The sequence below is a fragment of the Seriola lalandi genome, unplaced genomic scaffold, assembly GCF_002814215.2.
Source record: "Seriola lalandi dorsalis isolate HSWRI2012SDOR001 ecotype SW California unplaced genomic scaffold, Sedor1 jcf7180002054840, whole genome shotgun sequence".
NCBI classification, from domain to species: Eukaryota; Metazoa; Chordata; class Actinopteri; order Carangiformes; family Carangidae; genus Seriola; species Seriola lalandi.
The window spans coordinates 1-115,310 of NW_019525393.1; the positions used below are offsets into that span (position 1 = coordinate 1).

The following is a 115,310-nucleotide window of genomic DNA, read 5'->3' on the forward strand; positions in this document are numbered from 1 at the left end:
AATGTCATTAAAACCGTCATAGTATAGTGAGGCATAAAAATGTCGTAGTATAGTAAGGCACAAAAATGTCATAGTATAATAAGGCAAAATAATTTCATAGTATAGTAAGGCATAAAAATGTCATAAAAACGTCAAAGTATAGTAAGGCATACAAATGTCATAAAATGTCATAGTATAGTACGGCATAAAAATCTCATAGTATAGTACGGCATAAAAATGTCATAGTATTGTAAGGCACAAAAATTTCATAAGAAATGTCACAGTATAGTAAGGCATATAAATGTCATAAAAATGTCACAGTATAATAAGGCATAAAAATGTCATAAAAACGTCATAGTATAGTAAGGCATAAAATGTCATAAAAATGTCATAGTATAGTAAGGCATAAAATGTCATAAAAATGTTATAGTATAGTAAGGCATAAAAATGTCATAAAAATGTCATAGTATAGTAAGGCACAAAAATTTCATTAAAATGTCATAGTATATTAAGGCATAAAATGTCATAAAAACGTCATAGTATAGTGAGGCATAAAAATGTCATAAAAATGTCATAGTATAGTAAGGCACAAAAATGTCATAAAAATGTCATAGTATAGTAAGGCACAAAAACGTCATAATAACGTCATAGTATAATAAGGCATAAAATGTCATGGTATAGTAAGGCATAAATAGGTCATAAAAACATCATAGTATAGTAAGGCATAAAAATGTAATAAATATTTCATTGTATAGTAAGGCATAAAAATGTCATAAAACCGTCATAATATAGTAAGGCACAAAAATTTCATAAAAACATCATAGTATAGTAAGGCATAAAAAGTCATAAAAACGTCATAGTATAGTAAGGCATAAAAACATCATAGTATAGTAAGGCATCATAAAAAGTCATTGTATAGTAAGGCATAAAAAGTCATAAAAACGTCATTGTATAGTAAGCCATAAAAACATCATAGTATAGTAAGGCATAAAAAGTCATAAAAACGTCATAGTATAGTTAGGCATAAAAATATCACAAAAACGTCATAGTATAGTAAGGCATAAAAATGTCATAGTATAGTAAGGCATAAAAATGTCATAAAAACGTCATAATATAGTAAGGCATAAAAACATCATAGTATAGTAAGGCATAAAAATATCATAAAAACGTCATAGTATAGTTAGGCATAAAAAGTCATTGTATAGTAAGGCATAAAAAGTCATAAAAACGTCATTGTATAGTAAGCCATAAAAACGTCATAGTACAGTGAGGAACAAAAATGTCATAAAAATGTCATAAAAACGTCATTGTATAATAAGGCATAAAAATTTCATGAAAACGTCATAGTATAGTAAGGCATAAAAATGTCACAAAGATGTCATAGTATAATAAGGCATAAAAATTTCATAGTATATTACAGCACAAAAATGTCATAGTATAGTAAGGCATAAAAATTTCATAAAAAATTCATAGTATAGTAAGGCATAAAACTCATAAAAACGTCATAGTATATTACGGCATAAAAATGTCATAGTATAGCAAGGCATAAAAATGTCATAAAAACGTCATTGTATAGCAAGGCACAAAAATGTCATAGTATAATAAGGCATAAAAATGTCATAGTATAGTAAGGAATAAAAATGTCATTAAAACCGTCATAGTATAGTAAGGCACAAAAATGTGAAAAAAATGTCATAGTATAGTAAGGTATAATAATGTTATAGTATAGTAAGGCATAAAAATGTGATAAAAATGTCATAGTATAATAAGGCATGAATATGTCATAGCATAGTAAGGCATAAAAATGTCATAAAAAATTCATAGCATAGTAGGGCATAAAAATGTCATAAAAACGTCATAGTATAGTAAGGCACAAAAATGTCATAAAAATGTCATAGTATAGTAAGGCACAAAAACGTCATAATAACGTCATAGTATAATAAGGCATAAAATGTCATGGTATAGTAAGGCATAAATATGTCATAAAAACATCATAGTATAGTAAGGCATAAAAATGGCATAAATAGGCATAAAAATGTAATATATATTTCATTGTATTGTAAAAGTCATAAAATGTCATAGTATAATAAGGCATCGTCATATTATAATTAGGCATAAAAACATCACAGTTCAGTATAGAAAGTTACTGAGTGATAAATATGTCAATTGTCAATTTTGGTTCAGACTGGTGGAACGTTATTTTCAAAACTCTCTTTGTGTAAAATTGAAATCCACAACTGTAGAATTCAGATCCACAAATGCTTTTTTGCATCACAAATAGAACATTGATTCACAAATGTATTTTTGAAAGTTGTAAATGTTAGGAAGATATTCACAAACACTTTTCATTTATTTGGAAATTAATTGAATGCATTCACAGATAATTGATTTATTTGTGGAATTTGTTTGTGTATTTGCAAATCTGTTTTATATTTGCAAGATATTTATGTGAATTTGCAATATTATTTTTTGTATTTGTGGAAGGTGTTTTATATTCACAGATTACACATTTATGCATGGATTGTTAATCTGTTCACACAAATAATGTTGAAACAAATCTACCTCTATATAAAATGCTCTGTGGAGCTGAGGGGACTGCAAAGTCAGGTGATAACTAACTGTGGATTTGTCACTAAGAGTAACTCCTTATACAATCACTTGTTCCATTGTTAATATAGAATATTGGTTACTACAGCTTTAATTTTGCTTTGTAAGTGTTTAATTGATGGAATTGGAAACTGAAACACATTCAGAAATACTTGATCAGTAAACTAATGGCAGAGAAAATGTTTTCAGTCATTTGTTAATTGAGTCTACAGCTGTGATGCAGTCTAAATGACTTGATTAATGGACCAATTACACAATAAATGAATACAGTAAAAGCTGTCATATGAGTTATTGCACAGGAAATGCAGCCAGTAGAAATGCATGTTTAACTCTACTGTGCAGCGCTCCCTGTCACATGACAGGGCAGTTTAAACCAGTTTTGGTCTGGATGAGAAAGTCGTTTTTATTTCATCTGGAATTTCTCAACTCAGCATGAGCCATATAAAATAAATTCATTAAATACTGATAAATAAAAATAATAGTTTTTCAATTGTCAAACAAATGTAAACCTTATTGTTACCACATAAGACAGAATGTTTAATGTTGTCTGCATCACAAAGTGCTGAGAGTCAGCTTGAGCTGAAATACAAGCCTCTGCTTGGCTGGTTCTAGCTTGGGAATTGCAGCAACCACAAGAAATATTTTGGCTTTTTCATTCAATATAGATGGAAAATATGCTCAGCTAGCACATGAATACTTCTTCAGACAGATTGGATTACTTTTCCTCCCCACAGAATGTCCTGCAATACCTCAAAATGTCTCCAGTGGCCTCTGACATGAACATTTTCAGGTTGAAGGAACAAATAAGACCAGAGTGACATAATAAATCCAGAGTGGTTTATTGGTTTTATCAACCGGCAGGTTTACCAAAGCACCATAAGAGACAGACTGAGCAACAACCCGCCTTTATACATTTCATCGGCAGCAAGATGCATTCAGGAGCAGTGGTATTTAAGCATGAGTAAACAATCCAAACAAAACATAACATTTTCATGAAAGGGTGTAAACACATTTTTAAACAAAAGCACAACTTAGACAGTTTTTGTACTTTGCATGCTATGAGCTACGCTTCTTACAGCTGGCTGTAATTCGCAGGGAACTGAGCCACACCGACAGACACACAGAGAGGGGGGAAGGGCAGCAGGACACACTGCAGCCATAAACGCGGATTAGAGACGAACACGCAGATACTCATTCACTTTCATCTGAAATGCCAGCCAGCCAGTAATGTCCTGCTGCCGCTGCTGCTGCTGCTGAGAGCACGTGCATCTCTGGGTGAGTGTGTAATCATATAGTGGGGTGGGTATGTTGGGGGAAAAAAATAAAAAATCAGCTTTGAGTAGTTGATCTGGAACAAAGTGGCTCAGGAAGCGAGCAGAGCTGTGATTTTATTCCCTAATGTTCGTGAACAACATTTATAATCAGGGTTTAGGGAGCACAGGTTAGGAGGGACAGGCCAGATTTACAGGGACTCTCACAGCGAACACCAACCAGGACACAGAGACAGACAGTAAAGAGAGACCGAGACAGTAAAGTATAGCTCAGTGCAAGCAAATTTAGAAAAGCCAAAAAAATTTAAAAAAAAGACCTGAAATAATTTCAACAAGAGAGCCGCAAGCTGGATAACAACAAATTTTACTTTCCTCCTCCTTTCCACGAACATGTATCTAACCTTAAATCACACAATGTGGCCACACTCACACGACCAAACTTTTCTTAAGTGTTACTTTCAGCAGGAAGAAGAGGATAGATTTCACTCATTTTAAGTGCGCAAACACAGTAAATCTGTCCAACAGATTTCTGCGGGCTAGCAGCAGGGGCTATAGTCATAATAGGTCTTGGCAGCAAAAATGTGTGGCCTTAACCACATGATCGCTATGATGACGACTATAGTGAGACTTCACTAAACTATCTGGTCATATGACTGCTGTGCTTAGAAAATTTTCACCTCAGGGTGAAAGTATCCTAAACAGTGTGAAACACAACAGTTTTCCTGTCACTCCAACAAACAGGGATTTCTTTTTCACAGTACTGTTTTTGTATCTCAGTCACTTGACAAGAGCAGAGGAACCATTAGTTTGCACAAAAAGAAAGAACAGAACACTCAAAAGTACAGCAAAGAAATGACTTTTCAGCTGGAACAAAATCAAGTGAAAGAAGAACACAGAGGGGCTTTGGTCCCAGTCCCATTTTTTGTCCAAGTGCTTCAAAAGAGCAGAGGAGACTGCTGCAGAATGTTAAACACAGGTGCTTTGTCAAAGACAAACATGGCGCTACAGCACAGTCTTACTTACATTAAGAAAAATAAAACAGCTAAACTCCATAGAGTATTTACATATTTTAGTCAGTGCATAATGGACATCTCTTCCATTTCTTTTTGTCAAATCTATACAAGTCTGTATAGAAACCTCACCACAGCGTGATGCCTCTCAGGCGAGGAATGCTTGTGTTTAGAATTGGTACTCAATTGGTCTTGGCATCAGAAAATCCCCAGCCAGCGCCTCCTTATTAAGTAACAGACAGAGACATTGTTTAAATGCAGTCTGGCGCTGGACTGCAGGCAGAGGAAGGTCCCCGCTCATATCAAGTTTCTGGAGGCTCCCATCATCATTCATGTGACTGGCTGTCAGTGGCAGTGCTACAGGCTTAATCATGCACATACATTTAGACATTGTTGGTTTTTGTATTAAAGAAAAACATGCAGTTTCATGAAGGAACAACCGGAACAGTAACAATTTATGAAAACAGAATGCTCTTTGTTTTGTATGAAACTAGTACCATTATCTGACAGGCTGAGTAGCATTTGGTAGCAACTGTTAACAATGAATAATCAAATCTGAGAGGGACTCAAAACACACCTGCAGTACCTTCTTCTCTTTTGATCATGTCACAAAAATCTTGCCTCTGTATTTTGACCCTTTTCCAGTTAAGAACAGAAAGATAAGATGGGATCATTAAAAAAAAAAAAGGAGGGTTACACTAACATGGAGACAGGTTTCAAAACATTTTAGGCCTTTTCCCACTTGAGGAGTGGAGAGCTGTGGCTTCAGTGGTGCCTCCAAACATCTAGGATTTACTTACTGGTGTGTGAAGCAGCAATCACTAAAATATACAGTTTTTCAGAGATGGCTATAAAAATACAAGAGAATACAAAACAGACTCTTTTGGCATTGATTGTTAAACAGGTAGGTCAGAACACAGACAATCAACTTAACAAGGTGACAAAGTCCTTTTTCACTTCATTTGGTCTTGAAGTTGTTTCTTGGCCATTTCATTGCACATCGTCTCTTTGTGCCTCTTCGTGATTTCAGACAGACAGCGACAGTGGATGCCTATTTTCGAGCACGTTCCCTCGCCAGGCGCCTCATGAAGCAACAGGTCACCGCTGCGATGATGACAATGCCAACGAACAAGGCAGAGGAGACTCCGACAACCAAAGGGATGAGGAGGAGGTCAGCAGCTGGGGGAATAAGAGGAAATAAAGACATGAGAACTAGTGTTAATTACTGAAAATTAGTTTCCTTTAAATGAGGAAAATACGACAGGATGAGTGGAAATTTTAATTCAATAGATATACACAACCCTGTTCTCATTAGAATCTAATTTCAGGTGAGTAAATGTCAAAAAATTTTGCCCTTGGGTAAATTGATTAGTTTGGTTGAAATTAATACAGACAGCGCGCACACACACGCACGCACGCACGCACGCACGCACGCACGCACGCACACACACACACACACACACACACACACACACACACACGACCGAGTTAATGGACTGTGCTGCTTGATAAACTAAAAGCACAGTTTGCCCCAGTGGTTCAGTTATCTAGAACAGTCCATTTAGCCTCTATCTGGGATCCAGAGCTGTGGCCTCTATGTTGAGCAGAAAAAAGATCAACAACTAACCTTTGACATACATTTTATATACATTAAACATTATGAATATTTAGACTGCAGTGGGATGGGACTAATTTTCATAAAAATAAAAATGCACCCAAGCCACTATTTTTCCTTTCAAATGCTGATTTTTTTTCAACTCAACTTTTTCTGATAGTTGGATTAATCCTTTCAGTCATTTTTCAAAGTCAAGTCAAAGTGACTCCGGAGAGGAACTAGTGAAATGAAGTGCATATCTAAATATTTGAAATGTAAATCTAGAGGAACCATGATCTGCAGTCTGATAGGGAAGAGGAAGAATCGATCTAATTAAAATGTCATGGTCAAGAGCAAATGCTGGGAATAATCAAGTAACATTTACTGACCAAAGGTCACCAGTCTGACCCCCTGCTTGATCTGCCAGCCCGAAACCCAAACAGACAACGAATGCTTTAGTAAACAAGGTCTGTTTGTGGTTGCTCACATTTATACACATAAAAGATCATTTAAAATAAAACAAAAAAAGGAGTAGTAGGAGACACTTACCTCTGGCGTACAGGTAGACGGTCACTGCATTCGACTCTGTTTTGACCCCCGTGTTGTACCAGCCTCCATGCGGGTCCTGACCCCACGCCTCGGCGTGACACGCATACATGCCCTGATCATCCATAGTGGCCGTGTGGACTCTCAGTCTGTAGCTGACAGCTGACAGGCGGTCGATGCTAATCTCGCTACTGTTGATGTAGGTATTTGCAACACCGTTGTACATGAGAGCAGCTATGAGGGTGGGTTTTTCTACAACAGGGGGATCTGGTGGAGCGACTTCGGATGCTGGACTCTCTCCCTTCTTGCTAACCAGTTCAGGGATCGGCCAACGCAGCCAGTGCACCTGAGCCTGGGCGGGACCTGTCGTCGTCACGGTCGCGTTGCAGATGAGGGTGATGGTGCTGCCTCTTTTTAACAGGGGTCCTCGAGGGAGCTGAGCCACAGCTGAAACCAGCACATCTGAGAAAGGAAGTGGTTCATATAGGATCATGTATGCATACATGTGTCAGTTTAAGAACAAAACGGAAACGTGTGAGTTTTTATCTGTGGTAAAAACAGATGTTTTTTTTTTCTTACATTTTTAACAATCATCTTAATAAGGTGATCTGACATAAGTTGCACTAACATGCATTTCTGAGGAATTTGAACAGAATCAAACCACAGATTCACATTTTGGCAGTCTACCCTCGAGCCAGAGAATCATTGGAATACAACAGTAACTTATCATTTCTTCCTTTTCAGTAAACCCATTGTTCATAAAATATAAAGTAAAATGAATCAAGATTTTGGGGGCAGCTATGAATGTTTTACATATTTTTTTACAAATTTATAAGAAGCTAGGAGACCGATCTGTTTCTGAGGTCCTGTTGCAGACTTGAAACCAGAACATCGCCGCCAAATGGCCCACAGCCCAGACCCCTGGGCCACCAAGACACTCAGTGAATCCAAATTGTTAAATCCTTTCTCAGACCAAAACAATACAACAGTGCCTGAACAGAAAATGCAATTAGCAGTGGAAAGAAATCCAACAGAGAAACTACAGTTTCACATTTTTTCAAATACAAATACTCATGATTACCCTTCTGTTTACCCTACATGTACAGTCACTGATAGAAATGAAGCCCGTGTGTCACTGAGAACACGACCTGATGCCTCTCACCTTTGGTCTTCAGGTTGACGGTGACTCCCTCGGACCTCTGGGTGAGTGTCGCAGGCGTAGACGGGCCAGGGTTTGTCCTTCCAGCGTACACACTCACCACACACCGATACACCCCTGTGTCGCCGGGCCGGGCCGAGAACAGCTTCAGAGAGTACCTCCCCCCCGCCACTTTCTCCATAGAGCCGCCGCTAGCTCTGCTGAGGTCGTCTCCCCAGCTCACAACACCATCCGTGCTCATCCGGGCCACCTCCACCTTAACATAAAAGAAAATAAAAGAGTAATAAATAAATAAATAAAAGTGTGTCAGTAGTGTAAATTGAGGTTTGATTTATTTTAAGCCATTTACTAGAAGCTTCTTTTTGGCAGCCAACTCTCAAACGTCATGTGTCAAAACGTTGCCTGCAGCACTTGACTGCACCACACATGAAAACATTTCAAACTTATCTGTCATTTCTGATGAAATTATTTATCAGTTAGAGAAAAAGGGGTAAAATGATTTATAGGAATAGAAATCTTCACAATTGATCCACTACAGAGCAAGAACGGTATATGTAACGGTTTCCACTGACAGGTTCAGATTGTGTCTTACAACATTCTGAGTAGGATTCCTACAGAGACCGACCTTTTTGCTTCAGAATAAGAGCCTTTTTGTTTAACCAGAAACTGCCATTATATTATTCTGTTCAAAACGATTCCAGTCATTTTACCTCACAGAACACGGGAGTTGCTCGTCTACCACTGCTTACTTTATTTTTACGTTATTGTGACTTTCAGTGGTGGAAGTAATATTCCGATCCTTTGCTTAAGTAAAAGTACCGCAGAATGGATTACCTATCTGTGCATGCAATTAACAATCACATTCCCTGTCAAATTACTATCTGTTATTTCTCAATAAATACGTTTAATGTCCCTGCAAGCTGATTCTCAGATTTCACTGATAAAAAATGATAGAAAAGGAACCGAAAATGAAAAACTAACATGCTTTGCTAATTCTAATGCAGCATGATATTACACTTTTGATGTAAAATGTTTCATTAGTTTCTTCATTTGTGGGTATTTGTTTATACAAGAATTAATGATGATGGTGAAAGAAAAATGTACGGTATGTCTACTTCAGGTGCAAACATCAGTATCCTCCTCAGTAACAGTGTGCAGATATGCAAACAAATACACACAATAAACACCTCTACACTGTCCTGCTTTGTGCAGTCTCTTAAGATTCACAGTACCTCAACTCCCCCAGAGCCGACTTCATCGCTGCTTACAGATCCCCTCTTCATCCACTGAACCAGCAGGCCCGAGTTCACTTCAGACGGCAGCCCCAGCACCTCACAGGTCAGGATGAGAGGGGAACCCACCTGCAGGGTCACCTCCCCTCTGGGTGAAGACGTTACACTCAGAGACTCCGCTGGAGAGAGGAAGAGATAGAGATAGAGAGAGAGAGAGAGAGAGAGAGAGAGAGACGGAGCTTAATAAAAGTTAAAGTACCAGAAATCCTCCTTGGTGAAGAGCCTCAAACCAGCACTTAGACTGTGACGGGACAAATCTTTACAGGATGTGGTTTACAGCACTGTGAGTATCGTTTCTGTGGCCAGGATAAAATGGGATTACCACCTCATCCCGGCAAAAATGCCTTTAACATCTCACAATGGTTATCATAGTATGTGACAAGAGCCAACACAATGGCTATAATATTCATATTTTCTGTATATACTGTATTGGATTTTCCTTAATATGGAATAAAAGAGGAAATTCCTGTGTTGTATTCAGATATATAAATTAAGCATAACAGTAGAAGAACATAGGACAAATAACAATGTGAAACTTTTTCAAATGAATTGAAAATGTTATTAATACCCTGGTATAATTAGAAGATATCAACACTGATCCATTGTGTGTGCAAAGCCTCATTTAACAACAAAAAATTCAGTTCTGCTCAATAATAGACACATTATGTATCTAAACAAAAGCAGAAACGTCAGACCATTGCATTAGTCAGACAACAGAAAATACAGAACTAAGTAGTGTTTGTCAGCGGGTGTCTGTAAGAAACAATGCATGCATTGATGAGCTCTAATCCTTCAACTTCAGCTTCCATCTAATTGCTGAAGAGAAAAAACTGACCTAAATAACTTTTAACTTCACTTACTTACTTGGTAATAAGATATTTTTGTACCTTTCATCTGCAATTATATAAAAAAAAAAAACATGAAAAAGCATTTGTTCTAAAACTTATGTTAAATCAAAAGTATGAAAACATCACGTACAAAGATGAGGCTGGGAAAGTAAAACATTAACAGCACTTCCTATGAGCGAACATATCAAGAATGTAGCGTATGTATGTACGGAGGTAACTTCCCTTTCCAGTGGGTGTTTGAGGAAAGACACTACAGTGCTGGTCTGAAAGTAATGGACACGTCTGTCTAAGGAAGACAGTCATCCTCTTTGAGGCCAAGGTGGGAGGAAAGATTACTTAATCCTTTGGATCTATACAAGCGCTTTAAAATTTAAACTGAGCCACGGCAACAGACAGCTATCCAGCTGCCCGGCCAGCCAGATATCGACCTATCAAATCCAGCTAGATAATCAACGAGAGAGCTGAGCATTTAGCTTGTCAGTCATGTAGCGGGGCAGCACACAGAGCTGCAATTACCCAACTGACAGAAAACTAACTGGGCCCCAGTTTAAGTAATTTTTCAAGCAAAATATTTCATAGTTCCAGATTCTCAAACGGGAAAATTTGCTGCTTTTCTGTTTTTTTCCCCCTAGTGTTTATGTTTATGAATAAAAGATGAATCGATTAATGAAGAAAATAACTGGCAGATTAACCGATATTGGAAATAATATTCAGCTGCATCTCTAACAGTAAGATGTCCATCCAGCCCTCCATGCAGCTAATCAGAAAACCCCAGCACTTTCTATATCCAGGCAGCCAACAAACAAGGCAACAAGTTAAATACTAATGTGTGTCCATTTATTTAATCAGCTGCCTATCCATTCAGTCAGTAAACTGCTAAGTCAGCCTGCCAGCAAAGCTAGACATTCAGATAAGCTCTAAGGAATACAAACACCCAGGGCTTGAGTCTGAAAACTGGAAGAAGTCCAACATACTCAACAGCGCTACAACTCCAGGCTGACTGACGCCACTTCTTTGGCTTCAAAAGAGAAAGAATCAAGCGCCATGAACTGACAAGTACAAACCGAACTTGAGATATTTTAGTTTTATTGTCTCCGATTTACTCTGTAACCGGAGCAGCCAACGTTATGATATGATCCTCTCTCCCTACTGTGGTTTACTGTGTCACAAATTGCCTGCAGTAAGATTTTATCGCAACAATGATCACAGCACAGAATAATCAGCTGTTGTTGAATGTGCTTGTGACAGTTTGACCTTGAAACTTGCTACATGTTACCATAGTTTTGGCAAATGCCAACAGAAACACTGGCACAATTTCTACGTCACACTGACCGAGTTGCTGAACAGTCAAGTTGCCAATATCCAGTGTCCTCTGTGCGATCTTCTGCCACGATCGATCAGGGTCCAGAATCCACTGCGAGGCCTCACAGAAGTACGAGCCGGTGTCATCTGGCTGCACCGCCTTCATCTTCATCACGTACACGCCCTGCCCGGCCTCCCCGTTCCTCTTCTCCAGCGTGATCTCTCCGTCGTCGTAGCGCTTCTGGTACGAACGTCCGGGGACGACCCCCAGCATCTTGTCGATGGAGATAATCTCTCGAACGGTGCTGACCTCCTCCCCAGCTCCGATCCCCGAACCGTCTCTGCCACCGCGCTTCCCAAACGTGATGGACAGATGGGTGAGCTGCTCCGACTGGATGCTGCCTGAGCAGGTCAGTGTTAATTCTGCTCCCTCTGGCACCGGCTGACCAGTGAGTGAGCGGGAGAAGCTGATCTGGAGTGTGTCAGGGATCACTGCGGTTGCAAAAAGAAGACACAGACAGACAATTATATTACATCAAGCTGCTGCAGGAGCCAGATGGGAGGAAAAAGAGGGGCCAAATTTGATTTCTATTGCCAGTGTGCTGTTTAGACATTTCTATGTTTAGAACACTGAATCATGAAATAAGGTTGCTGAGAGTGACTCCAAACCTTTTACCTCCCTTTGCTTCAGGCACTGAAGAGAGGGGGATTAACTCAGCTGCAAAACTAAGATTTGGCATCCCAATATCAAACTAGTAGTACACAGACAGTATGATGAATAGAAACACATTTGGTAACCATACGGACAGTGTAAGATTGCCTGAATGTTTTTGGACGGCCGGAGCGAATGGATCTTAGAGTAAGTGTAACAAGTTTGTAGAGAGAAGGAGAAACAGAAAGGAAAAAGCAGAGTACAAATACCAGATGGTCGCTATAAATAATAGCTTAGAGTGAGGAATGTTGTCATGTACCAAGTTAAACACACATTTAACGTTGTCATCCATCTGGCTGATATAGCGCAAAGTTGCTGATAAAATCTTCTCATAGGTAACCCCCCCCCCCATGACAGAACTTGAACACACCACAACTTAACTTTGATGATGTAATCTAGTTGCAACAAGGGCTGGGTATCATTTGAAATTTTGTGATAGTAGTTGGTGACAAAATACAAGGGATTTGTTGCTTAAACCTGAAGTATTTTTTTTGACACGTTTAAGAAACATTTTTTATAACACCGATGAAGCCACTGATCTCAAATATTAGGTATCTAAACACAAACAGCCGTGATAAAACATTGCTAATTTTGCTAACCAGATATTCATTGCCACCTTTGGATACTTGACATGATTTGATACTCAGTGCTACAAACACGTTTCAATCTGTACCAAAAAAGAATGAAGGTTCGAAACTCAAGCATAGGTGCTAAAAAAAAAACCCCAAACAAAACAAGAACAGGAAGAAGCTTTTTAAAACCATGCTTTAAATGGAGGTCAGCTGATCGTCTGGATAGTCTGTGATATTATCTATTTTTTATATTTTTAGCATATCCTATGAAAAAGACCAAAAACAGCAATGCGCTGATCTTAGTATGACAGGTATGAGTTTCCACTGCTGCCTATAAACTAAAATCCATGAGCCACACTGTTGCACTGGACGACACTTCATTCCTCCTCTGTACAAATCATGTGCACTGAACCAGTGGGCTTGAGGCTGAGAGCCACACATGGGTTTAAGTATTGTCATATGGACCAATACAAGTTCTATATATATATATATATATATCTTACCTTTGACAGTCACTGTGCCGCTGTAGTTCCCCTGGAAGGTGCTGTCCGTGCTGGGTGTGTAGCACTCGTATTTTCCCTGGTCTTCAGCCCGGAGTCTCTGGATCATCAGGCGGACCACGTCCCCAGAGTCCCTCTCTACCCTCACCTCCCCGCTCCTCACCCGGGGCTGGAACGGAGCGTATGGGAAACCCTGGTCCCTGGTGGACACCACTCCCATCTGCCTCCCACCGGAATTATCCCTGTACAAGAACCACTCAAACTCCTGAGTGCGTGGGCCTTCGTATCCTGATACAGTACAGGGCAGGGAGAGGGGGAACCCTGCCACACGGTAGAGGGGTCCAGTGGGAAGGGTTACGTCGCGACACACAGCATACTGGAGCACTGTGACAGGAAAATAAGGAGAGACAGTAAGACGATGAAAGACGTTACAAGCAGGAAAGATTGTAGATGGTAACATTTTCAAGTTTGTGTGGGTCACAGTCTCCCCTCGCAGCATGTTTGGTGCATGGACTAACTGATCAATATCCTGAGCTGATGACTGGCTAACAGGGAATCAATACAGCAAATAGCTGTGGAGAAAAACACTAGTGCTGGAGCTGGGCCAGTTTCCTCTGAACACAACGCCATGTTTAATAAATGAAATACAATCATCTCAGTGGACTTGTTCGCTCGTTCTCTAATTATTTTTGTTGGGGCTGGGACTTAAAGGAACAGTCCACTGAAAAACAGAACAAAACCAGTTTGTAGTCTCACAAATTGCTACAGTCACAGTAATATTTGCTAATATTGGCTGCATTTCTTGCCTGAAACTGCTGATTATTTTCTCAAATAATTGTTTGGACTATAAATTGTCATAAAAAATACGTTTTTAAAAATTCCATTATTATTTCCTAAAGCCTAAAGTGACATGTTCATACACTTATAATATCCAGTTCCCCCAACAGTCTATAACTGAAGCATTTACAGTTTAAGAGCTTTTTTTTTCTTCTAATGATCAACCAATCGATTAATCAACTAATTGTACATACATATACATCTGAACAACTCAACAGTAGCATCTCTTTCTCAAATGCAGCGAAAGAGATATTACTAACTGACAAACTTCACACTTCAGTCAGGTTTGTGGATAACTGTGCACAGCTGTGTTATTATATCACAATAACAGAAAACAAAAGGTCATTGAGTGGATTATATTGGAATGAGCTGAACCTGATATCTTCTAACTGCAAATCACAGTGAAACTGAGTGAAAAGATTTCACTCAAGCCAAAGTGGAAAAATAAAATGTATTTTATCCCTGTCACTTCACAGTTTAATGGAGGTCTGGGAACATGGCAGAGTTTCAGTTTGCTGGTTATGGGCAAAGATATTTGGTGTGAGTGCCTCAGGGCTGAGGGCAGCCAGGGTCAGTCAAAGGTAAATAACCACATTTAAATGGGTAACATTTTACACATTGTGAAGTGAATAATTTCCTCTTTTCAAAGTAGTAAGTCTAATCTGAGATGACATAAACTCTATAGAAACAAACAGAGCTAAAGAAATATCATCCTTTTATACCCAAATTAGTTTCACTTCTTCACAGCACAAACAATGTCATATGTTTATTTGAAGCCTGATGATGAGGTTCTTGAATTGTTTGGATAAGCAACAAGATGAGAAAAGTAGTCTGCAATTGTGAATGCAACGTTTACTTATTGATTATGAACCATATGTTGTTGTTGTTTTATTATCATAAAAGAAAGATAATGGGAATGAAAGGAGTAAACATTTTAACAAGTGTCCGACGCAAAAAAAAAAATTGTAATCTAACTTTAAGAGTGACCCGACTCAAAAACACAATGCAAATTCACTGGAACTTAATCAAATCAAACAAATTCCACCAAGTGAGAAGTAAGACAGCCAATCTCTAAAATAAACTTATTACACCTCGTCATGTTTAAAACTATATTTTCACAATGACAAACTGGAAGAAAAGATTTTGTTAAAGAATAGTACAAATCTTTAATCTTGGTTGAATACTAAGTGATTTTAATCTGCATGGAAGTGTGGAGGAATGACCTCATCAACCTCACCATCTCCAAATGCAAATGAGATGTGAGTATCCAGACGTAACAGTCAATAAACACACCTGCAAACTGACACTGCACCAACTACCACACCCATTAACGTCACCCAAAACTGGTAAATACCTGAACAACTAGAAATACTAGAATGGGGTGTTCTGGCACTCCTTGGCGATGTGTGTGTGTGTGTGTGTCTGTGTCTGTGTGTCTGTGTCTGTGTGTGAGCGTGTGTGCGTCTGTGTCTGTGTGTGTGTGAGCGTGTCAGACCTAAAAACAACTGGAGCTTTCCCACAGGCCGAGTAACGGCCCGATAGCAACACACCCATAATGACATGGGAGACTAGTGGGAGGCTTAAGCGGATCAAGTCCTAATTAACGTTGGGCTCGGACTGATAGGGCTGGGGGACACCACAGCTTGTCACAATGCTCAATACTGTCTGGATTATATACTGTGCAACAAAAGGGGAGGGGGGGACCCACAAAGAGATACATGGTGGTGGGCCATTATACAATTCTGTCCCAAGGAAGCCTGTCTGCTTGGTTATTAGATGTGATTTATATAATTGTTAATGCTGTGAGGGAATTGAATACTGTGTCATTCAAGTTTATACATTCTCTCTCTGTCCAAACTGTTAAGTCAAACTATACTTCTGAAATATAAGTCGAGGAATGTGAAGCCAAGTCAGCATTAGAAAAATATTAGAGTACAGTTTTATATATCAGCTTTACTGTCTTTTAACTGGGTTTTGTGTCCTGTATTTGCTGTAAAAGAAATACTTATTTTAAACTTAAGAGCACCTTGGGTTGGTTTGGTTATTTTACAATCACGCCCCACCTTTTCAGCAGGTACAGTACTATTTCCTTTTTTCTTACCGCTGTCACTCAATTTCAATATTCAGGATTCAAAACTTCATTTCTATTTCATCTGTAGTTGATAGGACTTTTGCTATGATGGTTTCACATGAAACAAATGAAGACACAGTATGACCACACTGAGGAAATAAAAGAAGTGGTAAAAACATAAAAATGACCAGAGTCCATAGTTGAATAAAATGTAATAGCTGAAAAAATTTGTAATTACCATTACAATGTGCTGTTGTTTAAACTTTGGGGACTTCCTGCTTGACACACCAGGAACTGGCTTTATTGGCAAAGCAAACACCGGTTTCTTTGGCCCAACTGGCTCAGCATCCATCAAGCTGTATGTAAGTGATTTTGGTTTGGTAGTGAACCAGTGATCAGTCACTCCTGCACTTGGGTTGTGGGTATGATAAACTGACATACAGACCACAGGGATGTGACAGATGCTGATAACTGCCCCACGGATGAGCACAGTGCTGCACACTGGCTAAAAGATGGCAGACCAGATCATCAGAAATAATAAAGATGCATGCTGCAAATGAATAGTCTGACTGGCAGGCATGAAGAAACAATCAGGCAAATGCATGTTCATGTAACAGATGGTGCGGCGGTTTTTTTGCCCCCCTGTAGTCATTGTGTTGTACCAGCGAACAGGTACAACACAGACGCGGCTGTAACTCACCGCAGTGTAGAAATACGAACAGTGCCGTTTTAATCGAAGCCATCATGGTCCTCATCTTCGCCCCCAATGTCCAGATGGATTATTATGTCGAGTCAGATTTGTCTCTCCGTGTTCCTCTGCTCGTTTATCGACGATCATAGTTCATCCCGCCGTGGAGAGGGGCTGCCTTCAAAGGAAACGACAGATATGATCGGATTATTTGTGAGGAGAAAAAAACAAAAACAAAAACAAAAACACCTAAATGATCATGTGTAGCGATGTAGCCGTGCTTACACAGAGAGGAGAGTTAGCGCCGTCAGCTAACTGCAAAGCGACTGAATATTAGTGCGAGAAAATGTAAATGCACAAAGCTGCATATTTAATCACCTTTGTTTCATGCGCCGTCGCATCTCAGTCAACACATCGACTGGTTCATAATATCCCGGTTTGGTTTTAGATTATACCGCCTCGACAGACATGCCGTCCAAGCCCAGTCATGGAGTGGCTGGCATCACAGGGGGCTGGGGTGTGTATGTGTGAATGTGTATGTGTGTGTGTGTGTGTGTGTGTGTGAGGAGGAGGAGGAGGAGGAGGAGGGGGAGTGGTTGGTAACAAAAAGGGGAGGAGCATGCATGCAAAACAGTCTCTGGGGAAAAGAAGTGGAGCCGGTGCCATTGGTCAAGGAAGGAACGACAGTAGTTTGAACCAATGACAATAGAGTGTTGAAAAGATCGTCGAACCGCGAGGGGGCGGCAAAGTAAAACACATGCAGTCCGCCCTGTTGAAAAGACCCTGTCAGGAGGGTTAATGATTTCAAACACAACGACCTAAAAGTACCCCATTAAGTAATCACATATGTAAGAGGCTTACAAATGACACCTCACAAAATACCCTGAACACAAAGCAAAAAATGGGAACTGGTACTAAATATTAAAATAGAGGATAATATATGGGAAGATCTGTCTGCTAATTTTCATAAAGGAATAAATAGCCAATTATGGAAAGAATTTGACTGGAAATCAATAATCAGGTATTTGATCACACCTCTTAGCATTTCTTCACATGTGAAAGAACCTGTTGTGGAATTATGTTGGAAAAAATGTGGACAAATAGGGGATCACACACATATGTTTTGGGAGTGAGTACCCAATAATTCTGGAAAAGTGTGAAAAAAGAATTTGACAGCATTTTAGAGGTGGATGTCCCCCTGTATCCATGATTATTTTTGTTAGGCACTGAACCTAAAATAATGTATGACGTAGATCAGAGATATAATGCGGTCACATAGGGTCATAAGATGATTAATGGGAGAAGAAAGAAGAAAATCAAGTTCTTTTACACAGACTGTTTTCTTTTCATGGGTTGTTTTTATTAGATTCCATTGGGTTTTTTTTTGTTAATCTCTGCCCTTTTCTTTATATTGAATAACAGTTACAGAAATTAAACCATCTGAGAAGTTTGGATTGTGACAGAAATCTGACATGTGATCAACATCTTTTTTGTGAGCAGTCAGAAGGGAAAAAGGTTTGAGAACCACAACTAATAACTGCTGCTGCCAGATAAATGGAGCAAAAAAATGTCAATAAAAATGTAAAATGTGGAGTAAAGTATGAAGTGGCTTAAAAGGGCAATAAGTCAGTAAGTGAGTGAAGTAAGTGAGTAAATAAATTGGCTACTTTCTACCACTGGTGTTTTTTTCTTCTTCATAAGGGTCTCCAATTAAGTGGCAATTTATAAGTCACGAGAAGAAGAGACCACTTTGTTTTTTTAGATCATGTGAGTGAAACTAAAGAAGCCTACAGCATTGACCCAGTTTTAAAAAATGTAAATGTTCAATAGCTATTTTACTTTTTATTATACTTTCTACTACTACAACAGACCTAACTGTTGCACATCTTCTTGAGGTATGAAGTATTTAATAATATATATGGAAATTCAGATCTGTCAAAAACCAGGAGATACTAGTAACATAGAAAACAATAAAGTTGCTGCAAAAAAGGACAGATGCATTTGTTGCACTTTCAGCTAAAGAATCAGCTGGCACACTGTATTCTGACACCTCTACCTGCTCCTGATGATGAAAATCCAACGTGAAACTGGAGCAATGCCTCTGTCCTTTTCAGGTCTGCAAATGAAATGAGAATTTAATCAATATCCATTTGTCATTTTCCTACACCTGATGAGTGATTAAGTTATAACAAAGTTTAATTTTCATATTTAAAAATGCATCATTGCTGCCAAAATTGAAATCTGTCAACATGCCAATCAGAAGACACCTTTCTACTTTGTGGATTTATGATTAAAGTTTCCATATACCATACCATCTACCTAGTCTACAGGAGTCAGGGCTTGTAGTGAGTCCCATGTAGTCTTCTTTTTTTCTGTGGGCTAGTTTGTTTTGGGCTTAATCATGGCTGACGCACAGAAAAATCACAGATGAAATATAAACTGTCAGTCAGCCCCTTTTACTGGATTCTTTGGTGTCATTTCTGATACATTTTATTTCTGTCCTGAGCTGGTTTGGAAATTATCTCTGCATCTCGTTTACAGCTGAGCAGTTCACTATGTACCCTACAATACAGATCATACACCATGTTGTACTTCTGATTATCATAACCCCTGTCCTTATCTATACCTATACTGTGGACATGTGTTAAATCCATGTGACACCAGTATAGGGCGTTATTACTAGAATGCACATGGGAAATACATTTTCAATGCCAATCACAGCACTGAGTTAGAAACCATTTTATTCAGCCACAAGATGGCAACATTCAATTACCAGACTGAGAGCTCCAAGCATTTATATCATGTTCACGGACTATGTGGGTACCACAAAGAAAACTTCAAAATAATGAAAATAAAAATAAAAATTTTACCACTATATTAATGTTAATTAATAAATTTGTTTTCCGTCTCTGTTACTACCAGGCAAATAACTGTGAAAATTATGTGTAGTCTACAGTCACAACCATTTGTATACTGATATCCACTATTTTTATTTCCTAAAACCTGAATCTTCCATATGTGAGGTTTTTGCAAGAACAATTTTCATGAACTGACAGTGATGTAAAACAGCGATAAAACCCAGCTAACATTTCTGTGGCCTGCAAAAGCAGCACTACTTCATTCCCGCCTTCTCTGCCTTTTTTTGTATTTCCCTCAAAGGAAGAGCAATAAATGAGTCTAATCAGTTATTTATAGATTTTTCCACGCTTGAAGTGGAGTCAGGGGAATATTAAAGCATAGTGTAGAAAAATGGAGCAACATTACAACTGAAGAGGGCAGGATATGGTCCCATATGTGGTTATGAGTATAATGTATGTGGGGCATTCATTAGTGGACAGAGCTACTCAGATGCCTCACTCTCTGAGGAGGATTTATGCCATCAGAGCACACCTCATTAGTGGTGCCAGTGGTCCTCCAGCCAATCTAGTTTCCTTTCCTTCCCTTTCCTTTCTTTTTTCCTCTCCTCTCCTCTCCTCCTAACTCCTCTCTCCTCGTTTTAGGCTACATGGAAACATGGATGACTTCACAGTGTGGCCTGACATCGAGAGAGGGGAAGTCATTTGGGTATTCTGGGTTAACAAGGCGGCAAGCAGGATATGCAGACTTCAGCAGGAGCCTACATCAGCGCTGAGGGATGGCACTCATGCAGAGTAAACTTCCTCAGTCGCAGCCTATGGGTTCCAATGCATTGCAGTTTTTAACCGAGTTGGACAGTTAGAGCATGATGTAGTCTGAGCCTCATCCAGGGAAATAAACCTCTAAAAGCTGAATTGATCTGCCACACTGTTTGCTGTGCATATGTCTGTGTATTACTTATGGCAGACAATCTGAAATCCCAAACTCTTTGCTATTAAAGTTTGTATTCTCTAATTGTTTAAATTCAGATTTAAGGACTTCTAGTGCTTATCAAATCCCATGTACCAGTTTTGTTTCCAGACAGTGGCAGAAAGTGACTCCATACTCAAGTAGGCTACACTGATTAAATACATTTTTGAGGTTTTACTTTCCATTTTATGCTACTTTATACTTCTACTCCAGAGGCTTAGGCTATGTTGTACTTTCACTCCATGACATTTATATGACAGCTATAGTTAGTTATTACTATTAGCTACTATAATTATATTATTATATTGTAATTACTACATTATACAGCACTTACAGCATTATATAGTCATTTAATCCATTGTTAATATGTACATTATGAATGGAGTAGCTCTTCTATTTTCTTCTTTTTTACAGTTCTATTTAAAGGAGCTATTTGTAAGTTTTACTATTGCTAAACAGCCAGAGTTGGCATTAACAGCTGTTCCTTGCCAAGTGCTTCAGTCATAAGTTTAAGACAAGAGGTTATAATACACCCTCTGAGCAGTACTACTTCTTCAGGGCAGACTGTATGCTACAGTGACTCAGTTTCGGAAAGTGACGAGACTAGCTAGGTAGAGTAGGTTAGCTGGTTAGCATGCTAATGTAGTAAAGTACAAGAAAAAAATGTTAGATTAGGAAAGACGCAAAACAAGAGTAAACATTTGCGTTGCTTCCCACTTCTGGAGACAGCTCTTGGTGAGTAAAGGAATGAAGTTTGATGCTGAACTAATTTTTCTTCTAGACTGGCTGTTAATGCTAATGTTGGCTATATGTAGCAATAGCAAAACGTACAAATAGCTCATTAAAGGGTGCGTTCTGAATTTTTTTTTTTTTTTGCCACTTGGGGGCAGCAGAGCCAGGTGAAAATAAAACATCAGACAAGTTTTCACCTAATAAAATTTCTACAGCAAATATTTTAGGAAACACTTCACATCTACACACCCAGCAGCATTTGTCTGGAGATGTCTTTTTGCCTACCCAACATTCGCTCTGTTTTCAGCCGAGCAGGTCGTGTACAGTCAGTTTGTCAGAGCATTTTTTTGCTGCTGTTTGAAACGAGGTTGATGAGAGCAGGCTTGGAGCCTTGGAACCAAAACAATGCGCTAAACCATTAAAAGAGTTGAGGAAACCTGCATAGTCGGGTGATAAATCTCTGTGGGTTAATCACTGTGTGTGATACTTTTCACATTATACACAGTAATATGATCCACTGTTCATGTAAAAGATATAGATATGGTAGCTTTATTACATCCTCTTTCCAGTTTCCGTATTCCTTCTTCTTACCTTCTTCTTTGTGCACTCACTCCCACTCTGTCTCTTTTAAGGCCACTATAGACTAAACTGTGACCTACTGGAGACTGTCTCTAATTACTTTCTACTACAGTCACTACAGCCAGGCAAACACCCCTGTCATCGCACGGACCTCACCATGACTGTCAAAGAGGTGCTTTCACTGTGTGTGGCATTGGTTCATACTGTAGCTACATACGTAGATTGGCACCTTTTGTTCATTCATTTTGTTCATCCTGCTCTGAAAGTATTTTCACTGGCACAGACAAAGTTTCTCCACATCTCAATCCTTTCACCATTTCTCATGTCAACCTTGGTCTTATTACTTCCTCTCACACATAGATACACTACACAGAAACACATCATGGTACTGAGTATACATCATCCTTCCACAAGTCAAGCACATGTATACATGTACTATATATGGGCTCCATTTGTTCTCCATTCCTGTCAGCAGTTTTTTTTTTCTTTTCACAATGCTGTCTCAGTCTCACCGCTACAGGGGACACACACTCAGCCAGCAGTGGTGGTGGAAGGACCACTGCTAGACATAACAAAGAGAGGGAGAAGGGACATATACACGTACAGCTAATTTACTGCTGACAGGATATTAATAACTTTCTCTCAGAGGGCCTTTGGTTTTGTAGGTTTCCTTTCTTCATTACAGAATGCAATAACAATGTTTAGCTAAGCATTTGACCGCATCGTTTGGACTTCTTTTGGTCACTGTCTTGGACTGGAAATGTGTGAGGTTGATCAGTCAGTTTTTCTTGGAACAGATGACTTTTTTTGTTTTTCAAATGTCGCTTAAAAGAGACATTTAAAAAAAGCACTGACATATATATAACATTAGGAAAAACCAGATGTCATATTGTCGCTTAATATAATTCTTTGTACAAATCAGCTAAACATATTTACATTTATTCCTCAAACAAAAAGTGGTGTCTGTTTACCAGACAGGGTGTTTTTCTGTTTGGAGTGTATTTTGCGGATGGTACCATATCCATTATCCCAAAAAATAGAGGACCTTGCCGGCCCCTGGCAGCCATGTAGTATAAAATGTTAGAAGTGGTCTCCCATGGTGTACTTGGCATGGACTGGGGGATAGTTTTAGCTGGCTGCCACGCCACAGTCAGGCCGGCAGATAGACAAATAGAAAGTCTAATGGGCAATTTGGTGGACGTGGAGGGAGAAAGACACACAGAAAAGAGAGGAGAGGAGAGGAGAGGAAAGGAGAGGAGAGGCGGGAGGGCAAGAGGAGGCCAAAAGAGGAGAGGGAAGGTCTGCAAGGGGGAATTGGAAACATATGCAGTGGTCTGACTGCTGTCTTCCCCCCTCCGCCTCATCCAGACAACCACACACTGCAAAGACGGGAGATGGGCCAGCAATGGTGTGAGGCAGAGTGCGAAGGTGATGATACATGGGCAGTGACTGTCAGTATTTTATGGAAGAAAGATGGCAACTTGCAAACGCTAAATAAATGCAGATGCTATAAGTAATACATATAAAAAATAAGCAGTGTTTTTTGCAAAACCAAATAAGTCTTGAATGGAGCAAGGGAGTTGTTAGTTAAAAAAAAACAAAAAAACATGGAGTATGAGGTTGTGTATGTGACTACACCTCTAAAAAGGTGCATGTTGATTTATGAAAAATATTCTTTCAAACATACACAGATTCTCTTCTCCTTTTTAGAAAGCAGATATGACAACTGATGAGACTGCATTCTTCAGCTGTAGCTAATTAATTTGATGAGTTAGCCAAATTAAAAAAAAATGAGGCTCTTGGCCGTTGTTCAAATGCACTCTGCATGCTGACGTCTGAACCACATCTGCGTGATCTGCCAAAGACGGTTCCCCTAAAGAAAGACTCAACAGACTGGACTGTTTGTATTTGTTGCCGAAAAACCAAACCGTGAGAATGACACATCACATTTTTATTTGGTTAGATCACAACTCATCATTCCAGGCATAGTTATAGTAACCAGGCCTGCCTCCGTGGCAACTAGTTAGGTAGTGGTCAAACGCTACTGACAGAGAACAAGAGGACGATGAACAATGCCTGGGATCTTCATGTTAAACTTTTAGCATTGTAAAATCAATATTTACGGCTGTTAATGGTTAAAAGTACACAGCTGTCAACAATATAATTTAGTGGTTTTCACATGTGAACATTATGATCATTTTTCTTTCCCATTTCATATATAAAATACCCTTAATAATATTAGATTTAGAATATAAATAGGCTAAAGTTTATTTCAATTCTGTACCCCATTTGAGATTTTCCACATTTTCATTTTTTTGACAAAACTATTACTGATACATTTTTATATATTCATTATTTTTTTTTATTTTTTGTTAACTGTTTTTTTAAGGATGTGTTCTGTTGCACTTTTAAGATTATGTTTGCAAGCCTTGTTTCAGTGTAGGCTATTTAATCACACATCAGATCTCAAAAGCAGGTTGCAGCCTCAGGGTTTGAGGATTATTTACGCTTGAGTTATAACACAGGACGCAAGACACATGATAATTTACTGAGCTCTTTACTAGAAAGGCTCCAGTTTTAACCAAATGCATTAACGTAATAGAAAGAAGTAGTTGGACGTTATTATTGAAGTCAAAATCTGTAACTCAAGCACAAGCACATAGTAGTCCATGCTCACATGTGGACTGAAAACAACTTACTTCATTCTCTTATTTCTTTTATAATATAAGAAAAAACTTTTAAGAAACAAGTTGACATATATTATTAACCACAACAGCCCCAGATTATTCCCAACTCCCCTAATCTCCCCTGTCACTCACACTCTTTTGTATTTGTGAAGTACAAGATCTGGTTTATAAAACAAGAGAATGTTTTATTCTGAGAGAATTTGCCTTGGTAATTTCACTTTATGTTTGTATGTATTTTATACTGCATTTTCTAGCTGTATTTTTAAGCACTACAGTACAGTTTTCTCTATCTTTTGAACACATTATAGTACAGCTTCCAAGATTGGGTGAAATGCACACACAAATAATAGCTTCTTGACATGTTAGATAGATAGATACATACTTTATTTATTTAATATGTTATTACAGTGAGTGAAAAATCATGAATGTAGAAAAACTGTAGAAAATGTTTAAGAGCTACATGTTATTGACAATTTCATGCAGTGGCTCATCACAGCAATTGATGAGCTTGCTGGCCTGACCTGCATTAATCTACTAAAATATAATCATTTGCATCACAAAGTCTTTTCTCTGGCAGCAGTTTGCAAAGATAAAATCACCTACAACAAATGTGAGACTCATTTGCAATGCTAAACAGATAAAATTCTTGCTTCTTTCAAGTAAAACTACTTTCGCTAATTAAAATGATTTTATCATCTAAGAATCATATATGCCCCATCCTTTTATCATTTATCTGTTTTTATTCACGCATTTATTTCCCTCACTTCTCCAGCAGCTACAATTTAAATCATATTTAACAAGATGGTTTATACCATCTTTTCACTGGTTTCCTGTAAAGTTAAGAAATCATTTCTGGATATTAATGACCAAAAAGTAACCATCTGGAACAGAATCAAAAGTGGTTCCTTTGTACCACCGACTTTGTGAATTCATGTAAATTATTGTGGCATTTTTCTTGCTTCACAACAGTAAAACAGAAGCGAGGGCGGAAATGATAAATTATTCATGTATTCTTGAGCAAAATTATGCCAATGTGTGTGTTAGTTTACAAGCACATGTGCATAAATTCAGCAGCTTGCAAGTCGCCCACCTGCGTATACGGCTGTTGCTTATGCATGTGTGCACAGTTTGTGCACTTGCACAAAGTGTGGCCGGAGTGTGCCTGAGTGCGTGCAGTGATTAAAGTCGGGGTCTTCAGCAAGAGAGTGAGAGAGTGTATGTATCATCAGTGCGGTGATGGTGGTGGTGGTTAGAGGAGGAGGAGGTGGAGGAGGAGGGGGTCGGACACAGAGAGACAGACGCCAGCCTTGGTTTGGAGCTGAGCCTGAGGAGGGACTGTGGCTGACAGAGAGCGGAGGGACTGGGGAACGAGGGAGAAGAGGATGAGGAGAGAATTTGGGGATTGAAAAGCTGAAATATAGATGAATTATGGAGGACAGGAGGAAGCTGTGTTGGCAATGAATGAGCTGAAAGAGCGGAAAGAGGCAGCAGCAAAAAGGAGAGAGATGTGTTACATTAGAATACTTAAGTGTGGAGAGGCTGGGGGAAGGAGGAAGGAAGGAGGAGGAGGAGGAGGAAGGGGGGAGAGGGGGCTCATTAACCAGTGCGAGATTGGAGCCTCAGTGGCTTGCTCGCATTCAACCACACTCGGCCTTTGATGAGGGCTGGATCCTCAAGCTCAATCAGTCCCACATGAGTCCAACTGAGAGGGAGAGGGAGACAGAGAGGCCAGAAAGACGGAGAGGGGGAGACAGAGGGGGTGGTAGGGATGGAGAGAGGGAGCTGAGGGAGGGATGGAAGACAGGAAAAGAGACAGGAAATGGTAGATGTATAGAACAGGAGGAGTGAAGGAGGAGTGACAGCCCAGGGGAAAGAAAAGAGCAATAAAGGAGGCTAACGTCAGGATACGACTAAATGGTCCGCTCACAAAAAAAAGCCACAGAGAACTGGCTTTGGGGACTATTCCTTTTGAAAAACAAACTACTGTCCGGACTGAAATTGTTTTCTTAATACAAAAATATTTGAGTGGACGCATGAGTCACTATGAGGGAGGATTCTTAAAAAGAAAACACACAGGGATGTTTGTGACTGTGCATATATTTGCATCAACCAGAACAGCTTTACTGTGGACTGGATGTTTGCACATCTCTGTGTTTTCCTGTGTGTTAGATATTATTTGCTTGCGTGTGAGTCTGTGTTCAGCTCAACAACATGTTTAACTCTTTAATTTGATTGAATCTGTGTATAGAAAAACTTTTCTTCAGTCTGGTCTCTGCATATGTCCCATGTTGTGTTTAATGTCTTAGCATGCGTGTATTGATACTCACAGATACATGTGTGTGAGTGGTGGCTGAGACAGCTGTTGTTTGCTGTATTAGGCAATTACAAAACAAAAAAATCCCAACTCAAGGTCGTTAACCTTTTCCTCATAAGTGGGTGGAGTTTCCAGTTGTCCCAGAGATAGTCAATTGACATGAGGTCAGCTGTTATGATTTCATTCATAGCACTTTTAGGACTTCTTGTCCATGTTGATTTAAAAGTTAAGTTAAAGGTACTATTTGTAAGTTTTCTCTGCCGCCGAACAGGGTTTCTTGCCAGTAGCAAACGCTGAGAAGCGCTACTTCTTCAGGGCAGATTGGAGGCTACAGTGAGTTGCTGTTGTGAAGTGACGGGGCTAGCTGGTTAGCTGGTTAGCTGGTTAGCGAGCTAACTTCAGTAGAAGAAAAGATGTGATAGAGACAAGCGTTAACATTGGTGTTGCTTTCAACCTCTAGAGAAACTTCTTGGCTCGTAAAAGGATGAAGTTTGGTGCTGACCTCGCAACATTTCCTTTAGACTGGTAAGTAAACAGCTGTTAATGCTAACAATGGCTATGTAGCAACAGCCAAACTTACAAATAGCTCCTTTAATTCTTGACCTTGAAAAATGTAGTTTGACAAAACAATGTAAAGGTCCACATTCTAGGTTTTCTCCATCAAATTAAAGAAATTAATCTCCGTGATTAACTGAGCAAACTCCATCCACTGATGAAGACAATGTGATATGAGCTGAAACTCTGAAATAAAGATGGTAAGTGGACCATGAGTTGGCTCTGTTTTGTGAAAAACCTGCCTTGCAGTGTTTTTGTATTTACTTCACGTCCTCTACTCTGTGGTGTGTTTCTTTCTCTCACAAATCTGGTGATAAATTGCTGAAAGTTTTTGTCACTTTGCTTGTGTTTAATTTATTTGCAAGACTTTTTTTGTCTATTTTCTTAGGTGTATTTTTTAAGCTACAGTGCATTGAGCTTTCTTGGGCCACTGTATACATGTGGGTGTAGGCTACCTGATGTATTTCAGAGAGAGATGTGCGTGTGTGTGTGGTTGTGGTCACATGCGCATATATGAGTGTGCGCCTGATCACGTGCTTGCCGTGTGGCATGGCATGACTGCTGTGGATGAATGTGGCAGTATTTAGTGGTTCTCCTGAAGCTCAGGTCTCTCTCTCTTTTCCTTTCTCCTTTGCTCTCTCTCTCTCTCAACACCACATCAGCACCAGAGGTCCACAGGATCATTACCCTATTACTCAGTCTCTGCCAGAGGCAGGATTAAACTTACTGCCCCATCTGCCTCCTTCCTCCTCCTTTCTTATATACAGACTTCTGTAGGAACCAATTAATCGCAGCAGCCATGAGGGTCGCAATTAGTAAGTGTTTAACTAAATCAAAACATGTCTCTCTCACTGCTCCACTGTTAGCTCACTGTGCTGCCAGTGGACGCAAACATTGACTTACCTAATGAAAGGCTATTAAGATGGCTGAATGAGCTTGTCTCTTGGAGAAGGACTGTGATATGAGCAATAATAAACCAACAAGGAACAAGCTCATCCCAAGTGATAAAAAGATAAGTGAAAGTAAAAAAACCTGTTGTATGTGATGTCCTGTGTCTGTTCAGGCAGGCAGGAGAGTAGCAGCAGAGCTGTAACTGCATCTATAGTCTAAAACTGGATGATGTTATCTGGATGATAACCTAAAGGCTGGATGTAACTCTATACTCTCCAGTTGAATCCCCTCTACCACTTGGCAGACGTATAGAACTGAGGTTGCTTTATTGGTTTCCCTAATTGGTGCCAGTTTCCATTTTCATTTCCAAAAATTACAGTGGCGTAGTAGCGTTCTGTTCTTTCTGCCCACATCCATACTGTGTCTTCATGTGTGTGTGTTTGTGTGTGTGCACGCTTATTAGAGCAAAAGACACTGAGAGAAAGAAAGAAAGAAAGAGAGAAGGACGAGAGGGTGAAAAAGAAAAACGGAGATAGAGGGAGCTGAGAGACACTCTGCTGTGCTGCATGTGTAAACGTATGCAGTAACTCTGTGATGACTGTTTGCGCTTTGTTCTGTTTATGTGTGTATAATGAGTCATCAGTGATTGGCCAAGTTGATGTGGTCAGCGATGGAGGCAGAGGGAACACTTTACAGTAAGTGCATCGATGGAAAAGAACCTCTCTGGGAGGGAAGAGGAGGGGAGAAAGGGGAGGGGAGGGGGTCTGGGCAGAGCAGAGGAGCACACCATTCCTCCAACTGTAGGAGTAAATTACACAAAAATACACAAAACTCACCACAGTTGAGCACAAAAGCCACCGTGACGGAGGAGCAGAAAAAAAAAAGAATACTTTAGATTTGGATAAACACACGTGCAGGGGCTGCAGGAAAAGTAAACAAGGCAAAGAAATTTTTGGCTGGGACGAATGCATCACTGGAGACGGTGAAGTCGAGACGGAGGAAGGTAAAACTGCATTAAACTGTGTGATATAAAATGTAATGTGTTACAGGCAGGCTGGAAAGTGTATCAGAATCCCAATGTGATTTGGTTTAGTGGAACATGCTCACTATTCAAACATTAGTTCATCACATGATTAAGTACAGAAGAGCGTAGCCCCTGAAAGACAATTGTAAATCAGATGCCTTCAGGTTTCTCTCTCTCTCTCTCTCTCACACACACACACACACACACTCACGCACACACACACACACACACTGGGAGGGGCTGAATAAGGGAGGATACACCACTGCCCCACTACTACACCCACTACGACCCATTATTCAGCAGCTCTTCCCCGTAAATGTGATAATTATATCCTTGCCCAGTTGCAGAACAGCACAAATATACAAACCAAGCTGCTTCTGTTTATTCTCCCTGTAATTCCTCCTTTATTTCTTCCAACACTTACTTAATCCATTATAAACCAACATTGTTTCACCATTAAGCAGTTTGTGCACTATTATGTATATCAAGAATAGGGGGCTATTAGGTAGTGTGAATTTAAACAAAAAAAATACTAGTTTGGATACATGTGTGTGTATCTGGGCTTCCATGCTTATCTATATATGTGTGTGTGTTAAGCACGCTCGTTTGAGTGTGTGGGTGCATGGTGCGTGCATCCATGTGTCTCTTAATGTGTGTGTGTGTGTGTGTGTGTGTGTGAGTGTGTGTGTGTGTGTGTGTGTTTGTGCATGTGTGCTGGCAGGCCAAAGCGCCATTGTGCAGCAGCAACCACAGAGCACCCCCCCCTCCAACCCCCCCAACTCCGCCACAACAAAGAGCAATTAAACACCGCTGCCTTGCCAGCTGAGGAGCCAACCGCCAGCCACACTTCCACAAACAGGCAGATCTGTTTAAAACCAAAGGGGAGAAGCAATAAAAGCCAACCTACCAAGAGCACCCCCCTTCAATCCCCTTCCGCTGATTCAAACCAGAAGGTGACTGGCTGGCTTCACCCTATCACTCACTATCACCATTCAGGCCGCATTACCATCAGATGTGTATGCAAAATTTAACCCGTGCAATGATGTTTTACACATGGTTAGTGCACATCAGCTGTATGCCCATGGTTAAAAATCGATGTTATGAGAAATGCAGCAACTCTCACAAAAACGTGTTGAAGCATTGTGAGGCGATCATGCTCACACTGCATGAAAAAGCCTCATTCAACACTGTAGTGATCCCTGTATTACAGGGCTTTAAGATGTGAAAAATGAGCTCAGATGCATAGTGTTCTTCAGGGTTTGTTGCTGTATGTTTCCTTCAATGACAGGCTACTCCTCCACAGGATGCGTACATGGAATTGCACTGTGTTTGTTTGACCTGCCAAAGATCCTTTTAAGGATTAAAGCCTTTTCTTCACCACATTAAAACAGTGGAAATGGTAGCACATAGCATACCAGCTCATTTCATTCTCTCATTTTTTGGCGTCAGTCTTTGCCAGGCACCTACTACTGACTGTGCACACTGTCTGTGTTTTGTACTGTGCCCTGTTTGTTTTTACTTCAAATGTCACAGCGATTCTCTGGTATTGTAAAAAGTAATACTCTATTACAAGTAAAGTCCTGCATGAAAAATACCGTACACAGACGTACATAAGTATTGTTGGCTAAATATACTCAAGGTATCAAAAAATAAAAGGTACTCAGGATGGTGCAGAACGGCTCCTATCAGTGTTATCATTATATATATTGGAATATTACTATTGCTGAATGAATGTGTAAGCAGCTTTTTACCATTGGCTGTATGAGCCACTTTATATATGGTTGGCTGGTTTCACCTATTGTAATGTATTATATTTCATAAATCTATCAAATGTTTTGTATGAAAAATCTTCAAAGTATCTGGTAACTATAGTTGCCAAAATGTAGTGTAGTTGAACTATAAGGTAAAAGTACAACTACCTTAAAATTACACTTACTGTGCGACACATGTACCACAAATGACTAAAAGTACTTACTTAGATTCCACCACTGCAATGTTGCAAATGTAGTTGTGATCACAGCTTATAATTTGAAAAAAGTTGGTTAGTTTTATAATTCTGTGTACATTTTTTCCTTCATTTTTTAATTTTGAAAGAGGAACATCATTATTTCATTACTAACATGGAGATAAACGGATCAATGAATACATGAAAACAAATACACAATAAAAACAACACTGTTGAAATGAAAAACATGTTTGAAAAGCCTGCCATTTGAAATCCATGGCTTTGATGGACAATACTGTCTCTCTTTTCGCAGACAATGTGTCCCGTCTTATTTCTCTGTGACCCCAGCAGAGGGCAGGAGTGCAGGAACCTGCCGTGAAGCAGCTGTGGATCCTGTCCTGGCCCTGGCCTAGTCCAGCCCACCCTAGCCCGGCTCGGCCTGGGTTCAGCGTGGGCCGCATCGCGGTGTCTCTGGTCAGGCAGCCTGGAGCCCTTGGGCGCTGGCAAGGGGTGCGGGCGTCCGGGAGGGGCCCCCTCAAAAGCCATCTACGAGGGGCCACACCCACACGGCCATTACGGTGGAGGCTGTTCTGGGCTTCTCCCGAGGCCGCCCGCCTGCCATTTTTAGAGCAGCAACAGAGTAGACCACATGCTGTGGCTTCAGGCAAGTGGGGGGAAGGAAGGTTTCTTCTTTATTTTCAGTCAACGTGCCATTGGGCTTTGGGAGAATTTCTACATTTGCACTCCAGTTGACTCAGTCAGTGAGGAGAAATTGTTTATCTCTTAGATGAAACTGAAAAAAAAAAAACCATCTTGCTTCCTGATCTAAGTTTTTGACCCAACTTTTGTTCAGCAACAGGGAACCTTTCATTCAAGACAAATGAAATTCCACATCCCAGTACCTTTAATGCGTCTGTTTTACTTGTGTGGTTTGGGGTTTCTCCCAATCATAAAAGAATAGATGAAAGTATTAAACTTAGTTCCAAGATCTTGGTGAAATATGTGAAGTTTGGTTGATTCAGTCCTGCGCAGTCTCAGTGTTTTTCAGGAGTGTGTGTGGGTGAAGCGTTGGGTGGTCTAAAGGAGAGAAGACGTGAGCTTCCTCTTGCACACATATGGTGTGGCTTGGCCTTTTTGTTTTGATTTTAGGGGTTTTAGGTTATAAGTAATAAAGTCCCCTTTAGGTACGACCTGCTTATTTTACCTACCTATAATGTCATTCTATTTCTGTATTGTATGCCCTACCCAGACCTCTCACCATTTCTGTCGGTACTTACAGCCTTTTTCCAGCTGCAGCCTGCTGCACATTCAAAATCTGAACTTTTTGCATCTTGTCAAACACCAGTTTTGACAGTTTTAAACCCTGCTTTAATCCACAACTCCTGTCTTTCTAACTTTGCTTTTGCTCGTCTTGATCCTCCTCTCTCTTCGTGATCAGTATCACCAGGAAGTCCCCACATCAGTCTCCTCTCCAAAAGAGGAAACACCAGTCAAGAACACTTCACTTCTGTTCCACACAATCACTCAATACACAGGGACATCTGATACTCTTGGTCACCCGTCTAGAACATAGAGGCGAACGCACTCTTTTGACCCACTTGAAGATAATATCCCCCTCCTGCAGTGCAATATGTCTTTCATAAATAAACGATAGTTCCCGTCCTCCAAACCACATCGTTATGGCACTAAGACATCAAATGTAAAGCTTTGAACGATCCTCTGTTAAAAGTAAAAGAGCTAAGAGAGATGGAGGCTTTGTCTTGTGAGTGGTGGACCACAGAGCTGAAGTGGATCTCATGAGGGACTGAAAAATGCTATACAGAAACGATCCCTGTCATAGTTATACTACAGGCCCTCACAATGAGCAATGTGTTTGTATTTTATGAGATTCATTAAGTAAAACCTGTTTTAAAAAAAAATTTATATTATTATTTTATATAAGGTGTGAGGACTGCTGCGTAACTGTAGTAAAAAAAAAAAAGAAAAAGAAAAACGAGGTGGAAGGCTTATATAACAGAAAACACTCTACGAAACTCAGGTGGATTTAGCTCCTAAAATACAGAGAGCAGGAGGGGAGTTCATTAAATCAAGGAGAACGGAAGTTATTTTCAGGGTGAGGGGACCAGAGAAGACTGCTGGTGGCACACACACACACGACACATGGAAGAGATCACACGACGCATGGAGTTGGATTTGCCGTACGAAATAAAGTAACCCAAAAAAGAAAACCTCAATTTACTCCCTTTAAAAACCCTCCCCTCTTTTTGGCAGGGCTCCGCCAAGGAGTAATGAGCTCCCACCCAAACCTCAGCACCAGCTGCTGTCAGGGTCTGGGGGCACTGACTAAACATGTATAAACCAGCAGGGTGGGGAGAGGGGAGGGTGGTGGTCTGCCTTGTGGGGTACATTGCAGCTCAGTACCTTCTGACATGACAGTGTTCAAAGAAATCGATAAGAGTTAACAGACGAGAGGAAAAAAGCAGATAACTGATCAGTGGGATGGCAGCAAGGAAACACAAAACTGATAACTCAGATTCCTTTAAAGGCATCCAAAGACGAACACACACATACACACACTTTTTTTTTTAGCACAATAAGACAGAACTGCTTTCAAGGTGTACAGAGCAGGTCTCAAGTCAAGTCATTAGGCCTGAAACTGACAAGTTTGTATGAAATGTCGTCTAAAGGCAACAGTGTTTAGAGCGAGCGGCAACCTCAGCCGCTAAAAAAATGAAGCCAACAATCAAGTGTAAAAAACTGTAGTTCCTTAAATGGCCACTTGAAGCAAGCTCCAAAAGTAAATCAATCCCCATAGACTCCAATGTTAAAAGCAGAACATAACATGTTTACAGCCTGATACAAAAAAAATAATGTTTTGGTCTCTATGGTTCCTGATAGCTTAAAGAAAAAAAATAGGTCAGTGTATGCTTTGGTCTCTATGGTTCTCCAAGATGTGTAGCAGTCCGCTCTGAGCTTAACAAGGTTATGTCCGTCTTTATATACAATCTATGGTTTATAGCCGAGTTTGAGAGAGAACTGTGTGCATTTTTCTAACCTCTGCACATCTGGCAAATCGCTGCATGTAGTTCACATGTTGAACTGTCAGTTTTAGAAAGTTATGACAATTGGCCTTCAGTCCTACATGAAAAAATGCAGCCCTCTCGTTCATTCGAGGAGTCATCCCAGATGTGTAGCAAAATTCCCCCGGCAAAACAACACAGGGGTTGTATGGCAAAAAAGTTGAATCAGGCTCAACTTCGGACATGACGCAAAATGACATGATCCTGAAAGGTGCTGCGTTGGCCGCTCAGATACATGCCTGCTCACATTTGCAGTGTCAATCTTGTAACATGAGCCAAGTATTTCTAGTGTTTACCTTGCAATCATCATGACAAAAGATAAAATAACTGCCCCCGATAATTTTCCAGAGTTGTAAAATCCTGTATAAAAGGATTATAAACTGCTGAGCAGGAATTTGAGAAGCCTTCAGATTCACAGATCTGTTCCTCCAACTGAAACTTCCTGGATTGAATTTAATGGCTCACCAGTGCCTGAAGTAGCATGCCCCCCACCAATCAGCCCCCTGCACTGTTTTAACCCAGGGCTGTTTTCGGTCAAAACCTCCACCCAGACACTGTTTGATGATCTGAAACTCTCATTTGAAGAATACTGAGACCTTTAAGACCTTCAAGGGAAGTCCACATCAAGTCACAATCTTTCAGATCTCAACACTGACCATAATTATAACAAAAAGCTTTGCTAATAATGACTTTAACTGAAACTGAGACCAATGATACAGAGGTCAAATAATGAAGTTTTGTAGCTGGGATTTTTCTGGAATTTTATCAAGTCCAATCAAGCTAAGTCGGAAGTCAAGAGCAAGTAGAGCCTGAAGTTGTTCAAGTGTCAGGTATACAGCACTGCCACAAGATTATATATTCTTCAACCAAGATACTGTCATCAACAAACATTATATTTTTTAAATACAAATTTCAAGATCAAATCAGTTTAATAAAAAGCCTATAGTTCATAGTTCATCCATAAATGCTTTTTATAAGTTGCAGAAGAGATTGCTTTAGATATTAATCACCCACATATTCAACCCTGCCACACTGCATGTATGTTGCCTCAACCTGCCAGTGTCCAGTCCAAAAGCAGAGTGCTCCTCCAAGTCCCTCTCATTTCACAAAGTATGTATAAAGAGATATTGAAACAGACTGTCATTGCTGTCATTGCGCCATCCTGAGCAATTGCATGCATGACGCCCGTTGGGGTCATTAGGTGGCCACAGGTCTCCTCGACAGACAGGGAGATTACAGGCCAGATGTCGGCTTGTATACAGCAAGAAGGCGGTGGACTGGGATTTGTTTGGGAGTAGACGGACTTCTGTGTTTCTGGAGCTGATACTTGCATGTAATACTCTGTATGACAAACAGCATATTCAGCATGTTACACAACATTTGCAATTCCAGAGTGGGATAATAACTCTGTCATTCTTCGAAAAGTAAAAATTTTTCATAGAGGAAAACAATTAATGTCTCCCCAGTGCCATGTGGGATTATTTCTGACATGTGTGGTCACTGAGACATCACAGCGAGACGGGAACAAACTAGACTTTGCTGGGGGTGGGGACGTCAGACTAAAATTATGTTGCTCTTCTGGAAACAAGATTCGAAGTCATAACAGGCGGGAAACTTTCTTTGCTTCATTTCTATTTGCATTAGCTCAAAAGTTCATGTGCAAAAAAAAAAAAAAAATCTTATAGGGAAAGGATTACTTTCTCCTCATTGCTTGCTATATGTGATCACCACCATGTCTGGTGACTGAACATGTTCTGTCCACTGGTTGAAATGCAGCCTGTTGGTGGTTGAATTACTCAAAACCACCAACATGCCCCAAAGTAGAGACAGACCACTCGAGCCGGGCAGGTCATTTTATTAAAAGCATGTTGTTGCTTTTCATGTCTGACATCAGGCTAACATCTGATGCCATAATCAGCAGCATCAGCAGCACTACAAATGGACATGATATTCACTGGTACGTTGTATAACCCACCACCCTGTCCGTCTCTCTCTCTCTCTCCCAGTCTCTCTGTCTATACGTCTCCCTCTTTCTCTCTTCTCCCCCACTTCTCTCGCTCTCTCATTTTCCGTTGACAAGCTCTCTGAATCTTTGACCACACAGCCTGGAAAAATAGCACGGAGTCATGCTGCAAGGCAAGTCTATCCCTGACCCTGATTCCCTCTCACCACATTTCCATCAGCAGCGAAGTAAAACACATCTAATCATTTCAATTTTCCCCCTCCGTCGCAGTATTATTAACATTGTTAATTTTCTGAGGGTTGCAGCCCAGAGGGGAATGTCAAGGGAAATGCATTATGGCGAGATATTCCATTGATCCACCATTATACACACTTACTTGGTTGCTGTAATGGCCTAATGATACCAAGAGGCCAATTTAAAACAAATGTAGAAAACAGAAGGCTATTCACCCCCAAAAGAAAGATGCATTAAAAAGCATGTGATGTCAATGTATAGACGGAGCCTCACAGCAAAAGAATCCCAATGCTTTGTTTCATGCTTGTTTGTACTGCTGCTGTGCTTTTGTGTTACCACCAAGATGAATTATCTGGCAAGACTTTCACTACTATTTCAAGAAAGATGCCTGCTGGATGAACTTGCTAGTACTTAAGTGTACACAATGAAGCTGCAGGCATACAGTACTCCCAGTACTCTGCTGAGATTTTAATTTTCTTCATAGGTAAAAAAAAAGAAAGAAAAAAAAGGAGAAGTGCAGCATATAAGTTGTAGTTTTATTTTATTTTACTATGCCTACTGAGATACTTATGACCTCCGTTAAGGATGTTACTGTATGTTTTCACCCATGTGTGTTTATTTGTCAGCAGGATTATGCAAAAAGTAGCAATTTGTACTGAAGTTGGTTGAGGGATATTGCATGCGCCATTTCTCTGAAGTCTGGTGTACGCTGTTTACCATTGGCATTGGTGAAGGGCTGACTCTAGTTGGAAATGAAGACATCATGAGTTTGAAAGATTGACGACAGTGTTCAAAGTAGTAGTAGTAGAAGTAGTTATAGATCTGAAACTGCAAAATCAGAAACAAAGTCATGTGAGATTACATTAATTTACTCTATTGAATGTGAGCTGCACAAAGTTTCCGAGTTTCTCACCTAACATGATTGTCCTTTGCAAAGGATGCGATTTCAACTGCTTTTACACCTCTTCACTAAAACCTTCAATAAAATAGTCCAGTATAATATAGTGCATCAATAATACAAGTATGTTTCTTAGTATAAAGATTATTAACAGGTCTTTCTATAAAACCTTTTTTTCTTAATTTAACAAAATAAACCAAACTTCCACATGAATTAGTGTTTAATGCTCGCGTAATATAAAACATGACCTTTGCTGAAGTAAAATATTGTCTAAAATTCCGATTATATTTTGAATCTGCCAAAGCATTTTTATCTATATGGTGCAGGTGAACTGTAATCTGAAAATATCTGATTAAAAAATAAGAAACATGACTGAAATTTTGACAAAACATGCAACGCCAGCTTTCTGTTTTTAACGGTTTTCAATACTTGCTATGGAAACACTGTGGTACTCCTTGAGTGTGTGATTCAATATGGGATTAGTTTCTTTTGACTTTTCATGCTTCATCATCTCTGCCCTCTGATTCCTACACTTCAAACACTTGAGCCATGTTGGCACACACGACAGTAAAGCTTGTTGTGCCATTTTAACTCTCAGCACCTTCCTCCTCGGCTGTCCAGTTCTACTAGTGACAACAACACAATGTGAACCATGTGGCATCACGGAGTAGACTCTATCTCTGCTAAGAAGACTTGGTTGTAAGCAAACAAACTGCGCACTCACTGCCATCACTTCAATCAACTCGTCACTGGGAGCGGTTTCATTTTCTATGGAGCAGAGCAACCAGAGGATGTTTCGCCAAAGTGAAACGGCTCGACTACAACGTTTGCACGGAAAAGTTGACCACTGGTGAGCATAATGGAGACAGTCTATGTTGGAGACAGTATTATTGCTTCCTGTTTCTTTCACCAAAGCGAAATATTTTCAGAAAAAAAAAAAAAGGAGAAAAATTTTGCCAGCAACAATCAAAATGCACTAGGCTCTGGAATACATTCCAATTTCTTTTATAAAAAATACAGGAATGAACATTTGTGAATACACAGAGTTAGAACTGTGTCTGTTCTTGATGGTTGTGAAATATTGTGACAGGTTAGTTCATGGTATATCTGGTAATTAGTATATAGACTGCAAGTACAAAAAGGACTACAACAAAGTCAGTGAGAGTAATGGAGTCAATTAAATGTAATCACCTTGAATATGCACACCTACAGTACACTATATGCCTGTATACAATTTTGGCAATAAAGAACTTTTGCTTTGCGTATACCAAAAGCTGAAACAGTCACGCTTTTTAATCCAGACTTTTTGATGAAGTAATGTCAGGTAAGTGTAAAACACGTTCAAACAGTATTGAAGATGTCGTACGAAAAAAGAAGAGGCTCCTCAGAAACAAAAAGGATTTAAATTATTACGTCTTAAAAATGTGACAAAAATGTGACCATTTCAATCATAGGACAGAGTTGTGTTGACAAGGGTCCAATGACATATTTTTTCAAATATATTGTCACAATTGGACATGTTTTTGTTTTTGTTTTTTTTTCAAGGCATTTTCCCCTATGATAAGGAAAATCTGAGTAAAACAAGTTAAGTTCAGTCTTATCCATTTAGGCCTCTCATTAACTATCACACACTAACACACTATATCAAGTCAAAACCAAACGACTGCCACATCTGGTTAATTGCCAGTGCTGACAACCTTCGGAAAGCTCAGGTCTTTACCCAGAATTCTCGGAGTGCGGCTGCCTGCACAGTGAGAAAAACATACAACAATCTTATATGAGTCATATGTGTGTCATCAGTTGCCTTGTTGAAGCATTATCATCATAGAAATTACCATGAAGTTGAAACAAATACATATATATTTTTTGTTAATGTAGCAATCACGAACTTGGGGTAAGGCGCTAGCAACGCTACAGAAACCTGCAGCTACTAATACAAGTGATAGCTGTCATATGGACAATAACTATCTATATGAAACGTATAATCAGCCCTGGGCAACATAATCGTGCCCACCCAACGCCCCGAGGTTCATCAAGCCTGCAGTGCCTACTGTACGTACCCAAAGATCTAAACCACACAGGGCAGAAAATAGTAAATACAGCAGAGAAAGCTTTTTGAAGAGGCTGTTAAGAGCTTAACGCATTCTCTAATTATAGATCTCACTTGCTCTCTTTTGAAGAGAACTGTAAATGGGCACACGCCAAAGTTTTAGATTACTACAAGTCTTATAAAAATGAGGAAAAGCAGCCCATTGCGGCCCACATCTCAGCAGTATAGGAGCTTTTTTACCTCCCCTCTCATTTCACTTAAATGTAAAACATATAAAGCATTAATGAACACTAAGAAGAAAAGGAACACTTCACTTAAAGACTTACATCAGTGACACAATATGTGTCCAATGAGAGGGGAAGGAAATGCCTCAGAAAGTGTGAAAAGATTGCCACGTATAACACATGTATCCGTGAGGATCCTGGCACGATACCGTACGCCCACAGGAGGCATTACTGATTACATTTCTTATGGATTTCAATGGATAGATACAAAGCAGGTGTTGTCATTGTTTGCCTTCTGTGACACTTTGCCCTCAGTTTGAAGTGAGGTTTATATGACTGCGAGTACAGTCCTGTTGGAAGTGTGTGACAGTGTAAACTATTGCATGTAGCAGCCTTTGTTCTTCTACTCACACCCCTTCTGGGATAAGAAAATAAAGCAATGAAGGTCAGTTGGAGAACAGACTGCCAAATATAGCCGCTGTGTTCATGTGAGGGCCAGACTCTCCAGAACGACAAGCCCTGCTCCAACCATGCCCTGTAATTGAGGAGAAAATAAGGACAGAAATTATATGTTTATTTTTGACAACAATTTTAATCTTCTGTGCTCTCCTTCAGAAAACGAGACGCCCACAAAAAGGCGCTGAGAATCCGTCTTACTCGAGACTGAAAGTTGAGTTTTTGAATTTTTCAACCAATAAATGAAATCAATAAAACGTACACGGCCGCTGAAACCTGAATGACAGTTTCAATTTCAGTCTTTTTTTTTTTTTCCTCTTTCTATTGAGATTCATGTTCAGCCCATGTGCATCACACAGTTTGAGAAGAGCATTTAAAATTACTTTAAACTCAGGAAATAGCAGCACAGTTTGCTCATTAAATGCAAATTCAGCTTTCCAAACACCACAATTAGGATATATTAATGTTTTTAAATAATACTTCTCCTTGAATAAAAATGATTAAGAAGTTGCTTTTTCACTTTACACTTGTATTGTGACACTGGTGTTCGAACATATGTGGAGAAACCTGCTTAAAATGAATGAGCATGACCATATTTTTAATGTAACTGTACACAATACTTGCTTATTTCCACTATGATGCGTATGAATATTTATATATGTAAATTTATGCAATAAAAAAGTTCATCCACTAAAGAAGAGTATGCTTGGATGGGTTTGTCACAGTTATGTTTCTACATAAAATTAAAAGTTGAATAATTCTCCGGAGTGTTACTGTTTATAATGGATTAATGTAGAGTTATGATTTTTGTCATGATTTTAAAATGGTTTACACAAAGTTTAACAGACAAAGAGACCACTGCTATAAGTTCACATGCAAGCAAGTTTTTGGATGACACATACTTTTAAATTGGTAAGTCAGCAAAATACATATTTTCATATTTTCCTCTGAAAATATAAATACTAGACTCGAACATTAATAATGACAGAGAGATATTTGGACGATTTTGAAATACCACGTTGCAACCGTCTTTGGCAGGATTGGGTTTTGTTTTTTGGGTTTTTTTTTTCTTTTTGCACTTTTAAACTTTCTGTTGCAGCTCTCATCCATCATTTCGTCCTCTTTCTTGAGGAAACAATCCTGCGAGTCTCTTCCCCTCGTCAATTCGCGGTATGAGTTCATTTTATTTGATGCGATAATCTCTTCTTTATTTTATTTAATGACTTGATCCTTTTCTTCTTCGCTCGTCTCTGTACTTCAGTCTCTTTAACCATCACAGTTAATGTCTAAAAAGGCAGTTAACTGCATTTAAGAATATTGGAAACAGAGAGAGAGGGTTGAAACCAGAATAATAAAATCTCGGATGGAAACCACAGACTCGGTCAGCTTCATTTTTTTGATTTATGTGGCATAGGCCGAGGCTACATGTTCTTTTGTTATTTTTCCTCTCTCAGAGGAGGCCGGGAAAGAGTTTTATAGTCCGCTTTTTTATATGCAGTTCTCCTACGGTAATGTGTCTAATACCATGAATACAATTTAGTGTCTCTAAGTCTGTTATCTTAATGGAGAAATCCGGCTGGAGATTTTTTTTCTGTGAGATGATGTTAAGAGTAATCTCTTGCCTCAGACTCCACTGGACTAATCCCAGTGGAAAAAATAATGCCAGTGAAATTGAAATAATGTCCACATGGTGATTGATGAGTAACCCATTCATGCGTTTATCTTGAAAAATGATTCGACACTCTCCGTTTGGGGAGGTGGGATGTCCTCTTTTCATCCACCAATCTCCGTCCGCTTTCCTCCATCTCTGGGTTTTTATTGCTTCTTAGCGAGTCTTCAAAGAGCCCGGAGCCTGTAATTAGGGGGCGGGCTCCCTGCGCCTCAAAACACTTCCCCGCGTTACTGCCCGACTTCTCCCAAAGTGTCCCGGGACTCAGAGCTGCGCTTCTCCCACTCCCCTCAGCTTCCTTAGGATTTTGTTTCTCAGGGATGGCCGCATCTATTCTGGAGGTAGGGAATGTAATTGTAAGTAGATTTGTTTTTTCTTCTTCTTCATACTAAACCCAACTTTTATGATGTGAATATTGTAGAAATTGAAGCTAGAACTTATTATAAAGTCATGTAGTTGTATGTTGATGTGAGGAAACTGGAGTTTACTTTGAAGGTATCTGGCATATGACAGATGATATATGAGTGACTGTAAATCTGTGTCTTAACTAGATAATGAAAATTATCATTTACATTAATGAAGAAAGAATTTAGGTTTTCATTGCAAGTGATTTAAGGCAGTTTAAGGTTGAGCTGCTGACAGAGCTGTTCAGTACCATGAAACTTTACTGCTCACATTTTACCCTCTGCCTCTAAGCCTAAGATTTACATTTCCTCTATGCAATATTCATTCTATACCCGAGAGCGATCATACAATTATAAAGATGATTTAACAAAACGTTATCTCACATGGCCACAAGAAGCTTTACAGTTACCAGCGGTGGATGGAAATGAAGAAGACAGCAGGGACTGTAGGAGAAGTGAAATACTTTAAAGTCAGTGATGAAACTGTATCAACCTCAAAACAGAGCAAAATCAATAGGATGCAGAGGGGCTGACCCCGGGGCTTGTTGTAAGAGAGGGAGATAAACACTAACCCCTTTCAAATGGGAAGTTTGCCTGCATGGAAAGACCAAAGTTTATTTGTAAAAGAGATTTCCATTCACACTCGTTCAAAGTAATAGGCTACAACTAATAAGAGATATAGTGCACCTAAACACAGAAAAGTTTGATTTAAAGCATATTTATTCATCAATAGCTTAAGAACGTGATTTCAGATGAGTGATACCACAACAATTGAGAACAAAGACAGTATGAACTCACTATTACATATTATAGAAGCACAGAAACTTAAGAATGTAACTATTAGTTATATCCACACGTGCAGTGAGCAGTAACAGTAGAAAGACAGACACAACGCCTCTGATATGTTGTGCTAGGGCGTTAGTTACCTGCAACATGGAGAAGGGAAATACTAAAGTGAGAACTACTAAAACAAAAAAAGAAACAAATAAATAAATAAATTTTGTGAAGATTCTTGTATGGTGCGTTTCAGTCAGATATACCCAAGAATTCACTTCACTGGTGGAAACTGTTTTGTTTCCTAAAAGGGGCTCATGAAGACTCTGAATGTTTACAGGAAACACCACGGCCGGACAATAGTTACATCTTAATCTGTAAGAATATGAACAGGACAATGGTGAGACCGTTGTGACAAAGTGTACCATGACACACCTTCAGTGGCATCGTAACCACAAAAAAAAAAAAAACAACAAAAAAACATGTTTGACTATATGCTTGTGTCTGCTATAACTGAGGCACAGTTACAGTTAACAATGTAGTGCTTAGATACATGCGTACAGAACGTACATTTTTCTATGTTGCTGACTGTGGAGACAGGTGGAAAAACTTGGAAATAAACAAGAATGCAAATTTAAGAATAGCTTGTAGACAGTGGTTAAAGTTAAACAAAAGAGTGAGGGAATTCCGCCTTTGCTGAGCAGAGCAGATCTTTCACAGGCATAAACATTCACTGCTTAAAATTGCCCTGACCACTTTGAAAATGGAGAGAGCAGGAAAAGCCAGCGGTGGCAGTCAGACATAAGTTTTTTATTAGAGTTGACACTGACAGAAGCAGCAGCAGCAACCAGCAGCCATTTCCTGCAGACAGACAGTCTCATTTTCTCCCATGTCTCCTCCTCCCCAGGAAGACGCACGCTATGGCTCCAGTCCTCTGGCTATGTTAACTGCTACCTGTAACAAGTTTGGCAGCACCAGCCCCGTCAGGGATTCGGCTACACCCGGTAAGACCGGCAGCACCACTCCAGTAAAGAAGCCCTACACCATGACCTCTGACCTTCAGACAGCTAAGAACGGACGGACCGCAGACGGCAGTGGCCTGGCGGACTCCTACACTGGCTCCTTCACCACAGCTGCAGGAGGAGGAGGAGGTGGCGGGCTGCTTACTCCAACTGGAAGCCCCCCTCCTTCAGCCGGAGGCTACACTACAGAATATAATCCTTTCTCCCACTCCTTCCAGACCTCTGTCTCCCAGGACCCGTCTCTTTTAGTGTCCAAGGCCCACGCTACGGCCGATTGCCTCACCAGTGTCTATACCTCACTGGACATGACACACCCTTATGGCTCCTGGTATAAAGCCGGTATCCACCCTGGCATTACTGCTGCCCCGGCTAATGCCACATCCTCCTGGTGGGACGTCCACCCCAACTCCAACTGGCTGTCAGCAACGCAGCCCCAGGCAGACGGAGGCCTCCAGGCCTCCCTGCAGCCTGTAGCACCACAGGCCTCCCTGAGCCCACAACTGCCCAGTTACAGCACCGACTTTACACCCCTCAACCCAGCACCTTACCCCTCTGTGGGACTGGGCTCCTCCTCACACCTCCTCCAGCCTTCCCAGCATATGCTGCCCCAGGACATGTACAAGCCCAAGCCCGTGCCAAGTGCAGGGCTGATTGAGAGTCCCATGGGCCTAAAGCCTGCTAGGGGATCAGGGGGCTACAGCGGAGGGGCAGCACCCACTAGATCCTCATGTGACTGCCCCAACTGCCAGGAGCTGGAGAGGCTGGGAGCCTCTGCTGCATCCCTGAGGAAGAAGCCAGTCCACAGCTGCCACATCCCAGGCTGTGGGAAGGTCTACGGCAAGGCCTCCCACCTCAAAGCCCACCTGCGCTGGCACACCGGTGAGCGGCCCTTTGTTTGCAACTGGCTGTTCTGCGGGAAGCGTTTCACCCGCTCGGACGAACTGGAGAGGCACGTGCGCACCCACACACGGGAGAAGAAGTTCACCTGTCTACTGTGCAACAAGCGTTTCACACGTAGCGACCACCTCTCAAAGCACCAGAAGACCCATGCGGATTCTGCAATGCAGGGGAAAGCTGTAGCTGTGGAGGGAGACACAGATCCTCGGAGTGAAGAGGCCGCAGAGCTCAACACCAGCGCTGTAGCCACCAATCCTGTCGCTGACCAAATCACCAACGGAGATGAGAAGACTGGCACACCTAATGGAGTGGAGAACAGCAGTGGACTGTTGGAGATCTGACTTCATTAAATCTTTCACTTAGTACTATTTGAGACATGGTGGGTTCGTTTTTATGGTGAAAAATCCATCTTTTAAATAAAAAGAAAGACAGTATTTTGTTTCAAGACATACAAAGGACACCAGATCGAGTTAAAAAAGACTTGATATGATAAATGACTGAGCATGTTGCAGGTAGCAATCACTTCATTTTTCTCTGGACCACACACAAACACACACACACACACACACAGAGAAAGACACACACAACATGAGCAACCTTGCAAACATATACCAATGCACACCAATGTATGCAGGCACACAGAACGCACATGAGCAACCAAACCAGGAAGTACATGAACACAGATATAACATGCGTGTCCCATGTGCACATATACATGCACACAGATAACTATGAGCAAATGTGCAAGCATATATATAATGCATAGGCACACACACAAAACTATCTCTGCACACACATACGCACACACACACACACACACACACACACACACACACACACACACACACACAAACACAAACATGTAAACAGGCTCGTGCACACATTTTGAAGCCTCCACACATTTTCTGCCTTTCAAATGAGACAAACCACTGGGGAAATTTAATCTGCAAAAGCAGAAGGAAAAGAGCTCTGAAGCCACAAAAGGAAAGTAGTTTTAGGACGAGACTTATGGTTGGGATGATGGAGTTGATGGAGCATTGCATGCCTCGAGAAAAATCTGATTTACAGCTGTACTTTGATACTTATTCATTATTCTTGAAACAATCAAAGGATGGCCTTATTTACTGCTTCTTGTTGCCAAAGACATTTTGATGTAAAAGGTTTTGCATTTCACTTTTGTTTGCTGTTTGCTTCTTACTATGTCTAATTTAATTTCATATTTACATAAATAATCTAATTTATGTTTTAAATTATACACATGGAAGATTATCTTGCACCCTGCAGGAAATATAATGCCTGAAAAAAAAAAAACGCAAGATGGTTGAAACTGGCCAAAAAGAAATTAAAATGCATTAAATTAATACTTTTTTTCTTATTTATTAGTTAAAACGTGGAGGTTGGGGCTATGTTTTTAAAGATTTATTTATAGATCTTGAAGTTAGATGTGCGTGTAAACTATTTCTATATAATCTTTTAATTGTGAAGTCTTCCACACCTAGCAAAGTAATGATTAATAAGGGCTTCTCCTTGTTTGTACATACTATATATTTACAACAATATATAGATATTGTTAGGTGTGTTATTTTTCTACTTTTTTATGTATTTTCTACATTTTGTATCACTTCCATGATGAAAAAGATGTCTATGTTGCTTCAGTTAAAAGAAACATAAACATAAGAGCTTAATTTGTTGTTCATAATTTTGCTCACTGTGGTAGTGTCGAACTACCAGTGTTTGCTGATTTGTTGTGAAATGAGTGTATAAGATACTGTAAATAGTGATTAAGCATGAAACCTGGCACTAAGGTATACATGTTGTAAGAGTTATGGTGTGGAATCATGACAATTTTGGTGCTTTTAAAAGTAAAGAAATTTCAAATGCATTTTCTTCGCTGGTGTTATTCTTATACAAGGATATTTGAATATTTCAGCTTGACTTTAAAGTGCAAACGATGAAAAGTAGTTGTCCCCTGAGCATGAAACTCACTCTTCCACACCCTCTTCTCCTTGCTCACTGTCGTTCTTTTCATATCTTACTTTATTTCCATCTCACCATGGCCAACCAAATACTTTCATTATCTTTTGCAGCACAAACAAAGCCGTCCACTGAAGTGAAGTCTTAACTCCACACAATGACCCCCTTTCAGTGAGCCACTGTAGTTACACTCAAGACAATTACTCCACTCTCCAGCTGGAGAGGGGTAATTACTGAGAGCGATGCTCCAGCAGAGTCAGGAGAGGGGAGAAGAGGGGATTAGGACATGGGAGCTGTGGTTGTATTGTTTATTGAGGGAGGTGGTCAAACAAAGGACCCCAATTAAGGCAGGATGCAGGACGAAAGACATGATGTGGAGATACGAACGCAGAGAAGAAGTTGGGCTGAGCATCAAGTATGTTTTATAGGCTGTCAAAAACCACCAATCTGAGATTTTGTTGCCACTGTACATGGCATTTTCTTGCGTTTTCTGCAACAGTTTAAGCCACTTTCTGTCCAGTTTTCTGTCAAGTCATTCAAGCTATAATGCAGACTAATAAAAATACTTGAGGTGGGCGGACTTCCCACTCTGCATTAAAGGAAAGATAGCCTCAGGAAAGACTAAATGAAGCCAGCAACAGATGTGTTCTGCTCTGTAGTAGCACCAGACATAGAATTATAGGAGTTAATCTTTATGACATGCTAATAACCATACTGGTAACAGGTGAGGTTTTAAAAGAATGATAAGCACATAAAACAAATTTAGAGAAACGTTAAAATCCTTTCTCACTTTGGCAAAAAATTTGTTTACTTCACCAGTCATAAGGAAACAAATGGGACATGCAATGTGAAAACAAACATTTGCTATATAAAAGTAAGTATTTTCAACACAGAAGTGAAGAGCTGTAGCTAGAACCCCCCTGAAGCTACTGTCTCTCCTGTTGTAACATTTACACTTCCCTGGCTGCATGGTTCCAATTTAGGGCTTCTAATGAGCTGTACTTGAGGTCAATTTATATAAAATGTCCCGGGGCCGACTCTGTCATCAGGGACTGACATGTTTATGGTGGTCTGAAGTGGGCGCATGGTCGAGTCCACAACATAAAAGGCAAACAGGGAAAATGGGGTATGGGTAGGGTGTGTCAGGCCGGGTGAGGGTGGGGGGTTAAGAAGACGGTCAGTGGCTTTTAAAACCTCTGCTGCTACTGGTATTTTCTGCCTTTTTAAAATACACTCCCTCAGCAGTGGTGGTGGCATACTGTAGCCTTAACTTTATTTTTACTTCTTTTATTTAGAAAGCCAGGAAACATTAAATGTTGCTTCAAATAAGGTCATAAAAAGAAAATATACATGCAGTGACACATAGCAGCAGAAGCTGGACAATCTGTTCCATATGGCTTGCCCACTCATGCCCCTGCACTCCATTTACAAATCAAATTACTGCAGACTTAACAGGACTAAAAAGGTTATTCCAGAGGATCCCAGACACACCTGTTTAAGCCATCACACAGCCCATTTCCGACCTAACACAAAGAAGTAATTTTAAAACATTCACTCAAACAGTGTTTAGTTAAGTCTTGATGAGTTAGACAAACTTACACTTAATGAATTACTCTAGGGAGTTTCAACTTTCAGAGAGACTACAATTCAAGCTCTTTAAAAATGAGACAACTCATCATGATGTGTTGAACAAAATGCTAATGAGCCCTGCTTTTCCTGCTATTATCTGGTCCTAACTGAGTAATCAAGTAAAACAATGGACTGTGCTCTGACACAGCCACAGGCAAAGTTGGCCACTACTCCCGACCAGTGTATGCAGGGGAGGGGCTGGGGGTGGGGATGGGACAGTGGGAGGCATGAGGGAGGACAAAAGCACAGGTGTCTGCAGGTGTGGCTGGGTCTCTGTGACAGGAGGGGGGGGGGGGGAGAAAGGGAAAAGAATGTCAGCACGCCCAGAGGCTCAGCGGTCAGGCCAAAAGTATAAACAAGATACGTTTTTTTGGCAAAGGGGAAAGACACACTGATCTGAGTGAACCATAACATGACCTGGAGAGCAGAGGAGGTCAAACTAAATAAAACAGGGGTTGAAAAGGAAAACATACCAGATAAGAGAGGGCAAGAGGTAAAAAGGTCAAGCTATCTTTCAGGTGTACTTTGTCTTCTTTGCTTATCATTTTCAGCCATCATTTGCCTGTTAGGAGAGGAAGCAGGGCCATGTCACAAAGAAACACAACAGATGTGTCTCAGTCATTGAGTATCCTTGTGTGCTTTTCTTCATTCATGCAGTAAATACAGTTCAAATAATGTGCCACAGTTTGAGTCCAGCTGATGCAACAATGCTGCATCTTGCTGCACTACTTCCTATCTCTCCTCACTGCACTGTATGAATGATTATTACAGTGGTGATGGAGGTTACACCACCCCCTCTTTTGACAAAACAAAACAGCAGCTCCTGTGCCTTGCATCATCAAACTTGGAGTGCTTCTCATATTTCCAGCTCTAATCATACAATGTCGCAGCCTTTCCTAGCCTGAGAACTGCCTTTAAAGTTTAAAGGGAGTCTTCCCTTGTTGCCCAATGCACCAAATGCACCACTAAATGAGGCCATTTTGTTTATAGGAACTGTGGGAGGGTTGTGGGTGACTCTGTGCCCCTTTAAAAAGATAATATCCTTCCCATTTAATGGCCTCCGGATGACAAATTGCTTCCAGGGGAAAATTAAGTTAAGAAAATTGCATGTGTGACACGTAAAGTAAAGACAAATCCACTCTACTTAAGATGTTTGACATCCATAATTCAATTATGTGCAGCAGTTAGGATTTTTTTTTTTTTTTTTTTTGAAAAACCACATTTGCCCAAGAGGCCTGAATAAAGTACAGGCCTATGGTCTTTATCAGTAATCGCAAGTATATCTCATCATGTAATATCAATGTACACTTCTAATTAGGACAAATGATGAACTTTGAAAACAGATTTCAGAGTTAGGATCACGTAAGGAGATCTATAGTGAAAGCACATAGGTTGCATGGGTTACTTGATTTTGACCTCAACGGAAAGTTTTCTTTCATTGACAGGGGAAAAGCCCTATATCTCTTGGAGATGGTTGGAAAAACACTTAGAAAATTGATGGCCCATTATAACCTCATACCCTTACAAATATCTAGAACACCCATAAACTGTTCTTTCCTTTTCAAAACGCTTACTATCTTGATGGTATTCTGACTGATGTACAACCAAAACCGTTCTTGTTTGCTTTTTTTTTTTCAAGTTCAAGCCACTAAATACTTCCTTGGAACATTTAAAATGAAGGGATTTAAGAGAGACAGTACAGAAAAGGGCTGGTGGATATGTAAAAACACAAAACCCTCAGGAGAAAAGGTAGAGAAAACACAATCAGGGAAACCTGCCACTAAAAGTACAGCGGTAAGTGAGAAAAGAGAAGGCAGCCAAATAGCAAATGAATCTGGATTTGGATCAACTGAATGAGGAAACTGTAGAAGGAAAAAGAGTCAGAGAGGAAGGAGGGGGAAGAGAGAGAGACAGTGAGACAGACAGAGAGAGAGAGAGAGAGAGAGAGAGAGAGAGAGAGAGAGAGAGAGAGAGAGAGAGAGAGAGAGAGAGAGTCAAAATGCAGAAAGAGTGATTTGGGTTGGAAGCGGGAGCACGGAGCCAGGGTTGGCAGGGTTTTGGTGGAGGAGTGTGGTGGTTCAGAAGTCCTCCAGCGCGAGGCGCCAGTGTGTCCAGCGGGGGCCCTGACCATGAGCTGCCTCACCCCCCCAGAGCCACGGCCACAAACCCCCTCTCCCCCTTCACCACCAGCACCGCCACCCATCCAACCCAAAACCCACTGGCAGGCAGCGCTTCACTGAAGCTGCTGCTGCTGCTGCTGCATGTTTATTTAATATTCTGAAGAAATTGAAATATCTTTGTGGCTTAACTCACATACATACACAATTACATATCACTCACCCGCACACACACACACATTCACACACACTCACACACATACATACATGCACGCATACGTTCACACACATTACCACCACAATATATAAATAAATAAAGCAGAGTAATAACGTTCTCTTGATCTGAGGCCAAGAATAGAGTTGGAGAAAATCTTTTTCAAATGGTGTTTTCAGAAGTGTAGAGGGAGGAGCGTGAATGTCTGACACTGCACGTTGCCTGAGCAGGCGGCATGTCTCAGACTGACTCCCACAGAGGAGAGAGAGCCTTAACAAAGTGGTTGATAAACAAGAAATAGTTCCCATGTGACAGGAATAGACTAACTGTGACAAATAAATAAGGCAAAATAATTAAATTTGTTTGTTAATATGGATGCAGGTTTCATCATACACGGATGCCATTGATTCTATGAAAAAGTAAGCATTTCACATGTTAAGCAATTTAGCAAGTCCAAGTGTGTGGTCTGTAAATGAGAACATATATATGAGGTGTTTGTGAAGTGCTAAATGTATGAATGTGCATGCCAGCCTTTTTCTGTGTGTGTGTGTGTGTGCGCGTATATCCATGCTTGAGAGCACACACGCACACATCCATAATGAGTCTCTGATCATTACAAAGCAATTCCTTCAGACAGAAATCCCTTAAACAGCCTCGGTTTTGGGCTTCACGCTATCCCCCTTCTGTCTCCTCTCTCCTCAACAGCCACCAACCACTGCTACTGCCAAAAATAACACAGGAGCGCCACTCGAACCCGCGCCTCACCACAGCACAGCTTGGCCGCAAGAGAGGGATCAAAACACACACAAAAAAGGAAACACATCATATTGTGGAAGGAGGGAAAAAAGAGCATTCATACAGCTCCATGCTTGAAGATATCTACTGATGATTTTGGCAACTAAGGAACCACACATACTAATGCGCCAGGCCAAGACAGGGAAAAGGAAAGTGTGTTTGTGGATGTGTGCATTCATTTTGGATGAAGTATATTGTCACTGCTAAGACAGTATTCATTTCAGATCTCATTCACTCAGTGATTTAACCACTAGCTCAATAAAAACACTTACATTATCACATTATAGGTCAATAAATTAGGGCTTTCAACCGACAAATGAGCGCCCAGAGAACAAGGGAAATTAACACTGAAAGTATGAATAATGAGTAGGAGGGGAATGCTCTGGTCACAAATAAATCATGGTGCTTTGATTGTAGGTTTGGGAGTTCAAATGGGAGACGACTTTACTCATTGTCATGGCCAGTTCACTTTGTGTTGCATTTGGCAAAATGTGCTTATCCACAGTGACACACCGATGCCAGTGAATGAAGCCATCAGAATCCAAGCTCCGTTTCAACGGTGGCCAGCAGGGGTTTACGAGGAAACCATCACACAATTAATTGTCCAGCCACGGAAATAAAGGAAATGATGGAAAGGTGGAAAATGTACTGAAATATTTTATGGAAGTGCTGCTATATTAGTTGGGCAAGAGGTTCTGTACTTGTGGGTCTGCATGATTCCTCTGGGTTTTCACCAAGGCAGAGGGACTCAAACTAACAAGAGAAACTGGACCCAAATTGGTATTGTTGTCAGCCTGTAATATTATTTCATAATTAATTTAATTACCATCTCTTTTTTCCTAAATTATACATATCATGTTATCTACTAGACTATTCATTTATTTTTATTGTTGTATTTTGTCTTTATACTGCTCGGTAAGGACTATTGTTTAGACCAGGAACTTTCTATTTCATTTTTGTGCTTTTAATTTCTTGATTATATTGAATTGTAGTGCCAAGAAGTATTCCTATTTAAAACATCCTTTAACTTTGTTTAGATGCTGTATAAATAAAGTGTGTAACCATTGTTATTTATTATAAAGCTTTATCTTTGTAAGGAGTTGACAGACTGCAGCATGCCTGAGTCCAAATCCTCATATTTAGCTTAAGCTTAATGGTCAGGCTACTAATCTAATGAAATTTCCCGTGTCTATATGTTGGTCTGTAGTGGAGATGACAGGTGCCAGGGTACCTCTGGCCCCAAACCACCAACAAAGCCTCGACAGAGAGGCTCATCAGGCTGACAGATCAGTGACTGACTGTCGCCCTCTTCTGGCCCACTGTAGCCATAACAAATGCCAGGAGCCACGGAGCAATAAAACTCGTGATGCACAACAAATACTTTTCTTTTTATTGCTATAGCCTATAATTGAGGAGCAGACAAAAAAAAAACTTGAAGTTAAACTAGCTACCCCACGGAGAAAACATGAACTGTGGGATAATTACTTGCTCACACGCTGAACAAAACCAAGATTAGCCAACAAAACAAGGCAGAAACAATTAACACTTACTCAAGTACAATTGGTACGGGTACTTACTTGAAAACTTCCATTTTGTGGTACATTTTCATTCGATGCAGTTGTTTGACAGCAGCAGTTTGAAGTTTTTAGTTGGCTGCAAAAAGAAATAAAGTAATAAGAATAATGTTACACTCGTTAAGTTTGTTTTTGTAATGCAACAGTTAGATCGTGAAAGTTGATTTTACTGCACTAGCTAACGTACTAGCTAACGGCAGGTAAGCTAGGTTTGTACATTAGTTCTACTTTATCCACATTTTTGAATGGAAGAGTTGTACTTTCGGCGGAATACATTACATTTTATATTTTAGTGACAGTGGTACTTTTTTCCACCAGTGGATTCACCTGCGTCTATTGCAGCTGCACATGGGTACCTGCTAGTGCCTTTTGCCTTGGTAACATGCACTGTGCGACGGTGCCTCCCGGTGTTCAAACCAAACTAACCCACGGCTTCCTCGGACCAATGAGAGTTCGAGTTTCGCCGGGATACGTCATACGTCATATCTGTTTTCTGTCGGAGCAGAGGGCGCCGAGTCTGCTCTTCACATGTCGCTGCCTAATCATCTGTCTGGGAAAATACCGTCTAATGAAAAGCAAAGTGTGTGTTTTGGTGGGGGGATTTGCCATCCGAAACCGATCGGCTCTGTCTGCGTGAAATAGGGAATGAACGACGAGACAGCATCGGACAGCTGGAATAGAAACTCCGGGTGCTCCAGGTGAAGCTGCACAGAAGCTAAGCTAACATAGCACTGACCATTACATCCTTCTATTAGAAGATTTTTTGAACGGGTGCTAATAAACAGCTGGTTGTAATTCATTCTAACATGCTGCAACTTAGTCAGTGCAAACTTTACTCAGCTAGCTACAAAACAAGATGCCAGTTTTGTGTCTGAGTGTAACTGATTAGGGGAACTGTAATCATGTTGATTGAGGAATATTAGATCCATGGAAACTGGACCTGTTGATCACTGTGTGATTACTGCATTACTGAATATAGATAGGCCCAGAAACCTGCAGGTGCTATTAGACATCTGTAGCCTAATATGTAACTGTATAACCTGTAACAGTGTCCTCAGTCCTTTAAAAAGCTCAGATCACAAACTCAAAAAGCAATTTACTGCATTGATTACAGATTGCAGTCTGTACTGCTCATGCAGACACATGACAGTGCATAGACTTGAAAACTCTTGCATCTCCCCCCATAGGAGCATCTCTCCATAAATATTTGCTTTTGTGTATGAAATTACACATTCAGAGAGTCAGTTCACCTAAAATCACAATAAAAACGTTTTTCTCAGTCATCCCTCTGGATAACCATGTGGATATAATCAGGTTCATATCTGCTGCTGCAGTCTCTGTTACCACAATACTAAAGGAGATATGTGAAATTTTTGATTACAGTTATTTGGTTCAACTTCACAGTGAGTTTTTTCCTGATTTGTGTAACCAGGACATTGTTTCTGGAGAGACACAAGTTGGAAGCACTACTAAAACTCCCTTCAACTCTGTTGTATTGAGCTGTTGGGAGAAGTCTCTGATTCAGATGTCTTTTGTAATTGAAGTGAGTGCATACATTTTAGCATTAGAAAAAATGGTAAAAAAAAATATATATATATATATATATATATATATAGTCAAAAGGACAAAAACTCACTGCATCACATGCTGCAGTCAACAGTCCATCTCATGCTCTGGGTTTTTCTTTTGTTCAGTATTGAGCAAATGCTGGCTGTGAATCCCGGAAAGACGCCCATCAGTCTGCTGCAGGAGTATGGAACGCGGATAGGCAAGACCCCAGTGTATGACCTGCTGAAGGCCGAGGGACAGGCCCACCAGCCCAACTTCACTTTCCGCGTCTCCGTCGGAGAGATCAGCTGCACCGGCCAAGGGCCCAGCAAGAAGGCAGCCAAGCACAAAGCAGCCGAGGCTGCTCTGAAGATGCTCAAAGGAGGTCTCGGAGGTCCTGCCGGAGTTGGTGTTGGAGTAGACGGGTTTATTGGGGTTGACGTGTCTACTGATGGAGATGGGTGAGCATCGTATTTATTTATTTATTTATTTATTTATTTTTCATTTTTTGGCACTTGCCCTACAGTTAAAATTAAACATATACTTTGAAGCTATAATGATCTATATAATTAAAAAAACTGTGTGGATCCAGCATCAGCTGATGTTGCAGCCAAAATAACATATCGATATGCTCTATACATCGAATGGCTTGTCATCTGCCTGATATATAGAATATTTCAACATTGAACAAATGTAAGAATTAGTTTGTGTTTTCATTATTTCCTCCTCTGAGTTGTTTTATCTCTTATCTTCTGTGCAGCTCCCAGTCAGAGATGAAGAGCTCAGGCAGTTCTCAGCAGTCTGAATGTAACCCTGTCGGGGCTCTGCAGGTAAATAAACAGAGGAAACCACTGTAGTTAAAGTTTTTATTTTGTAGTTTGATTTTCTTCGAATAAGTACTTTCATTGTTCCATCAGTCCTTCCCAGTTTGTCCCATTAACAATATCTGCATAATTTGTAGTTTATGGCCTTTTTACTGCTGTTATAATCCTTTCATTGTACAGTTTGTGTTTGTCTGTGTTCTTCTCTGCCAGGAACTGGTGGTGCAGAAAGGATGGCGTTTGCCAGAGTACACAGTCACTCAGGAGTCTGGTCCAGCACATCGCAAAGAGTTCACCATGACCTGCAGAGTTGAGAGATTCGTGGAAATCGGTAAAATGCATGATTTTTCATTCCGCAAGTGTGCGTGTTGTGTGTGTTTTCAGATTGTTATCTCTTGTCCTCCGCATTTCATGCTATTTAATTTTTTTTTTAACAAGCCGCATGTACCCTCTTCTCATGAATACCATGCAGTTGACTGTCAGTGATGACACATGCTACTTCTGAAATAATGCTGAGAGAAAACAGCTTATTGATAATGAAAAAATCATATGTCATCCCTTTTACACGGGTGTTGTGTAGTTTGTGACCTTTATTGACAGCCACTCTTGATACATGAATTACAGGAGCATTGACTGTTCTCTGGCACAACTTGAGGCTGCCGCTAATAGACGGAAATTAATAATTAATTAATTCCCATTTCACAAGATATACAGGCATACTCTTTAGTTGCTTATAAAGTCTTAGTGAGTGGCAATCATCAGGTCAGACTAGTTACCAATCAGTAGTCATTACTTGTGCAACATGACTGACTTTCCAGTTTATCTATAGGAAGTGGTACGTCCAAGAAGCTAGCCAAGAGAAATGCCGCAGCTAAGATGTTATCGCGTATACACGACGTCCCGGTAGACCTGAGGACGAGCAACGACGCCGACACAGAAGATGACACATTCACCATGGTGAGAAACAAACAGAAACAAAACTTCTCTGTGCACCAGCTGACAAAGCATACAGGAATCCTGTATGTTAAATTATTTGGCACCTCGCTGAATAATGACTAAAGTGACTAAAGCCTAAGCACTTACTACATCCTCAATTATGTTCCCTTAATGGCATGCAAATATTATATTTGCATCACATAGTGCTTAATAATGTGTCCTACTTCCTGTCGTTTGGCCTTCAAATATGCACCTGACACCCCATTACCCCTTTTATTACTCATCAATCTTCCTGACAGGTAATAATAATAGTGTAAATTCATCTCTCCTGCTCACACAGCACATGGGGAACAGAGCTGAGTCGGGCAAAAGTAAAGGCTTCAGCTGCACGTGGGACTCTCTGCGTAACTCTGCTGGCGAGAAGATCCTCCAGCTCCGCAGCCATCCTCTGGGCATGCCCTCCGACTCCAACTTCTGCTCCTTGCTGAGCGACCTGTCTGTCGAGCAGCGCTTTGACGTCAGTTACCTGGACCTAGGTGAGTTCACAAACGGCAACGCTCGAATAGATTACGGTGAAATTTACCTCTGATGAGCGCCACATTCTTGACTGCAGTGAAAGGTTGAGAGGATGTATGAAGAGCTGCATTTCAGTTAGGAGCATGCTCTCACTGCTTTCATATCTAGTTTACAACACCTGCAAAAAACTAAGGCTTGCAGAGCATCATGGGCACATTTTGATGGTAACATGCTGTGTGGTTACTACCACTGTGATCAGATATGGAGTAAGTAGCCGGCAGGTGCATGCTGTCACAGTGTAGTGCAGGGGAACCACCAAGTTGTTAAAACTTAGGACTAATTAACTGACAGACAATTAAATAATGAAATTAAAGTTTTGTTAAAATATTTGTGCTGGGTGCACAATATCTTAAGAGATTAACACACTTAAGTACATATCATTTATCTATTAACCAAGAATTAATCAATTCCAATTCAATGGAGTAGAAACGGTTTCAGCATTCGAGTTGCTTGGTTTTCTCAGTTTTGTAGCATTAGATCTGTCATTATTTATCAGTGGTGATGCTTTTCAACATTCTTGTCCTTTCTTTTTTTCAGAGGAGCGCAGCCTGAGCGGCCTGTGCCAGTGTCTAGTGGAGCTTTCCACACAGCCAATCACAGTGTGCCACGGCTTTGCTCCGAGCATAGACGCCGCTCGAGCCAATGCTGCCCACAATGCACTGCAGTACCTCAAAATCATGGCTGGAGGGAAGTAATGCCATCTACCTCCTCAAAGACTAGAACTCACAACTACAAATTGCCTGGATAAATTTCCACTTTGGATGACGGAAGGCACTTTTGTGATGAGTTCAAATAACCGTGAATCACCTCAGATTTGGAAATAGAGACATTTTCTGTCCCCAAATTCACCCCTGGAGCCCTTTTTTGATCACTTTGATTTGTAATTGTCGCCCACGGACATTTAATTGCCCAAAAACTCATATATATACTCCTCTCCTTGACATTTTGCATATTTGTAACAAATTATTTTAAAATGCATTGTCAGTATTTTAGTTTTTGCTTGTCATCCATACACAGCGCCGTCTTTTCCTAAAATCTAGAGTAAAAAAAAAAAAAAAAGTATACCTGAAATTTTAAATGGTGCTTTTGGAATCAATTCCCAAAAAACTTGGGTCTGGTGCAACAAAAAAGTGCAAAAGGTCAAAGAGGTTTATAGAAATTGGGCTATGGAATCAGTAATCTCATGGATGGACGAAAAAATTACAGCCATGCAGCTGAAACATAGAGAAAAAGACTCTGCTGAATAAATATCAGAGGATAATTGTTTTAAAGACTGCCCCTTTTTACACATGAGCTTGTATGAGTCTTGAAAAATGTGGCTTCTCTTGTATATTAATTTGAACCCCTGAAATTCAAACTGTTTGTCTCTGTGATGTTCTTAACGTTTGGCCTTAGTTTTGTATTTTGGGCATTTTTCCCCTCTCATGTGAAAAACTGTTAAAACTGACTATTTCATCTGTATCTAACACACATTTTGAACTTATCAGGTTTATTTGAAATTAACCCTTTGTAATCATGTTATTCTTTGGCATTTACTGAAGTAGACTTGTCAGGAAGATCAGTAGACTCAGGGGATGGAATATTATATGAATTGCCCTTATAACATTTTTTGTAAATTTTGCCCTTGTAGAATTCCCTGCAAGGTACTCTGAACACAATCATCAGAAGCTTTTACATTTATGAAGATTATGAGAGAATACCACGTCTTTTAATTGTGAGCAAAGGTGAAATAACATTACAGTTAAATTTAAAATCTGCTTCTACTGGTTCATTTCACTCCCGAATGTGCAAACAGCATCAAAATGTAATTATCACAGCATCAGAAAATTTTCTCTATTACCCTTATTTTAATTTCCAGTCTTTGCATTAGGACCTTCGTAAATCCATTTCTGTGTAAGACAAAGGGCTTAAAAATTACTGTGAGTCTTCTGATGAAGGATTGTTGTAACTAATGGATCATCAAACAAAATCTTACTTTCAATGTTCAATATCATCAACCAGACAACTAAAGCTACCACATATTCTTGTGTGGAGTTTCAAAGTAATTAACTGAAGAACGCTTTAGAGTTTGTTATGCCCAGTATTGTCTCATTTATAATTTGTGTTTTTTCTTTTTTCCTGTCAGTGTGACTATATTTCCTGTGATGACATTTGAAAACTGATGATATTCTCATATTCTCAGACTACCTGTGTCTGTGTGTGAGGTTTCATTACCACCTCTTTTACAGTAGCTGCATATCTGTCGACATACCGCCTTGCACATAAGTATTGAATATAGTAAACAGTTTGCACTACTTGAAAAGATAATGTCCTTTGCACATTGCAGGCTGACCATGTTTCTGCACATCAACTCTGTCTGGTATCAAGTACAGTGTGTGTGATGTAATACTGACCTCATTTTCTCTGAAAAGGCAGATCTGCATATTGGTTTTCTGATTACTGAAAAAAGGAAGTCAACAGGTGTTTTTTAGTGAATTTTAGGTGCTGACATTATTAATTATTCTGGGATAGACTTCTTTGTCATAGTAGAAAATGATGCCCTTTTTTTTTTTTTTGGTTTGTTTGTTTTTTTTAAACAGTAAAATACAGTGTGAGCTCCATGTGAAATTGACTTTTCTTTTTTCTTTTTTTGTAAATTTACTGCAAACTGTTATTGTAATAAATTGAACATATGCTGTAATTCCAGATTGACTTATTCAAATATGATCCACACAGCATTTCATCAAAGGCTTTAAACAACTTAAATGTTTATTTATTTACAATATTCTGTATTCAGAATGAACACTGGGGGAGAATGTAATGCTTTGCAGAAATGTTCCTTATTGCAAAAAAAGCTTCTTCAGTGTAAAGCCTTTGAAAGCTTCACATGTGGTGTAAGTCTCTTACAAAAACATGACATTTAACTCCTTCGGGCCTGTTTGACTGTTGGTCCCTGCGTGGACGCACTTTCCAAACACTACTTTGAACGTTGTTTACATGGAGCTCTGTGTTTTCCTGTCATCTCCCGTGTCTGTCTGATGAGGGACTGACTTCTTCATCTGCATAGCCGCTGCTGTCTGACTGCATGCTGTCGCCCCGGCCAACTTCACCTAGACAGGGACACAAGGACACAAGCACAGTCGAGCAAACGACTCCATGCGCTGTAAACCATTGCACATGTGCAGCTGCAGTCTGACCTGAATAGATACACAAAGGCACATTCAGTTTGTTCCCAGTGACAAATCCACCTGCGTAGTGACCTGTATACACTTAAAGCGAGAAACCTCCCTTTCCTGATAAATTCATTTTCATACTCGCACATCGAGCTTTTCTGCATACATCTGCCTAGACAAATCAATTCCTCAAGTCATGTGAGGCCCAAAGTCAAATATTGAAATTCACCAAAAGAATATGCGTGGGGTTTCTGCAAACGTCTTTGTGTAAACACTTTGAGAAAGCGGGATGCACTCTGGTTACAGTGGCTGTTACAGCATGAACTGACAACATGCATTTTTTATTTTTCAGTATAATCATTTAAACAGGGTGAACAGCGTGAATGTAGTCGGTATTTGCTGGCCACGCGAACTGCTTATCAGTGTAAACAGCCATTTTAAAATTATGACGAGTCATGTTCCCGTAAAGCATGACTACAGTGTACCAAAGCAACAGCTGTAACTTCTGATCGTGACCTTCTGTGTTCATGCAAAATATGTCACTCACACACAAAGAAAAAATAAATACACTGTACCTTTGTGGTGACGTTCTGTGGACAATGTAGCATCAGTCTGTCCATAATCCTCCTCTCCCGCACTATGCAGCTATTGAGACAAAAATATAAAGCAGTTATTATATACTATGTGTCTGCTGCGACTCTTGAATGATTAGGAAACAATACTAAAAGATCTGTATAACACTGGGGCTGAACAATACATTGTTTTATCACCAATGTCACATTGTTACATAATCACAAAGTATGTTCTGAGATCATCTGCATCATAAAGTAAAACAGAAGAAAGAAAAATATGAGTCAGTAACCTGAACCAACACCAGCCACTGGAAAAACAGTCTATAACTACAGTAGGATGATTGTTTAAACTGAACAATAATAACATGAGCTCTTCTTTTTTTCTCTTAAATTCTTTCACCCTGTTTCTTTGACCCATTTACAGATGAGGTCCCTTTCTTTCAGAGTATATCAAATTTGTATTTCTCTTTTATAACATCACAATTTGTAATAAACAAAAATATGTCAAGGTTATTTTTTGCCACCACTGTGGCAGCTTTACATTCCTGAACATGTGCAGTAGTATTGTTTCATGACCGTACCTCCTCCAGATCAAAAGAGTTAGCCTGTTTTACGTTACTGGAGAAATCCCCCAGGCCCCGATGTGTCAGTGGATTCAGGTACTGGCTTTTCCCCCTGTTCAAGTTCTCCTCACATGTCTGGACAAGAGGGACAGTGGAAGTATGACTGGAATCTGGCGTGTTCAAGGAACAGGAAGAGGCATCGTCCCCCTCCCAGCCAGTCACGGTGATGCAGTAATGGGTATGGTTGGCATTGGAGGCCAGGACAGGAAGTGGTCCGGATGCATCAGCCAATCTGGCCTCTCCTGAAAAGGCAACATCAGGCCCAGAGATAGGGCTTTGTACACAGGGTTTGTGTGATCCAGGACTTTCTGTCTCAGAGCAGATAGGAGGTAATGTGTTTGCTTTTGGGCTGTGTGCGTGCTGAGAGCAGAAAGGCGCCTGGTGCACGCTTTCGACTATCTGCGGGCAGATTCGATCATACGTAACCTTGGCAACAGGCTTTAGCTCAGCTCTCCTTGTATCACTTTGTGTGGAATATGAGATCTGCTCAGCCTGACATGAAAGAAAGTGATGATCTGTTTCTATCACAGTGTCTCCTGATATGGTTGAGGCTAGAGATGTTCTCAGACTGTGAGTCCTGCTGTCGGTGTCTGTTAGTCGGACACTGTTTTTATCAGCGTCATCATTATCTGTTTGTTTGCTACTATGCGTGTCATTGTGACAGATTTTATTTCCATTCTGAAGGATGTCTGTGTCTACTACGGTCTGCTGTGTTTGCTCTTCTCTCCATCTGTTACAGGATTTATCATCATCCCTGACCAGCCTAACATCTACAGCTGAATTACTCCTGGTATATTCCCCCAATTCCAGTTTCTTGGAAGCCCCGGTCTTGGCTTTCACCAGGACTATATCCACAACATCAGGGAGGCTGGACCTTTTCCTGGGTGAGGGCTGCGGAGAGGTGGAGTCTGACCCGCGAGGAGAGCCTGTGTAGAGGCACATCTTGGAGACGGTGTCCTTCAGCCTCTCCACCGGAGAACGCGGCTCACTGCGGACACTGCTCCTGAAGCGTTCGATCCTCTCCACAGGAGACGAGAAAGTGAACTCCGGCGTGGCGAGTTTCTGAAGAGGGGTGCGGGACACGTGGGAGTAGAGGGAGTAAAAAGCGTTGGCCATTGCTGTGAGCACTTGGACTTGTCTGAAACGGCCTGTGGAAAGAATAAAATGTAAATCAAACCAAAAGTAATATGGAGCTCATTTTCTACATCCCAGAATTAATTCACCTTATCACACATTAAACAATATAACACAAATCACATGACAAAGATAACCTACGGCAGAGGGATTTAATAAATCCATAGTCTTACTAGCAAGAGAGAGGCTGGGGTCCTCCTCTCGTATCCGCCGCAGCTGTGCATCCAAGAACAGGCGGAAGTTGATGCCCTGAGCCTGAGAGGGGAAGGTGAAGAAGCGAGGAGGGATGCGAACAGTGACCTGTGGCTCATCGCAGCCGAAACCCAGCTCATACAACGTCTCCTCTGCATCCTCAGAACACATCTGCAGGATCTCGGACACACTATTGTAAGGATGGGAGAAAGGGAGAAACAAATAAACAGGATAAAAATGGAACGCACTGTACTATTCGGGGAAAAAGAAAAAGAAAAAGAAAAATGTTATGGAAAACAACAGATTTGGAAATCTGCAACTTGTCAAGTGGGTCATTCAAGAGTAAAAAAGTGCCGGTGATGAGTCTGCAGACCTACAGAGTAATGAACCTTGTGAAAGTGTTGCAGCCTCACCTTGATGTGGTTTTACAGGTGGAGGAGGACAGGCAGCTGGAGGCCATGCTGTGGCCCAAGTTCAGTGACGGCGGACATAGTCCAGTACGAGGGGTGCTGTAGACAAGACGTGTAAAGTTATGTTGCATATGATCCACAACTTAGATCAATATTAAGGCAAAACCTACAGTTGTGCTTCAGCATGTAATCAAAGACAAGTCAGCTGACAAGCAAGCACAAAGCCTAACTCTGTTCTTGATGTACATTTCCAAAAATAAAAAAATTAAAACATTTCCTTTACAGAAAAATTCAGATGAAAATAATTTGATGTCAGTACAACTTTTTCATCCGATCTGTTCGCAGGTTGTTACTGACCTGCTGTTGAGTCTGCTGTGTTGTTGTTTCAGGGAAGGACGACGTGCGCGGCTTCATGGTCAGCATAGAGTGAGAAAAGGAGGAAAAATAACACCATTCTTTTAACTTCCTTTATTCAGTTCAGAAAGTCCCATGTCTTCACAAACTCTTTCAAAACTAAAAGAAGTGCCAAAATGGACTGTATTGATGCCAACATTCAAGTGATAAATTATATTCACACTTCTTAATCATATTCAAAAGAAACAACTCAGTGGCCATGGGTGTACCCAGGAAATAAAAATGTCAGTGAACAGACTTGCTCATATATTTTCACATCTGACTAAAACTTGAGAAACATCAAAGACAGTTCATTTCTCTCCTAAATTGTGCTCTTGTTCAGAAAGTAGGACATGAGTTTAAAAATACAAAGGCCTCTAATGATTAAAGCAAGATGGATTCATATTATTCACTTATTCAACAGTACATTCCTCGTCTCTTGCGTTTTATTCTTTCACTGTCACTGCAACGATAACATTACAGATTCTACTCACCCAGCTTCACGTGAAATTCCTCCTCCATTTAACAAAGAAGCTGAAACAAAGAATGAAAGAGAAGTGTGTTGATACGCATCAGGTTGCTGCTTTCACAGTTAATTTGCAAAAATTTACGCCTATAAAAATATTTGTATGTGTTTGGGTGAGCTACCCTGGTGAAAGTTAGATTAAAGGACCAGTGTGCGGGACTCAGTGGCATCTAGTGGTGAGGTTGCAGAAAGCAACCAATTCAATACGTCTCCCATCATTCCTCGCTTGTAGGAGTAAGCATGTAGGAGAACCTACGGCGGCCTTCAGGTAACGTAAAAACCTTAAAGGCCCTCTCTAGAGGAAGTGTTTAGTTTGTCTGTTTTGGGCTACTGTATAAAACATGGCGGTGCAGCCGTGGACCTGCTCCCTTTCCGATATGAAGGGCTCATTCTAAGCAAAAAAAAACCCCACAATGATTCTTAGTTTCTTGTGATTATACACTAATGAAAACATAATTATGAAGATTTTATCCTTTTTCTACCAATAAATCCTACACACTTAACATCACAGCACTTCCAGGTCCTCTCATTTTCACTTTGTGATGTTCACATTAAACTGTCAAACAGCTGCAGATGTAAAGCAAAAGTCCAACCAGCATGCCACTCACAAGATGTACTTACTAAGCGATTATATTAAAGGCATTATGCAATTCTCTACTCTGTTGTTACACCCATAGATTTTAGTCTCACCACTAAAAATGATAAGCTGATGTTTTGACCTTGCAAGAACTATTATGTAACTTCTTTTTTTGATATAAATAATGTACATCTGATATGACATGGGAAATGTCATAACATTTCAAATAAAGAGCATAAACAGCCACATTTATGGAGGGTGTTGACAAAAAATAACTTTCTGAGCTACACTTACTGAAAAAAATCCTCCTGACAGAGGTGCAGTAAAACTGTCGAACACCTGACTTTTCTGTGAGATATTACAGTTGATTTGCATAGGTGGGCCAGTGTCACTCAACGCTGTAACAAACTCAACAAACGTGAGCTTGAGCAGAGAATAAAAAACATGCATGATACACACCTCATTTTCCTATAAGAACATTTCCTGCTTTGTTAGTTTCCTTTGTCTGTGTGTGTGTGTGTGTGTGTGTGTGTGTGTCTGTGTGTGTGTGTACTTACCATCAGCACCAAGACTCAGGTCATCGTCTAAGTTGTTGGCTTTGAGCACAGACTCTGAAGAGAGGACAGTCATTGATTTAGTACTTTCATATCTAGTTGCACATTATATGTTCATTTCTGAGTGTGTGAAATGCAAAGTTCATTTACCTAAGTACTGTACTTAAGTTAGTACTTAAATTTGAGGTAGAACATATCAAAAATGATGCGCTGTTACAGGTTATACTTCAGCTTAATATACTCTACAAAATATAAGATGATTAAATTAGCTCCACCTTGACAAGCTGTTACGTAAGTAAAATGCTACTAATGATCCACTATGATATTTAATAGCACGACCCTCACACAGACAATTTTTCTGAATTATGTGTTCTTTTATTTTTGATACTGTAAGTACATTTTGCTAATAATACTTGTTGTGTTGTGCTTATATCGCAAGTCTTGCTACTTTTACTTGAGTAAAGGATCTGAATACTTCCTCTACAGAAACAGGGTTAAAGACAAAAGGAAAGTGTATATTTGAACTGTTTATATTTGATTTGCATTTACAGTTAGTATAATTACAAAACTGACTTGTGGTAAATGATAGGTTGTTATTCATGACAAAGCTTTATTTCAGTTCATACTCACCAAAACTCAGCTGGCCAGTATTCTCTGAGCAGGCCTCTGACCTATCAAACATATTTCAATATTTAATGCATATATACAAACCAACAGACACATATCCATTCAGCATTATCTGCATGTTTCTTCTATCAAATAGGTGAATGCGTTTACATATGATAGCAGTCTATCTCCAGCGGATGACTGTGAGAATCATTCACATCTGCTCTCTAATCAGCCCTTAACAGGCTGCTGAAGTCTGTCAACTTCCTCCTGTAGAAATGTTCACATGCTGAGCAGAACTATGGTCAACACCTCCAAACCAATTTGGTCGTTTCCCTGTCGACTTCTCGGCATGCAAAAACCATCACACCACTGTTTTTAGTGTACTATTTCATAGTGTAAGGAGCCATTTAGATGCCGACACACACACACACACACACGCACGCAAGCACGCACGCACACACACACGCACGCACGCACGCACTCACACACTCACACACGCACACACACACACACACACACACTGTATGTAGAACCTCACTGATTACTAGCAGTGCAGCTTACTTTTCAATGACTGATACAGGAGACGTTAAATAACGTCTCTGTGAGCTGACCTCCTTCCTTCAATCAGTTCCATTAGAGGAAAAGGGAACTGTTATTTCAGTAACTATTATTTTAAACCACAATAAAATTTAGAGAAAAGAGCTTAGGTTGTGTGATTTGTTGGTGTAACAGCCTCAGGGCTGGAAGACTGGTTGAAAAGTTTGCATCTATCCTGAGAAAAAACATCTTTAACATATTCAACACAAGCTCCAAAAGCTGTGTGTTGTGAATGACATGCCCTAGATAACATCAGAAAAAGTCAGTTCGAAGCAGTCTCATATTATGGCTTTTAAGAAATGAAAGAAGCGTATATTTCCGATGGAATTATAAAAATGCATCATCTTAGGCTCTTGTGGTGAAAACAATACAGCATCTACCTTCCTGCGCTGTCTTCCTGGAAAACCTGACCTCAGAAGGTTTCCACTTTCTACTTGCTTTTGTTTGTTAAATCGGTTTCCAGTGTCTGACACCTTGTCCTTCAGAGCCGGCAAGAGTATGTGCTCAAAAAAGATCATCTTACATCCATCTTGCAAAGACAAAAGTAGTAAAGCAAACTGACTCACCCACAACGCAGGAGCCAGTTCTCAATCTTTCCTGTGAAGCATCCTGTGGAAATGTGCAGCACTTAGCTTATGAGTAATCCTCATTAAACAAACAACTCCGCAGGTTCTTATATCAGTGTTTAAACAAACACCCATCCTGTCTACAGTAACTTTGCACATATTATGTTATGAAAAAGTGGAACCTCTGATTGCATTTAAGTAATCCTGTAAATTATGCCATCTCTAAAAGAAGAAGTGATCCAACATTTTATCATTTATGCAATTTCTTTTATTTTATGTATGTGAAATAAAAGAAGTTCTGATAAACTGGTCACAAAATCCGTCACTACTTCCCTCAGGGTCAATTTATCATTTGTTTGGACAGATGTGTGGGTGGATCTCTCACACTCTCCTTAGTTTGCACTTACCATCGGAAAAGACATCGTCATCTGCTATGGAGGCAGACGGGAGGTTGCACAGCGGCCCTTCGGGGTCCAGTTCCTCCAGAGTGGGCCACTGTCGGCTGCTGTTGATCCAGGCTCGCCGCCTCACAGTGGAGGACGGGCTCTCCATCGCCTCAAGTCACAGACAGCCGGGAGGACATAGTGAAACTGAAGCTACAGAGACACAAGGGCCGAGCCTGTGATGCAGACAATATGTTTTCTTTTTTTCAGGGGCTGAGACAGATACCACTTTCACATTGAAGTCGATGATCGTTTGGAGCTATTATGTGTTGATATGTTTTTTAAATTAAAGCCTCCCTAGAGAGTGTGCTTTGCTTCCTCATAAACTGCATTATTTGACAAGTTGGACCAATAGTAAACTACAGTGTGACATTAAAACAATTAATAAAACACGTTCAACTCTTTTTCAGACAGACATGTTACAATGGATGACATTCTCTGACGTTGAGCCTCAAGGTTAAGTCCAAGTTAATTTGTCATTTTAAGTGTAATAATAATTAAAAAAAGTTAAAATGAATACTGAGTATCGTAGGACTCACAAAACTTTAAAAAGCTGACAAAAAATAAAAATATTAAGTTTGAAACATGTACAGGTGAATAAAAACCCTGGTGCAATAAAGAGCATACAGCAGTATAAACATAAAATAAGATATATCTAAAGTACATAGATGGTAGCTGAAACATGTAAAGTGACACTGGGTTAAGGAGGGAAGATATACAAAGACAAATACAGACACAGAGTGACAGATAGATCTATGCAAATCCATTTTAATAAAAACATAAATTTAATTAATTATTACTGTAATTCTAATATATAAGTCAAGCCAAACAACTGTTAGTTTAGATCAATAAAATGTTAAGGAATAGATCATGCATCATACATAAGACATAAATGACTTATACTGATTATGGTTATATAGGCTACCTTTCTGAAAATATAGATGAATATTTCCCAGTTTTTCCTTCGATTATAAAGTCTGTCATTGTATAATGTCATCCATATTAATAAGAAATAATCTTCTCAATGTCTATTATAGGTTGTATTAACTGTCAGTTGAATTAAACATGCCTGTTCAGACTTCAGCTATGAAAAGCTTAAGAGCGAAAACAGTTAACAGAAGAAAAGCAGCTTTACCTTCACCGATGCAGGTTTCAGTTCTGCGTCAGTGGCGCTTTTTCTCTCGTTTCCTGTTGTCGCGGGCCGAGCTGTGTGAAACTAATCTGCAGTCTTCAGCAAACCTTCTAACAGCTTCAAGCCTGCTCTGGGTTTTCAATGATAAATGCACGATGACGAGTTTCAAGGTAATTTCCTCTGAAGAGATGCTCGCCGGTCATTTGTCAGGCTGCATCTGAGCGGATCCTCCTGGCAGGGGATGGTGTGTGAGCTAACTGTAGGAAGTGACTTTGCATCTGATCATGAAATACAACAGTTTTATCAGCGCGGGACGCAGCTGCGACACATCCTGCAGAAACAAAAGCTGACAGACTGAAAGCTGTTGCTGAAAATGTCAGAAGGTAAAGGTTGACTACACATTTGAAAAGATTATAATCTCAACAACAATGTTATTTGTCTGGTAGGCAAACTGTGACCTCCAATAGGAAGGAAAACAACTTTAAAATGCCTTTCAATACTCTAATGTCATGCATTTTGATTTGAGGTATCTTAAGTATGTGTATCAATCATCATTCGCTGTGATAGTTTTGTACATGAAGCAGGTCATAGACCATAAACTTTCAGATAAACTTTTTGCTGCTAGGTCATCCATAAAGGGTTTATAAGCTGTAACAAATGGGTTTATTAATGATTAAGACCTACTAAATCCTTACAGATCAGTTACAAGTCAGTAATAACATCTGCGTTTTTTTCTGTAGTTCACTATGAAGATTGTACAACTTTGCTTGAGCATTTCTGTCATTCTGTCTTTCTTTCATACTTCCACTTTACCACATTTCAAAGGAAAATAAAGTACGTTTTACTCCACTGTATTTGACAGGTACAGTTTGCAGGTTAAGATTGTATGAGTTTATACAATATGATGCATTATGGACCCAAAGGCTTTTAAAATAGCTAAAAAAAAATTTATACATTTTGCTGATAATAAATCAATCAATCAGCCCAATTCTTCCCTTAATTATACAACACTTCTTCCTTTCAACAACACAAAAGTGAGCTTTCAAATTCAATACTTAATGCTTCTACTCCACTACAGTTCAGAGGGAAATTAATGATAATACTTTTTACTCCAATATATTCATATAACAGCTTTATTTACTTGATACTTTACAGATTTTTACACACAAAACATACTCAACTGAATATAAAACAAGAAAAATTAGCACCACCTGGAGCTAATGCTACTAATGATCCAGCAATATGATATTTGACCATCACATGAGCCATTTTCTGAATTATGAGTTATTTTATGTTTGATCCTTTACCTACATTTTCCTGCTTAAATACCTTTACTTGAGTGAAATTTCGAAGCAGGACTATTTCTTGTCATGGAGTATTTTGCATTGTAATCTTTGTCACTTTTATTTAAATCAGGTGAAATAAAATTTTATTTAAGAAGCCCAGGATTATGTCACTAATTGGCCTCAAGGGGGTTAAAAAGCTGTACAAAACATGACATCCTTTGTCTGTAGACCCTCCAGTCCCAAAAAAGATAACACCAAAAAATGGAAGAAACTTCAGACCGTGCAACAGAGGAGGCATGTTTCTTCCAGGATGAACTGACATGCTCAACAAATGATGTAAACAAATTTTCAATCACTGCTAAGGTAAGTTAGAGGACCGTATACTGGGAGCCAAGCACTGTATAATGAAAGATTACACTATTAGTCCTTATACTGTGCAGGGGTACTGTTGGGGATGAATGAGATAAATAGCTTTAGGAGAAACAGACTGATGAAACATCTGTGTTTGACTGCAGACAGAGTTGGGTGGATGCAGGCCCGACTTGAGGATGAACTCCACCCTCCGGCCTGTTTACATGGGCACATGTGCTGCTTCACTGACAGCCCCCTTATACATCCCTATAATAAAAGCCCTCCCACAAGCGAGCCATTTTTCTCCTCCCAGCGCGGTTACAGCCAGTGTGTGACTGTGATGGGGTCTCTTCTCCTCCACCCTGGCTGACTCCTCCCGCCTCCTTGCTGTTTCCCAACCCACAGGGCGCCACCAGGGAGTGGCCAGTGGCCACGGAGGCAAGACTTAAATACCCAGCAGTCCGCCTTCTTCGTTCCTCACCTCCGTGTTCAAGGCAAGAGATGAGCCTTTTCATCCTTTCACTGCTGAATGATGAGACAATATCACAGAAGAAAGGGGAGATACCACTGTTTATGTGAACATGTTTACTCATGGCGCCTTTTGAGCGGAAAACAGATAACCCAACGTCAATCATACTCAGGGATACAACCTACCATGCTTGGTCCTGCCCCAATCCCCGCCTTTGGCCCAATTACATTGGCGGGTAGAGACTCGTAGGCAGAAACAACCTTTTCAATTGGAGAACAGCAGCAATCCTTCACGAGTAGCTCTCAGAGGGGTGCGTTTCTTTTATTTATGGTGATAGTGCGATATCACAGTCACCAGGTGCCAGAAGACTATATAATTGAGTCAAATCTCAAATACAACACATTAATGTCCCGTCTTGACTGGTAGGTTATGTGACTGGCGCAATAAAAATATGTTCAAGGCTAAAGGTCATAACTAAAACAATTAATCGTTTAGTCGATTGGCAAAAGATTAATTTTGATAATCAAATAATGCTCTTAGTGCGTTTTAATCAAAACTATCAATATAAATTTGCCTTTTTCACCTTTCAAATGCAAGAATTTGATGTTTGACTTTAAAACACACAACCGCAAAGTGAATATCTGGGGTTTGGATTGGTGGTCAGACTATTGATCGAACATTTGAAGACATTTGCGCTTGAGAGAGACAGAATCTAGTGAGTGAGACAAAATTATTTTGCCAACCCACAAGTTTTACGTTTGAAATTGAATTAGACTGAATTGGAAAATGTGTTGGTCCATGATCGTGCTCAGGACAGGTTGGCTGGGGCTGGGCTGCACGAGTGTTTTAATCGAGCGCACCCGTGTTTTTCTCCTTCATAGCGGGCGGCCCGTCAAGTTAGTGTGAAGTTGTGAAAAGTTGTCAACCCGAGAAAAGAGCAGAGAAACTCCTCCCGTCTTCAAATTATGAGCAGTAAGTGAACTTTTTAAACTTAGCGGCGTGATGTGAACCAGACTTAAAGTTAACAGTTCGAAGTTAAATCAGAGTACAGTGTTTTAAGTGTGCTCACTGTTGTGAAAATGATGTTTTATTGTTTTCTAGCTAGCGTCTGAAGCAGTTTAAAAGTACCAACTACTTAACTGCTAATTGTCGGTATTTAGCTAACAACATTTAGCCAGTCAAGTAAAGCTGGCTAGCTGGTGAATATTAACGTAACTTCTGCTCCTAAATGACACTGCTGCTTACACAACAGTTTCACTTGGTCCAGTTTCCTTGAGCTAGCTAACTAGTATGTGTTAGTGCAGCTGAAACTCGTTAGCTAATACTTAGCACTTTTCCTTAACATTGTTTGTTGTGGTGAGTTTATGTTAGCTTAGCTAGCAGGCTAGCTGGCCCTCCGAGCACTTGTGGCATAGATTTCCTTGCATTTCTTTGCTGTATTTCTGCACATTAACTATAAAAAGGTTTTGTTGTTTTTTTGTGAGGTCTGCCGTGCGTAAACTGCGGGGGTTTACCCCCGTTGTTGGGTGTAGCGTTAATCAGGTTTTGTTGTCTGCTGGTTCAAAGTGACCAGCTACTTTTCTGAAGACTGATCTTACAAACTCTTCCTCCGCAGATCAGCAGCAGGGTGAAATGGCCGCTGTGGGGAGCGGTGGAGGCTTCAGTCAAAAGCGAAACACGAACTCTCAAGTAGGTTAACTGGACACATTCACTTGTTTTATTGCCAAATCAGATGGTGAACGTTCAACTACACTCCCCAGTCACACTTACTCTACCTGCTATGTATTTCCCATCTGATTGATTGTGTCTGTAACTCATCTGTGTCGGGACTTGTACGGGGTTGTTGATTTTTCTCTCCAGAGCACATGTCACTGGGGTGGGGAATGGGCAGGTAAATTTCGCCCACACGGGGTGTTCCCGTCAAACCCCGGCACTTCGTGTGCATTTCGCTCGGCCCATTTGGCTTGCCTTGGAGGGGGTGGCTAGAGGAGTGTGTCAGTTTATAGGGCAAAATAAAAGTGTGGGAGGGAGATGGGTGGGTTTGGGGGGAGGGGAAGTCGAGCCCGCCGCTGCTCCGGAAAAAATGCGGTCCCTCCCATACTCTCCCACCCGGCTTCCCCCCAGGACTTCACGCTGCAGCCCACTACATGTAAAGTGCTGCAAAGAGACCTGCATGACAAAACAGAACTCGGTTTAATATTTTGAATGGAGTTTCAGAGCGTTGCAGTGAAGCATGTTTAGATTTTACAAAGCAAGTCACACAATTTATTCTAAATCCAAATCCATCACATGATTTTCAATACAATTTTTTCAAAGTACATTTTTTTATTTTATATTCAAAATGTCTTTTAACTTATCTTCTCATAGTCTTATCAGGTTGACTCTTATACTATAACTTTGTCTTTGGTTTTTATTTTTTTATCACTTGTGTCATTATCAATTATAACAATATAACAATTATGTTCTATTTAGCTGTTTCTATTATTATTTCCTTGAGTATAAAAGTTTGAACTGTGTCAGTAAGTTTGAAATTGTTAAAAATATGAGTGGACTATTTGACAGCCATTTATACATTTTGTCCCAACCTGAAGCAATAACATGTATGATAGATTTTATTTTTACTTTATAAATTCTCTCTATTCTCTTTTCATTTATGGTATTTCTAGGACTCACAGCAGCCATCTCCTCTCGCCTTGTTGGCAGCCACTTGCAGTCGAATCGACACTCCAGGAGAGAATGATTCACCTACAGAACAACAAAACCAGCAACAGCTGGACCTAAACCAGGGTGTTTTCACCTCCAGTGCCAACGGCTGGCAGGTTATCCCTCTCAGCGTTCAAGCATCCTCAGGCACTAACACAGTCACCACCGACACTTTAGGGGTGATGACAGGAGGAGACCTAGGCAAGAGCAGACAGGTGCTGTCACCATCAGCAGCTGTTGTAAGCACTCAGGGACAGCAGCAGCAGCCACAGCAATATGTGGTAGCTCAGGCTCCATCAATGCAGGGTCAGCAGGTGCTTACCACCATATCAGGTATGGTGCCCAATATTCAGTACCAGGTTATTCCCCAGTTTCAGACAGTAGATGGCCAGCCACTGCAGTTCGCACATACTCAGCAGGAATCTGCTGTACCTGCTGCAGCAGGACCAGGGCAACAGTTTCAGATTGTGTCCTCTCCTAATGGCCAGCAGATCTTAACCGCAACCAACAGAGCTGGTGCAGCAGGAAACATCATAACAATGCCCAGTCTCCTTCAGGGAGCCATCCCCATACAAAATATAAGCTTAGGAAATGGCGTGTTACAAAACCAGCCACAGTTTCTGGCAAATATGCCTGTGTCACTAAATGGAAACATCACTTTGTTGCCTGTCAGTACTGGAACAAGTGGCACAGGGGGGGATGCAAATGGGGGAGGGGATACAGGGGGAAATCAGCTTATACAACAGCATTCGCAACAGCCAGTGTCTTCCAACAGTTACATGACAAGTGCATCCACTGTTACCACGCAGACCTCCTCTTCTTATGGAATGACCCAAACGCAGAACAGCAATGGAGCAGTGACAGGGACATTTCAGCAGAACACAGTATCTTCTCTGGGTGTCCCAATACAACCAGACAACAGAGATGGGCAGCAGCCACAGCAAATCCTTCTGCAGCCTCAGCATGTTATCCAAGGTGGAACACCCCTCCAGACCATCCAGGCTGGGACTGTCACGACCGCAGGCGGTCAGGTATTTGCGACTCCAACGCTCAGCCAGGAAGGGCTTCAAAATCTTCAAATTATGCCAAACACAGGCCCCATCCTCCTGCGTACTGTAGGCCCTAATGGCCAAGTGAGCTGGCAGACCATTCAGATCCAGAATCCGACAGGAGCACAGATCACATTGGCCCCAGTACAGCCTCTCCCCCAACTCAGTCAGGCTCAGGGAGCTGCTGCAGCTGGAGGAGTATCTGTCAACACAGTGCAGATCCCAGGCATCCAGACCATAAATCTGAACACGCTTGGAAGCGCCGGCCTACAGATGCACCAGCTGCAGGGTGTTCCCATTACCATCGCAACAGGTCAGTCAGTAGCCTGTTGTTGAGGAATAATTTCTACTCAGTGTTATTATGTATACATACTAATTTGCAAATGTGAATCTATATTGAAATATAGTATAATTAATATAGTATAGTTTGTGACTCAGGGAAACCCAGTTGCCCCATGTGCAAAAAAAACAGTTTTGTTTGTACTAAATGGTTATTGGACTTTTGTAGTCATTACTCTTCAGAAATGTTCTTTCCATTTTATTTTGGCCTGGACCTGAACCTTTAATTATGGCTAGTTTTTTGTTATTGTAGACAAGACAGTTAATTTCAGCTATTGTAGTACACAGTATTTGTAGAAGCAGTTAAATCACTGGCAGTTCGACTGAGTAAATATTTTAATTATTTTAAAGTCTTGAAAATTAGGTTTACTAGCTGTTTGTTTTCTCCCTAGTGTTTGCTTTGAAATGCAAACTATCTTGTATCTCTGGATTTGATCTCTTTTGCTCTTTGTGTGAAGTGCACAATACTGGTTTAACCAGTTCAGCTGGCCCGGAGGGTTTGTGTTCATGTTTAAATTTTTTCTCTTTTTATTTCTTTTCTTGGTAAAACTGCATCTCGTCAGATTATGGTCACATTACAGTGATGTATTTGTGAGTTGGCCACAGCTTCTTTGTCATAGTATGTGTAACTTGTCTTATAGGAAGCTCTATCATGACCAAACCCTCCTTGAATTAAGTTACTGGCAGTCCCTCCCATCCTATTCATATGCTTGTTAGTCTATTTTTTTATCAAATACTAACATTTGTGATGAGTAATTGGGCTTGTCACGGTTATGAAATAATGTGCTTCTGCTACATATGCAGAAGGCTTTATTTAGGCTTCAGCAGAACTGAACGTGTCAATACTGACGTTACACTAACATTTATTTTATCATAGTATTTAAAACCGTGAGAGCTCAGGTCAACTGGTATTTAACTGTACATTCAAGTGTTGCTTAGAGTACATATTACCTGTACTTTCACTGCTCCCTGGATTTAGTATTGTTGTCTGATTCTGAAGCATCTCACTGGAAATGACTTAAAGCAGATCTTATCAGAAATTACCTAGATCTTTTATTTGCAGGCAGCAGGTAACACACAGTTGTGGCAGGGAAGGGGGTCCAAAAATCTCAGACTTTAAGACCCACTGTAGATGTAACTGGTTTAGCCTTTTGGAGCCTCTGCTGTTAATAAAAGCACAAATTTCAGGTCATTTAAGCGTCTGAATGTTTGACATTTTAATAGGTTCTAAAATACTGGCAAGCTGTAATCTCCTGTGTATCTTCCTACAGAAAAGATTGCTGAAAAATTAGATGAATATAATAGTTGGAGCGTGTTCATGAACTTAATAAATGAAATGTCTATAAACCAAATCGATCTCGTACCATTGTATTAATAATCTTGTACTTCAATTTTTCTTGTTCCGTCACTGCAGGAGAGCAGGGGTTACAGACGGGTGGAGAAAGTTTGGATGATAGCACAGCCATGGATGATGAGGATATAAGCCCACCACCTCAAGGACGACGTAACCGGAGGGAAGCCTGTACCTGCCCGTTCTGCAAGGATGGAGAAGGACGGTATGTCACTGAACCATATTATTTTTCACAATGTAACTTCTTTTATCATGTCATTCTGATATTCTTAACTCATTGTCTTTAAAGAGCTTTGTGATTAATGTTAATACATGAAGGAAAAGAACGGTTTATTAGAACTGCTGTCCAGAGCTACAAAAATAAAAGCAGAGTTTATATTGACCTTAGTTTTTCTTTAGAGAATCTCAATGAGGAATGTGTTATTTTCCTTTTGACATAATTACCAGAACAACACAACATTTAAATTTTTCCTGATTGTACACAGTCTCCTCACAGAGAAGCCTCTGAATATCTCGCACAAGATCATTGTCACTCTAACTCCTATGTATGGTTTTTACATCAAACAGTGACCCAACTAAAAAGAAGCAGCACATTTGTCACATCACTGGCTGTGGTAAGATCTACGGCAAGACATCTCACCTGAGGGCCCATCTACGCTGGCACACAGGAGAGCGACCATTCGTATGTGGCTGGGCATTCTGTGGCAAACGATTCACCCGTTCAGATGAGCTTCAGCGCCATAAGCGGACACACACAGGTACACATGAGGACTTTGAGGACAAAGTTCAAGATGTATTTTTAAAAACTGATTTTTAAGGTTCTGGTGTTGTGCATGTTGGCTCATGTTCGCACTGTCATTGCTAACTGGGGGAGTTGAATAGAACAGAGCCATCATTCATGTTATTAGTAACAACTGGGATTTAAGAGTGAAGGATAAGCCTGTGTGCCCAAGTCAACCTGTGACAGCCATATTTCATCATGAGGGAATCTTTTTTTCTTTTTTTTTTTTACCATGATTAATAATCTTGAATCTTAATGTCTTAAATATTATTCTTTATTTCAGTACAGTGCATTAATTCTTCATAAATGGACACTTTTAACAGTGCAGCCAGTCATAGTCTGAATGAGTGCCAGCAGCAGCTGTTTTACTGACATTTTTATTACTCCCCCCTTTTCAGGTGAGAAAAAATTTGTTTGCCCAGAGTGTCCCAAACGCTTCATGCGCAGCGATCACCTCTCAAAGCACATCAAGACCCATTTGAACAAGAAAGCAGCAGCCGCCACCACCAGCAGTACCACCACAGTCTCGACCGACGCCACCTCCCCTGCGGCGGGAACAGAAGCCGGCGCTGGGGCAGTGTCGGCCAATGACCAGCACACCATTGTCACCATGGAAACCTTATCTGCAGAGAGTATAGCTCGATTAGCCAGCAGTGGGATCAACATGATGCAGGTGGACCTTCACCAGATGAACGGCAACAGCTATTAAGGACGGTGGAGGAGCAGGAAGATGGCCTTGATGGATGTTGCATTCGGACATTTGGGGTTAAAAAGGGCACATCTGACTGCAGAAGCAGAACCTCTCAAACACTTAAGACTGGAGAGGTGGCCACAGATGCAACAAAACAGATGCTATTAAATTTGAAAACTGAGGCAGGAATATGATTTCTATTTTGTATTAAGAGATACCTGTGGCATTTAAGGGTCAGAGGGTGGATGAGTTGGATTAAAATGTTAGATTAGAGAAGTCATCATGAAATCTTATTTCCCCTGAATGGAAATCAAACTACACTAACATTTGTCCCACACAAAGACCCAATCTTACTTGATGGGACTGCAATAAAACACAGACCAGCACAGTTGATGTTGAATTGGTAGCTAGTAATATTCTCTCTACCAGTAAAGAGATGACACTACTAAATCCGACTCTCACACTTGTGTCCAAGGCTGTGAGCTTCGCTACTTGTCCCTCTTCACCTCAGGTGTTTACTGCCCTCTCAAACTGGGCTGCTGTGTCACACCCCTCAGGCTGATTGGCCCACATCAGCCCTTAATGCTCAGTTCCCCCCTAAAACTGAAAATGTAACGATCTGGAGCAGCAAATATACGTTTCTCAGATTTCTGTTTTGGGAGAACTAGATGTGTTCACAAACTAGCAATCTCAGTATCGTAGGAATAATATGCAGCGTGTTTTAGGGTGGACCGTTTAGAAGAGGGCTGAAATACATGAGGTCACGACCAGGTCAGAGCCAGAAGCACTAATCAATGTGAGGATGTAGGTGTCGGAGCACTGAAATCCTGAGAATAACTCTTTAACCTCTTATGTAGGTACACACATTCAAGCCATCATGCTTTGATATGTTTATCATAGCAAAAACCTTTTTGATTTTTTTTTTTTTATGTATATATATATATTTTTGGTAATGTAAAGGCTACAGATATACTTAGCATAGGCAGGATCATCTTACATGATTGCAAGAGAATGCCTTTCAGTTGTATGAACCTCTCATGCACAATCAATCTTAATCTTATGTTATTACTTTTATATATATATGTAGATGAAATGTGTAAACTTAAGAGCCTCTCTGTCATAGAATGTTTTCTATACAGTCCAGATCTTCCCAGTACTACTTCCTCTGTGGTATGCTTATCTTCTGAGACTTTGCCTTGCAGTCATGTTGGTTTCTATTTTCTTTCTGCGGAAAACTATTTGTTTAGTCATATCTGGTCAGAGTGAATTATTTTGTAATGTCCTGACAGCATAAACTTGTAAGCTCAAAACCAAAGGTTCATACTCATTTTATAAGAAAAACTAGGAAATCCTTCTTTGGTCCATGGACTTTCTAATAATTTTTACTCTTGATATGCATATGTTAAAGTTCTAACTGGAAAAGATCCAGCTTGAGGCAAACCTCGGACACACATCCCTTTGTTGTTTAAATAAATAAGTTGCAAAAGGTGACTTAGTGGTTACATCAGTTTTTCTGAACAGCTCTTTCTCACTATTATTTTCTTTGCTTCAGTATTCTGCTTAATTTTACATAATTCATTTGTAACATGTGTAAAGTGTTTAAAAACTTTCCTTTGAAACTCTCTTTAGAGTAAGTTCAAACAACAAGTGCTCTTACTTTTCTTTTTACCCCGTTTTAAATAAGGGATTTTATATTGTGTGTAAACAACTACTGCAAATGCCAACAGCTGGATTAAAATTATGAATATACTTTGTCTCATTTCTTTACAAACTTGTGCCTCAATCTGACAGAACAATTAGATGACCAAAAAAAAAAAAAACTTTATTGATTTAAAATCACAGGTTGTATATGTTTGACAATAACTGAAAACAGAAACTTTAACACAGAGAACATAACAGTTTGAACAATTGCTCCCCCCAGTGTTGAAATCACATCTCCACATCATCATCATCCTCACTCTTCAGTTTGTTCCGGAGGCTGTAAGAGAGAAATAATACATTTTAGGAATTTTGTCTGTTTCTAACACACTTGAGTTAAGCTGAATAATAACTAGGCTTTTGATACAGCTTAATAAGTCAAATTCCTGGTCTGAATGACCCAACCTAGACAACTTCGCTGGAGTGTCTCCTTATGCACTTGCATATCATTTTCTGATGTAAGAAAAAAGGATTACTTAAATTCTGTGTCCCTGTAAGTAGTCAGCAATTTATGAACACCTTAATTTATCAAATATGGTCTTATGGGGCAGTACTCCACCTGCTGAGGTAGGAGTGGACATCAGAGAAGCCATGGTATTGGGCCAAGGGGAACAGGATGCCAGTTGGGCAGCGGCCGTCACGCTGGCGGCAGAAGCTGCAGTTGCAGATGCCTCGACAGGGAGGGCACTTCCACTCCTGAAAAAAAAACAAAACACGATCAAATGATTAAACCAAATTAAATCTACGACCTTTTCAGTACAGAGGAAAATGTAGTTCACTACCTTTTTCACAATCATACCGGTCCAAGAATGACTGAAAACAAACAATGATGCCCCCAAAATCTCTCTACATAGCCTTTTTTAATGTGTCAATCTCAGCACTAACATACAGGTGTAGAGTGTGTGTTGGTGTATTAGCAGATTGACCGGATCGAGCAGTGCCTTCCTGACGTCCTCTCCGTATCTGTTCCTCAGGCACGGCCCACAGAACTGACCCTGAATCCCACGACATTCCTCACTACGGCAGCAAGTCTTGGTGTCAACAGTCTTCTGACGGCACTGATGACATGTGGAGCCCTGAAAATACACAAAGAACCATCAACAACGAAGGTGGTGCACAGGTACACTGACGGTTTTATTACATTTTAGAACACTTGTCAACCTTTTTCCTAAAGCTGCCACTGGGGTTTTGTTAGTGGTCCCTGGGATAATTGATCTGGCAAGAAACTAACCAGATACTGGCATAAATCTCTCAGTATACTGTGCAATTCCCTTATATCTCACTGGCCGCAGGTAGAGTCTGGCTGTGAACTCACTGTGACACTGTTGTAGACTTTATCAGTCATGTTGTCTGCGACGAGCTGGAGCTCATCCTCTGTGATGTCATCAACAGGACGGATAAAATGAGGTTTGCACTGTTTAGGCCGTGGGGTGCCACGGCGCTGCGGCGCTCGGCGTACCTGGAACACACAGGATCTGTTTAGCTTGAAGTTTCACACAGGAATTGACAAAATATAATCAGCTAAATACAGACCTACACAAGACTAACATGTGGTTATTTCTCATTATACATTAGATAAAACAAATACAAAATGGATGAGAAAAATAGGTGTCGAATTCTTATTGTAGTTTCATAAAGAAACATGTTTACATTTCTAAGAAGAAAAGTTAAATGCATATTTTGTTGAGCAAACACGTAAGATATGAATAAACAAAGAACTGTAGATGCTCCCAGTACTTTTCTTAATATTTCCACCTTGTCCATGACAAATGACAGAACTGACCTCCAGCATCTCCTCCAAGCTGATCTCAAGTTCTTCTTCCTTGGGGGCTGAAGGATCCTCACATCCCCCCATCGAGCGGGTCTGTCTGCGGGACACCCGCTCTGGGTTCCTCCTGGACTCTCCTCCAGCTGCACCAGAGCGTGGTGGACGCTGTAGGTGAGGTTGAATAAAATCACTAGAGTGCATTGGTCTGCAAAGAAATACTGATATTGAGGGCTTTACTGACCGACTCATGAAGAGAAAGAAAAAAGATTTTGGCCACTAGCTGAGTATGTCGAATCACCTTTTGTTTAGTGGAGACTTTCATCAAAATGTGGGGTGGGATGTTAAACATTTATGTTCACTTCTCATCATTTTAAATATTACCAGTTGCCTGTTTTTCCATCACCATTTACTCACAGAGCTTTTCTCCTTTGTCTTCTGTTTGCCTGCTTGTTTCTTCAGAAACCCTGCACCTCCTGGCATTTTCTGCAGGTCTGCCATCAGCTGAGCCAGCTGTCAGAAAACAGTGAAGATAAAAAGCATTAGAGACATGGCAGATGACAAACATCTTGACTCACTGTGGAAGGGCAAATTTAACAGCACTTGAACTTGACTAAAAGTAGTTTTTGCATGACGCCAATATCACAAGTCCCTGAACTTTATTCTAGGGCGCTTGTTGGGCATTCCAGTTTACAAATACAACTATACTGTAAGTGCTTCTGTGTTGCTGGTTTACCATTGCTTTGTTGGCCTTGATGTTCTGCTCTCTCTTAGACAAGAAAGAATCTGACACATCTTCTGTTGAATCAGATCCCCGCTCTTCAGAAGGAGATGGCCGAGCCACGGCTGCCTCCACATCTTCAAATCTAACACGTCTCTGACTGGTCTTTCCTGACTTCTTCGCCCCTCTCTTTTCTGTCCTCTTTCCTTCCTCTTCTGCCTCCTCATCAGTGGACTGCTTGGTGGAGGCAGTGGAGCGGAGTGCCACCCTCAGCCGGAAGGGCCGGGGGCCAGCAGAGGACTTAGATGTGGCTTTCTGCTTCTCAGTGGAAAGGTCACTCTGGGCTTCATCTTCAAAATTTGAATTCTGCTGGATATAAACAGAGGTGATTTCTCATTTGGCAAGTGACACAACTCTTAATGTTAAACGATAGTATTATTTTTCACAGTAGAATTGATCTGTTTCTGTCAAAACGCCTTGTTATAGCAGAAAATAAAAACAGTCTCTCAGCTATATTGAAGTGACACTGAATGAGCTACACATGACAAATCATTACAGTGAATGTATTCTTGATTCGACAGCGATAAATCATGACATAACCGAACTAAATGTCCAGCACAGTTGAATCTAAGGCCTCATTGAATCCCTTCAGTATCTTATGCTGTGTCTGGGGATGTGAAGGCCTTAACTGAAGCCAAACAAACGCACCTTATCGCTGAGTTCACTGTCAGAAAAGCCGTAAAATGTTCTCTCACTTTCAGAGTCCTCCGCAAAAACATCAGCTAAAACCCCTGCCTGAAGAAAAACATATCAACAAAATTAGATTTAACACATTATAATGATTAACGAACAAGTACGACGTTACTTTACCATTATATTCGTGACTAACGTGGACTGTTGACAAATGCTAGCTTCTGAGTTTTGGTTAGGCCCGCCCGCCCTGTCCAATTAATCTGATTGAAAATTGGATGCGCTTGATTTGAATCTTGGGGCAGCGCACAGAGCACCGACTAGCCTGGGTAACATCTTTATTTATTTATTTATTTATTTTTTAAGCAAAAACTCCTCACTCCAGGAGTGAACTGAAAAGCTGAAGCCTTTGAAAACAGATAATCAACACCAGTTGTCTTTAAATTTTATGAAATTCTCGGGTTAAACTCGTGAATTAAACAGTAGATGGAGATTTTTTTTTTTTTAAATGCTTTCTCTTCCAAAACGTACTCGATTGGAGTCTCAACAAAAGTGAGTTCACTTAGTTTGTTTATTGAGGCCCATTTCCACCAGAAAGGAAAGTGAAAGCAAAGTTAGGATAAACTTACTCATGGTAAATTAAGTAAGAATTATGGAACTCTAAGATAAATGTATAACAATAAATAATGTAAACTAGAAGGGCAATCACATCACCCCAATATCAAACAAATAAATAACAGTCTTCAGAGAAAAATTCAAATTCATAGTACTAAATGATACAGATTTGGCCGAAAATTTAATAGGTTCTTCCCAGGCCCATGCATGTCCCATTACTTCCACCAAGTTCAGTACAAATCAGTACAGTTGGCTACTTATTGGGCGAAAACATAACCTCCTTGGTGGTCTTGAGGTAATTAGAAAAAATTTAATTTTGGCCCTCGGGTTAAAACGCAGGAGGTCAAAATTCAGACTTTTAAGATAAAATTATGATTATGTTTATTATATTATTAAAACTTGAGTTCAGCTGAGCCTGGTGGAAATGTTATGCAGGTATTTGATCATAACCCATCATTATCATTTGGATTCATCCTCTGGGGATCATGAAAAATTTCATGGCAATCCATCTCTAGAACCAAGCTGCTAGTGTGTGTGGCTAAAAAGTTTACTATTGAGGCTCATATTACAATCTAAAAGTAATAATTTTCACCAAATATATCATAATTTTTACATAGTGTCTCATACATTTGACTGCAGTTATTGCAATTTTGTTTTAAAGCCATGACTTTGATTTAATATCTCATGACTGTGACTCAGTTTGGAGTGTTTTTAGTATTGTCATTCCTAACATTTAATCAGTTCTTATCTTGGTGCAAATCCTTAAAATCCAAATTCCATATGTGGTTGAGGGACTATAATAAAGAGAGGGGGGGGGGAATCAAGAATCATGGATGCTGTTACTGAATTATAATGCTTCCTTCTGTGGCCCCATTGAATTTTCCTGAAAGGAGCTCTAAGTTAACCTGTGGCCATAAAGAAGTGAGACAGCTGCAACACCCCCACTTGACTGCAGATGATATTCCTAGACAGTGGGCAATAAATGTTCAGTATTCCCACAGACTGTTGGCCGACAGCACGTGTAGCACATGCAGGTGTGTGGCAGTGGGAGTGATGCTGTGAAACGTGGGAAACTCCTCTCACATTCCCAGAACACTCCCTGCTCGACCCCTCTGGTCTCAGAGGGACCATGATCATGGGACGGTGGCGGGTGATTTTGGCTGTTGGTGAGTACACTCGTTAATCTAAAGAAATATTAATAAGCTTCTCTGGAGCTCTTAAGCTGTATGTGCACATTTCCTTCTGCTTTTTGATGTCTTAAAAGATTATTGACTTCTAATTTACAGTTTTAGCGCCAGCTTAGACGTGTGTCTGTTGTGACTCCTAAACTTTACAGTCACCCTCATCACCTCACAAAACTATATGAGATGATGAAAATTTTGAATTAAAAAAAATGAACTATTTAATATTTATATATTTGTATATTTAATATTTATTGGCGGATCATATCACCTGCATCAACAAGCCCATGAGTACAACAGATTAACAGTGTAAAAGCAGTAAACGAGTGCGTGTAGGTTGTGTCTATTGAGGCTCCTGATAAGATGCACATCTGGGTCTCTTCTTGACTTACCCACATAAAAACCACCCAAGAAGAAGTCATAATATTAAAGGGATACTACAGGCAAACTTTCGACTGAGCTTAAGTGGTTACACTTTGATAGATATGTGCGCTCTGTGTATTGAGTAAGTCTACTTGTTTCAGCTCAATACAATGAAGTTGATTGCCTGTGTAAATAAATTCAAAAATTGTAATAATGTTATAAGTGATATTGTCGCCAATAAATCCTCTCATCATAAAAGAAGGTTAGTCCTTCACACCCTAAGACTTCAGGATAAAACTGCAACTTGTAGCTATTATTTTAAAGAAGCATTTAGAAAATATTGCTCACCAGAAAGACAAACTGTGAGTGCAACGGTAGACAATCAGAGTCTTTCCTCCTCTTCCGCAGAATGCATCTTTATCTGTATGTCCAACCAGTTTTTACTTCAGAAGAGATGGTGTGTATTCCAAGTGAACAGAACGACAAATACACAACAGAACAACAAATACACGACTGTTGGAAATGTGAGTGGCTCGGTGCAGGTCTGTGAGAACACCCACTGCTGTGTGGGATATTTTCTGATCATCAACGGCCGGCCAGAGGTCGACGTCCTTGGTGAGAGACCTTAAATCTGATTAGGTGCTTATGAATTGGACTTGACTACATGCTGGATTGTTGTTGGGCCATTATAAAGACTCATAAACATTTTTTATGCACTTGATTTAAAATCTAATTGAAGTCTCAAAGCTAATCAATATCAGAGCTGATATTGGTTACTTGTTGTGATTTATTTGGTCTAATATGTAATAAACATAGTTGAGTCTATAGGCATAGTGTAGTTCTCTGTTCTGTGTTTTCTTTAAATTGTCTATTGTGTTACTGATTTTTCTTTGGCAGCTTGTGATGTGGCTGAAAAGTCTTGCCCGGATGCGACCTGCAAAGCACAAACACTGCTTAACAGTCACGTCATTAAATGTGTTTGCAACACTGACCTCTGCAATAGCAACGTCACTTGGTCCCCACACTCAGAGCAGCCTCGACTCACCTACTCTTATTCTGAAGGTATGATCATAATAATATTGCTATCCAGGCGTCGACTAGTGAGTGAGATATGTTATCATTGTTACAGAAGACATCTACCGCCGTACCTCCACCCTTGTCTCCTCCAAAAAGATTTTCCTTGTTTATTTTGAAAATCTGAAACTCAATTCAGCTGAAAAAAGATTATACTAAAGCTATTGCTGTGTTTCCTTTCATAGTATTTTCAACATGCTATACTCACTTAATTAGTAAAAATTTAGACTTACTCTTCCTATCAGATTGCACATAAATTGAATATGTTTCCTCTCACATAGTTATACATTAATTTGACAAATGCACTGCATTAAAATGGGCGCTATTCATCATTCACATAAAATATTAACTCTTATATAAGTTATATAACTTTGAAATAATATTGCTTTTTGTTGTCTTTATAGGGGAATTCATTAAAGTTGGTATAATGATTCTGATTGGAACTTTGCTCGTCCTGTGCTTCATGATCACTGCTGCCAAATGCCTCTTCAGAAACAAAAGTAAGCTTTGTATTCAGCTCTATTACTTTCACTAGAATATGAGTTTCATTTTCAATTTGTGTTGTTTTGTATCAAATATCCTCTCTGCTTTTCAAAGGATCAGAGAAAAACATTCTTCAGCCACGTTTCCACATTTTTTAAATGCAGATTCTGTTCTCATGATGTCTTTGTTTGACCTTGGAAGTGTTTCACTCTTTGTGCTGGACTGACCTTGGTGTTCTCTGCTATGATACTCCCTTTTACCTGTGTCCTCTCTTTGTTACTCTTCAATCAGACTTTCTCTGTCTTGTCGGTTGCTATTCAGCCAGGCAATTTTAAAATGAAATGTGACTTTATTACCTTCAAGGAATGAGTTTGAATTACAAGACCCATCTACTTTCATTATTTTAGAGGAGAATCAACAAGCCTGCCCTCGTGATTATAGTGTCTCAACGCTGTGTTCCTGCCAAACAACAAAAACCTCTGAGATTGATGTAGACGACATTGAACTACAGCGGGTAAGCCTAGATATCAAATGGATTTATAATGTATGATTTGCAGTGTGCAAAGTATTGGTAAATCAGACAGACTTTTACCCATATGTTTATACATTTTCCAGATTGTGGGCCGTGGGTATTTTGCAACTGTTTGCCAGGGGAAATACCAAGGATCCATGGTGGCTGTGAAAGTTTTCCCTGCAGGCTGGGAACATAAATTTACTGCAGAGAAGGAGGTTTATGAGCTACCACTGATGAAGCATGCTGGGATTCTCCACTTCCTGGGCACTGGGAGGAAACCGGATGGTAGTTGGCTCATTCTTTTGCAGTTTGCTGAACACGTAAGTGGCAACCATGAAAATGAGTTATGCGTTTTTCTGTTTTATAAGACATCAAAAGGTATTCAAGGAACAGGGAGAAGGAGTCAGGGTGAGGAAGCAGAAAAAAGTCCATAAGTATTTGTCTCTTATAAGAAAGTGAATACCTAATCTTAAATTCCAAATGTTGAAATTTGAATACCACTGAATTTATATCATTCAAGTATTTCTTATTCTCATTTTCAGATCTAAAAATTCAAGTCAATTCACAACATCACATAACACTGGTGAACTTCATACACCAACATTCAAATTGAAAAATCAGCTGCCTTTCTTTGCTTCCATATAAATGGCGCATGTAACTTTGCAGTCACTTCATATCTATGGACCAGTGTGTTCCCATTGTTCTGATCAGGATAATAAGCATTTCTTCTGTTGAGAGCTGCATGCACACTGTCGAGGTGGATACCATCCATACATGATTACATACACTTTGAACATAGCTCATCATCTACAGTCTATCTTGCAAAATCCTCTCACACCCATATCTTTATTATAGCCGATATGTGAAGCCAATGTGGCCAAACTCTTTAAGGTTCGTATTCTTGTGCATCAGTAATTGGTGTCCCTCTGATTTCAGGGTTCTCTCCATTCCTTTCTGTGTGAACACACCACCAACTGGATGCTGTCACTGAAGTTGTGCCAGTCTTTATCGCAGGGACTTTCCTATCTCCACTCTGACCTTTGCAACTATGGTAACGGCCAGAATGATTGGTCAGAAAATGTGATCTGATTTTCATGTAACTCCCAAGTACAGACAAACAGAATGAGCTTAAGCTAATATCACACAAACAATTATATAATCTTTTGTGTCTGTGTGTTGAACACAGCCATTAAGCATCCACAGTACTGGTGGAAAGAATAGGTGAACCTCCGCCTTACACCATACATATAGAGCTGCATGCTCTTCCTAAACAATTCAACCTTAGTTTCATCAGACCATGTGGAGTGTCAAGGTGCTCTTTGCATATTCCGTACGGTAGACTCATGTACAGAGATGTTACCCAGCTTCAATGGTTCCTTAAACCCTTTATCTGTTACTCTGAGGTTCTTTGTTACCACCGATGTGTCTCTTCTCCTGCAGATGAGCATAAACCGCCTGTGGCCCATGGAGACCTCAGCAGCTCCAATGTGCTTGTGAGAGCTGATGGTACCTGTGTCCTGTGTGATTTTGGAAGCTCCACCATCTTGCGTTCTTGCTCAGGTCCTCACAGCTGGCAGAGCAGCACGGCAAACATGAAGGTGAGACTTGGGTGGAGCCGCAACTTACTACTGTTAATTTACAGTGCAGCGAAATCATGAAAAAGGGAACTGTCAGCTCACTAAAGAATTTCACATTTCTGTCCATCTACTGGATCATCCTCAGTTGGGCACACTGTGCTACATGCCCCCTGAGTTCCTGGAAGGCTCTGTAAACCTCGGCAGCAGCTTGTGTCTCATGCAGGGGGACATCTATGCTTTGGGATTGCTTCTGTGGGAGATCTGGATGCGCTGCTCTGACTTATTTGAAGGTAAACTTCCTTTCAGAGTGATCAGGTAAAAAAAACAACCAGGTATCGAGAATATTCATGAAAAACCATCTGTAACTGAGATGAGTGTGCACTCTCTTCACCCTTGAAAACGCTATTTTAATTCACAGTAATTCTAGTCAGTTATGAGCATTTAATCTGTCAAGAACAACATGCATCATAATAGTTATTTTATAACTTATTTTTCTAATAACAATCACATCCAAAAAGACTACAGAAGCAAAATGATTCAATTTGTTATAACATTTTCCCATGCAGTAAGAGGAAACCTTTAGGTGCTCTTGAAACTGAAAAGTTCTTAACAGGAAGGAGAATGATCTTCAGGCATTGTTTTTTCGATTGTGCAAGTAGGAAATCGTTTATTTAGTCAGGATTACTGCTCTGTTTTAACCCTGCATCTCTGTACACTGCATATACCTTATCTCCAGTATGATAATAAGGATGTTAAAATTCATACCGATGTCTCCACCTGCAGGCAGTATTGTTCCAGAGCATCTGTTACCTTATGAATCTGAGCTGGGGGGTAATGTAACACTGGAGAGCCTCATCACGTACGTGTCTAACATGGACAAGAGACTCTCCATACCTGAACACTGGGGGCTGTTACCACAGGTATCCTATCCCTGCTTATTACTTGGACATATAGTTTTTGTATTTTGTGTTTCAGTGACCTGAAACACTGTTTGTGTATGTGTTGACTTTTCAGGGATCTGCACTACAGGAGCTCCTGACCGATTGCTGGGACTGTGACCCGGACGCTCGACTGACAGCTCAGTGTGTTGCAGACAGATTAGTCTCTCTTCAGTCTTGTTTCTCTCCATGACTTTTCTTTTTTTCCTCCAGGTTAACATTGCTGTAGTCTACACATTAAGCATTTGCATTATTCTCTTTGTGCCACTACTTTTATCAGAGTTTTTAATCGGAAGGATCTATTACTCGCTTTCCTTCTATTAGGTACTTACAATTTTGTTAATAAATTTGAATCCAGGTACATTATACATTGTGTCAGTAAATTATTGAGATTGAAAAGAAATGCGCCCAATTTTATGTTACTGTGATGTATAATTTTTGCTTTGTATTTAGATAATAATAATCAAAAAATATATACTTACAGCTACTAGTTAAATTAAAATAATAGGCGTTTTGGCTTGTCATAGCAGCAAAGTGAGTTCTGTTATATTTAAGTACTCTAGTAAGCCACACCAGTAAGCTTGCATGCACAAATCGCGTTTTTGTTTCATGTCGTAGTAAGAAGAGCACAGGTGTAAATAATGAAATTAACCAGGCGAGGGTCCTGGTATTGTTCATGTCGGCTCACCGTCAGACTGTCATGGTTCACTGGGACACGTCAACAGAACAGAGTCATCGTTAATGTTATTAGTAACAGCTGTGCTTCTCCTACAATGACAGGTCAAACTGCTGTTAAAAAGGCCTTTACCTGTATCCTGGAAACTGACACATCTAAGGTGAATGCAGCCATCATTATTGGTATTAATTGCAGCAGTGCTTGTCTAAATGTCTGTGTTGGTATTTGTATAAAAACTGTTGAGCCTAAATAAAGTATTTAGTTTTTCTGATCAACATCTTTGTTGTTTTTGTAAAGATGGAATAATTAAAACAATAGAAAAGCTCTGTGTTGTGAGACCAGCTGTTTACAAAACTGTTGATCCATGATGTAATGGATGTATGTGTGATATTGGAGTATATGATTCACAGGCGTTAACAATCATTTCAAGCCAGCTGTATGTGTGTGGTTTTGTGTGTGTGTCCCCTGCGTGTCATTCTATTACCATTGTGTTTTGTACCATAGAAACTAGTAGATCAGCTTCTGATTCAAAGCCTGTAGGAATTTCTCCATTACGTAAATAATGTGTGTAGCCTTTAACAACGGGCGTGGCTTCCTGATGCTTTTATTGCTGCTGGTGTTCAGTTCAGTGTGGAAGACAAACACAGAGAGAGAGCTTAGTCTGATTTCTTGACAAACTTCTCCAGAACCTGAGGCAAATTTCCAAGGTAAGCCTGTGAAATCTAGCCATTGATAAACAGTGATTACGTGTATGGAACAGTTAATTACACCTATTTTTTTTTGATTTTTTTTGGGAACACTCTGTTAATTCTTGGGCTTTGGGAAATTATGTTCATTTTTCACTATTGTTTAATTGTCATAAACAACTGACAGAATTAATCAGTGTTAATTGACTGTAGAAATCAGTTTTATAGGATTGTAATATTGGAAACTATATTTTGGTTGAACATTGTTTTTACTAAATATTCATTGCATTTAATTTCTCACAGTTTCACCAGGTTTGACCTGTCAGGGCATGTGGCCAAATCAAGGTGGGATATAACACGCATATAATTATAATATTTAATTAGTTTTTTATACCAGTATTATAATACAAGTGTTCTAAAAGAATATGGTGTGCATGTGCTTTTATGTGTATCAGGACCTCCCCCTCTAGTGGGACCACCAAACCCTGCCTACCCTCCCGGTTACAACCCTGCATATCCTGCTGTACCTCCTCCAGGAGTCTTCCCTCAGCCTCCAAATCTAGCGTACCCACCTGGCCAGTACCCACCTGGCTGTTACTCAGCTGGTATGAGCCCAGCTATGGTACCGAATGCACCTCCTGGGGTGATGCCTTATGGAGCTCCAGGACCTCATCGTTACCCTATGGCTCCAGGTGGATATCCAATGATCCCTCCTGGAGGCTTTCACCCAAAACCATACCCACATTCTCCAAAATGGGGTCACCATCACGGCCACTACAAATATCATCATCATGGAGGGATGAATCCCATGTCTGGGGCGTTAGCCGGAGGATTGACAGCAATGGTTATGGGAACGGTTGGACACAAAGCCCACAAAAAGATGAAGAAGAAGATGAAGAAAGCACATAAGTGGCACAATGGGTACTACAAACATGGCAAGGTGAGATTGGGTTTTAAAGGTAAACTGTGTAAGAGTAGTTTGAAATGGCCCTTCCTGTAGGTGGAACATTAATGCCAAGACTAGATAAAAAAAACAAAACTCTGGCCTCCAACTTCATTTCACCACTTTCCACCAAACACATAATTGCAGTCATGAATCAACAAGCACAAAGTGCAACACAGGCAGTGAAACACAGTACTGTTGGGAATCAACATGATTTCCATTCTACTATAACATGGGTATATATATGATCATTATTTGATCTTATCATCCTTAAGATGAACAGTCACTAGTTTATATTATAAAACATGATACTGGCTTGTGTGAGCACATAACTGAGGGATAGTAATGCTATTCCTTCTCTACACCTTGTGTGTTTAATATAACCCTGCAGCTAATTCCAGTTAGTCCAGTTAATCTTCTTTGGAAACATGATGTGGGGCTTTCTCTGTCACTCTGCATTTGACTATCTAAGATAGAGCTTGCATGTCGGTTTGAACAGGTTCAGTTAAGGCTGGTGCTTTCAGGAGTTTAACATACAGCAGTGGTTTAGTTTTTTATAGATGAAACTAACAGAAGGGTGGGACTTCAATTACAAAAATATAATTTTTCTCTTTTTCTCCACAGTACTCCAGCAGCAGCAGCAGCAGCAGCAGCAGCAGCAGTAGCAGTGACTCAGACTGAAACCAACTGTTGAAGACATGGCTTTCACACAAATACTGCTTCACAAGAGAGCAGCCTTAATATAAATCAGAAACACGTGTCATTTTTGTCATTTTTTAACAGGATTTATTTAAAAATACAGTATTTGATCATATATCCTATGGGCTGTTTTTAACACTTGAATGTATTTAAAATTTCTTACTTATTTATTTTTATGGTGTTTCAGATCAAACTTTATGTAGTTATGATTTCTGTTAAACAGTAAAAACGCATACACTAGTGTGCAAACATTGAAAAATTCTGAAGAGGGAATTAAGCAATGTGCCCACAACTTTCTTAATAGAAAGATTAATCCTTGGATTTTAAAAAAATCTAACATTGTGATTTATTAAAAGTAGAAAAATGTAAATGAGTTTAAATATTACAATTGAATCTAGAGGTGGATGTGATACATCTATTGCATGTCTTTATTTAGGCCCACTGATTTTGTTTTTCTTCTAATTTCATTGCAGAAAAATTGGCCTGTCCAAACAGAAAAATCACACGTGGAGCTAATACTGTTAATTAGGGCTCTGTGATATTTAAATTCTGTAGTAAGCCACACCAGTAAGCTAGCATGCACTTAAGAAAAGCACAGGTGTGAATAATAAAATTAATGAGGCTAAATTCCATTTAGCTGCCTCAGTGTCAGGGTCCTGGTGTTGTCCATGCTAGCTCACTGTCACTCTGTCATGGTTCACTTAGACACGTCAAAAGAACAGTCAGTCGTTAATGTTATTAGTTACACCTATACTTCTCCTACTATGATAAGTCAAACTGTGCTGTCAAAAAGGCCTTTACTAAACTTACTTGCCTGACTCATCTAAATTGAATGTAGCCATCATCATTGTTATTAATTGCAGCAGTGCTTTTCCTATCATGAAATGTCTAAATGTCTGTATTGGTACTTTTATTAAAAGCTTGAATTATCACCTCTCTTTGCAGTTTACATCCATGTCATATAATATATGTAATAGGAACATAGTTCATTTTTGACGATGTTGTGAACTAGTTTAGTTTCATATATTATATTTAATTTTACTAGTTTAGTTTTATATTGTTCATTTTGACAATTGATAATGAGCTGTCAATTGATTTTGACAGTATTGTGTGTGTGTATGTGTGTGTGTGTGCGTGCTCGCGTGCGTGCGTGCGTAGGTGCGTGCGTGCGTGTGTGTGTGTGCCTGCCTGCCTGTCATTTCATTATCATTGTGTTTTGTACCAAAGAAACTAGTAGATCAGCTTCTCATTCAAAGACTACAGGAATTTCGTCATTGCGTAATGTGCGTAACAACGGGCGTGGCTTCCTGATACTTTTTTTTTTTTTTGCTGCTGCTGCTGCTGCTGCTGTTCAGTTCAATGCGGAAGAAAAACACAGACGAAGCTTAGTCTGAATTCTTGAGAAACTTACCCAGACCCGAGGCAAGTTTCCAAGGTAAGCCTTTGAAATCTAACCATTGTCAAACAGTGATTACACGTGGCGTGTATGGAACAAAAAAAGCTGAAACTACAACATTGAGATGAGTTACACCTGTTTTTTGTGATTTCTGTCATATCATACCTGCAATACAGAGTTAAATGGAGAAAATGTTGCGATACTACAGGTGGTTATTGAGGGATTAGACCATCATTTAGACATGATGTTATAACGTCATGAACTGTGATTTTGTGATTCAAGTGTTTTGTTAGTTGTAATAAAGTTTTATAACAAAGTAAGCGCATTACCTACAATACTTGTTTTATGCAGCATGCAGCACATAGAGACTGTAACAACTAGATGTAGTGACAAATACTCAAGGTATCATCTCACATGATCAACCACAGGACTGTTGACAAACTGTTCTTTTTTTTTGTTTTTTGTTTTTACATGTAATGCAATGTTACTAAATATTCACTGCATTTAATTTTTCAGTTTCTGCAGGTTTCTCCCTGAAGTGTTTGACCTGCCAGGTCAAAAAACATGTGGCCAAATCAAGGTGGGATATCACACATAACCAGCATGTTTCATGACTTGTTTATACCTGTTTTATAATATAGGTGTTCTTAAGTATAAGGTGTGCATCTACTTTTATGTGTATCAGGACCTCCCCCTCCAGTGGGACCACCAAACCCTGCCTACCCTCCTGGTTACAACCCTGCATATCCTGCTGCACCTGCTTCAGGAGTCTTCCCCCAGCCTCCAAATCCAGCTTACCCACCTGGCCAGTACCCAGCTGGTATGAACCCAGCTATGGTTCCGAATGCACCTCCTGGGGTGATGCCTTATGGAGCTCCAGGAACTCATCCTTACCCTATGGCTCCAGGTGGATATCCAGTGGTCCCTCCTGGAGGTGTTCTCCCAGGACCATACCCGCACTCTCCAAAAGGGGGTCACCATAAAGGTCATCATGGAGGGATGAATCCAATGGCTGGAGCGTTAGCCGGAGGATTGGCAGGAGCGGGAATGGGGATGGTTGGACACAAAGCCCACAAAAAGATGAAGAAGAAGATGAAGAAAGGACATAAGAGCCACAAGCATGGGCACCACAAACACGGCAAGGTGAGACTGGGTATAAAGGTAAACCGTGAAAGAGTTGTTGATAATGGCCCCTCCTTCAGGTGAAACATTAATGCTAAAACTAGATAAGAAGATGTAACTTGAACCTGCCAACGCCTGCGATCCCCAGGTCTCCCACGTCTCACAGAGCTGAGAGATAGTAATGTAATAGAAGTAATTCCTTCTCCATACCTTGTGTGTTGTATATGACACTGCAACTGCAAGATTAATTTAAACATTAATTATCCAGCCAAATAGTAAGAAAATTGTGAAAAAAACATTAAATGGCTAATTGATTTGTCAAAGTGTACTTTTCTGTCAGGCAGAAAATCCAATCAATTTTTCATTACATTAAATTATTCATAATTACTCAGGAGATTTATCATGTCAAACTCAGCAAGCATTGACTAATTCACCAGGTAAAAACCTCACATTAGCAGAAATATGCACTGCTACAAAAAAGTTTTGATATAGTGATCTCTAAAGGCATCTGGGAATTTATACAAGACAGAGCAACTGGGTTTGTATTGCAAAACCCTATGCAAGCACATACATACATCTTAATTCTATTTTCTCATTTTATAGCCATAGAATAATGACAATAAAACAGGTATAAAAAAAAAAAACTAGGCTGAGAATTTACAGATTAAAACCTTCATCTTAAACACCTCTTTTTGATCTTCTGGGAAGATTGTCGGCGAGATGAAACTGAAAATCTATGATCCATTACAATCACTTATGACAGATTTGTAGCCACCGAGCCTTGAAAATAGATGATAATAACATTCCTTCCACTTGACCATCGCATGACTCATATAACCCTGTCTACTTAATGAATAATGGGTGGTTATTCCCAACCTTTCACCTAGATCATAACGATTGTAGTGCAAAGTTTGCATTTGTATAATGCAGCTTAAATGAAATTAAACACATATAATTTTTTCTTTTTTCCACAGTCCTCCAGCAGCAGCAGTAGCAGCAGCAGTAGCAGTGACTCAGACTGAGACCACCAGTTCGAAAAAACACGGCTTTCTCAGAAATGCTGCTTCACAAAAGAGCAGCCTCAGTATAAATCATAAACACTCAAACACAATTGTTTTCACTTTTAACAGGATTTATGGAAAATATAGTGTTTTATCACATCTATTATATGCTACAACACTAAAAATGTATGCATAGGATGTGAGCATCCACACAGCATTAATCTTTATTGGCACTCTAACATTTCATGATTTTTATGGTGTTCATGTCAAACTTTCTGTATTTATGTTTTCTGTTTAATAGTAAAAATACATACACTAGTGTGCAAACATATTGAAATATTCTGAAGAGGGAATACAGCAATCTGCACACAACTTTTCTTAATAAACAGATTAATCTTCGGATTTTAGAGAAAATCTAACATTGTGATTTAGTAAAACCAAAAAAAATGTAAATATGTTTTTTCTTTCTCAGAAAGATTAACTTAGAGGTGGAGATGATACCGATGAATGTCTTCATTTAGGCCTACTGATTTTATTTTCTTTTTTAATTTTATGTTTATCACTGTACATGACTGCAGAGAAACATCATTCTTCACTGCTTTGTATCTGCACTAATTGTAATTACATATAAAGGACCTTCAATTAATCCTGCTTAATAAATACGTGTAAATGAGAAGTCTAAGATGTTTGTGTTGTCCCCAGGATAATAAATAATTGAAGTTTAAACAGTTGTAATACACTTTGCGCCCACTAGTGGCCCTATAAATTAGTATTTTATTGACGTTTGTAAATATGAACATATCAGACACACTTATGAAGCATACGTCTATTTGATAAATAATGCTTAAATACGTGTAAAACATGTCGGTCATCGGTTACTTTAGACAGCAGCTCCTTGCTGTTTTAAAAACAATGCAATAATGTTTCTATTATACGCAATAACTTGTTTTTTTTAATGAAATTCTTTCCTTTAACCTGCCATATTGTAGCATAATGTCGCTCGAATGTGCTGCTATAACTTTTTTATTAGGGACGTGATTTTGGGGAGTCCTCGGGTCATACTCGGATGGGGGTTTGGGTTGGGTGAAAGGGGAAAGTTCAGAGGTGATGATTTTGTTGTCTTTGTGTAAAGGAGTGGAGCTCGATCTCACATCACTCTTCCCTCTTCCCCGAGTCCTCTCTAAACTCTCCCCCGGGTTTCTACCCTCCCGAACCTCTCCCCTTCTACCCTTACAACCCCAACCCTCCCCCCGGTCACTACCACCGCAGGAGTCAGGTGAGTTTTATTTTGATGTTCGCTGTTTTTATATTTGTTGTTATGATCAGAAGTAGCGGAAAGAAATCGCGCCCAGCAGCTAGCGGCTGCTCGTCCAGCAGCGTGCTAACAGGCCGCACGGCGATGAGCACGCAGTCTCACCACGGGGAAGTTTGATTTTAATGTCGCCTTTAAAAAATGCTGTCTCCCGTTTAGCACTTGTACTAGATCAAAAGATGACGTTATTACCATGCCATGAAAGGTGCAGTTATTTAGACAGCTATTAATAACGTTGAGCAATTTAGCGAAGTAGCTAGCATTGCTAAGTAGCGCACGCATGCTCCATTCATTTTCCCAACACGGTGAGCAACCAAAATGCTAATCGGCTAACTGACTTAGAACAAGCATTAATAGTTAAATGGACTTACTTTAAACTTAAAAACATAAGCGTAGTCAGCGGTTAATATATTTGCTTTTCATACCGAACATACTTGTGAGTGAATATTACGAAATATAGCTCTAACTGTGCTTATGAGGGATACATCGTCCGCATGTTTGTTGATAAACTTGATTCATAGCTAATGATGAAGGCATCGTTAGCACACGACCCATATGTTTTCCAGTTAGCATTGAGATGGATTCCGCGCTAATTTACTTGTTTGGAGTCGTATAACTTGGGTCAGAGCATAATTTAGATGTTTGAAAATAAAATGCGCCCAACCAGCAGCATGTAGTTGGGACAGTGAAAGTGAGCCCTTAGCTATTTTTTTCCCTGATACATCGTAGTACGCATCAGCTTTCATTGGCATTATCGTTAGCATAGGCTGTGGCACAGATTTATCATATACTTTATGGAAAGGTTCATATTTATTTCCGAAGGGGAAATCTGTCTTATTGAAAACCGACATTTATAGCATCATATATTTTTTTAATTTGTCATCCAACTTTGCACATTCAGCCAAAGGATGTGACATGGTCTATTGTGACTGAACTGAATGTTTTAGTTTGTCATAAAATTAGTAAGATAGGAGCCTTCAAATACTTTGTGTCATGATGGCCTTTAAATCTGTGACTTTTAAGCAACATTGTATCTGTACTCTCAAGAATCATGAAAACACAATAGGTCAGAAAATGAATAATATATAAGTCAGTGCTAGGACGTATTATTAGCTCACCATGGATATGAATGTTGCTGTACGTTTATCTAACAGAGACCTTAATAATTAACCACCTTTTTTTTAATGATGTATAAGTCAGTGCTAACAGACCACTTTCATACATGGGATAAAGGCATGTCACCTGTCTTACATTTGTTACCCCTAATCTGCATTCATGTTGTGTGTGTTTTCTTTACCCAATTCAGTCTCGTCACATAATCAACCTTGGTATATAATTTCTTGTCTGTGTGTCCCTTTAGATCCATCTCGGTGACCAAAGACCCCAGTTCTATACGGACGGCTAGGTTGCAGTTGCAGTTATGGACTCCGGTGTGATTGAAGGAGGGCTCAATGTCACCCTTACCATTAGGCTGCTCATGCATGGCAAGGTGAGGTCACCCATCAGCTGCTATTGTTGGCACTCTAATAGCCTATGACGTTATATTTATGGAAATGAAGTCCTTTGGGGATGGTAAAGGGCAGGGACTTTGATGTGAAGAGTAAGGGTATTGGCATGGTGATGGGATCCTGTATCTCAAAGCAAAGCAGAATGGTGTTTTGACGTGTTACAACAGGGGCTTGCACATAAGAGATGATGTTTGCCACATATCTGAATCTGTTACCTATCAAGGACTCACTGTACTAAAATATTAATATATTCCTCTTTGCTATTGTTTAATTATTTCAGAAATACTTTCTTGTCACCCTCTGAAGTCAGCAGTTATGTCCTCTAAACTAAAAAATGTTAGAGATATCTCCTCCCCCTGCATTCCTCTTTAAATAATCACAGAGCAGCTTCGAAGACCAAATCATTTTACAAACAGCCATTTCTACATCTCTATCAAACACTTGGTTAAATCTGCAAACAGGACCTGCCTGACATTGCATTTACAGTAGTCACTAATCCACTTGGCTTTTACAATAGTGCCATAGCCACACACTTGTTGCAGAGTTTCACAGTGACCTGTTGTTATTGGGGTTTCAAATGCTGAGATGCCATGTGGCAAGGCGCAGCTGCTCAAAATCTAACTCTGACACGTCAGCTTATAAGGCTTTCAAATCAAACTATGATACAGCCAAAAAGTTATCCTCCAATAGCTCTGCTAGCTTGTAGCATCCTAAAACAGGCCCCAGCTCTGGCTGTGCATTCGCAGCCTACAGATACTGTGTGCTTGACTGCATCCTGGGTCTCACTGTGGTCAACAGTACCATTTTAAAGTCTGTGTGGGATTAGACAGAAACAAAATATGCTTGTGGTGTAGTTCTTTGGAATTCATGATGTATTAGGCTGTTTGAGCATTTTCTTAAATGTAAAAGACTAATCTACATTTGTTGTCCTGTTTTGATCAGCAGCTGATCAGTGGAAGCATCCTGAATTATTATTATTATGGATTAGATCTCGTGCCCATAAGCATTGAGTAATTTCTGAAGGATGTGCACTTCCATTGACACTTTTATTCTTGTCCAAGTTTTGGGAAGCTATATGGATTTATTCATTGAAGGTTCTTCGTTGCCAGATAAACTAAGCAAGCCATAGCGAGAGAGGTTGAATGTGTCCTAATCTGTGGTATTAAAAAGTGAAAGGTGTGAAAAGATGATTATTTACCCTAACAGGACTTTATCTCTTTTCTTATTTATTAGGAAGTTGGAAGTATTATCGGAAAGGTAAGCGGCTGCTCGATATGACTGATTTTGAATTTTTATCATTATTTGAGGATGTGTATTTTTAAAGTGATGATGAATCTGACTTTGTGATCCTCCGCTAATAGAAAGGTGAATCTGTGAAGAAGATGAGAGAAGAGGTGAGGTCTTTTCTTTCTATTTCTTTACTGTAGTTATGGCCCAGTACAAAATGTGCTGTAATGTTATATTTACCAAGAGGACACAGTTGGCAGATTTACACAGGTTTTTTTTTTTTTTTACTAATCTTCCAAATGTCTTTTTTTCAATTCTTTGCTTTTCTTTTTGTCTGTAGAGTGGGGCTCGTATCAACATCTCTGAGGGCAATTGTCCTGAGAGGATCATTACATTGGCAGGTCCAACCACCGCCATCTTTAAAGCATTCTCCATGATCATTGAAAAGCTGGAAGAGGTAGGTCACGATACTGGCCAATGGATTCACAGGTCAGCAGTTACCAGCCCGATTAACCTTCGTCTTCACATTGTTTTGCCAGGACATAAGCAGCTCAATGACAAACAGCACAGCTACCAGCAAGCCCCCAGTGACCCTACGCATTGTGGTGCCTGCCAGCCAGTGTGGCTCCCTCATCGGGAAAGGTGGCTGCAAAATCAAGGAAATTCGGGAGGTATGCAGAGATGAGAGCATCTGATACAAAACTTAAAACATGAGAGCTCCAATCCCCTCAGCGTCTGACCATTTCATTCTACCTGTGGTATTTAGTGCATCAAACAGTGATTATACACAACGGGTCTTACATTCTTTTCTCGTTTCCCTCCATCTGTGTGCGTCAGTCAACCGGTGCTCAGGTACAAGTGGCTGGAGACATGCTCCCCAACTCCACGGAGCGTGCCATCACCATCGCAGGCACTCCCCAGTCGATAATTGAGTGCGTGAAGCAGATCTGTGTGGTCATGCTTGAGGTCAGTGGACTCATGAAAGCAATAAAGCCAATGAATTGGCAGCTGTTGACTTGTAAATTAATGATGTGAAATACTGTAATTTCTGGCCTTTCGGCTGTTGTGTTTGGGCCTAGACCAGGGATGTCTTAAAGAAACAGTACAGGGCACTATATGAAATATAATATTACTCTCCACAGAATATTACAGGTAACTGTTGAAGAAAACTTAAATTTTCTGTAATTGCTTCACTTATTTTCTTCCAAGAATGTTAGGCTAATTGTGCACAAGCAGCTGTCTTATTTAATATAAACTTCAGATTGAGACAGATGCTCAAAGGATGACATCCAGACATCCCTAGCATGGACCTATTGAAAATTTTAAAACTTTAATGTTGCTATACTTTGTACTGTATCTGTATTATTACTTATGCCAGTAATAGTGTACTATTTTTGCAGTGTTGTACACTATTGATGGAACATAATTGATGTGTAATGTGATTTAGACTTCGTCTAGCAAACTGCTATACTGTTTGATGACATGGGTAGTAATGTAGTGATGCATCCTTTGTCTCCTGTACAGTCTCCCCCTAAGGGGGTCACTATCCCCTACCGACCCAAGCCTTCAGGATCGCCCGTCATCTTTGCAGGCGGACAGGTATATATGACAATTCAGAGGGAATCGGGATCGCACCTATTTATTCATGATGTTTTGGGGAGTATTTTTTGCTGCATTCGTCTGTCATTTGGGCTTCGATGAGGGTGGGATGCATATTTCTACAGAATATCATATACCCAGAAATCTTTGTGTGATGAAAAGAATATACTTAACTCAAAGTAAGATAAACATCTCGAATGACAGTTATGATACCTGTACACGATTGGTTGAGTGCATAACAATCAATTAAGAGTAGCTGTTGAAGGTATTTAAGTGTAGAGAACAGTTGCAACCAGAGCTGCTTGTGCTAATGGTTTGAAAAGTGTATCAGCAACTTTATTAGTCTGAGCATTCAACATTTGCCTTTGAGGCAGTTTGTTACAGGGCCTTTTATTTGTTTGATTGCTCAGAGTGTGTTCTATTGTTTTGAACATTCGGTTTCAAAAGTGAAGCGTATTTCCTGCTATGGTTGGTCTGAACCACACGCTTTCTGGTGCTTGTTGGCCTAATATTACAAGGTCTTTTTATCTTACTAAATACCTTTTTTTTTATTCTTTGAAAAAAATCTCTCCTTCTGGTTTTCCTTAATTCTACTGCAATGTCTCTAAAGATTTCTCTTTTCCCAGAAATGTGGAGACTTTGGACAAGACATACCTGTTGATACTCTTAAATGATATATATTTTTTGAATTTAGAAAAGCTTTGGTGAATTGGAGTCTTAGAGATATTCATATATTAGGAGGATGTAGCTGGAGCAGTAACGTGTCCGACAAAATCAGATGTGAGGCCTATGAAAGCTTTGTTTTCATTTGTTTCAGGCATATGCCGTACAAGGACAGCACGCGATTCCACAGCCAGATGTAAGTGCAGTAGATATTTTTACATGCCCCCCACCACCACTCCCACCCATAATTGCAACTGTCCTCTTCCAAAATGTTCAACCGCCCACCCGCCCACACCTCATTTTACAGCCTGTAACTGTAGATGCACTTGCCCCCTAATTTTATTTTATTGTGACTCCCTTTGACCTACCATTATCAGATTTTGTAACCATTTAGAGAGCAGCACTGTTAGTACTTCATGTTTGTATAGCCCCACAGTTGACTGGCAGTCAGTTGTTAATGAAGCTGACATTTGTTGTTTTTGTTTGTCCAGATTCTCCACTGTTCCATGAATAATAATCTGTTCCTGCTGCTCACTCTTTTCTGTTTTTCCTTTTTGTTCTGTCTTGTTTTACATGTTTCGTTCATCGTAGTCTGTCTCAATTAAAACATGTTTTTATTTCCCTGTCTTTATTAACCCGTCATTATTATTTTGTGCTCCGCCCACTTGTCTCTTTACTCAATTGATCTTTTTCTCTCTCTTTATTTTTTTATTGAGCTTTAGATGTCCCTTCAGGAGTTTTGGTTGTGTTAGACCAGATATTATTAGTCTTACCTGCCATTGAAAATTAGCAACAGAGCAAGGAAGTGCCAGTCAGAAATAAGATATTAATTGGTAAAATGTATCCAATTCAGACATGTTTTTTTGAGGGTCCTTAAGCAGTGGCATTACTTTTATGTAATTAGTTTCTCATTGCTTAAAGCAGTTTTTGTTTAGTGAAACTAAAATCTGTGTATAAAAGAGACGCCGAGACCTCATCTCTTCCTTAAATCTTCCCTTCCAACTATAATGGTGATAACTGGTATAGTGTTAAGCTAAGTTGAAACTGTCTTAGTTCATGTTTGGGTCCTGTATTGGTGTTGGTTAGGAAATCCTCTGCATATTGAGAGCTCCCTCCCTTGTGTATTGTGACTTTCCCCTGACCCTGAAGACTGCGAGAAAGCATTACCAAGAGAAGCAGCCTGCACTTTGGAGGAAAACCTATGGGGTACCCTACATAGACAAGTCCTAAAACACACTGATTGTCAGACACCAGTGATCCATGTAGAGCTATTTGAAAGCATAAGAGATCTTTCTACACACTACCATATTAACCGATGTGTGTGAAATCTTTTTTTGTCTTTTAAGGTCCTCTGTCTGGCTGTCTGTACTGACTGTGATTTTTTTTTTGTTCTGTTCTTCCCTCTTCCTGTGTTTTCCATTTTCTCCACTTCTCTCCCTGCCTCTCACTCTCACAGTCTTCCTCTGCTGCTATCTCTCCACAGCTCACCAAGCTTCACCAGCTGGCCATGCAGCAGAGCCCTTTCCCCATCGCACCAAGCAACCAGGGATTCACTGGTACGCAGCATGACATGACCCACTGCCTGTTGATGCAACGTTTTATTAACTTGTTTGCCTCAAAAGTCTTTTTTAGACACCAGCGCAAAAATCTGATTGGTTGTTTTGCTTCCTCAAACACTCTATAGAACATATTATTTAATTTTTTTTGATCTTCCCAATTTCGAAAGGTACTGTCAGGAATATCCAGACCCAAACCCGCCTCTAGACTTGTCCATTTGCACCACTTAAAACACTGGCAGATCATACAGTGCATCTAACGTGTCTTAAATCCCATGTTGTCCACAGCTTTGAACGGCACTGTATCCTTGGATAGATACAATGTGACTGCATCAGTCACATCTGTCCATCCTTTGTTGCTTTTATGTTTTGTGACCTCGTGAGACACAGATAAGTGGGATTTTCCCAACCTGAGGGAAACACTCTTGGCATGTTACTTTGGATCTTTCCTTTTTTAAGGTGGTTGAATAGATTTGTCGCTTTACCTCCAGAAGTCAGTTGCCCGACAAAGTTTACGGACAACTTTGCGTTGAGAAATATCTGAATGGCCGAAGTACTGCCACACTGCTGACGTCGAGTCCTTTTTTGGCACCAGCTTCTCATCCACCATGCTGCTAGATCATGTTTAATTGTTTTTCAAATACTTCACGCATGAAAGAGATCCTATAGAGACACATTATATAATTTGACCAATCAGCACAGCCACTTAGTAGGCAATCAGACTCTTGGTTTGTTGATGTAGATGTAGTGTGGATCCACATTATTAGGGTTCTTGTTTGTTTATTTTTCAGGAATAGATGCTTCTGCTCAAACCAGTTCCCATGAGATGACCATTCCAAATGATGTAAGTGCAGAAATACATTTTATCACTGTTAAACAGTTAAAGTTTAGGCGTTTTGTCTTATCCACTCACTTCATTTAATTAATGTCAATGATAATGCTGTGCGACTTGGATTATAACCACAGTAAAGCAAAAAAAAAAACAAAACACAAAATTCTTTATTCTAGTGATTCCAGGTTAACGTTACTGATTAACTTTCCAACTCTTCTCCACTGTAGCTTATTGGGTGCATCATCGGCCGCCAGGGAGCCAAGATCAATGAGATCAGGCAAATGTCGGGTGCCCAGATCAAGATTGCGAATCCAGTGGACGGATCGACTGACCGCCAGGTCACCATCACAGGCTCGCCTGCCAGCATCAGTCTGGCAGAGTACCTCATCAACGCCAGGTGAGATAATCAGTTATGTAATATGTTAACAGGTGATTCATCCAGTCACAGGTTTTAATAAATCAAAATGTTGCATTAGTTGTTGCATAAAGTTAAATATAAACTTAAAGTAAAAAAAACTCAAAACAAACTGAGGTTACATGAGTCTACTAGATTTCTTTTGTTTTCTTTCTTTGATCTTTTAGTTTTCTGTCCCACACTGTTGTCCTGGGCTGTCACTTTTGCTTCTCCTACTGTAATCCTTAAAAGAAATACCACAGCTCATGTGCCTGTTATCATGTGCTCATACATAACTAATTAACCTGCTTATGCGTGCAATACAACAACTTTTCTGGTTTGGATATTTGAAGTCTACACTTGTTTATTTCCTTTTTCTACCTTTTACTTGGCTTCACATTGATCCATCACAAGAGATGTGATTGTTTTTTCCCCTGTTGGATTTTCTTTGTAACTGGCATTTATTTCTAATGAAGCTTTTTGTCCTGTGTTTTGGTCACATCCCTGAGTGATTCCCCCACACCCCACCACTCTTCCCATCCCTAACTCCCCCCTCCCACCCATTGCTCACCAGCCTGCCCTGTGACCCATCCCGACTGTGTTGTCCCTCTCTCCTTGTCTCTCTTTCTACAGTGTAGAGTCCTCTAAACCTCCTCCCTCCTCCTCCTCCTTGAACCCTGAACAGACCAGCCTGTGCCCTCCCTCCACCTCTACTACTACTACTACCACTACTACTACTACTAGCACCACCTCCTCTGCTGCTACCTCCTCCTTCTCTTCCTCCTCCTCCTCTTCCTCCTGTGTGGTGCCCCCCTCAGCCTCCATCCCTCTGTCCTTGTTGGCTCCAGGGCCGCCTCCTCCCTCCTCCTCTTCCTCCTCTTCCTCCTCCACTGATTCCCTGCTCCCCAGCTCTCCTGCCTGTGTGTCGAGTCTCCTCAGTCTCAAGCCCCTCCCTCTCCTGGCCCTCCATGTTGTCAGCGGGGCCAGTAACCCTGCACACCCAATCCCCACTGAGCCCAAAATCGCCCCAGAGCTCGGCTCCAAGTCTAAAAGGCGAAGGCTCTCCCCTTACTAACGAAGGAAACATAAGTCATCTACTACTAAAGTACTGACAATGCTCTTTGTTGTCTGTACCTGCACTTGCTTTTGTATCTGGCTGTGCCATGCCATGCTTACTACAGAAAACAAATGCACACAAACAAGTGATATAAAGCCAGAAGGATGGTTGCTGCCATATTTATAAAATAGATATCTGTAGCTTGATCTGGCCTGTCTCCTAAAGAAATGACATGTTGAGTGCATTATATTTTTAAATAACTTTGAACTTAGCATGGACGGTGAATTATTTCACTGATGTACTGAAGCATTTCTCTCTTTGTGTAAGCTCTGCTCAGGTAGCGGCTCTCTTTTAAGATGTCAAATTGTATTTATGGGAATCGTTTTTCTTGTAGTGAATTTTAAGTGACTCATGTTAGCTGTCATAATGGAGAGTATATGTATCAGTTTTTTTTTCTGCTTATGTAAGAAATTATTGTAATTTCAATTCCAACAAAAATCTGCCCTCAGGTATCAAAGGCACCAAATCATCCTTTCGATCTTGTTGTTGATATGAAAACGACCAGTTTAGCTTCAGCTTAAAGGAATAGTCTGACATTTCAGGAAATGCATTTTCTTCGCAGAGTTAAAGAAGATCGATACCAGTGTCGTGTCTAAACAGTAAATATGTATCTTAAGTAAGAAGCTGGTTAGCTTAGCTTAGCATAGAGACTGGAAGCAGGTCGAAACGGCCAAAGTTTCAAAGTTAACAAAATCCACCTTCCACCTTTTTAAGATCACTAATTGCCATGTTATAATACATTTGTTTAAATCTGAACATAAACCATAAGTGACACATTGTGGTTTTACAGGGAGATGTGTGTCAGGCTATTTCTTGTGGCAGTCACTTCTTGGACTGACAACAAACCTCACAAACTTACTTTTCCCAATCAAGAAATAGTTCAACTAATAACCTTTAAACCTCAAGTGTTGTTTTTCGGTTACACTCGTACACTTTGGTTTGTGCACAGATTAAACAAAGTAGATGCAATGTTTTGATTCCTGAGCATCAGAGCTGCTGGTAGGTGGATTTTGTCACAGAGACAGGCTGTTCCCCCTTGTTTCCAGTCTTTATGTGTTAATTAAGTGCATTTTCCAAAATGTCAAACTTTTTCTTTAACAAAGCTCCATTACTAAACCACTCAGTATCATTTTGAGAATAGAATATTGACAATAGGAGCAGCCAGACTGGACACCTAATGATCCTTTTCTATATCAGAGCATAAATTTCCCATTCAGTAAATCCATCTGATCTCCTTATACAGTTTTATTATAATAATGTAATGTACAGTTAATGAGGTTGACATTTATCTTGTCTGTTGATTGCATGCCTTATTCTCTCTCCCTCCCTGGTCTCTGGGTGTCTCTCTGTCTGTTTCTCCAGGCTTTCCTCTGAGGCCACAGGACTGGCAGCCAACTGATAAGACACTGCATCTGCACTAAATCTCACTTTTATATCATCGGCTACCATAAAGCAGTCAATGCAACTATCCGACTTAAGAGTTTATATATTATACTGCCTCTTCCTCATTTGAAGGTCAACCGCCACTGATTTGATCCGCTGAGTTCATTATTTATTTTCTTTGTTTTGGTTTTAGTAAAAAGAAGCAAACAATTAGGTTTTTAATTCCCTTTTTGAGTCGAGTTGGAGGTTTTAATGATTTGTTATTAGACTTCTTTTTTTCTTTTTTTTTCTCCTTTTTTTTGTGTTTTTTTTTTTTTCTTGGATGGATCCCACGCCTTCTTCCCTTTTTCTTTCTTTGCCATCACAGAGGAGTAGAGTTGGAAAACTCTGAATAGGCATATAGATTTAGTTCTATACAGTCAGTTTTTTTCTTTAAAAAGGAAAAGACAAAAAAGGAAAAATAAACAAAAAGTATCAAAAATAAGAATAGAGTGACTGTTTTATTCTGTGTTTATATACGCCCCCCTGCCTTTTTCTCATCCAGTTCCACAAGTCGGTCTGTTCACTTCATGTCCACACTCACTCGCTTTAAATATACACAGCGGTCTCCCCCTTTGTCACCTTTTCAATTGAAGTGCTTGTAACATGGATTATGCTCGTGTCACTGATGAGAATGCGTAGCTGTACATGCACTGTCACTGATTATATTTGGTTATGACGACAAATGTTTTAACACTCACAGTTGAATTTATCCAGATAATTTAAAATGTGTATTACTACGCATGTCAGTTTCCCCCCCACCCCCACTCCTCCCCTCTACATGTCATTCCTGTTTTCCCCCTCTCCTGGTCCTGAGATCATGTGTTGATATTTTGCTGGGATGGGGGGTTTTTCGGGGTTTGGGCTTGGCTCAAGGGATCGGAAGCAGAGGGTTCTCCTCGCTTTTTTTGTAAAGACTGATATATACTAAAAAAAAAAAAAAAAAAATGTTGGAATATTTGTTTTAAATGGAGGAAATATTTTTTTTTAACTACCAAAGGGGGATTAACTCCTGGACACTGACTGATCTGTCTATTAAACGTGATGAGGCTGAGAACTGAAATCATTGAAGCTCTGGAACTAGACAAAGAAAGGGTTGTGATTTAACACTAGTTTCCTGCTCTTTGCTTTGCTCAAGTCAGAATTTATTTTATTTTTTATTTGCAGGAAAGAAAACTTTTGTGCACGTTTTTGAGACTGTAGACCTGGGTGCCACAACATTGTTAAAAAAATACAGAAATAAAGATGTGAAATGCTCAAACCACAGACTGTCCTGAGTCTTCTGTCGCTGTTTAAAGTAGACCGAGCCCAGGAGTTGAGTTTTTACAGGTTTGATTTTATTTTAAATTGTTTCTTAAATATATTTATTGTACAGTTACAATAATGCAGTATAAAAAGCAAACATTTCAGTTCATACCAGGTTGTTTCAATCGGCATCATAGGAAACACAAGTACCTCCACAGTCGAGACACTAGAGGGCAGTAGTTTTGCTTTTTGGCAACATTTTATCCTGCATGAGGATTTTTAGCTTTAAACCTTGGGGGCTCAATCAGTTTAAAATGCTCTATAAATTTAAACTTTAAAACTTAACACCAGATTTAAAAAACAAACAAACAAACAAGCTGCCGTTTCTAGCTTATTGAGTTTGACCTGATCAGTCATGTATTAATGGAACAGGATGTAATGTGCTGTTGTACAGTCAGATTGAACCACATGTACATAAAGAAGGCTTGTCAAGAGACACCAGTACATAAAAGCAACAGTTTGATCTATCATACTGGCAATCATGAGGGAGCCCTTATATAATTGTGAAAAATGACCATCTGCCGGTGAGGACAATGTCAGAGTGATCTTCCTCTAAGCTGATGAACCACACTGTGGGCTTGTAAAGCTTCAGCATTTAAGGTAATCTGCAATCTTGGGAGTAGGCAAAAACTACAAGTGGACAAATCGTAGTATCGCAGGCCATTTTGAAGCGTACACTGATTTTTTATGAGAGCAGAAAAACTGCAAAGTTGAGATCCAAAATGTTCAGCATTTTTACCCACTGGTGTTGAATAAGCCAAAGGTCAGTTCTCTGATTTATTTACTAAAACAATACTAGAATCCACAGTATGGAACTGGGGGGGGGGGGTTGTTTACATAAATGAGCCACATTATTACGTTTCCCCAGATAATCTCCTCTCCTCTATGCTAGCACACTGCATACATAGTGTGGCTGCTGGTCTGGCAATGCTAGAAGTGAGAGCAGAAAAGGTGAATGTCTTTTTTTTTTTTCTTTTTTAAGTGATTGTGAGATCCTTCTTGGTGTTTCATGTCCCTGTCATCCATGCAACTTCAGTCGTTAAACCTGTCCTAGCAGTCTTACTTGTGTTGCATCTGTCCTCTGTGGATGGGTCTAATTTTTCATTTAGATCTGAATCACAAACAGTGACAGCATTTGATTGATAAATATCCAATGGGCTGTCCATACCTCTTCACCAGCATGCTTTTTTGATGCTATATATACACCTAGATGCTCAGAAAGGGACTTCCAAACTGGTATTGCATTTTAATACAATAAACACTGCAATACTAAAAAAAAAAAAAAAAAAAAGCCTGTCTGCCCTGAATAAACCCACATGTGGTTCCTTTAACCTGTGACATGAAAGGACATATTGTACCGGAGCAGACGTATTGCTTCTTTGTTCACATGTTGTTCTTCTTTTCTCTGTGTTTTGATGCTCAGACATGAACAGCAGCTACAGTACATTCTACTACCATAAGCTTTTTGAGGTTCAAATAGAGTAGCGTCACCTAATTAGAAACATCAGCACCTTTAAATTATACAATCTCACATTTTTAAAAATTTGTTCATTGTACAACATCACATATTTACATTAATATTAAAACACCGAAGTAGAAAATGGCAACATAATCCGTGTTACAAATATAAATTAAAAAAAATAATAATGTAAACAACACAAATGGAAAAATGTAAACTTTGTTTTTTTTTAACTTCACTGTAAATTAATAATAAATTAGTCAGTGCATAATATTTTGAGAGGATATGACACAATAATAACAAGGAACTTTTTCTTAAATTAAGTGCAAGTAGCAACATCAGTGGATGTCCCAGTAACGTTGACAACGGAAACATTAAAATATAATAGAAGCCCTGATAGGAGTTCATAAACATGTTCTCATATTACACGACTTGAAATAACATGACACACATTTTTCATGACGGAGATAAAAATACAAACTGACATGGAAGATGACGAGAGACGTGAACAGACGGTTGTGTAGTTGGCCTCTTTTGACTGAGGCCCCTGTCGCTGAGGTGTCATTTCATGTGTTTTTGTAAAGCTGATCTAGGGCCAGTTGCTAAGGAAGGAGCAGACGAGGCAGCTGCTCCGTCAGCTCAGCTAGTGCCCCAGTTCAGTTTCACATCCCTGTGATTTATCTCAAACAGAATAGGATTTTTCCGTTTTTTTTTTCTCCCCAGGATGTCACGTTTTTCATCCCACTCGCCAATTTCCAAAAATTTGTGTTGTGTTGCTGCTTGTAATGAAGGGTGACAGGCCTTCATTTCCCGACTCCCCGCAATGTCCCTGATCATGACTCAGTGTTTTCTAAGGTCTGTGAGAACAAAAGAGGCATTCAGAGGTCAGATCTGCGAGTGTCTGAGTGGGTTGAGGTGTTGGGTTTTCACCAGTTGATTGGAGGTTGGCTGGGCTCTGCGATGCCTGAATGGTCCAGCTCTGCGCTGTCACAGTCCGAGTCATCATACAGGCCCTGGTTTGAAGCAAAAATTATTTTTATAACAGCAACAGATTATTTAACATTTATCTACAGTATCAGATTCTTGAAGGGTAAAGTATTGTTCGCATCTGTCAGCTACATCTCTACGCTCTACATCTGACTACTATTTTGTACTATTTTGTCTCTTTCTGTTCACTCACTCTTTTCTTGCCTACCTCATAATTGTGGTCATTAGAAGCGAGCTGGGTCTTGACTTGTCGTAGAATAGCTTCCTTCTCGGACAGCCCGTCGGAGCCCAGCTGGGTCGGGTCAGACGGGTCGGCGGGAATCTCCGAGCCCTGAGACAGCAGGTCATCGCTCTTGTCATCCAGACGCTCGTCGGTGTTGGTGCTGACCACGTCCGGTGTGCCGCTGTGGGAGTGGTCACTGGTGTTTCCCTCCTCGCCGTCCGAGACTGACAAGTTCTCTGAGCTAAACGTTGACAGGGACTGGCATTTGGTCATGCTCACGGGACGTCTATGGGAGAGAAGATTAGTGGATTTAAAGGGGCTGCTCACCCTTACAGGTGCAACAAACTAACAGGAGAGTTCAGGTGATGTCTGAGAAGAGGTCTAATCAGGCAAAATGATTTAAATATAAATAAAGCAGGTATTCAATAATTCTATCTAATGTGTTTAAAAACTCGTACCGTCTTCTCGGTAACTCCACTTCACTGTCCACTTCTCCTTCCTCTTCCTCTGACGACACTCCGCGTCTCTGTGGAGAATATTTACGGTAAGTATGAAACATCCGTGTTTGCCTGTTTCACTGCAGACTAATTGCCCACCATCCTGCCAACATTTCAGAGCCATCTGGTAAGTTATGACCCTGATGACGCACTGGATACATACCGCTGCTGGAAAGCTCAGTGTGTTCAGGTTTCGAATTGACTGAGCTTGAGGTTCATTGAATCATCAGCAGCAAAATTCCTCTTTATCATTCCATTTTTGTTACAGGTGCAACACACAGCGAACCTCAGCTGCGCACTGGCAGCAGTAATGAATAATAATAAAACACATGAAAGATTTCCGCCATGCTCCGCGACTTTGGTGCGTGATACTTATTAGTGTCATTATAAAAGATGGTTGCACTCAATGGGAAGCTTGATCTCTAAATCAGAAAACAAAAGTCATTTGTAGAAGTCTAATCAGTAAGTGAAACAGGTGAAACACCTGCAAGAGTGTATCATGGGTAAATCTTTGCTCCATTTTAAGGAAGAAGACAAAAATGATTTTGTGAAAACTGCGCTACAGTTAGTACACAGCATTTTTTGTTAAAGTCTCACCTGACTGCGTGTCACTGCTGCCCGGTAGAGCAGCGCCGCAGGTGTGAGGCGCTGACTTCTGGGTGAGCGCGTGATCACCGTCCCATCCTCCTTCTCCTCGCCCTCGTGGGGAACGCGGGGGCTCCCGAGCACAGACGTCCTCCCCGCAGCGGCTCCCCTGCCGCACGGCGAGTCAGGGCTGCTGGAGAACGGAATAGAAGCTGCATCTTCGCTGGGCGTGTCACTGCGTGGGGGTGTTTCTGCCAGGTCGTCAGTCCTTACTCCCACATCTGGCCCGTCCTCTGGCCCTCCAGTCCTTCTGCTCTCCCCCAGACCGGCTGAGGCGCTCTGACTGCCCGCTCTGTCCAGCCCCGGCCTCGCCTGCCCCTTCCTCCGGCCTTCAGCTTCCAGGGTGGTTGAAATGAGATCGGGGCTGGAGGAGGACATCTTCTTGAGCAGCAGGTCATGCTGCAGACCCCTGAGGGCTGCACTGGGGTCTAGATGGTGCTTGCTGCAGGGAACAGATGAAGTGGCGTTGACCATTGCTAAAGACGAGGAGAGGGTGGCTTTTAGCTGAGCCAAATCCCCACTGCTGCCTTTTCCAGCCTTCCTGTAGCGAGGTTTTCCTCGGCGTGAGCGGCCAGGGGAGGTAGAGCCTTTGTTGGGTATTGTGACCTGGGTCATGGACGAGTCCAGTTTGGGGAGGATAACTTCGGACTTAAGTAAGTCTGGCCTGGAAAAGACAGGGACAGAATTAATTAAAAAAAATAGATATAGATATAGATATAAATAGACTATATTACTTAACACAGCCTTGCAAAGTCAATAACCTCCTTCCTGTCTCACCTCTTGCTGTGTGAGGGCAGTTTCTGAGGTACGTTGCGTTTCTTCATGAGCTTCTCCATCGAGTTGGAGGAGGCTGACTGTCTGGAGCTGTGGTGCTTGAAGCAGCCCGGGTATTTCTTGTCCAGTGAGTGCTCCCTCCTGGTGTTTTAACACAAAGCCAATATTCATTTAATGGATGTCAATGGATACTCAGCATGGTGTAGGAGAGCACTTTGTTGCATGCAATGGCCCTGTGTAACTGGATGTAATAGCCATTAGCCTCACATTATGGATGAACTTTTCCATGCCTTTTCATAGCAAATCCACTGCTTGACCAAAGTCGGTGGATAACAAGCTGTTAGTGCGGTAAGGTATATGAATAATTAAAACCCTAGTTTTTCTAATGTTAGAATTTTTCAGGAACTAGGACTTTAATATAATGTACTATCCGGAGCCATTTAATTTGTGGTACAAATCAGTGCCATTGTTTTCTTACTTGAGCAGTTCTTTCTCTTTGATCTCCAGCTGCAGCATGATAGCATTGAGCTCCATGTAGAGATTGTTGGCTCTCTCCAGTTTCCTCTCATAATGCTCCCGGATGTCCAGTGCATGTCTGTGTGGAGAGGAAAGTGAGGAGAGGGACATAAATACACAGACGTGCACATTTATCTGCTACTACCATGAGTGCCCTTATTCCCATCTCCTTGGCTAACCTGAGCTCTTCTCTGCGTCGTTTGATCAGCTCCTCGTCCAGCCTGTGAAGACACGTCCCCTCTGACTTGATCTTCTCAAAGTGGTGCCTCACCTCGTCTCTCCACTCCGCCTGGTGAGACACATGAAACACGTTCGTTTCACATTATTTAACCATTTTACAGCCAGAAATGACAAATACTGAAAAGAGATGGTTGGGTAAAAAAAAAAAAAAAGGTTTCAGATACTTTTAAACTAATAATCTAATCTAATATTACCACTATTCCTATAATCACTGCTTTTATTCCCAATACTACTATTACTATTAATAATTATTACTCCCAGAAAACAGAAACCTGCTTTCAAGGTAATACAAAGTAAAATCCTCATAGTAACTTGTCCCTGTTGCTGTTTTCTAAGCAACTGCTATAAAATTCTGTCTTTTATTAGATTTGGAAAATGCTGCCATTCCTGTGGTTTCCATCAGGATAATAAAGTATGACTTGACTTCATTTGACTAATGATATTAACAACAAATGATATTTATATTGAGATTAAATTTCATTGCACCTTGATGTAGTGAAAAAAAAAAGCTCTTAATTTGCAGACAGATTGAGGTTCATGTGTATCATCTAAACAAAACCCATTAAGCTGTCAGATGATAATCAATACACAGGGAAAAACACTGAACATGAACTGACATGACATGAAGACAAAAAAAAATGCAGCGTGGGCATTTTCTTGTTCACATTGAAGCGCGACAGCTGTTATCTGATACCTGTCATATCAAAGGACAAAGGAAGTCAGATATATGAGCGTGTGCACGCACATGCATGTGTGTGTACCTCGTGTGTGTGTGTTTCCGTCTGTGCATGAGGGATGCTGTTCTTATTAAGCTAATGGACTCCTCTATGTCTCCAGTCCCCTCTTTCTCTCTCTCTCTTTGCTCTCTCTGCTCCCTACCATTAAAGCAATCAATACACTCCAGCAGAAAATACTTCTTTCTAACGTCACAAGAAAAATCCATTATGGGGCCGAGAGGAGAGAAACTGGGGAGGGTAGCAGGAGGGGGGTGGGGGGT

The 115,310-nt window shown here is 40.2% G+C and overlaps 11 protein-coding genes and 1 long non-coding RNA gene across 21 annotated transcripts in view; 7 read left to right on the plus strand and 5 right to left on the minus strand.

The window, feature by feature from the left end:
• Positions 1 to 3,401: 3,401 nt before the first annotated feature.
• On the minus strand, positions 3,402 to 17,525 carry igsf8 (immunoglobulin superfamily, member 8). Of its 2 annotated transcripts, none has more exons than XM_023426830.2 (8): positions 17,367 to 17,525; positions 17,001 to 17,166; positions 13,396 to 13,776; positions 11,639 to 12,100; positions 9,399 to 9,577; positions 8,170 to 8,422; positions 7,011 to 7,469; positions 3,402 to 6,046 (listed from the first exon to the last, which is right to left on the minus strand). In XM_023426830.2, exons 2-8 carry the CDS (start codon positions 17,053 to 17,055, stop codon positions 5,919 to 5,921), a joined length of 1,917 nt encoding a protein of 638 aa, XP_023282598.1. In that variant the 5' UTR covers positions 17,056 to 17,166; positions 17,367 to 17,525; the 3' UTR covers positions 3,402 to 5,918. The 2 variants fall into 2 exon arrangements, with proteins under 2 accessions (XP_023282598.1, XP_023282599.1); XM_023426831.2 differs by having other exon boundaries at positions 17,001 to 17,162; positions 17,367 to 17,507.
• Positions 17,526 to 17,946: 421 nt separating this feature from the next.
• LOC147817925 (uncharacterized) lies at positions 17,947 to 53,922 on the minus strand. The gene is made up of 3 exons (XR_015438491.1): positions 53,794 to 53,922; positions 53,518 to 53,593; positions 17,947 to 19,104 (listed from the first exon to the last, which is right to left on the minus strand). It is a non-coding gene; the product is annotated as an uncharacterized LOC147817925 (long non-coding RNA).
• sp7 (Sp7 transcription factor) lies at positions 42,343 to 47,093 on the plus strand. Of its 2 annotated transcripts, none has more exons than XM_023426790.2 (2): positions 42,343 to 42,470; positions 44,200 to 47,093. In XM_023426790.2, exons 1-2 carry the CDS (start codon positions 42,435 to 42,437, stop codon positions 45,550 to 45,552), a joined length of 1,389 nt encoding a protein of 462 aa, XP_023282558.1. In that variant the 5' UTR covers positions 42,343 to 42,434; the 3' UTR covers positions 45,553 to 47,093. The 2 variants fall into 2 exon arrangements, with proteins under 2 accessions (XP_023282558.1, XP_023282559.1); XM_023426791.2 differs by having other exon boundaries at positions 42,344 to 42,455.
• An 88-nt stretch (positions 53,923 to 54,010) lies between the features above and the next one.
• tarbp2 (TAR (HIV) RNA binding protein 2) lies at positions 54,011 to 59,152 on the plus strand. Its single transcript, XM_023426837.2, has 7 exons — positions 54,011 to 54,212; positions 55,209 to 55,523; positions 55,823 to 55,892; positions 56,097 to 56,214; positions 56,713 to 56,840; positions 57,160 to 57,355; positions 57,933 to 59,152. The coding sequence occupies exons 1-7, from the start codon at positions 54,160 to 54,162 to the stop codon at positions 58,088 to 58,090; spliced, it is 1,038 nt and encodes a 345-aa protein (XP_023282605.1). The 5' UTR covers positions 54,011 to 54,159; the 3' UTR covers positions 58,091 to 59,152.
• A 970-nt stretch (positions 59,153 to 60,122) lies between these two features.
• tespa1 (thymocyte expressed, positive selection associated 1) lies at positions 60,123 to 69,124 on the minus strand. Of its 3 annotated transcripts, none has more exons than XM_023426835.2 (12): positions 68,879 to 69,124; positions 67,708 to 67,896; positions 67,301 to 67,343; positions 66,159 to 66,199; positions 65,532 to 65,585; positions 64,366 to 64,405; positions 63,836 to 63,886; positions 63,482 to 63,577; positions 63,050 to 63,258; positions 61,701 to 62,890; positions 61,123 to 61,192; positions 60,123 to 60,571 (listed from the first exon to the last, which is right to left on the minus strand). In XM_023426835.2, exons 2-12 carry the CDS (start codon positions 67,850 to 67,852, stop codon positions 60,393 to 60,395), a joined length of 2,118 nt encoding a protein of 705 aa, XP_023282603.1. In that variant the 5' UTR covers positions 67,853 to 67,896; positions 68,879 to 69,124; the 3' UTR covers positions 60,123 to 60,392. The 3 variants fall into 3 exon arrangements, with proteins under 3 accessions (XP_023282603.1, XP_023282602.1, XP_023282604.1); XM_023426834.2 differs by having other exon boundaries at positions 67,708 to 67,919; XM_023426836.2 differs by having other exon boundaries at positions 60,123 to 60,484; positions 67,708 to 67,919; positions 68,879 to 69,122.
• Positions 69,125 to 71,849: 2,725 nt separating this feature from the next.
• sp1 (sp1 transcription factor) lies at positions 71,850 to 79,644 on the plus strand. Its single transcript, XM_023426827.2, has 6 exons — positions 71,850 to 71,953; positions 72,597 to 72,670; positions 73,648 to 75,046; positions 76,487 to 76,628; positions 76,991 to 77,181; positions 77,603 to 79,644. Exons 1-6 carry the CDS (start codon positions 71,947 to 71,949, stop codon positions 77,911 to 77,913), a joined length of 2,124 nt encoding a protein of 707 aa, XP_023282595.1. The 5' UTR covers positions 71,850 to 71,946; the 3' UTR covers positions 77,914 to 79,644.
• Positions 79,645 to 79,824: 180 nt separating this feature from the next.
• On the minus strand, positions 79,825 to 83,011 carry LOC111670203 (cell division cycle-associated protein 7-like). The gene is made up of 9 exons (XM_023426829.2): positions 82,950 to 83,011; positions 82,788 to 82,874; positions 82,095 to 82,445; positions 81,776 to 81,871; positions 81,377 to 81,526; positions 80,909 to 81,052; positions 80,520 to 80,669; positions 80,153 to 80,289; positions 79,825 to 79,873 (listed from the first exon to the last, which is right to left on the minus strand). The coding sequence occupies exons 1-9, from the start codon at positions 82,950 to 82,952 to the stop codon at positions 79,825 to 79,827; spliced, it is 1,167 nt and encodes a 388-aa protein (XP_023282597.1). The 5' UTR covers positions 82,953 to 83,011.
• A 2,901-nt stretch (positions 83,012 to 85,912) lies between these two features.
• Positions 85,913 to 89,818, plus strand: LOC111670172 (bone morphogenetic protein receptor type-2). Its single transcript, XM_023426781.2, has 9 exons — positions 85,913 to 85,990; positions 86,407 to 86,502; positions 86,893 to 86,999; positions 87,101 to 87,319; positions 87,936 to 88,050; positions 88,440 to 88,597; positions 88,722 to 88,866; positions 89,360 to 89,496; positions 89,591 to 89,818. Exons 2-9 carry the CDS (start codon positions 86,430 to 86,432, stop codon positions 89,705 to 89,707), a joined length of 1,071 nt encoding a protein of 356 aa, XP_023282549.2. The 5' UTR covers positions 85,913 to 85,990; positions 86,407 to 86,429; the 3' UTR covers positions 89,708 to 89,818.
• A 975-nt stretch (positions 89,819 to 90,793) lies between these two features.
• On the plus strand, positions 90,794 to 93,450 carry LOC111670168 (uncharacterized). Its single transcript, XM_023426778.2, has 4 exons — positions 90,794 to 90,897; positions 91,180 to 91,221; positions 91,332 to 91,816; positions 92,444 to 93,450. Exons 2-4 carry the CDS (start codon positions 91,206 to 91,208, stop codon positions 92,498 to 92,500), a joined length of 558 nt encoding a protein of 185 aa, XP_023282546.1. The 5' UTR covers positions 90,794 to 90,897; positions 91,180 to 91,205; the 3' UTR covers positions 92,501 to 93,450.
• A 388-nt stretch (positions 93,451 to 93,838) lies between these two features.
• On the plus strand, positions 93,839 to 96,713 carry LOC111670170 (uncharacterized). The gene is made up of 4 exons (XM_023426779.2): positions 93,839 to 93,953; positions 94,431 to 94,494; positions 94,600 to 95,057; positions 96,011 to 96,713. Exons 2-4 carry the CDS (start codon positions 94,479 to 94,481, stop codon positions 96,056 to 96,058), a joined length of 522 nt encoding a protein of 173 aa, XP_023282547.1. The 5' UTR covers positions 93,839 to 93,953; positions 94,431 to 94,478; the 3' UTR covers positions 96,059 to 96,713.
• A 416-nt stretch (positions 96,714 to 97,129) lies between these two features.
• LOC111670211 (poly(rC)-binding protein 2) lies at positions 97,130 to 108,931 on the plus strand. 5 transcript variants are annotated; one of them, XM_087179439.1, is made up of 13 exons: positions 97,130 to 97,313; positions 98,710 to 98,838; positions 100,091 to 100,114; positions 100,219 to 100,251; positions 100,425 to 100,541; positions 100,624 to 100,755; positions 100,922 to 101,050; positions 101,609 to 101,683; positions 102,501 to 102,542; positions 103,803 to 103,902; positions 104,694 to 104,746; positions 104,962 to 105,131; positions 105,762 to 107,601. In XM_087179439.1, exons 2-13 carry the CDS (start codon positions 98,770 to 98,772, stop codon positions 106,201 to 106,203), a joined length of 1,386 nt encoding a protein of 461 aa, XP_087035565.1. In that variant the 5' UTR covers positions 97,130 to 97,313; positions 98,710 to 98,769; the 3' UTR covers positions 106,204 to 107,601. The 5 variants fall into 5 exon arrangements, with proteins under 5 accessions (XP_087035565.1, XP_023282610.1, XP_023282611.1 ...); XM_023426842.2 differs by lacking the exon at positions 105,762 to 107,601 and adding an exon at positions 107,608 to 108,931 and having other exon boundaries at positions 97,145 to 97,313; XM_023426843.2 differs by lacking the exon at positions 105,762 to 107,601 and adding an exon at positions 107,608 to 108,931 and having other exon boundaries at positions 97,145 to 97,313; positions 103,830 to 103,902.
• Positions 108,932 to 108,982: 51 nt separating this feature from the next.
• LOC111670210 (mitogen-activated protein kinase kinase kinase 12) overlaps positions 108,983 to 115,310 on the minus strand; it is a 26,794-nt gene continuing 20,466 nt past the window's right edge. For both annotated transcript variants that reach the window (XM_023426841.2, XM_023426840.2), the window contains exons 8-14: positions 114,253 to 114,362; positions 114,036 to 114,152; positions 113,561 to 113,698; positions 112,736 to 113,447; positions 112,100 to 112,167; positions 111,627 to 111,927; positions 108,983 to 111,444 (exon numbers count right to left, since the gene is read on the minus strand). In XM_023426841.2, the coding sequence (XP_023282609.1) occupies positions 111,358 to 111,444; positions 111,627 to 111,927; positions 112,100 to 112,167; positions 112,736 to 113,447; positions 113,561 to 113,698; positions 114,036 to 114,152; positions 114,253 to 114,362 (1,533 nt within the window). In that variant the 3' untranslated portion in view covers positions 108,983 to 111,357. The remainder of the gene's footprint in view (positions 111,445 to 111,626; positions 111,928 to 112,099; positions 112,168 to 112,735; positions 113,448 to 113,560; positions 113,699 to 114,035; positions 114,153 to 114,252; positions 114,363 to 115,310) is intronic.

Coding starts and splice junctions, on each gene's coding strand:
- igsf8 (XM_023426830.2), bottom strand. CDS start 17,055: ATGAGGACCATGATGGCTTCGATTAAAACGGCACTGTTCGTATTTCTA. Junction 13,777..17,000: donor GTTCGTATTTCTACACTGCG/GTGAGTTACAGC, acceptor TTCCTGTCACAG/TGCTCCAGTATGCTGTGTGT. Junction 6,047..7,010: donor CGTCTACCTGTACGCCAGAG/GTAAGTGTCTCC, acceptor TTATTCCCCCAG/CTGCTGACCTCCTCCTCATC.
- sp7 (XM_023426790.2), top strand. CDS start 42,435: ATGGCCGCATCTATTCTGGAGGTAGGGAATGTAATT. Junction 42,471..44,199: donor TGGAGGTAGGGAATGTAATT/GTAAGTAGATTT, acceptor CCTCCTCCCCAG/GAAGACGCACGCTATGGCTC.
- tarbp2 (XM_023426837.2), top strand. CDS start 54,160: ATGAACGACGAGACAGCATCGGACAGCTGGAATAGAAACTCCGGGTGC. Junction 54,213..55,208: donor AGAAACTCCGGGTGCTCCAG/GTGAAGCTGCAC, acceptor TCTTTTGTTCAG/TATTGAGCAAATGCTGGCTG. Junction 57,356..57,932: donor CGTCAGTTACCTGGACCTAG/GTGAGTTCACAA, acceptor TCTTTTTTTCAG/AGGAGCGCAGCCTGAGCGGC.
- tespa1 (XM_023426835.2), bottom strand. CDS start 67,852: ATGGAGAGCCCGTCCTCCACTGTGAGGCGGCGAGCCTGGATCAACAGC. Junction 65,586..66,158: donor TACTGGCCAGCTGAGTTTTG/GTGAGTATGAAC, acceptor TCCTCTCTTCAG/AGTCTGTGCTCAAAGCCAAC. Junction 64,406..65,531: donor CCTGAGTCTTGGTGCTGATG/GTAAGTACACAC, acceptor TCTTTGTTTCAG/CTTCTTTGTTAAATGGAGGA.
- sp1 (XM_023426827.2), top strand. Junction 76,629..76,990: donor TGCAAGGATGGAGAAGGACG/GTATGTCACTGA, acceptor TACATCAAACAG/TGACCCAACTAAAAAGAAGC. Junction 77,182..77,602: donor CCATAAGCGGACACACACAG/GTACACATGAGG, acceptor CCCCCTTTTCAG/GTGAGAAAAAATTTGTTTGC.
- LOC111670203 (XM_023426829.2), bottom strand. Junction 81,872..82,094: donor TCAAGGCCAACAAAGCAATG/GTAAACCAGCAA, acceptor GTTTTCTGACAG/CTGGCTCAGCTGATGGCAGA. Junction 80,670..80,908: donor AAGTCTACAACAGTGTCACA/GTGAGTTCACAG, acceptor GTGTATTTTCAG/GGCTCCACATGTCATCAGTG.
- LOC111670172 (XM_023426781.2), top strand. CDS start 86,430: ATGATTCTGATTGGAACTTTGCTCGTCCTGTGCTTCATGATCACTGCT. Junction 87,000..87,100: donor ACGACATTGAACTACAGCGG/GTAAGCCTAGAT, acceptor TACATTTTCCAG/ATTGTGGGCCGTGGGTATTT. Junction 88,867..89,359: donor CTGCTCTGACTTATTTGAAG/GTAAACTTCCTT, acceptor CTCCACCTGCAG/GCAGTATTGTTCCAGAGCAT.
- LOC111670168 (XM_023426778.2), top strand. Junction 91,817..92,443: donor GGTACTACAAACATGGCAAG/GTGAGATTGGGT, acceptor TTTTCTCCACAG/TACTCCAGCAGCAGCAGCAG.
- LOC111670170 (XM_023426779.2), top strand. Junction 95,058..96,010: donor GGCACCACAAACACGGCAAG/GTGAGACTGGGT, acceptor TTTTTTCCACAG/TCCTCCAGCAGCAGCAGTAG.
- LOC111670211 (XM_087179439.1), top strand. CDS start 98,770: ATGGACTCCGGTGTGATTGAAGGAGGGCTCAATGTCACCCTTACCATT. Junction 101,684..102,500: donor TCATCTTTGCAGGCGGACAG/GTATATATGACA, acceptor CATTTGTTTCAG/GCATATGCCGTACAAGGACA. Junction 105,132..105,761: donor GAGTACCTCATCAACGCCAG/GTGAGATAATCA, acceptor CTCTTTCTACAG/TGTAGAGTCCTCTAAACCTC.